Source organism: Odocoileus virginianus, chromosome 3 (genome assembly GCF_023699985.2).
Source record: "Odocoileus virginianus isolate 20LAN1187 ecotype Illinois chromosome 3, Ovbor_1.2, whole genome shotgun sequence".
Classification (NCBI taxonomy): Eukaryota; Metazoa; Chordata; class Mammalia; order Artiodactyla; family Cervidae; genus Odocoileus; species Odocoileus virginianus.
Genome location: NC_069676.1, coordinates 4,767,312 through 4,884,132, shown reverse-complemented (window position 1 = coordinate 4,884,132; position 116,821 = coordinate 4,767,312). Strand labels below are relative to the sequence as shown.

The window sequence follows — 116,821 nt, the reverse complement described above, 5'->3', positions numbered from 1 at the left end:
AACCATCCTCAGAAATGTAGGCTGGTACACGTGAGTAGTGATAGCTTGATCATAAAACGCCTACATACTTGGCTTCATGAAATAATATTCAACTTGTTTTGATGTGGCTTCAGCAATTTACATTGCAATAGCATCGTATAAGCATCTGACTGTTCCACATCCTTGCCAACACTTTGAGTTGTCTGGGTTTTTGAATTGTTCCAAAATAGAAAGGGTGAAATGGTGCCTCATTTTGGTCTTGATTAGCTTTCCGATTGCTCATAAAGTAGAACACTTTATGTAATTTTTTGGTTTCTTATTAGGGTGAAATGCCTGTTGAAGTCTTTTATCTATTTAAAAAATATGATGGCCTTTTCCTATTGATTTGTAGTTATGAATCTTTTGTTGGTTTCATGTGTTGTAAAAATCTCCAACTTCGTGGCTTGTTTTTATTCTATTCATGGTATCATTTTCTCAACAGAAGCTCTTAATTTTTAAAATAACCTTTTTATTTTGGAAAGATGTTGGATGTATAAAAAAGCTGCAGAAGTACAGAGCTCTAAAAAGCACAGAGCATTTCTGTATATCTTTCATCCAGCCTCCACTAATATTAACATCTTACATATGGTTACAAGGTTACTCAGTTGCTCAGTCGTGTCTGACTCTCTGTACCTCATGGACTGCAGCTTACCAGGCTCCTCTGTCCATGGAATTTTCCAGGCAAGAATACTGGAGTGGGTTGCTGTTTCCTACTCTAGGGGATCTTCCTGACCCAGGGATCGAACTTGCATCTCTTGTGACTCCTGCTTTGGCAGGCAGTTTCTTTACCACTGTACCACCTGGGAAGCCCTACAAGATAACATATGTCAAAACTAAAACATCGACCTTGGCATTTATTCTTCACTTATTGTTAACTAAATTGCAAACTTTATATTGCACTTGTTTTTCCACTAGTAGTCTCTTTCTGCCCAGGATCCAATCCAGGTTCCTGTGTTGCATTACTCATCTTATCTCCTTGCTCTCCTCCTCGCTGTGAGCTTCTTTAGTCTTCCCTCCTGTTTCACGGCCTTGATAATTTTCAAGAGCGCTGGTCAGGGATTTTGCTGAAAGCCCCCCTGATTTGGGCTCATCGAATATCTTCTCATGACTAGACTGGGGTTATCCGGTTTGGGAGGAAGATCGCAGAGCTGGGGTTCCCTCCACGTCATTTCATACCAGAGGTCCCTGGTGTCCACATGACGTCACAGAGGATGTTAATTTTGCTCACGAGGGTAAGGGGTTATCTGCCAAGTTCATCCACTCTCAGGTTATCATTTCCACCTTTCCCTGCTCTCTCATTTGTAAGCAAATCACAGCTCAGCCCACACTCGTGGGGAGGGAATTCTCCTCCTGAGTGGAAGTTTCTAAGAAGCTCTTAATTTTAAATTCCTTTATCTTATTGTCATAAAATAAACATAACAAAATTTACCGTTTACATATATTAAAGTGGACAGTTCAGTGGCATTTAGTATATTCACAATGTCGTGTAAGCACTACTTAGTTCAGTTCAGTTCAGTTCAGTCACTCAGTCGTATCCAACTCTTTGCAACCCCATGGACTGTAGCATGCCAGGCCTCCCTGTCCATCACCAACTCCCAGAGTCCACCCAAACCCATGTCCATCGAGTCGGTGATGCCATCCAACCATCTCATCCTCTGTTGTCCCCTTCTCCTCCCACCTTCAATCTTTCCCAGCATCAGGGTCTTTTCAAATGAGTCAGTTCTTCGCATCAGGTGGCCAAGTATTGGAGTTTCAGCTTCAGCATCAGTCCTTCCAATGAATATTCAGGACTGATTTCCTATAGGATGGATTGGTTGGATCTCCTTGCAGTCCAAGGGACTCTCAAGAGTCTTCTCCAACACCACAGTTTGAAAGCATCAATTCTTTGGCGCCCAGCTTTCTTTATAGTCCAGCTCTCACACCCATACATGACTACTGGAAAAACCAGTACTACTTCTATCTAGAACTAAAACATTTCCATCACCCCAAAAGGAAACCCCGTCCCCATTAGCAGTCTCTCCCTATTTCCCTCTCCCCTGAGGCCCTGGCAACCATTAATCTGTTTCTGTCTCTATGGATTTAATTTTAAATTCTTCCACTTGATCAATATTTACCTTTATAGTAAGCACACTGTGTCTTTTTTTTTTTTTGAGGCATAATCAACATGTAACATTATATTAGTTTCAGATGTACAACATAATAATTTGATATTTGCACACATTTTGAAATGCTCATCATGTGGAGTCTAGTTAACATCCATCACTATACATAGTGACAGATTTCTTTTCTTGTGATGAACAGACATTATGTCTTGTTTAAGGAATTCTTTCCTGTCCCAGGAGCAGAAAGATATTTTCATAGCATCTTCTATATCCTAAGTCTTGTCATTTACAGTCAGGTCTTGATCTCTCTTGGAACTGATTTGGGAGTGTGTAGTGAGATAAAGTCCAATTGTATACATTTTTTTCCATGTGGATAATTAATTGTCCCAAGACTTTTTAATGAAACGGTCACAAAGCAAGTTTTTCTGTAAGTGTGGACTCCCTAGTGGACACAGAGCAACCAGAGAACATAGTTCTGCAGGATATCTGTCCCACCTGGGGTCTGTTCTGGCTCTTCCCTCTGTCCTGGGACCACCCATCCCTGTTACAGAACTTTATACCTGTTCTTGATATCTGCTAATAATGCCATTCTTTCATCTTCAGAGTACCTGGATTCTTCTTCTTTTTCTCTCAGCTTGGTGGGTTCTGTGGAGAAATCCAGTTGAGCCTCTGGTTGAAACAGGATTGAATCTATAAACCAAACAAGGGAAGAATCTTGTCTCATATTGACTCATCCGAAGTATGAATACAGGTCTTTCCATTTGTCTGTCTTTCAATAAAGCTGACAACTTCCTCCATAAATCTACATGCCTTTGTTTTTCAGATTTACTTCTAGGTAGTTTGTATATTTGATGCTATGAATAAATGGCCTTTTTAGGTTACTATTTTTTTTTACCTGTTAGTCACAGGAGTTTAAAATGCAATTGGCTTTAGTATCTAAGACAGTTTATTGACCTATAAATCCAAGAAATAGATCTGCAGATTCTTTGAGATTTTCATTGTACACAAAGATGTCATCTATAAATAAAGACACTTTCTTTTCCTGTCCTTTGGCCTTTCATTCCTTTTTCCTGGCCTACCATACAGGTCAGGTACTTCAGGACAGTCTCAGACACCATGGTAACAGGCATCCTTCCCTTGTTCTGCATTTGAAAGAAAACATTTCAACATTTACCATTAAATATGATATCTGCTATGGGTTTTTAATAGAAAATCAAATAAAGGAAATCTATTTCCAGTGTGTTAAAATGTTTTTCTTTTTTTTTTTTTTTTAAAAAAAGATTTTTCTTTATCATGAACAGGTGGTGAATTTTAGCAACTGCATTTCCTGCATCAGTCAGGATAACTATGTAACTCTTCACCTTTAATTTGTTAGTGTGAATTATGTTCTCTTAATATGTTTGATACCCATTGGTCTCTCTTATTCTCTCTCTCTCTCACCCATCCCTCATCTCTGTCCTTTTGCCAAAGACCCTGATAAATTGATCACTCAGATCCAATTAATTTTTAAGCCCTGGTGTCCCATTTCGCTCCCAGCAACAACTTGGCTCATTCCAAAGCTATTTATCTGAGCTATCTCATCTCTCCACTTCATTATGCGCTGCTGTCTTTCTCTTGCCCTCTCTCCTCTGTGGTTCCCTCTCTCCCTGACTCTCCTCACTGTGCATCTACATTCATGTCTTTCGCAACCCCCCTTGCACTCTTTATCTGTCTCTCCTTCCATCTCTCATGTAGCTTCCGATGTCTCACTTTCTCTCCACCATCCTATGAAATCCACAGATAAAAATTGTTGAAAGAGAGGTGATGAGAGATAGCTCACAGACTGGTAAAAAGCACAACATATACAGACACATGTATCTGTGAAGAGTGCACCCACCCCCCCAAATCCACCAAATGCACACACACACATCCCTCCCAGCCATCCAAGTTCCTGGCTGTCCCCAGAGACTCTGTTCTTATTAAAACTTTCCAATCCCTGGTGCCAAGAGGAGCTGTGGAGACGTTTGGGCTTTGGATAAGAAAATTCCTCCTCCACAGCATCTGCTGAGCTCAGCTTTCTAATGGGGAATGAACAGAGCTGCTTCTAGAATCCCCACACAGGGCAGCACTATTTGGTCTTCAGACAAATTTCCAGTCCTTACTGGGTATATGTGATGTTTCTGGCACTGAGTGAAGCTTCATGGAGGAGACAGATATGAATCAGATGTCAATCAGTTTGTTCAGCAAACATTTCTTGGCACCATCTGGATGCTGGAAACCACTCTTGTCAACAGGTTCCAACAAGTGACATGGTCCCTAACACGAGAGTTGGAAACAAAAATAAGCATGCACAGAGAAATTCAAGGAAAACTAGGAGGAAAACAGGGAGGGTCCCATGATAGAGAGAAATGGTGGAGGAGAAGGTAACTGCCTCCTCCTGGTGGAGGCAACACATGAGCCGAGACCCGAGAAAGGAGAAGGAGATAGGCAGGGAGAGAGTTGGGGGCGGGGGGTCCTAGACGGATGCAAAGCGGAGCAGATGCAAAGGCCCTGAAGTGTGACTATGTCTGGTTTGCTGGGGGAATACCAAGGAGGCTGGTGTGATGGAGCAGAGCGAGGGAGGTGGGAGGTGAGCAAGGGTTATAAAGAGCCTAGGGGATATAGGAAGGAGTCTGAGATGCAGAGAGAGAGACTGAAACAGGGAGACTGAGTGAGAGGGAGAGATGAGACCTTGGCCCTGGGGGCAGAACACAGATCTAGCAGGACCAGAGACCCCATGGACATCTTGTGACCACCAAGGCTTCATCTTCATCCACAAACCCCATGCCAGACCTCTCTCTGATGCCCCAACTGCCTGGGTTGGGGGTAGGGGTGGGGGCAGTGACTGCACTGTGCTGAGCTCAGGGTCATTTTAAGAATCTCTGATTTATCCTTTTAAGGATCTCTGAGGCTGCTCAGGGGAGCATGGATCTTCCGGGCAGGAATGTAAGTGTCGGAAGGCCAGGGAAGGAGGGAGCTGGGAAGGAGCTGGCAGGACCCATAGGAGTGCCAGGCAGGTTTGGGTTCATTCTGAAGTCTGAACCTACCGGACGATTGGATGGGCTGGACAAGTGGGGTGAAGGAAGGGAAGTGATGAGAATGAGTCCAGGCTTTGGGTCCTGGGAAGCGGAATGATGGTGCAGCCATTCATCTGCCATGCTGATGAAGAAGTTGATCTCAGGGTGAGAAACTGGGACCTGTGCTTCAGACTGGCTGCATGTGAGACGCTTACAAGGCACCCAGTACAGTTGGATATTTGAGTCTGAAGTTCAGGGGAGAGGTTGGGCTGATGATGCAAATGGGAGAGACATCCACACGAGATGGGGTGCAGCCACTGGGGGCCAGAGTGCAGACAGAGGGGAAAGGGCTGCCTGGCTTCTAGGACCAGAAGCAAGACATCAAACTCAGGGTTCCGCCGTCCACCTGTTTGTCTATTTGTGACTCCAGTCCCTATAATCAGGGTAGCAAGCAATGGTATGTGTGGGGGACATGGAATTCAGAGCCCTTGGGACTGTCCTATGGGACAAAGCCTCCTCTTCCTCTGACAGTTCTGTTATCAAAGGCCTTGTCCTGGGGCAGGGTGGGAATGGGGGAGTACTGAAATAGATGAAGTAGGACATAGTCCTGAGGCCAAGTTTCTCATAATTATTTCTCATAATTGGAGAGGACAAGAGAGCGCACGTGGTTCCTGGAGGCCTACTGTGTGCTTGGCAATGTGCTGGGTGCCTGACATATCCTATTTTCTTTAATCCTCTACAACCTGAGGTGGGTGCAATACTGTGCTCATTTCACAGACTAAGTTCCTGAGAGATTGGGAAGGCAAGGCTGGGATAAAAAGTATTAACTCTCAGAATAGGCTGTTTATGCAACACAGATGTTCATGTAATCACTCATTCATTCGAAAAACACAGCCTGGATCCACACCCATGTCCATGCCACGTCCACGGCCGGGGGAGGGGGTGGATCCTGCCTGGAGTCTGGGAGAAGGATGGGGGGCCACAGAACCCAATCTCTGCAGTCAGTGCTAGGAGATGACTAAGGAGAAGGAGGCTCTGATTGGTATACTTGGAAAGGTGACCTGGAAGAGAGGATGCTGGAGAGTGAAGAGGTCTCCCTAAGCACTGTGGAATTGGAGGAAGGGCATTCCTAGCAGAGAGCATAGCAAATATTATATCAATAACCTCAGATATGCAGATGACACCATCCTTACGTCAGAAAGCAAAGAAAAACTAAAGAGTCTTGTGATGGAAGTTCAGTTCAGTTCAGTTCATTCACTCAATCATGTCCAACTCTTTGCAATCCCATGGACTGCAGCACACCAGGCTTCCCTGTCCATCACCAACTCCCGGAGCTTGCTCAAATTCATGTCCATTGAGTCGGTGATACCATCCAACCATCTCATCCTCTGTCATTGCCTTCTCCTCCTGCCTTCAATCTTTCCCAGCACCAGGGTCTTTTCCAGTGAGTCAGCTCTTTGCATCAGGTAGCCAAAGTATTGGAGCTTCAGCTTCAGCATCAGTCCTTCCAATGAATATTCAGGACTGATTTCCTTTAGGATTAACTGATCTGATCTCCTTGCTCTCAAGGAACTTTCAAGAGTCTTCTCCAACACCACAGTTCAAAAGCAATTTGAACTTTCAAAAGAAAGTGAAAGAGGAGAATGAACAAGTTTGCTTAAAACTCAACATTCAACAAACGAAGACCCTGGCATCTGGTCCCATCACTTCATGGCAAATAGATGGGGAAACAATGGAAACAGTGAGAGACTAATTTGGGGACTCCAAAATCACTGCAGATGGTGACTGCAGCCATGAAATTAAAAGTCGCTTGCTCCTTGGAAGAAAAGCTATGACCAACCTAGACAGCACATTAAAAAGTGGAGACACTGAGGACAAAGGTCCGTCAGCAAAAGGAGGACGCCCTCCCTCATAGCTCATCCCATTACTCCTTTACGCCTCGGTTATGAGCTATGAGGGATTGGCCTGGGGAGGCTGACAATACAAGACAGCGACTGAATTGGCCAAGAGGTTGAGGCCTCGAAAGGGGCAAAGTCATGGGACTGGTCCGAATAGGATGGCGGGCGGGGCTCCGGCCTCAGAGGCTGGGCTCACTTTAAAGTCCCCAGAGTGACCAGCAGGGGGCAGCACTGGGCCAACGGCTGATGCCCACGGCGGTGTGGGGGGGGGGGGGGGGTCACCTGGAGTGAGGAACCAGCTCGAGAGGAGATAACTTATTTAGCATGTTCCTTCAGTATGAAGGTGCTGGGCAAAACTCTACAAATGTTCACTGCTTTAATCCCCAAATTGATTATATGGGCAGGGACACAGAACAAAAATTTTAAGTCACATACCCAAATTCACACAGCAAGGAAGTGGCAGAGTTGGGGTTTGAACCCAGGGAGTTCAGCTGCAGCCCTTAACACCTACATTCCCAAATCCTCTAAAACGATAGGTTTTGTTTGTTTGTATTTTAAAGCAAGGGCTCCCTCTCAACAATTACTGAGCTCTTCTTGCTTACCTTTCTTATGCGCCACTTCCCAGGTGCATACAATCATTCCCATTTCCCAGATGTGTACAACCATTCCATTACTCCTTTATGCCTCGGTTCCATTAGGCTGAGGCATGAAGGAGTAACTCCTGGAGTCAAGATGCTTCTATGTCCAAAGTGAAAATGTCAAGAGTCTGTGGGGCTCATCCACCCCTGGGCCTGGATCCAGCTCAGGGAAGGAGCCAGCAGGAGCCCAAAGCCTCTGCTTTTTCCAGTCTCCAGGCCCCTAGAGGTGGCTGCCACCACTGCCCCAGTCAAGGCCCTCGACGTGCCCCAACTCAGAGGTGCACCCTCATTCGCGCCACCCTTCCAAGACCTGCTTCCCCACCCCAGACTGGCTGGAGACCCCATGGACTCCCGCCCAGCCAAGGGAGAGTGCTGAGAACACTCCACAAAGGGCCTTCAGTGATGTTCTCTTTGACAGGTGGGAAACTGATCGGAAATGCCAAGACATTTGCCCAAACTGCCAACAGTAGAAGGTACAGCTGGACCCGAAGTCATGCCTCTAAGACTACCATTCAGGCACTGTCAGGCAGGTCTGTATGAGTCTGGGTGCCCAGGGCACCTAAGAACGCCAGAGAATCCTTTGAAAATGTTTGAGACCCAGATGCATAAACACTTGGGCTCTAGAACGCAAAAGGGGAACGCAAAGCCCAAATGAACCCATGTTTTATTATGTTGAAGAACAGGATGTCAACTTTTTTTGTGGTTAAAATCGATCCATCTGGAAAGAGGCTTGGGTTGGGAATGCTCTCCCTGAGAAGACCCCAAGCAGATCGCCGGCAGTTGTCTACTTTAGAGAGCTGCCTGTGGCCAGTAGATTTCCAAAGCAAAATGATAAATGACAAGAATAATTAACCCGATGCGCATTTAGCACGTGGAGTTGGGAGTGTTTTAACTCCTTTAATCCCAACAGCGCCCCTACTGAGTGCAGCTGTTTTGATACAGGTTCAAGCGACGGGGAAACTGAGGCACAGGGAAGTCAAAGAGCTGAGGAGGGACACAGCTGGGGTTTGAACCTCACCAGACCCCCTCATGTGGTCGGCACCCTTGAGCCCTGCGTTGTCTTCAGCCTGTGTTTCACCGCGGCGTCTTCAGTGGAACGGGAGATGCGGATACCATGGTGACCGTTTGGTTTGGAAAGGGTATGGATGTCGGGACACGGCGCAGTTTGGGGTTCCAGATCTGGACGATGGTGGAAAACTAGGTCAGGACTCCTCTATGTCCGCTCCAATCCCCGTTCTCCTCCCCTGACTGTACGCCACCCAAAGCCGGTCGCCTCCCGCCCAGGACCTGGACGTCAGACAGGATGCAGCCCCGCCCCTGACCACGCCCCGGTGGCCGGCGCTGATTGGATCCTGGTGCCTCTTCGTGCACGGTCATTGGCTCCCAGTCTCCCTTCTCCTCTCGCACCTGCCTCCAGACTGTGGCTCGGTGAGACGTCTTTAATTCCTCCGACACACCTTCTGTGCAGGCTCCTGCACGCACAGTTCCCATTGCCAGAAACGCCTCTTCCTCTCTCCTGTATAGGCTGCTTTCTCTCCCCTTCTTAGCTGAAATGTCCCCTCCCCTGGGAAACCCCCGATGCCCAAGGCTGGTTGGAGTCCATCCCTTGGGCCTTCAGCATCTTCTGTTCTTATACCAGTTTTCTTGTCTGTTTCCCAACCAGGCAGCAAGTTCTTTAGAAGCTAAGGCTGGGGCTCAGAAAACATTGTCTCCCCATTGCCCAGTAGCATACAGAAGGAGTTCAAGCAATATATGTCAGACTTCCCTGGTGGACCAGTGGTTATGAATCCGCCTGCCAACGCAGGGGCCACGGGTTTGATCCCTGGTCTGGGAAGATTCCACATGCCAGTGGAGCAATCAAGCCCAGTGGACCTCAACTACTGAAGCCCGAGGGATTTCAAGCCCGCGTGCGGCAGCTACTGAAGCCTGTGGTACCCTAGAACCCGTGCTCTGCAACAAGACAAGCCGATGCAATGGCAAGCTGGTGCACCATGACTGGAGCAGCCCCCGTTTTCACAACTAAAGAAAGGCTGCATGCGCAGCAAAGATCCAGCGCGGCCAAAAATAAATAAATAAATTTTAAAAAGAAATAAATATCGACTGGTATAATTAATGAATTAATCCAATACCAAAGATTCAGGAGCTCTCCACCCTCGTGAAACAGAAACAGACCCTGTGGGGCCTTCCCAGTGACAAATACCTGTGTTCCCCACTTCTTGCTTGTAGAAAAAGCTTTTAGTCACTTAGGCCTTCTGTGAGAGCTGACTCAAGCAATTGATGATTGGAGAAGTGGAAAATCAGGGACAAAAATGAAGCAGTCAAGCGGGAAAGTAATAGCAAATTAAATAATAGGTCCACCAGAAAAAGGTCACAAAACCCCTAATTTCTCCTTGAGGTTACCCCTCTATGGATAGCCTTCTGACACATATTCTTATGTTGTTTTGGCAGACACCAGGACCCCACCAGATGAAAACTGCTGACCACAAACATATAGAACCTAAACTGGTTGGAGGGAGAAGATTGATCATCCTGTTAACTCACCACCAACCAATCAGAAAAATGTCCATGATGTGGTCATACACCCTGTGACCCTCACCCCTGATGCTGCTTTTAAAAACCTTTTCCTGGAAGCCATCAGAGGTTTGACATCTTTGGCACTCCTAACTAACTTCTGTCCTTGCTTGGTATTGTGCAAAGGAATGCTGCACTTTCCTTCACCACAACCTGGTATCAGTTGGCTGGCTTTGCAGGGCATTGGTGAGAGGGCCTGAGTTCAGTTTGGTAACACTTTGGGGAGCACTGAACTAGAAGCTCCTGAGGTCAGGACCAAGGCTCCCCCGCTACTGGTCTGGCATTCAGTACACGTGTGTGGAGTGGGGGGGGGGGGGAGGGGGCGGGGTGCTGGTCTTTTGTGAGGATGACTTGGAGCACAGCACGTGCTCCATGGTGACTCATGGCTCCCCTTCAGGATCCTCTGCAACTCCCAGGGATCCGAGCCACTCCAGCCTGGCACCTCCCTCCCTACGTATCCTCTATCTAGGGCCCACACTAAGATAGGATTCGGAGTGGTCCGAGGGGGAGGAAGGGTTGGGCATTCATGTCTGTGAGCCTCTGTTAGGTGTCCAAAGTGGGCTGACTTGTCCAGTCCCCCATGGGGGCGGAGCTTGGTGGGACCCTGAACTGATAAGAGGAGAAAGGAGGGAATCACCATTTCTGGGGGCATCTTTGCACTAATTGGGGAATTGGGGGAGTGGCTGAGAGATCGTCCACCCAGAGAGGACCTGGATCATAAACAAGAGGCAGCCTCCCTCCCCCATTCCACCCCCCCCCACCCCCCATCCTGGCGATTTTATGAAATAAACTCATTGCAAGCAAGTGCCTATCCCCGTTAGGTCACTCCTAGCCTCTTCTTTCCTTTCGGCTCCATAGTGTGGGGTTTAAGAGGGCTTCCTCTGTGGCTCAGACAGTAAAGAATTCTTCTGCTATGCAGGAGACTTCCTTGGGTCGGGAAGATCCACTGGAGAAGGGAATAGCTACCCACTCCAGTATTCTTGCCTAGAGAATCCTATGAACACAGGAGCCTTGGGCTACAGTACAGAGGAACCTTGGGCTACAGTACAAAGGATTGCAAAGCATCAGGCATGACCGGGAGACAGCACACACACACACACACACACACACACACACACACACACACACACACTCACGTTGTCTTGGTTTCACTTAACCCATGCAATATATTTCAAAGCAAAAACATTTAGCATCAACTCTCTACTCTGCAGGAGGGAATTGAAGCCACATCCTCCTCTCAGGAGACCCCTGCTGGTCCCCTGAAGAACTTCTGTGTTCCTCCATTTGGGGTGATACCAGCCCCTCCCTCCTCTTCCAGCCCATCCATGACCCTTTGGGGAGCCTGTGTCTGGTTCTGTCTCTCCTAGCTCCTTGCAGCCAGGCTGAGGTGAGGTTGACACAGAGGATTTGGCTGAGGTTGTTTGCTGAATTAATGAATGCATGATCTGCCTGATAAACTCAAGTGCATTCTTCAAAAACCCAGCTTCAATGTCCCTTTTCCCAGGATACCTTCCCTGTCTCCCCATACAGAGCCTTCACTGCTCCACTCTGGACTCATCCAGGTCCAGGTATATCCTCTAGCCCAGCCCAGGCTCCACAGCTAGGGGGCATCTGTGGCCAGCTCTTCCTCCTGCAAACTGGGGTCTCCTTGGGGACCTCTTGGAGGCATAGGCAATTTGTCAGGAAGTGTTTACTGAATGGATGAATGAATGCCTCTTGCAGGGCCTGGAGTCACATACCCCGAGTTCACATCCCCGCTGAGGTGCTAGATACTGGATCTGCCCCTTAACTCTCTGAATTCTTTTTTCTCCTTTAAAGGCATTTACTCAGAGCTTGGAGCCAAGTTGTTGCAAGAATGAAACGAAACTGACATATAAGCATACAAGCCTCAGGCTCCCTCCCATTCCAGATTCAGAGTGATCTGCACCAAGGACCAGTAATTTTGTTCCCTTCACAGCACCCAGAGCTAGAGTGTTGTCAACGCAAGCGCTTAATGAATGTTGAACAGGGTTGGTGATAGGTGTGGAGGAAGAAGGGGGAAAGGCAAATATTAAAATAGCTGTCATAAAAAAGAATAAAATAATGACATTTGCAATAACATGGATAGAAATAGAGATTATCATACTAACTGGAGTAAGGCAGAAAGAGAAGGATAAATACCATATGATCCTAGTTGTACGTGGAATCTAAAATATGACATGAATGAGCTTATCTAAGAAACAGACTCACAGACTTGGAGAACAGACGTGTGGTTGCCAAGCGGGGGGAGGGGTGGGGGAGGGATGGATTGGGAGTTTGGGGATTAGCAGATGTGAGCTATTATCTACAGAATGAATAAACAAAGTCTTACTGTATAGCACAGGGAATAATCTTAAATATCCTGTGATAAACCATAATGGAAAAGAACATGAAAAGGTGTGTGTGTGTGTGTGTGTGTGTGTGTGTGTAACTGGATCGCTTTGCTGCACACCAGAAACTAACACATATTGTAAATAAACTACATTTCAAAAAATAAATTATAAACAAAACAAAAAGGCTGAAACCTGAGTGTTGGTAGGACATGGGGGACATTTCCTCCCTCACAGCCTACTTGAGAAAACAGCCTGACCATTTTTTAGCCCATGACTCAGCCATTCCACCCCTAGGCATTCACTGGGGGAGAAAAAGCGGATAGTCACCAAGAGACATGTACAAGTATGCTCAAAACAGCTTTATCCACAATTGCTCCAGACTGGAAAAAACCCAGATGCTCACCAATGAGGAAAATGGAGGAATCGTGAAAAATTGGTACCCAGTGGTTACAATAAGAAAGGAAAATATTCTAATTGTTTGCAAGGACGTGGAGCCTTGGGAACCCCTGCACACTGCCAGTGGCAATGTACAATTTAGCAGCTGCTGTGGAAAACAGCCTGGCAGTTCTTCAAAAGCTAAATATAGACTCACCATATGACCCAGCAATTCCACTCCTAGGTACAGACCCAAGAGAATTGAAAGCAATGTTCAAGAAAAACTTGCACATGAATCTTTACAGCAGCGCTGTTTGCAAGAGTGGAAAGGTAGTAACAACCCAAATTTCCACCAACAGATGAATGGACAAGCTGAATGTGGTGGGTCCACAGGAAGGAATAAAGTGGTCACATATGATACAACATGGATGCACCTTGAAAACATTAGGCTGAGTGAAGAAAGCCAGAGAGAAATGGTTTTGTATTGTATGAAATGTTCAGAATAGGACAATTGACAGGGACAGAAAGCAGATTAGTGGTTGCCAGTGGCTGGGAGGGAAGGGGTTGGGGAAGACTGCTAAAGAGTATGGGGTCTTAAAACAAAAAGAGTATGGGGTCTTTTAAGTATTTTGGAGCTAGATGCTAGTGAGGGTCATACTACATTGTGAGTGTCCTAAATACCCTGAATTATACACTTTAAATGGTTAAGTAATAAGTGCATGCTTAGTCACTCAGTTGTGTCTCTTTTTGACCCTTTGGACTGTAGCCCACAGGGCTCTTTTGTCCATGGGATTTTTGAGGCAAGAATACTGGAATGGGTTGCCATTTTCTTCCTCTAGGGGATATTCCCAACCCAGGGATTGAGCCTGCATCTCCTGTGTTTCCTGCATTGCAGGGGCATTCTTTATCTGCTGGGCCATCAGGGAAGCCCCTAAAATGATAAGTAATAAGTTATATTTATTTGATCACAATATAAAAAGAAGGAAAAGATACTTGGGAACTCTACAGAACCATGAAAAGACAAATGCCTGCTCCACACACATGAGGAGCAAGAGAAGCCAGAACCAAGAGTGGATACCCTGTGCAATCCCATCTATGAGAAGTTCAAACTCAGGTAAAATTCCCCATAGTGATGACAGTCAGATAAGTGGTCACCTTGAGGGAGCGGAGAATGAACTGGCGTATCCAAGGTGGTGCAGCAGGGGCTGGAAATGTCCTAAACCCTGACCTCCATCAATCTCCACGCCTGACACTCACGAACCTGACCATGTCTATGTTCAACCTCAATAAAAGTGTTAAAAAGAGAAAAGAATTGCCAGGGAAAGGAGACTAGAGCATCCAGCAGTCCTGTCGGTTGAGGGTTTTCCATTTCCCCCACAATTTCATCACCTGATCCCTCTGGGAACTGATGACCTGAAAACAGGCATGGAGCTGGGTGTGGACAAAAGCAGGAGGGCAGTGACTGGAGTCTCTTGCCTGGGATTTCAGAAATGGTCCCCAGATGCTTCTTTCATCTCTTGGGAGATGCTTCCCCAACTCTTCACACTAGGGTCTCCAGACTGAGAGACACTCTGGGACAGGAAAACCTCAGGACTCCAGAACACTCAGAACATCAGGTCCCAGATGCCTTGGCAACTCAGAGCCCTTTAAGACCCACTAGAATGAACACTTAGGCTTCCCTGGTAGCTCAGCTGGTAAAGAATCCACCTGCAATGCAGGAAACCCTGGTTCGATTCTAGGTAGGGAAGATCCACTGGAGAAGGGATAGGCTACCCACTCCAGTATTCTTGGGCTTCCCTGGTGGCCCAGCTGGTAAAGAATCTGCCTGCGATCCAGTAGACCTGGGTTTGATCCCTGGGTTGGGAAGATTCCCTGGAAAGGGGAACGGCTACCCACTCCAGTATTGTGGCCTGGAGAATTCCATGGATTATTCCATGGGGTTGCAAAGAGTCGGACACGACTTAGTGACTCCCATTTTCACTTTCAGAATGAACACTACCTATCATAATTCACAGCCCTGGGCAGAAGAGAGCATAGACTTCAAGTAGAAGGTCCCAGGTTCTAGTCCTGACCCAATCAATCAATACACATGAGTGAATGGTGGATGAAGGAGTTTTTCGCTCCCATTTCATACCCTTTCATGCACTTCCCAGATGCTTGGCTTCGTCCTGCAAAAAAAACTGGGATCCCAGAGAAACCTCAGCCTGGTCTGGCCTCCAACAATTCCCTATCCTGCTGGGGGAGATAGAACCTGACTCCCACTTTCATTACTGTTGAGAGCAATAATGGAAGAGATCACAGGCAGCCAGCAAACAGGGAAGGGAGCCAACGGGGAGGGACTGGGATAGAGGAAGGATGCCAGGGCCATAAAGGGAGAGGAAGTAGAGCACTCACTCCTTAGACAGACAGCGCGTGGCCAGCGACTGTTATACACTGACCAGGGAGGAAGTTGGACTGAATAGATAATGAAGGGCAGTGGGAGGTTAATCTTTCTTGGCAGATCTTTTCATTTGTCTTGATTCGTTTTGTATACCCCCAAAGATGGGGGGCTCACTCCTGAGGGATGCAACCCAGCCCTTCCTAGGCATGATCATCAGTCAAGAAGTTTGATGCAACGTGATTTTTCAAGTAGTAGCCACCATGGGTAAAAAGGCTGAATGCAATCGACTGGGGAAGGCGGGTTACCCAGGCAGCCAGTCTCTGTCGCAGGCTGGATCTGGAATCAGACCCACCTGAATCTCTCCTCTACCTCCTATGGGCCTGGTAACTTCATCTCTCCAAGTCTATTTCCCCTCCATTCCTCTGAAATGACTGTGCCCACAGCCTACTTCATAAGTACCAATTTCATAGATTCATACATATCTTCAATGAGCCAAGGCAGCAAAATGCCTGGCAAACTGTAGGTGCAGAATAACTGTGGTGCCCTGCTCCAGATCCAGAGTGCTCTGGAATCTGTCTCAACTTCACATGTACTTTCTTAATCTCTAAACTCTGCACATGCTCTAACCTATGCTTAATTATTCCATAACCCACATCTGGAAAACTCCTACACATCCCTTAAAGCCCTCAAAGTTACCCTTCTTTTCTCTGTTTAAGCCATGACCTAGGGAACCGGGACCATCTGGGACCTGGTTCAGATTGGACCCACTGAGATGTGATGTGAGTTTCTCGAGGGCAGAGATTCCAATCGGCAAGTAGTAGGCACGCAGTCAGAACTTGCTGGATAAATGAGTGAGAGAATGAATGAGTGAATGAATGAATGAAGCAGTAGTCATTTGGGAGAGGTGCCCAAAGCGGAGATTCAAGACTCCACTAACCCTTCCGAGCCTGTATCCGCACTTCCCACTGCCGCAGAGGGCGCGAGGGGGCAGATAACCAGCGAGGAGGGGCTTCCGGGAGGGGTCTTCAGCCCTTCCGGTCCGGCCCCTTTAAGGGGCGGAGACAGCAGGGCGGGCGCTAGGAGCGTCAGGGCGGCGCTAAGATGGCGGCGACGGTCGCAGGGTCCGGGGCGGCTGAGGTCCCCAGCTCGCTGCTGCTCGTAGTAGGCGGCGAGTGTGGGTGCCGGGGGCTGCTTGCCTACGTGCTGGAAGAGCTTGAACGAGGTCGGACCGGTCCAGGACCGCGGTGTCGGGGAGGCGGGAGCGGCCGCGCATCTCGGCCTGAGAGCCGGAGGATGGAGTGGTCGGGGCGGGGGCCGGCCGGATCGGGGGGCGGAGGTGGCCCGGACCCCTATCCTCTTACCGTTAGACGAAGGGCGCAGGCAGAGTCTGTGGGCGCCCGGGGAGGAAGCAGCGTTCGGGGTCGGGCTCAGCTGCTCCGCCTCGAGCGTGGTGCAGACCGGGGAAGGGACACGGGCCTCGACTTTGGGGGCCCACGCGATTGGGCAGCATGGGCAACGGCTCCGCTTCCCGCCCTCCGGGCGCGCCTCGATTCCCCGGCTCTTAGTAGCCTGGACGTCCTGGAGGGAGGAGCAGAGATGGGGAGGTTGGGCCCGGAGCCCCGGGGGCCACTTTCCGTAGCTCCATGAGGAACTGCTAATTGGGGTGTGGGTGGGTGCGGCCTGCCTAGGGGATTTGGCATCTGAATATGTGAGTCATAGATGCACCTGCAAGATTCACCTGCAAGCACTTGGCACGGTGGGACCGGCGGGCGTGGTGCACCCCACACCGTGCTGCTTGGAGGGCATTCATCCGTCATCCTGCATCTCTCAGATCGTCAGCGCCTGTCCTCCATGGCCAGTAAAATGGGATGGCAGCGCACATCTCATGGGTTTGGGGAATGTCACCCCGCAGGGCATCGAGGATAGGGTGGGGACCTCCGGCAGGTTCAGTCCTGCCCTCTCAGGACTAATGGTCTGGTGGAGAGGGGGGCAGGGAGATGGATCAAGTTTTAAGCTCAGATGGTTTGAGGACTGTTCAGAGGAAGATGGCAAGGGCTGAGAGGATCTGAAGGACGGGAAGGCAGGGAGAGGGGCCTCTGGGCAGTGGGAACAGTTCCTGCAAAAGCTTAGAGGTGGAACCTGTGCGTGGCAGGGCTGAGGATCAGTGAAACCAGTGGTGGGGGTGAGAGGATACTGAAGGGGACAAGATGAGTGTCTAGGAGGTGGGGACTTTCTTGCTGAGGTCCTAAGTCTTCTTTGTAAAGTGCCCGAGTTTTTGGGTTCCTTGATGGTGGATGCAGTGAGATCCAAAGGCACACTGGATGGTTCTGAATCTCCTGGCCTTCGTGTGCAGGGGTAGGTTGGGGGAAGAGGGGGCTGTGGTGGCCCTCGCCTGCCCTCTGCTAGTTATTGAAATATTCTGGGAGCTGGGGAACCCAACTGATTTCCTATCTCCCTTTCCCGCCCACCCCACCAGGCATCCGGTCTTGGGACATTGACCCTGGTGTCTGCAGCCTTGATGAGCAGCTCAAGGTCTTTGTGTCCCGGCACTCAGCCACCTTCTCCAGCATTGTGAAAGGTGAGGCTGTGAAAGGTGGCCCTGCGTGCCCCAGCTGCTCCCCTTCTGTCCACTTGGTGAGCGCCAGCTGTGTGCATCAGGGATGGCTGTAAACAACAGTAATCATACAGCTGAGACCCACGAGGAAGAGCAGGGGCAGGCCCTGAGCCAGCACTCACTCTCTCAGTCCTCACCAACTCATGAGGCCAGAACTTGCGTTTTTGTTCCCCTGTGACGAGTGAGGCTGTGTGGTGTGGGGGGCAGGGAGACCTCTGAGGAGGGTCTTTCTGGATGAGAAGCAGCTGGTGGGGAGGGTGGAGGGAAACACCCAAGCAAGAGGACAAGACATTTGGAAAGTGAGGGGCGGTGGCATGTGGGCTGGGCCTGGCAGGGCCCGGGTGTGGTTTATGGCTGTGATTCTTGCCCGGGGCCAGGTACACGGTAAGTGCTCAGTAGATGGGAGCTGAGAAAGCAAGATCGAGGAGGGGGTTGGGACCCTTGGGCAGCCCCACACGGTCCGTGCTTCTTGGGGATTCTGGGGTGACTGGGGTGAATGGAGTAGCTGCTGGGCAGGGCTTGGGTGTTGCCTAGCTACCCCCTGCTCAGCTGGCCTTTTGAGTCACCTCCAGGCTGCTTCAGGAGGGGAAGGAAGTGTCGGTCACCTCATTGTCCCAGCGGTTCCTGGTGGCTTCCTGACCCTCACTGTATCGGATTGGGGAGGGGTGGAAATCCCGTCCATGCTGTGTGACCTTGGCGGCCACTTCCCCTCTCTGTGCCTTAATTTCCCTGCCTGAATGGGGCAATATCCGCACATGATAAAAAGCCTGTGATAAGCTGATAAAGGATAACCAGCAGTGGAGGTTCCTCAAAACACATCTGGACTCTCGGGGGACAGACAAGGGTTCAGATCCCAGAATCAACCCCGCTCCCTTCTCCGTGACCCATGAGGCCTCCCTGCCCTCGACTCCCTCTCGCTGCCCCCGGCTCTAGCCCCTTCCTGATCCTCAGACCCCGAGAGCTCAGTCCTGCCTCAGGGCCTTTGCCCATGTTGTACCCTTTTCCTGGTGTACCCTCCTTGGCCTTCCCTGGGCTCAGGCTCCTTGATTATAAAGAGGGGTGACGATGCTGCCCCCCCACAGGGCTGACAGCTGCAGTTGGGTTCTGCCAGCAGTGGAGGGCTGGTCCCTGCTGTCTCCAGCATGGGGCCCGCCAAGGCGATTTCCTGTTCTTGCCTCATCCTGACCTGCAGCTCTATCTCATGTCTGTTAATCTCCGGGTGACCCCCTGGCTGGAGGTCCTGGGAAACAAGAGTCCTGGAAGGGCTCCTGGCCACCTAGGATCACCCAGTGAGGCGGGATTTGACCCTGGCGCATGTGGCTCAGCCCTAAACTCAAAGGGCCCGGTTCTCCCACAGGCCAGCGGAGCCTGCACCACCGCGGTGACACCCTGGAGACGCTGGTACTCCTGAATCCATCAGACAAATCCCTGTGTGACGAGGTAGGAAAGGGAAGGCTTCTGGGGGGAATGGGCTGCTGGGACCCGGGCCATCCCCTGGCCCCACCCTCGGGGGGTCCCTGACTTCATCTGCCTGAAATTCTCTTCCTGACAGCCAGCAGCAACAAAGCCTCCCCTGGTGACTGCAGCCTCGATTTAGTCCCTCCTCAGAGCTGCTGATGGGAGTAGGTGGAGTCAGAAAAGGCTGGAGCATGGGAGGATTGAATGGGATAGGGAAGGGCTGGAGTGTGGGAGGGCAGAACCCAACCAGTGTTTCTGGGTCTCATGTGTTCCCTTGGGCTGGGCCCTGCTAGTTGTCTGAACTGATAATTCTAGCTTGTGCACATCTGCACTCTTCTCTTCAGCTTCCTATGAGATAGAGCCCCCTAGAGAGCCTTGTACAGGTTGATGCCTATGATCAAAAATGCCCAGTTTTGCTTCCTGCGGAGGCTCTGGCGGAAACAGCCAGACACAGTCCCCTCTTCCCTAGGGCACCTGGGCTTAGCCAGAGGGAAATGTGGGCTTGGGAGGCCCAGGAAGATTTGGAGGGGGCACTGGAGCTGGACCTTGTAAAATGAGCAGGAGTTGGCAGGGAGGATGGGGACCAGCTCCAGGAGGAGGCCCACAGGCTACATCCCGGCTTCTAGTTTAGTACTAGCCAGGCCACTTGGGGCACCGATTGTTATACTTTGGTCACTAAGCCATGTCTGACTCTTTGGTGACCCCATGGACTGTAGCCCACCAGGCTCCTCTGTCCATGGGATTTCCCAGGCCAGAATATTGGAGTGGGTTACCCTGTCCTTCTCCAGGGGATCTTCCCGACCCAGGGATCAAACCTGTGTCTTCTGCATTGGCAGGCAGGTTCTTTACCCCGAGCCACCAGGGAAGCCCTGGTAGGACAAGAGTGGGCTGGTTGTACATAGATTTGGGGCTGGGGACCACCCCAGAGAGGGGTGCTGGCTATCTCACTGCATGGAATAGGGCTTTGAATGCTCTCCCCCTCCCTCAGCTCCGGAACCTTCTGCTAGACCCTGCCTCTCACAAGCTGCTGGTGCTGGCTGGGCCCTGCCTGGAGGAGACAGGGGAGCTGCTGCTCCAGACCGGGGGCTTCTCACCCCGCCACTTCCTCCAGGTCCTGGGGGACAAAGAGGTGAGCTGCCCCCTCACCATCCTCACTCTGAAGTCTGGCTCATCCCCACTGGGCTGAGCCGCTCAGGTGACCTGCTGTCCCCCCGCCCCGAGCATCGTCCATCGTAGGGGATGGTGACAACGTGTACTGTCAGGCTCAGTCCCATGGCCCACTGCATGGTGAGGGCCTTTAGATCAGATGTTGCAAAGGCTTCAGGTGGCACCCCAGATTCTAGGGCCCACCTGGGACACAACTGGATGGGGGTCCTCTCTGATCCCTTAGTTTGAGTGGGGCAAATGAGCAGAAAACTCTGGGAAACCATGTTTTCTGTACTGGAGTGAGTGATGTAGAGATGGTAAGATAAAGGCCAGTAGACTGAGGTGGGGGTGGGGACATGTGTAGAGAGTCTCCCTGGAGGAAAATGTGCTCTAGGGTGTGAGAACAGCAAGTGCAAAGGCCCTGGGGCAGGGAGAGTGAGAAGGTGGGGGAGGGCTGGAGGGGAATAGGTGGTGAGACAGGCCCATGGGCCCTCCTGGGCTGTAGGGAGAGCTCGGTTTTGTCCCAAGGGTGATAAAGGCAGGCAAAGGGGCTTAGCCTTCCCAAGGGGCTGGGTGTTGCCTGGCTCCAGGTGACCTCTTAACCATTACCCCTTCTTCAGATCCGGGATCTCCTGGCCTCCACACCGCAGCCTGCAGAGCCGCCCAAGCTCACCATCACCTGCCCGACCTTCGGTGACTGGGCCCGGCTGGCCCCAGAAGTGCCCGGCCTGCAGGGCGTGCTCCAGCTGCGGTTGAACCCTCCAGTGCAGCTGCCGGCTTCCGAGGGCCTGCGCGAGTTCCTGGAGTACGTGGCCGAGTCGCTGGAGCCGCCCTCCCCCTTCGAGCTGCTTGAGCCTCCGGCCTCCGTGGGCTTCCTCAGGCTCGCCCGGCCCTGCTGCTACATCTTCCCTGGCGGCCTCGGGGACGCCGCCTTTTTCGCTGTCAATGGCTTCACCGTGCTGGTCAATGGCGGCTCCAACCCCAAGTCGAGCTTCTGGAAGCTGGTGCGGCACCTGGACCGGGTGGACGCTGTGCTGGTGACGCACGCTGGCGCCGACAGCCTCCCGGGCCTCAACAGTCTGCTGCGGCGCAAGCTGGCAGAGCGCGATGAGGCGGCAGCCGGCGGGGGCTCCGGGGACGACCGGCTCCGCCGGCTGATCTCCCCCAACCTGGGCGTTGTGTTTCTCAACGCCCGCGCGGCTGCCTCGCGGCTGGTGCGTGGGGAGGATGAGGCCGAACTGGCCCTGAGCCTCCTGAGCCGGCTGGGCATCACCCCTATGCCCCTGAACCGAGGGCCGCTGCCTGCCGAGCCCACCGTGCTCTTCCAGAAGATGGGCGTGGGCCGGCTGGACATGTATGTCTTGCACCCGCCCTCAGCCACCACCACCGACCACACCCTGGCCTCCGTGTGTGCCCTGCTGGTGTGGCATCCCGCGGGCCCCTCTGAGAAGGTGGTGCGTGTGCTGTTCCCTGGCTGCACGCCCCCCGCCCGCCTCCTGGATGGCCTGGTCCGCCTGCAGCACCTGGGTTTCCTGCGGGAGCCGGTGGTGACGCCCCAGGACCTGGCGGGGCCTCGGCGAGCTGAGAGCAAGGAGAGCGTGGCCTCCCGGGACAGCTTGAAGAGAGAGGGACGCACGGTGGTGCCCTCCAGGCCCACCCAGGAGCGCCCAGGGGTGGCCCGGAAGGAATCCCCACGGACTGAGGCCCCTCGCAGGGCTGAGAAAGAAGCCCGGCCCTCCCGGGAGGTGAAGAAGGACCCCAGAGCCGGCGCCCCTCGCACCCAAGCCCGGGAGGTGCGCCGGGCAGGCTCTGCTGCCGTCAGTGGCAAGAACGTGGGTGCCCAGGTGGCTCCCAAGCCCCGCAGAGCACCCAACACACCCCGCCCAGGGGTCCCACCAGCTGAGAATGGGCCCCGCAGCCCCCCCAGCTTCCGGAGCGGAGAGGCCAGCCCCCCGACGGAGGCCTGTGGCTCCCCGGCCCCCCAGCTTGTGGCCACACCCAGCCAAGAGAGCAGCCTGGATCTGGGGCTCAGCCCGGCAGGGGAGGAAGGCGGCAGCTTAGAGGAGAAAACCCTGGAGCTTCTGTTAGCCTCCAGCACCCCCCAGCCGTGCACGCCCTCACCCGCCGGAGCCCAGCAGGGCCCAACAGAGAGCAGCGGGCCTCTGTCGCTGAGCCCCCTGCGGGGCGGGGAGCCTGGGCCGGATGCCTCCCCCACGGTGACCACGCCCTCGCTGCCCGCGGAGGTGGGCTCCCCGCACTCCACGGAGGTGGACGAGTCCCTGTCCGTCTCCTTCGAGCAGGTGCTCCCACCGCCAGGTGCCGCTGCGGGTGAAGCCGGGCTCAGCCTCCCGCTCTGCGGCCCTCGGGTGCGGCGCTCGGCCTCCCCGCACGACGTGGACCTGTGCCTGGTGTCGCCCTGTGAGTTTGAGCACCGCAAGGCCGTGCCCATGGCGCCGGCCCCCGTGTCCCCCGGCAGCTCCAATGACAGCAGCGCCCGGTCGCAGGAGCGGGCCGGTGCGCCCGGAGGAGCCGAGGAGACACCGCCCACATCCGTCAGCGAGTCCCTGCCCACCCTGTCCGACTCGGACCCCCTGCCGGCTGCCCCTGGCACTGCCGACTCGGACGAGGACACAGAGGGCTTCGGGGTCCCCCGCCGTGACCCGCTGCCTGACCCCCTCAAGATCCCCCCACCGCTGCCCACGCCACCTAGTATCTGCATGGTGGACCCGGAGATGCTGCCTCCCGAGCAGGCCCGGCTGAAGGAAGGCGGTGGCCGTACCCGGAAGCCCCTTAGCCGCCCCAGCTCCAGCACGACTGCCCCCAAAGCCACTCCAGTGACTGCTGCCAAAACCAAGGGGCTGGCCAGTGGGGACAGGGCCAGTCGGCCACTCAGCGCCCGCAGCGAGCCCAGTGATAAAGGAAATCGGGCATCCCTGTCCAGAAAGCCCTCGGTCCCCAAGACAACCACTCGAGGTCCATCCGGTAAGTACCTGTGGGCCAGAATCCTGCAGTGGGTTTCCTACTTGCAGTGTGGTCTCTGCTACACCCACCGCCCTCTCTGGGCCTGTTTCTCCTACAAAATGGAAGCTCTGGCCTGACTGTCTTAAGCAGTTGCAGGTGGTGCGGTTCTGAGGTGCTTGAGCAGTATCGTCAGTGGAGACATCATCCCAGTGAGTACATCTGCGGTGGTGATGTTTCCAGTAGCCACTCGAAGCAGAAAGAAACCAGTGAGATTAATTTCAATGGTACATTTTTATGAAACCCCTTTGTGTCCAGGGTCCCAAAACCACCTCCAGGTTTGATGACTGGGTAGGAAGATTCAGTGTGTGGTCATACTTCTAAATGTATTACAACAAAAGTATACAGAGGAGGATCAGCAAAGGGACGAGGCATGGGGAAGTCTGGGAAACCAGGCATAGCTTCTGGAACCTTTGTTGTGCCGTTGCTAAGCCATGTCCGACTCTGCGAGCTTACAAACTGCACGCCAGGCTTCTCTGTCCTTCACTACCTCCTGGAATTTGCTCAAACTCTAGTCCGTTTTGTTGGTGATGCCATCCAGCCATCTCAGCCTCTGTCGCCCTCTTCTCCTCCTCTCAATTTTTCCCAGCATCAAGGTCTTTTCTAATGAGTAGGCTCTTCATATCTAGTGGCCACAAGTATCGAAGCTTTAGTTTCAGCATCAGTCCTTCCAATGAATATTCAGGACCGATTTCCTCTAGATTTGACTGGTTTGATCTTATTGTCCAAGGGACTCTCAAGAGTCTTCTCCAGCACACAGTTCGAACCCTAGTGGAGTTACACATCGCATGCTTGAGTCCCTGCTCTCTGAGCTGTGACGGCACGTGTGACGTGCCGCCTTCCAGGGAAGCTCCTTAGAGACTCGGGGGCCCAGGGTTTCTACTGGCGCTGGGCATGCAGGCACTTGCTGCCTCACACGCTCACTGAAAAGGCTTACTGGGTCCAAATCTCGGACACCAGCTGGGGGGCCCAGTATTCCCCTGCGTGTTGACAGCGTCTACCCGAGAGAGAATCCCATTCCACAGGCGAAAGGCTCGCCCCACGAGCAGCCTCCACTCCGGGTCCAGTCCCATGCAGCCTGTTACTTGCGCTGCTCACTGGCTGCAGGTCAGAGGCGCCCAGGACCCCTTCCTTCCATTTGTTAATATGCCAGAGCACTGACAGAACTCAGGAAAACCCATGTACTTACTATTACTAGATGACCGTTTTATTATAAAAGGCCATTAAAGAATACAGATCAACAAGCAGATGAAGAGATGATAGGACACAGGGATTTTCTGTTCTCACAGCCTTGGAGCCCTGTGTGGTAGCACAGAATGTTCTGGTTCCCTGAGGTGGGAAGCTCTGAAAAAGGGCTGGAAAACTTGAGGCTTTTATGGAGGCTTTATTACATAGTAACGGTTGACAACATCATTGGCCAATGGCAGTTGGTTCAGCCTCAAGCCCCTCCCCTCCTCAAAAATCAGGGGCAGGACTGAAAGTTCTGACCCTCTAATCACATGATTAGTTCTCCTGACAACCTGCCCCCACCCTGGCCTGGGATCCAAAGTTACCTTCCTTACCATAAACCCAGTTGTGATGGAAGAGGGCTTCTGAGGAATAACAAGACACCCATTTTACCTCTCTGGCCCTAAAATATTTTTTGGAAATGAAGACCAAAGAGCAGATATAGCAAAGATGCTCGCATTGCTCTTATTAGAAAATTCCAAGAGTTTGAGAACTGTGAGTCAGGAACTATGGATAAAGACCAAGTACATCTGAGCAAGCTCCGGGAGTTGGTGATGGACAGGGAAGCCTGGCATGCTGGTATCCATGGAGTTGCAAAGAGTCCGACACGGCTGAGCAACTGAACTGATATCTGAGAATGACCAAATATATTTATTTCTCATAAATCAAAATATTGCAGTCTACCCCCAGGTGGAACAGATCCCTTATGGCAAATCACACCCTGTTTTTGTGGATGGAAAATGATTAATCAAAAGTAGTGGAAAAATGTGGGTCCCTGTTATAGACTTACATTTGGGGTCACATTTATAGAACTGATAAAACAATAGTACCAACACAAATAGGCCTGACATTTGGAGAAATCAGTGTGGGATAAGGATTGATTTAAAGAAACGTCATTGCTGCTTGTACCTTACATTCAATTTGTACAAAACTATTTGGCACTGAAATCAGCTGGTGATTAGTTAGATCCTGTTCCTCCTCAGGCCAGTCATTTTCCACAACTGTTATATCCTTAGGAGACTTAACTCAGGCCCTCAATACGTTTGGTCGTCAAAATGCAGTGTTACTGGGGAAGCCGCTCAGCAGTAAAGAATCTGCCCGCAGTGCAGGAGACGCAGGAGGTAAGGGTTCTGTCCCTGCTTTGGGAAGATCCCCTGGAGGATGAAGTGGCAACCTGCGCCAGTATTTTCTTGCCTGGAGAATCCCGTGGACAGAGGAGCTTGGGGGCTACAGTCTGTTTGTCCATCGAGTTGAAAAGAGTCAGACAGGACTGAGTGAGCACACACACAGGCAGGGTTCCCGTAAACCCATTTACGTGAGGTAGTTGACTCTTGCCAATGCCAGGGTTAGGCCATATCAAAATATGGCCAGAGTACAACTCAGTTTCATTACAGAACAAATCAGTAAGAACTATGGAGGTATTCACTTCGCCTTCCCAACCACATCTGCCTTTGCCCATGTACCAAATGCTACTAAGAATAGAGGTTGTAACGACTGACCATGATTCAGTTAGCTCTGAATTTCAGGGTAACCAGGGACAAAACTGCAGGCTTGTACTGAGGCTGTGTTTTACCGCAGGGGCCACCTCTCCTATAAGGAGAACATAAATGGGATTTAGGTTATTCCTGTCCCTACTGGCTGTGCCACGGGGTGTATTTTATTTCTAGCATTCCTGGAGGCGAGAGCAGTCTGGGTGCATCTGTGTACAGTCGTTAATGCTTCTAGAGAACTTCCCTAAGCTTGAAGAGCCATAGCATTGCCATGGGTGTGTGTGCCCCGAGCCTCAGTGGCTAGAATGGAGGGCCACCTGCCCCCTGGCCGCTTCGGCCTCTGTTCGTATGAAAACAGTCAAGAGGCCTTGGGTTTGTTAGGTCAGGGTACAGGCCCCTTCACAGCGCTGGGATCTAGTGTATCCAGCATTATTGGCTGAATCTGCCTGACCCACTCTGCTAGTAGCTCATTCGCTTTCCCTGGTCCAGGAAGATCCCTTGGAGTAGGAAATGGCAACCTGCTCCAGTAGTCTTGCCTGGAAAATCCCATGGACAGAGGAGCCTGGCGGGCTACAGTCCATGGGATCACAAAGCGTTGAACACAACTGAGCAAGCACACAGACATACACACATACACAGAGAGTCCGTGGGATCACGAAGAGTTGGACACAACTGAGCAAACACATGCAGACACACATACACTTTCTCTCTCTCTCTCTCTCTTTCCAGGCTGGCTCCCATTCTTCGCCTTCCACCTGGAAGAGAACTGCCCCTCATCTGCCTATTCTAGTTCATCTTTTTCCTCTGAGTGCTGCTCTTCATTAATAGCAAATTCCACTCATCCTCAGATCCCCACTAGCACCTGTTCACCCTCAGACTCTTTCTGGCTTGTGGGCCAGAATTGTTGAATTCACGAGGGACGTTGATGCCATTGCATACTAGTGGCCTGGGTGCACTTAGGATGCATGTTTTGCACCCCACAGTTTTGGATCCCCCAGACTAGAGTTAGATGCATGGTATGCACACCTGGAAGTAGTTTAATTTAGTTGGAGCATGCCACGAGACTTCGCTCAGCCTGCCTCGTCTCTGGTGGGGTTGTTGCCTTAAGGAACTTGAGCCACCAAGAGATGCCCACTGCTTTAATCCCATCAGGGACCCACTGTTTCTCCCTCCTTTTGGTGAATAGTTTTCCATCTGCAAAAACAGGGTGTCATGTGCTTGCACATGGCGCACCCTCAGGTGTGCGTGCGTGCTAAGTCACTTCAGTTGTATCTGACTCTGTGACCCCATGGACTGTAGCCCACCAGACTCCTCTCTTCATGGCATTCTCCAGGCATAAATACTGGAGTGGCTTGCCATGCCCACCTCCAGGGGATCTTCCCGACTCAGGGATCTAACCCATGTCTCTTACATCTGCTGCATCAGCAGACAGGTTCTTTACCACTAGCGTCACCTGGAGAAGCCCCATGTTGGGCATGCTGCCATTGTATTTTGACCATCATAACCAGGGACGTTTCTAAGCAATTGATGATCAAGATCTGTAGTTCCACAGTGATTACATAGACCAGTCTGCTGGGAGCCATACACCACACAGTTTGCAGTCCCAGAGGAAACGGTTCCCAAATGTTGTCCTTTGTGTAGTAGACGTAGCCTGAAAAATAGAGGAGTCAGAGATAGAGGCACATCGCTTGACTTCCATTTAGTCATGAACAGTTTTCCTGTTCATTAATATATCTTAGGACCAGAGAGTCTCCGAAAGTGACACCATTCAGGTTTGCAGGCCGCTGCTCCATCTTGTCAGGTCCCAAATCAGGGCTGGTCTCAGCAAACTAGCTTCAGCCTGCCGGGCATCTGGCATGCTTCTGCTGAGAGATCATATTATTCTGCTCTAAGCCTCTCTCCAGGTATTAATAAAATGTTGGGTTTCCCTCATTGCATAACCCGCTTATTCATCCCTTTACCCTCAGAGGTTATTTCTCCTTTCTCCTTTCCATTTGGCATTTCTCTTTTGCCCACGCTCTTGCACTCTTGGAAAGGACGTTAGTTTGGCCAGTACACCGTTCTATCTTGCTGCCAGGAAGCTAGGCTAGCTAACCCAAACCTCCTGCCCGCCCCTCCCCCACCAGGATTGCACAAGTACAGAACCGGTGGGCTTTCACAACCTCTAGACAACACAACAAGATTCACTGTCAGCCCCAGCGTTGCCAGGGGGGATGAGGGCACATTCCACCCCGTCAGGCCCTTAGGAATTCTGACAAAGATTTAAAGGTGTAGTTACAGTTTCCTGTTTAGGAAGCGGCTTTGCTGCTGGCACCTGCAGTTGCATTCCTGGCTCTGGGACCACTGCATCAAGTAGCTGGGGATGGGGCAGGTTGCTATAGTGTGGGGAAGATGTACCAGCATCCATGCCTACTTCCCTGTACCCTCCAGAAAAGTTGAGGAAGCTGTTCAGTGGGGACCCTCCCTTAGCCCCCTCATGTTGAGTGTGAGCACACACTCGGGAAGGCGAGTAAGCCAGCCTCTCAAGCCTTTATCATCTCCCCTGGTTTTAGACAGCAAATGTGCCAGCCACTCAGTCGAATTTTCTATTAAACCATTACTCAGAGGATGATATGCAACACCTTTTGATGTGAAATCTCTTGCCCCATCATTGGACAATATGGGCTGAAAAAAGTACATCTCTTTGTCTGTCGGAAGGAATGTAACTCGGTGGCTCAAACTTACAGTATTTTCTGTTTCAATCCAATTGTATTTTGAGCATTTGCATCGGACCTTCAGGTATGCAAACCTAGAGGGTCTGTTCCTGTTGCGACTCATTTATAGCCCCCAGGGTTACTGGCCTTGGTCCACTGTAACCTACCTGCCAGCTCCATCTCCTGGGGCATTTCCCCCAGAGCCATCTGCAATTTCTCTCTCTTGGTGACAGAGTTCTCACCTGCATTTTTGTGCCTCCCAGGGCTCCAGAGGACTAAATCTAGGTTTGGCTCCCTCTTCCTCATTGCCGAGAATCTGCCTGCAATGAGGGAGACCTGAGTTCGATCCCTGGGTTAGGAAGATCCCCTGGAGAAGGGAATGGCTACCCACTCCAGTGTTCTTGCCTGGAGAATCCCATGGAGAGAGGAGCCTGGTGGGCTACAGTCCATGGGTCGCAAAGAGTCAGACACAGTTGAGCAACTAACACTTTCACTACTGAATTGCTGCAGCCCACCTCCCATGCTGACTCATTCTTGGACCCCCAGAACATCTGCTTTGTGGTTCAGTGACCTTCCAGATCTAGACGGAGTTCTTCTGTTGGACGTTGACATGTCCTACTTGACCACGCCCTTTAAATTCCCAGAGTGCTTTCCACAGGGCCGTGCCCCTTGCAGACATCCCTTGTATAGCCCAGGTTTCCATTGCCTGTCTACCTGACCACGCCGCCAGGAGTCAGTAAAAACACACAGGGGCTTTACCATTGCTCAGTTCTTCCACCACTGCTAGGAGAACAGCATGCATTTCAGCCCACTGAGCCGACTTGTTCTTGCTGCCTTCAGTCACAGTCTGGCCATCTCCTGGTCTTAATGGAGTCACTTGCCAAACAGGGTGTTATCAATTCATCTTAAAACTGCCGTCCATAAAGCAAGCGCACTCTGTGATGCATTCGAGAGCCGTCCACAGGGCTTGTCCTCAGGCCAGTTGGTTCCAGAGTCGTTGCTGGAGGAAAAGAGGCTATGTGCTCAGGATACAGTGGGTGCCTCCCTGCTTCCCCCTGGCAGCCCGCAGCCCTCTGAACCACTTGCCTTTTATGCTGGAGCTCTTAGGACTTTCCTGGTGGTCCAGTGGTTAGGACTTCACAGTGCTACTGCAGGGGACCCAGGTTTGCTCCCTGGTCAAGAAACTAAGATCCTGCAGGCTGTGCAGTGTGGCGCAAAAAAAAAAAAAAAAAAATATTACGGACGTCTCCTGGGCACTCTGTTCCTCATTAGTATTTCTCTGACATCACCCAAGACATTATGAGCACCTCAGGTTTCATGATTGTTTTAGGTCTGTCAATCATCAAGGCTATCTCAGTGAATGCCCAATCACAGGCTACTAGTTGTCTCTCAAGTACCTTGTTGAGACGGCACCATCTTGGAATTTTGTGGTCCAAAATCCCAACGGTCAGTGCTGGAAGGCACTTGTGGACTTTTGCCAGAAGCTCCAGTCTTCAGGATATGGTGGCGGACACTCCCCAAATCATATGAGTTGGGGGCTCAGCAGACCCAGAGGCCACGTTGAGAGGGCTGCCGCCATTTGTAATTCAGACGCAACCTGCTCTTGTTTGGGTCCCCGGCTCAGATAGAGCTGTCTTTGAGTGGTCTTACAGATGACGCTAACACAGTTCCCAGATGAAAACCCAGAGCAACCAGCGCAGTGCTGGGGTTCCTGTTCAGTCTCAGGGACGGTAGTGACAGCAGCTTATTTCGAGTGGTCTTACAGATGAGCGCTAACACAGTTCCCAGATGAAAACCCAGAGCAACCAGCGCAGTGCTGGGGTTCCTGTTCAGTCCCAGGGGCGGTAGTGACAGCAGTTTATTTCGAGTGGTCTTACAGATGAGCGCTAACACAGTTCCCAGAGCAACCAGCACAGTGCTGGGGTTCCTGTTCAGTCCCAGGGACGGTAGTGACAGCAGTTTATTTTTAGTCTTTGGGGGACTATCCCAGATGGCTCCTGCCCGGGTTCTCCCTGAAAATTTGACTGTTTGGGCCCACCTGGGGACTGGTGCTGGGTTTATTAACACGCCCCGGTTGGTCAGTGAACCTGAGTTTGAGCAAACTCCCGGAGGTGGTGAAGGACAGGGAAGCCTGGTGTGCCGCCGTCCATGGGGTCGCAAAGAGTCAGACACGACTGAGTGACTGAACAGGTTGGTCACGTGTGTCCCATTGCATTCAGATCAGCCCTCGCTGCTGTTTGGTTTCCACTACCACCAAGAGCCATCCGCAGAGTGTGTGAGCACGCTGGGGGTCTGCATCGAGGCCACGTCGCCTCTGAGCAGAGCATGACGGCGACTTCAGGGATCCCTTAGCAGTGCAGAAAGAGAATGTTGGGATCCTTCCCCCGTGAAGGCCAGTTGCTGCTGGCCCTTTCCTGAGGTCAAGACAGAGAAGAGCAGCGGCGACATGAGTTGCTGAGTAGCAGCCTCCTGGCATTTTCTGTGTGGTTGAGACCGTGTCCAAACTGCTGAGCCAGTGGGCAGTACCGCTTGGTTTCAGCCCCGATAGTCTGCAATTAGTTTCCACAAACATCTGCCTTTTTCAGGCCACACAGGGCTATATGGTACAGTGAATTCATTGGTACCGGAACTCCGGCTTCCGGTCTGTGATGAATTAAAGCAGTCAACTCTTTTTGTTCCCCAGGCATTCTAGATCATTCTGCGTTAGCCACCTGTGTGCACTCAGGTTCCCATGTAGTGTCCCCGATTAAAACTGGCCAGAGGGCGGACTTGGCAGGTCTCTGCTGCACAGCGTTAAGTGGGGAAGACAACCCGAGTAAGACACAGCCTCCATCCTAGTTATATATCCATGTAAGGATGTGACCACCTCACACAAAATCTGTTCATGCACCCCAGCTTTCATTCAAGTGTTCACCTTGATCCCGCCAGAGTTTCATCTCCATTCATCCCAGTCTCACCTAAGCTGCCCACTCAGACTTCACCAACAAGGGTTGGAATCGCAGTGTGTTGGGCTCCTGTATCTAGGAGTCCCGGGGAAGGCCTGTCTCCTCTTCTGGCCATTTGATCCACACCTGCATGTACATGTGAGCTTTCCAGGTGGCACTAGTGGTAAAGAACCCGCCTGCCAGTGCAGGAGACGTGAGACCCCTGGGTTCGACCCCTGGGTTGGGAAGATCCCCTGGAGGAGGAAACGGCAACCCACTCCAGTATTCTCTTCCTGGAGAATCCCGTGGACAGAGGAGCCTGATGGGCTACAGTCCCTGGGGTCTCAAAAAGTCGGACGCAATTGAGTGACATAGCACACACGCATTTGCATAGGCCTTGGGTCCCTGCCCAGGCGTGGGACCAGAGGACCCTGGCCCCTGCTTCAGTCTTTATCTTGATTAATCAGTGAACACCTGGGGATCCCTTGTTGGGTTTCTTATTTAATTTTTTGCTTCCAGCTTTTGAAACTCTTCCAAACTAGAGTAAATCACGGACTTCTTTGGGGCCCTTTAATGTTGGGGTCCACACTGGTCTACTCCATCTGGGAGTGATGCATCAGTTGCTGAAAACTCGGCCTCTGGGCCCTGGTGCCAAATTGAATCTTGGAGACAGAGTTTTGGATGAAGTAAGAAAGAGGCCTGTTACCGCTTTGCCAGGCACAAGGGGATGTGTGGGTTTGTGCCTCTGAAAACCTGTCTCCCAACCCTGGGGATTTGATGAGGACTTTTATAGCCGAGGCTCCAGGGCACAGCTGCTGCTAAGTTAGGGTGTGTGCCGGGCCTGCTCACCTGTAGTCTGGTCTCGTCTCTCGCTTTCTTTTTTTAATTTATTTTTCTGGTTGTGCTAGGTCTTGGTTGCCGCGCACGGGCTTTCTCTAGTTGCGATGCGCAGGCTTCTCATTGCAGTGACTCCTCTGGTTGGGGAGCATGGGCTCCAGGCTTGTGGGCATCAGTAGTTGCCATGCATGGGCTTAGTAGTTGTGGCTTGCAGGCCCGAGAGCACATGGGCTTTAGTGGCTGCGGCGCATGAACACAGTAGTTGCAGCTAGCGAGCTCTAAAGCACAGGCTCCAGAGTTGTGACGCAGGGGCTTCGTTGCTCTGGGGCATGTGGAATCTTCCCTGGCCAGGAGTCAATCCCGTGTCCCTGCATTGGCAGGCAGATTCCTCACCACCGGACCACCAGGGAATTCCTTCCGGTAACCTCCGAATGAGCACCCTTGAATTCCTTTCATCGGGTGGTGGTCTCTGGGATGAGTGCCAGCATCTCCCGTTTGCTGCTGGTTTTAGTTCTGCAGAGAGCTCCGCGTAGCCCTTGAGGTGGAGCCAGGATTCTCGGCTGCTTCTCCTGCTGCCTCCGCTCCCGGCCCTGATGTAGCAGCTGCTCGAATCTGCCCTTTTGACCACAGGGAGCATCTGTCTTGGAGGATGGAGTCTGTTCCCTACAAATAAGCAGGGACACAGCGGCTTCTGTACCCAGGAGCCCCACGGGGTCCCGCTTGGTGTCACACTGACACCTGTTTCAGCTCCATCCTTGCTTCACTCATTCCTCGTTTCAACAGCCGTCTGAAGACTCCCACTCCGCTTGGTCGAGTCCCTTGACTCTCCTTTGTCTCTCCCCGTTTTCTCAATTAATATTCTTGGTGTCATAGGGGAAGCTGAGATAGCAGATCTGATAAGGCTTCTAGAACAGTTTTGTAAACTGGGGAGTAATGTTCCATGGGGTGCCTATGCAATAAGGGTCCCTTAATCACGACATTGACCAGAACGTGGGTAACAGGCGTCTTCAGTGGGTGAATGTCCCAGTTCTAAAACCAGGCCTCGTGGCTTGCACAGGAAGCGTCTCACCTGCTTCATCTGGGGTATCCCGCTCGGCATTTAGGGCCAGTTGGGCAGTCCCCCCTTCTCAGGATAGACACCCTTTTCAGTGTCTTTTATCCAATTGACCAGGCTGGCTGTTCTTCGGGAATAACCTCCTGTGTGTCTGGGACAGTCTGTGATTGTTCATTAGTGAGATACGGATCCTGCATCCACCCAAATGTGTTCTTCCACTCCGAAGCCTTCAAAACCAAAGACACAGCCCCCAAAGACACAGATGCTTCGGGAAACCGGTGATACCAGTCCACAAAGTGAGTCGGTTTCTTCACACTCGATCCCTTGGTTTTAGTTATTTCTTGGTTTTGCCCTCCCCCAACATTAACTACCTTCTTGGTGACCAGAGAGAGACCTTAGAGGTACTTCCTGTTGCCCCTGCATAATTTGGGGCAGCTTTGAGGCTAATGGCCAAAGCTTGGATCTTTCTAAGTCTGAATTTGTTGCAGGATCAAGGCCTGAGTGCGCACTTTTTAAAAATGTCATTTTGGCTATTACAGATAACGTTACTGTTAAAATCTTGGCTTTTTCTGCCCACTGAAGCCAAATTAAACACAAAATTCAGAGACAGAGTTTGGAGGAAATAGAAAGGTGGCTTTACTCCTCAGCCTGCAGAGTGGGAGGATGCAGTAGGCTCATGCCTCGAGAACTGTGGCCCCCCTTCCGCGAGGAATCGGGGGTTATACAAGATGAGAGCATGCAGTCAGGGGTAGGTGATGAGGAACAAAGGTGCAAGATTCTTGTCTTCTTTCTCTTGCATTGTTTCAGAAACAGCCACAGGCTGGCGTCAGGTTACCTGGTAACTGGTCCCTTGTCTTCTGTGTGTTGTACTGCGGCCTTCTGTAATGCGAAAAGAGAAGAACCACACGGGGTAGTCTGTGAAGAGAGCGCTGGATACAAGATGTAATTAGCAGAGTCAAAGGATAACAGGTGCAAAATGTAGCTCACGCCAAGTTAGGAGGCAGAAAAGCAGACTCACACACTGCAGATGGAGAAGAGTTAAAGTAAAAACTAGGCGTGATCACGCCTGCTCACTGATCTGTTTATCTTCTTTGTTCTCAAGAAGGAAATGTTCATTCCTCTCTCTCCCTTTTCACTGCAGCAGTAACCGGGAAGCTGTATTTTGTGTGCTGCGTGTAATTTTGCATCTAGTGAGCCAGCTGCTTGGAAGTTGTCTCTGCTGCCATGTCTAGGTCCTGCTGGTAACAGTTACCTCTAGGAACTGATTGCAGTGCAGCTGCGGTTTCATTGTGGTTGACTAGGTAGCCATCTGGGGACCAGAGTTTCTTCATTCCCCATCCTTTTGTCCTTACTCTTCAAAAAACACGTTTCTGTCAGCCAGGGCCATTCTAGTGCATCCCACTCCTGACACCAACCAAAAAGGGGTCCTGTTCCCAGGTCCAGTGTGTGGGTTTCCCCACCCTAATGAGCTTGGATGCCAGCATGCTGTCCAGGAATTCAGCTCAATCCTGCCACTGTCTACCCAGAGATGGAATCGAACTCCATTCAGTCTCACAAGACCACTCTCCATTTCGGATGCCAGTCACAAGCCCAGGTTTTTACCTGCGCTTCGACCAGCCGGCTGCAGACTGGAGGTTCTGATGGCCTGTGCAGTTCAGGATGCCAGTTGCAAGTCCAGTTTGCTACCTGTGCTTCTGACTGACTCACTGCAAGAGGTTCCCATGGCCCCTCCTTGGGTTTGGTTAATTCGATAGCACAGCTCACAGAACACGGGGAAAGACAGGTTTACTCACTAGATTACCAATTTATTATGAATAAAAGGCTATTAAAGGATGCACATCAACAACCAGATGAAGAGACAGGTAGAATGAGGTCTCAAACCTGGGATCTGATGTCCTTGTGGAGCTTGGGGCTCACACAGCAGCGTGCAGAAGCCTTCTGGTTCCCTGACGTGGGAAAGGGCCAGAAGGCTGTCCTTTGGGGCTTTTATGGAGGCTTCATTACACAGTTGTGATTGACTAAATCATTGGCCAATGGCATTGATTCAACCTCAACTCCCTCTGCCTTCCATTGAAATCAAAGAACAGGACTGAAAGTTTCAACTTTTTAATCACATGCTTGGCTCTCCTGGGAGCCAGCCCCCACCCTGGGCTGGGGCCCAAAGTCACCTTCATTAATCGAAACCCAGTTGTGATGAAAAAGGTTTGTTTTGAATAACAAGACACTCACCTCACTGTTAGGACCCTGAAGTGGTTTCAGGAACTGAGGACCAGAAAGCAACCATTGTGACAAGAGATAACTCACCTTGCTCTTACAGAGCAGAAAGTTTCAAGGGCTGTAAGAGGTGAGAGGCAGAACTGTGGATAAAGGCCAGATACATCTGCAAATGATCAAATTATATATATATATAATAAATCACGATATGGCATGCACCAAAATCTCAGACGCCCGCCCCCACCAGAAAGGAGCGGGCAGGTGGGCAGCGTGAACTGCCTTGCTGCACAAGCAGTGTGGGCACGCTGAGCCACTTTCACCTTTTGGGAAACTGTGGGGACCCTTCGGAAATTCAAGTTCCCAGAAGGTTGCCAGGGGCCAACTTGTCAGCTTTCCAAGGATAGCGGTCTCAGGCTTCATGTACTTTTTCTTTTCAATTTTTGAAAATTGTGATAAAATTAATGTAACATAAAATTAACTGCCTTAAGCCGTTTTTAAGTGCACAGTTCAGTAGCATAAAGTATAGTAGACTCCTATTGTTGTACGACTGTCACCACCATCCGTCTCCAGAACTCCTTTCATCTTGTGAAGCCGGAAACTCTGTCTGCATGAAATACTCAGTCCCCGTTCCTCCCAGCCCATGGCAACCACCATTCTGCTTTGCATCTCATGGGGCCTCATGTAAGGGGCCTCATATAGTGTTGGGTTTTCTTGTAACTGGTTTCTTCCACTTGGCATATTGTCCTCATGCTTTATCCATGTTGTAGCATATATCAGAACTTCCTTTTTAAGACTGAAAAATATTCCATCATGTGGATGGACCACATATCTATTCATCCATTGATGGACACTTGAGTTGCTTCCACGTTTTGGCTGCTGTGAAGCTGGATGTACAGATACCTCTCTGAGACCCCTGGTTTCGATTCTTTGGGGTACATACTCAGAAGTGGGGTTGCTGGATCTTATGGTGAGTTGACTTTTGTTTTCTTGAGGAACTGCCATCCTGTTTTTCCACAGCAGCTGTACCATCTTAGAATCCACCAATAATGCACGAGGGTTCCAGTCTCTCCACATCCTTGCTATCACTCGTTGTTTTATAGCTTCTTGATAGTAGCCATCCTAACCGGTGTGAGGTGGTATCTGGTGGCGGTTTTGATTTGTGTTTCACTAATGATTAGTGATGTTGAGCACCATTTTATGTGCCTGTGGGACATTTGTATATCTTTGGGGAAGCGTCCTTTGCCCATTTTTGAGTCAGGTTGTCTTTTTGTGGTTAGGTTGTGCGTTCTCTGTGTATTCTTATATTCACCCCTTATCAGATGCGTGATTTGTGAATATTTTCTTCCATTCTGTGGGTTACCTTTTTACTCTGTTGCTCGTGTCCTTTGATGCACACAAATTTTTAATTTTCATAAAGCCCAGTTTTTCTGTTTTCTCTTTTGTTAACTGTGCTGTAGGTGTCATTGCCAAGCCCAGTGTCATGAAGCTTTTGCCTTATGTTTTCCTCTAAGAATTTTATAGCTTTAACTCTTACATTTTGCTGTTTGATCAGTTTTGAGTTAATTTTTGGATACGTGTGTGTGTGTGTGAGTTGCTCAGTCGTGTCCCAGGCTGCAGCCCAACAGACTGTAGCCTGCTAGGCTTCTCTGTCTGTGGGGTTCTCCAGGCAGGAGTACTGGCATGGATTGCCATTCCCTTCTCCAGAGGCTCTTCCTCATCCAGGGATTGAACGCGGGTCCCCTGCACTGCACAGGTTTTTTACCGTTTGAGCTACAGGGAAGTCCCAGTTTTTAGATATAGTGCTGAATAAACATTGAACTTCATTCGTTTACATGTTGATATCCAGTTTCCAGGGACCATTTGCTGAAAAGACTGTCCTTTCCCCCGCTGAACGTTCTTGGCACCCCTGTTGCAAATCATTTGACCATATATGTGACAGTTTATTATCTATTCTATTCCACTGATCCATAGGTCTGTCTTAATATTCTTACCATATTGCCTTGATTACTATAGCTTCATAGTAATTTCAGAAATCAGGAAATGTGAGTCCAATTTTGTTGGACTCCAATTTTGTTCTTCCTTTTCAAGGTTACCTTGGCTATTTGGGAACCTATGAGATTCCAAATGAATTTTAGAATGTAAATTTTTATGTCTACCAAAAAAAGAAAATCCTGTAGTGTTGGCATCCTAACAGTATTACCTTCCAATCCATGAACATGGGACATCTTTCCGTTAATTTATGTTCTCTTTAGTTTCTTTCAGTACTGTTTTGTAGTTTTCATGTACAAATATTTTACCTTCTTTTTAAGTTAATTCCCAATTATTTCATTCTTTTTATGCTATTGTAAAAGTTATTGTTTTCTTAATGTTCTTTTTGAATTGTTCATTGTTAGTGTATGGAAATGCAGTTGCTTTTTGTGTGTTAATTTTGTATCCAGATATTTTCTAAATTCATCTAACAGTAATCTTTTTTCTTCAAAATTATTTATTTTTGACTGTGCTGGGTAATTGTTGCTGCACAGGCTTTTCTCTGGTTGCATTGCGGCAAGCAGGGGCTACCTCCATTTGTGGAGGACAGGCTTCTCATTGCAGTGGCTTCTCTCATTGCAGAGTGCAGGCTCTCGGATGCCCAGACTTCAGTAGTTGCGGCACATGGGCTCAGCACTTGGAGTTTCTGGGATCTGGAGCACAGGATCAATAGTTGTGGTGCATGGGCTTAGTTGCTCCAAGGCGTGTGGGATCTTCCCAGACCAGGGATTGAATCCGTGTCTCCTGCACTGGCAAGCTAACTGGTTTCTTTTTTGTGTGTGAAATCTTTAGGATTTTCTACACATAACATCATATCACATGTGGACAGAGATAACTTTATTTTTCCATTCTAATGTGGTTACCTTTTCATTCTTTCTCTTGCCTGATTGCTCTGGCTAGGATTCCTACACAGCGTAGGCTCGGAGCGGCTTGTTGCTGTTCAGTCGCTCAGTCGTGTCCTGCTCCTTGCGACCCCGTGGACTGCAGCACGCCAGACTTCCCTGTCCTTCACCATCTCCTGGAGCATGCTCAAACACATATCCATAGAGTTGGTGATGCCATCCAACCAACTCATCCTCTGTCATCCCCTTCTCCTGCCTTCAATCTTTCCCAGCATCAGGCTCTTTTCTAATGAGTCAGCTCTTTGCTTCAGGTGGCCAAAGTATTGGAGCTTCAGCTTCAGCATCAGTCCTTCTAATGAGTATTCAGGATTGATTTCCTTTAGGATGGACTGGTTGGATCTCCTTGCAGTCCAAGGGACTCTCAAGAGTCTTCTCCAACACCACAGCTCAAGAGCATCAGTTCTTTGCCAGCTCAAGAGCATCAGTTCAGCCCACCTTATGGTCCAGCTCTCACATCCATACATGACTACTGGAAAAACCATAGCTTTGACTGTACTGACCTTTGTTGGGAAAGTAATGTCTCTGTTTTTTAATATGCTGTCTAGGTTGGTTAAGGAGCAAATGTCTTTTAATTTCATGGCTGCAGTCACCATCTGCAGTGATTTTGGACCCAAGAAAATAAAGTCTGCCACTGGTTTCATTGTTTCCACACCTATTTGCCATGAAATGATGGGACCGGGTGCCGTGATCTTCATTTTTTGAATGTTGAGTTTTAAGCCGGCTTTTTCACTCTCTTCTTTCACCTTCATCAACAGGCTGTTTAGTTTCTCTTCTCTTTCTGCCATAAGGGTGGTGTTATCTGCATATCTGAGGTCATTGGTATTTCTCCCAGCAATCTTGATTCCAGTTGTGCTTCATCCAGCCCAGCGTTTCATGTGATGTACTCTTCATATAAGTTTAAATAAGTAGGGTGACAATATACAGCCTTGATGTTACTCCTTTCTCAATTTTGAACCAGTCCTTTGTTCCAACTCTGGTTCTAACTCTTGCTTCTTGACCTGCACAGAGATTTATCAGGAGGCAGATAAGGTGGTCTGGTATTCCCATCTCTGTAAAAATTTTCCAGTTTGTTGTGATCCATACAGTCAAAGGCTTTAGCATAGTCAGTGAAGCAGAAGTAGATGTTTTTCTGGAATTCTCTTGCTTTTTCTGTGATCCCAACAGATGCTTGCAATTTGATCTCTGGTTCCTCTGCTTTTTTCTAAATCTAATTTGATCATCTGGAAGTTCTTGGTTCACATACTATTCTCCAAGGCTTGCAGAGTTTTGAGCATTACTTTGCTCTCATGGGAAATGAGTACAGTTCTGTGGTAGTTTGAACACTCTTTGGCATTGCCCTTCTTTGGGATTGGAGTGAAAACTGACCTTTTCCAGTCCTGTGGCTGCTGCTGAGTTTTCCATTTTTGCTGGCATATTGAGTGCAGCACTTTCACAGCATCATCTTTTAGGATTTGAAATAGCTCAACTGGAATTCCATCACCTCCACTAGCTTTGTTTGTAGTGATGCTTCCTAAGGCCCACTTGACTTCACACTACAGGATGTCTGGCTCTAGGTGAGTGATCACACCATCATGGTTATCTGGGTCATGAAGATCTTCTGTGTATTCATGCCACCTCTTTTAATGCCTTCTGCTTCTGTTAGGTCATACCATTTCTGTCCTTTATTGTGCCCATCTTTGCATGAAATGTTCTCTTGGTGTCTCTAATTTTCTTGAAGAGATCTCTAGTCTTTCCCATTCTATTGTTTTCCTCTGTTTCTTTGCATTGTTCACTTAGGAAGGCGTTCTTATCTCTCCTTGTTATTCTTTGGAACTCTGCATTCAAATGAGTGTATCTTTCCTTTCCTCCTTTGCCTTTTGCTGCTTTTCTCAGCTGTTTTTAAGTCCTCTTCAGATGACCACTTTGCCTTTTTGCATTTCTTTTTCTTGGGGATGGTTTTGATCACTGCCTCCTGTACAGTGTTAAAAACCTCCATCCAGTAGTTTTTCAGGCACTCGATCAGATCATATCCCTTGAATCTACTTGTCACTTCCACTGTATAATCATAAGGGATTTAATTTAGGTCATACTTGAATAGCCTGGTGGTTTTCCATACTTTCTTCAATTTAAATCTCAATTTGGCAATAAGGAGATCATAATCTTAGCCATAGTCAGCTCCTGGTCCTGTTTTTGCTGGCTGTATGGAGCGAAAGTGGCTAAAGCAGACATTCTGGCCTTTTTCCTGATCTTAGAGGAAAACCTTTCAGTCTTTCTCCACTGAGTATCTGTGAACTGTGGGTTTTTCAGTATATGGCTTTACTATGTTAAGGTGGTTTCCTTTTAATCCTAGTTTGTTGAGTATGTTTATCGTGAAGGAGTGTCAGTCCAGGTTCGATGCATGATACAGGGTGCACTGGGATGACCCAGAGGGATGGGATGTGAAGGGAGGTGGGAGGGGGGCTCAGGATGGGGAACACATGTACACCCATGGCAGATTCATGTCAGTGTATGGCAAAACCAATACAATGTTGTAAAGTAAAAAAATTTTTTAAAAAGTGTTGGATTTTGTCAAATACCTTTTCTGCACTAACTGAGATGATCATGTGGATTTTTTTCCTTCCTTCTGTTAATGTGTTACACTGATTTTTATATGTCAAGCTAGTTATTCCTGCATCCCAGGAATAGCTCCCCCTTGATCATGGTGTATAATTCTTTTAATATGCTGCTGAATTCAACTTGCTAGTGTCTTGTTGAGGGGTTTTGCATCAATGTTTGAGAGGTATTGGTCAGTAGTTTTCTTTTTTTATAATATCTTTGTGTGACCTTAGTATCAGGGCAGTGTTGGCCTCCACATGTTGTCAGAATGAATTTGAAAGTATTTCCTGCTCTTTAGTTTTTGGGGAAAGTTTAAGGATTGGTTCTTCTTTAAATGTTCGGTAGAAACTCAGTGAAGCCCAGGAGGTGTTTGATTATTGATTATCTCTTTATTAGTTTTAATTCTGTTCACATTTTGTGAGTCAGTCTAGGTAGGTTTTATGTTTCTAGGAATTTATACATCTCTTCTAACTTATCCAGTTTCTTGGTATATAATTGCTCATAGTTTTCTCACAGTGCTTTTTATTTCTTTACCTTTTTTTAACTTTTTATTTCTATATGATTGGCAGTAACATCCCCACTTTCATATCTGATGTTACTAATTTGAGTCTTCTTTTTCTTTCTTAGTGTAGCTGAAGATTTGTCGATTTTGTTGATCTTTTAAAAGAACCAACTTTTGGTTTTGCTTTTTTCTTCTGTGATGTTTTTCTATTCCCTGTTCTTAAAATCTCTGGTCTAATCTTTATTATTTCCTCCCTCTGCTGGCTTTGGGTTTAGTTGTAATGTTAGGTTGTCGATCTGAGATATTAATAACAGCATTTGTACCTTTAAACCTCCCTTAATCTCTTTATCACTGTGTCTTTATTGTTGGACAGTTTGATTATATTGTGTCTCAGTGTGATTCTGTTTGAGTTTATCCTATTTGGAGTTCATTGAGTTTCTCAGATGTTTCTATTCATGTCTTTCATTAAATATGGGTGGATTTTGGCCATTATTTCTTGAAATAATCTCTGTGCCCCTTTCTCTTTCTTTTTCTTCTGAGATATCCGTAATGTGTATGTTGGTCATCTTGATAGTATCTGATAGGTCCCTTAGACTCTGTTCACTTACTTCAGTTATTTTTCTTTCTGTTCCTCAGACTCGATCATTTCCATTGTTCTGTTATCAAGACCACTGATTCTTCTGCTTGTTTAAACCTTGAGTTGAATCCCTCTAGAGAATTTTCCATTTCAGTTATTATACTTCCCAGCTCTAGAATTTCTTTTCATTTAGTTTTATGTTTTCTATCTCCTTATTGATATTTGTGCTTCGTCCATACATTGTTTTTCTTGATTTTTTTCCACATCTTCCTTTAGTTCTTTGAGTGTCTTTAGGACAGTTTTTAAAGTCTTTGTCTGGTGATCTGCCCTTTCGTCTTCCTTAAGGACGGTTTCTGTTAATTTTTTTCCCTTTGACTGGGCCGTACTTCCCTGTTTCTTTGTGTGGCTTGTGATTGTTTATAATTGAAAACTGTGCACTTGAATCAAACACATGTGATGATTCTGGAGAGCCAGAATCTCCTCTTCCCCAGGGTTTGCTGTGGCTCTTTTGTTTGACTATTGTGGGCTGTCTGTGCTGAAGATCAGTCTGAGGTATAAGTTTAAGGTGTTCTTATGCCTTTTCTGATCCTGTACCTTTCCCTGGGCATCTGTGGTTCCTTTCTAAATTCCCCTGTCTCTGCTTTTAAGTGTCCTAGTCCTTGACTGTCTGGCTCCCAAAAGGGGAAAAAGAAAAAAAATGAAGGGGGAAGAAAAGAAGAAATAAAAATGTGCCATTCTTGAATCGCATGTAAGCAGCTCCAAACCTATAGGGCGGGGCTGGCAGCGCAGCTGTCTAGAAGGGGGACGGACTCCTGGGGCTTCCTGCTCTGCCATCACCCCAGAGCCCTGCTGTGCCCATTCTTGCCTGCATACCGCTACATCACAGTGATAGCGCAGCGTGTAACCAGCATTAAAAATTACTAGAGAGCTCCCTTTTCTCTTCTCCATGCTGCGTCTTGGGCGCCTAGTACTCCAGCACATCTTGGCTCACACCGTGTTCCAGCGCTTAGTGGCCAGTGCATCAGTCAGAGCAGGTCTGCAGTCGCCTGGAAGGCTGGTGAGGAAGCAGCCACAGCAACGGCAGTAATGACAGCTCCAGCTCAGGCTCGCTGAGTGCTTTCTCTGCTGTTGTTATTGAGTCCCTAAGTCGTGTCCAAGTCTCTGCGACCCAATGAACTGCAGCACACCAGGCTTCCCTGTCCTTTCCTATCTCCCAGAGTTTGCACAAACTCATGTTCATTGAGTCGGTGATGCTATCCAACCATCCCATCCTCTCTTCCCCACTTCCCCTCCTGCCCTTAATGTTTCCCAGCATCAGGGTCTAAAGTATTGGAGTGTCAGCTTTAGCATCAGTCCTTCCAATGAATATTCAGGGTTGATTTCCTTTAGGATTGACTCGTTTGACCTCCTTGCTGTCCAAGGGACTTTCATGAGTCTTCTCCAACACCATAATTTGAAAGCATTACTTTCTTGGTGTTTCCTTATGGTCCAGCTGTCACATCCGCGTATGACTACTGGGAAAACCATAGCTTTGACTATATGGACCTTTGTCAGCAAAGTGATGTCTCTGCTTTTTAATATGCTGTCTAGATTTGTCATAGCTTTCCTTCCAAGGAGCAAGAATCTTTTAATTTCATGGCTGCAGTCCTCATCCACAGTGATTTTGGAGCCCAAGAAAATAGTCTGTTATTGTTTCCACTTTATCCCTTCTACTTGCCATGAAGTGATGGGACCAGATGCCATGATCTTAGTTTTTTGGATGTTGAGTTGCAAGCCAGCTTTTTCACTCTTTTATCCTCATCAAGAAGCTTTTTAGTTCACTTTCTACCATTAGGGTGGTATCATCTTTCTGTCTGAGGTTATTGATCTTTCTCCTGGCAGTCTTGATTCCTCCTGCCCCCTGGCTTCTGTCCCCATTCCCCTTGTCTTCTCTTTGCCGTTCTGCCTCTCGTGTTCCCGTCTGCTTCTCACCTTCCACAGCTCTGGGGCTTTCCCTTCCTGGCGCACCACTGTCCCCAGTCATAAGTGAGGGATGCTACTTACTGAAAGCTGGGGGTTTCCTTCATTCTGCAAATGCTCCCCCCACCTCACCCCCGCACCATGCAGCAGCCCTCTGGTCCCACGCCCTGGTCTGGGCAGCATTTAGGATCTTGAGATGATCAGACATCTGACAGACTTCCTGTGCCCATGAGCCGGCTGCATCCTCAAGCAGTTGATGGGTTCACTGGCCCGGGAGTGATGGCCCTGTCCCCCTCACACCGGGCTCTGGGTTCCGGATGTAGACCAGGCCCTGGTGCAGCTGCCCCAGCCTGCATCTCCCTTTCTCGACTCTCTCCTTCCCACACCCACTCTGATTCCGCATCAGCCCTGAAGGCAGGGATTGTTATTTGTTCTGGTCCCTGCTGTGTCCCCAGGATGGGTGCGGTGCCCAGGAGTAATTGAAAAACAACAGATAAACTCCCCATGAGTAATTAAACAGGGATGCTGCTGCAGAGCGTTCCAGATACGCTGCTTTAGGGGTGCAAGGTCCAAGACCCCCTCTTTCAGGAAGCCCTCCCTGAATACCCCTCCCCTCAGGTGCTGGGGGCGCCTGTGTCCAGGGACTGGCCAGGGCGTGCCCTTAAGGGGTTGGCTGGGGTGTATGCAGGGTTCATGCGGTCACTGCGCTTGCCAGGGAGGACTTACCTGCTGTCGAGTGGTGAGATCACGCCTCCTGCCAGGGAGGGAGCCACTCAGAGAGGGGCAGGTGGAGCTGGGAGCCTCGTCCTGGGCCCTGGGTCTCCAGCCCTCCCTTGTTCCCCGGAGCTCACGACTGATCCCGTCCCTCTCGCCCACAGGGCCAGCTGGCAGCCGGTCAGCGGGGTCGGCGGCCCCAGCGGGCTCCCCTGTCTACCTGGACCTGGCCTACCTGCCCAGCGGGGGCAGTGCCCGCCTGGTGGACGAGGAGTTCTTCCGGCGGGTGCGTGCGCTCTGCTACGTCATCAGCGGCCAGGACCAGCAGAAGGAGGAGGGCATGCGGGCCGTCCTGGACGCGCTCCTGGCCGGCAAGCAGCAGTGGGGCCGGCAGCTCCAGGTGTGTGGAGGGCGGGCGCCGGAGAGCCCCGGGCAGCGCGGGCCACTGGGGCAGCTTCGGGCTCCCGGCGCTGGGCAGGGCAGCACTTCCGGTGTCTTCCTGCCGAACCCAGAGTCCTGTGAGGCTGCTGTGACCTTCACCCACATCCGGAGAGGGAGTGGGGCTCAGAGAAGCTGAATCCCTGTCCCCAAGGCCAGGCAGCAGTGAGGGCAAACGCAGGCCCCGCCCGGCTCTCGGGACTGCTCCTGTCCCCGCCACTCCCTCGTCTGCAGCTCCCCTGGGTGAGGTTGCAGGGTGGGGCTGCTGGATCGCCTCACCTGAGCCCTGGCACTGAGTCTCCCCAGCGCTATGAAAATCAGCCAGGAGGAGTGGATGGGGTGTGTGGTGTCTACGCATGTTGACCATTGACCCTTGAAGGCTGGGGTTGTCCCCATGAGAATCCTTGAAATACAGCTTGAAGCACGAGGTGAATTTGGGCAGAAGGGGCCTCCAGGGCCTGGCCGCCCACCCAGCGCGAGTGTGCTGACAGCCGGTCGGGCACCCGGGTCACCGAGCGGCTGGGAGGGAGTGCTCCGACCGGAGGCAGGAGCACGCTGTGTTCAGGGAGCTGGCGGAGGTCCGGACAAGTGCAGCGGGACATAGCAGGGGAGTGGGGCGGGTGGGGAGCACAGAGAGCAGTCGCAGAGGACTGGTCTGGTCTCCCGGGCTGTGGAAGGCACCTGGGGTGCCATGGGAAAGAAAAGGGACTTCGGGGCAGGCCGGCCGCCAGCTGCAGACCACCTCGGCGGACAACGGAGGCAGCGCAAACGTGGTCAGAGAAGAGGGGCTTCTGCTGCCTTGGGGCTGGGCCGGGAGGGCAGAGGGTGCGCCCCCTCACCGCTGGTCCATCTGTCCCACCCGCAGGTGACCCTGATCCCCACCTTCGATTCGGTGGCGATGCACGAGTGGTACGAGGAGACTCACACCCGGCACCAGGCGCTGGGCATCACGGTGCTGGGCAGCAACAGCACCGTGTCTATGCAGGACGAGGCCTTCCCCGCCTGCAAGGTGGAGTTCTAGCCCCACCCCCCGCACCCCCCAGCATCTGCCACTGTCCTGGGATGTACCTGCGTCAGAAATAAACCAGGTACCGACTCAGCTGTGGCCTCGTTCCTTCTGCCGGCAGGAGACTCAGCAGCGCTCCAGTCATTGCTGCCATGGGGCGGTCCCCAGTTGGGGGAGGGACAGCTTCTGCGGAATCCCCGGTAGCCTCCAGGTCAGATGTGCTCTGGCCCCCGTGTCACAGATGGAAAACCCAGGCCCAGGGGAGGCAGAACCTCCCAGGGCAGTGGAGCTGGCTGCTGACATCAGCCCTCCAGCCCAGCAGCTGTGACTGTGGGTCCCCCGTTCTATAGACAGGAAGGCAGCTGCCAAACCCAGCCGCACCATCCAGGTGGTGGCCAAGGTGAGATCTGAACCCTGACTCTGCTCCCGAGCCGTTCCAACAGAAGCCATCCTCTGTTCCTGGGGATAATTGACACTCATGGCAGGACAGTCTTGCACTCTACAGCAGGCTCTAACTCATGATTGACCGGGACATGTTTGCAGACACTAATGCCCATGGCCAGCATTTTTATTTTGGCCGGCCAAAATTTTATTCTGTTGTTTCACTAACACTGTATGGGTTGTCACACTCGTAGTTAGACCTGACGCACCTGTGGAGCCTTCTCCGCGCCGTGAGTTTCATTCTCACTTCCGTGTCAGAATCGGTCACTCAAGTTTCTTGTCTTTTCCTTGGTCTGACATTCACATCGTCTGAGTCGGAACTGCCTTCTGAAGAACTGCGCCTTTGGAGACACTACTGTGTATTTCACTCGGACAGTCAGAGCAGGTATCTGCATAAAATTCACTGAAAAATTCTCCACTCTGAAAATTTAGCAATACATCATTTTTGAAAAATTTATGGTAACAAACTTGTGTTTATAAAATACACAAGATTGGAACTAACGGAGGAAAACCTGAATGATGATAATCGTAAGTTGTATAATGAACCCCTGATCAGTTTTAAGCTCTAACAACTTTGCCTGGTGTTTTTAATTGTATTACTGTCTAAATATTGATATGTCTTTGGTCAATAATGTTCAGGTAACAAAAGATGTATTAATATGTCTCCAGTCAGCAATGTGTTTTTTTTTAGCCATGTGTTTAAAACACAGCCTGAAACCTAAAAGCTACAAAACACCAATCTCCCGATGAACCCCCCTCTCTAAACTCTGTTCTGCACATATAGGAACACCTAGATTTAATTCTCAGTAAGATGCCATCTGCACTGGATTGGATGGAGACCTAAAAAAAAAAATGTGACAAGTGCTAACCCCTCAATACCTGCCCTCTTTCTCCTGTAAGGAGACTTCTTAGTCTAGGGTCTGAAGAAGGGTTACTGTTTATACATGAGGCCGTGTCACCCTGACTTTTCATCTTGGAGACTTGTTGAGTACAGGTGCTGCCTCCTTGTTCTCATTTCATTTTTTTCCAGGGAGGTTTTCTTATATTTATTTTTAATTAGTTCAAATTTTTTATTTAGATGTTTGTCTTTTTCTCATTCAGACATCATAATTCTTTTTTTTTCCTAAATAGGGACAATAAACTTGTTAAAATTTTCAATCATTAAAAAATGCATAACATAAAATTTGCCATTTTAACTACTAATAAACTCTTGCATTGTAAATTTTTTTTTTTCCCAAATTTGCCTTTCAGTTTTGTTTAGGAGCAGTTTTGCTGTAAATGTTTTATTTTTATGATTTTCAAACCTCAGTTCTTTAAATGTCCCTGCTTTGTGCTCTAGAGGTCCTTCCACAGTTGGCACAAATTCTCCCAAGGTTGGGGTTTTTTTTTTCTGGTTATTTTTACCCACATAGGGCTTATTTTGGGATGAAGGGAGAGGTAGGGATTGCCCCAACCTGGACAGTACAGTTTTCAATGCACTGTACAGATTTAGAACACTCCTTCCTCCCTGAAAAAGATGCCAAATATGTTATTGTCTATTTCCAAATCTGTACTAATCCATCACCAACTTTTCTGGCCATCTCCTTACTTTCTCCAGTATAGATCTGTGTGCCTCAGTAGCTCATCAGGCAGGTTCTTTCTCCTTAATTTTACTTTTTGCCTCCATAAAAGGTTGTTTTTACAGTCTCATTCCTCTTGGAGCTCTAGAATCTCCACAGAGGGGGCCCAAACACATGCTTGAGAAAAGCTGTCTGCTTCTGCTTCTGACCAGATAGTGGGCTAGAGCCCTAATAAAAAACAACTAAAATTGCTGGGTGAAAATGAGTTAAGTGTTGGTTAATGTATCAGTGAGCACCCAGAAAATGAGGAACAGTCAGAGGCCAGAATAGTGCAGACAGAAACCCCAGGAGGGAAGAAGGAAGCAGCTTTTCTGTTACATAAGGCGGTCTTCCATCTTCTTTTCATGGACCTTCAAGATGGTGTGTCTGATAAGCAGAGACCTCAAAGCATGAAGTAGACATCAAAATAAGATCTTTGCAAAGATGGAAAGCAAACTAAGGTGGATGACATGGTTTAAAGCAGTCCAGGATGCTGGAGACCCTGGGGGAACTTTCAACTAATCCTAAAGAGTTCTCCCAGTCACATCCCAGGACATGTGAGCCAGCATCAGAATGCACAGCCTGTGAATGCCAGTGGCACAGACCTGGTGTCTTTAATCCTAGTGTCTTTGCTGTGTTTAGTCCTGAAAAGTGAACAAAGTGCAAGAGACAGTGATATTTGCATAAGAGCCAAATAGAACTAAGAGAAATGAAAAAGCAAATAATTGGGTTGGATCAACAGTGAAACTGTAGGTAGCTGAAGAGAAAATAGGTGAACTGGAAGATGGAACTGAATGAGTTTCCTAAACAGGGGAAAGAAAAAAGGGGATTGAGACAGAGGAGAGAGCAGAGGCAAATTCTGAAGGGGATAATAGTGGAGAATTTTCCAGAAGTAATGGTGTCAATTCAGTCGTATTCAGAAATCCAGCCAAATCCCAAGCAGGATATATAAAAAGACAAACAAACAAAGCAAACCTAGACAGCGTATTAAAAAGCAGAGACATCACTTTGGTAACAAAGATCCATATAGTCAAAGCTATGGTTTTTCCAGTAGTCCTGTATGGATGTGAGAGTTGGACCATAAAGAAAGCTGAGCACCAAAGAATTTATTTCGAATTGTGGTGCTGGGGAAGACTCTTGAGAGTCCCTTGGACAGCAAGGAGACCCAACCAGTCCATCCTAAAAGAAATCATCCCTGAATATTCATTGGAAGGACTGATGCTAAAGCTGCAGCTCCTATACTTTGGCCACCTGATGTGGAAAAGATTGGAAAAGACTCTGATGCTAGGGAAGATTGAGGGCAGGAGGAGAAGGGGACGACAGAGGATGAGCTGGTTGGATGGCACCATCGACTCAGTGGACATGAGTTTGAGCAAACTCAGGGAGATAGTGAAGGACAGGGAGGCCTGGTGTGCTGCAGCCCTGGGGTTGTGAAGAGTCAGACAACAACTGAGCGCTGAGCAGTGCCGAAAACCACAGTCAACAAGAAAAGCAAGAATAGTAGACGGAGAGACAGCTCCTCAGCCCCACAGCATGAAACTCAGGACCCGGTCGGGTACCGTCTTTAGCAACCCAGAAGTTCTCATTCAACAGAAGCATCTTTGGAGGGTGAGAGAAATGAAGACCCTTGTTGAGTGAAATCCTGAGGGAATTTTTTTCAGGTAGAAAATGATCCAAGTGGAGGAGCTGATTTGCAGAAGGAAACAGCAAGGAAGTTTGAATAACAGCTTAAGTGTCATCCTTGTTAACAAGAATTATGGTATCCAATATGTAGGATGAAAAATTGCGTTTAGGCAACAGTGGCAAATAGGTAAAAACTGAATGGAGTAAGCTTTTAAAATCTTCACATGTTTGAGGGGAGAGTAACATACCACTTAGTTGAGCAGAGTAGCAGTATTAATAGTTAGAGTCAATACTGGGTGAACAGAACTGTTGTATAACTTCCAGATTAGTAGAGGGGAGAAATTAGACTAAAAAAAAAGAAAATCCCAAATTCTTCCATAAGGAAACAGGTACAAATAGAAAGCACAAAATAATGAAAATACATACATAAAAATTTGCCAGTAATTAAGTAAATGCAGATGGACAGAAAACTCCAGTTAAAAGATAGATTTTTTTCAGACTGTATTTTTTAGTTCAATTTTTGTGCTACTTGCAAGAAACATCTAAACATGAAGATGCTGAAATTTTGAAAGTAAATGATGGGGGGGCGGGGAATAAACCTGACAAATACTAAAGAAAAAAATTAAAGCTGATATATCCACACTAATAAAGTTTTATTTTTGGTGTATTACTAGAAATAAGGGGTTTCCCAGGTGGCTCAGTGGGTAAAGAACATGCCTGCCAATGCAAGAGACAAGGGTTCGATCCCTGGGTCGGGAAGATCTCCCCTGGAGGAGGGCGTGGCAGCCCACTCCTTTCTGGAGAATCCCCATGGACAGAGGAGCCTGGTGGGCTACAGTCTATAGGGTCACAAAGAGTTGGACATGACTGAAGCAACTTAGCACAGACACGCTAGAAATAAGGACTATAAAGTGAAAGCTTTTAACTCATCAAAAAGATGCAACAGTTCCAAATTTGTATGCATCTAATAGCAGGGCCTCAAAATAAAGTTATGAACCACCAGAGGGAGTAAGTTTATCTTTAAAAAAAAAAAATCTAGGGGCTTCTCTGGCAGTCTAGTGGTTAAGACTCTTTAAGACCTTAAGCTTCCACCACAGGGGGTGCAGGTTCAATCCCTGGTTGGGGAACTAACATCCCACATGCCATGCTGCAACGCCAAAAAAATTTTTTTTTTAATCGATAGTAGGTTTTCTAATAGTGATCTGTCCTTACGTTCCTAGAAAGAACTCCACCTGGATTATATTTCCTTTATTATATTTTTATTTCAATAAGTTGTGTATTTGTTGTGGGGAGCGGGGAGGGGTCTGGGCTTTTGCCGTCAACACTTGGCGGATCTTTCTCTGCCCTTCAGATTTCCCATGCTGCTGTATTTCTCATCACCCTCACTCAGCAGCCCAGCATGATGGAGCTTCCACCACCTAGACCCTTGGGTGGCCAGACAGGAAAGGGACGCGGCAAATCAGGCACCAGCTCCTAAGGATTTCCAGCAGGAAGTTATGTGCCACTTCCAGTCTTGTCTCATTGGCCAAAGCAAGTCAAAACTGCCCAATACAGGAGCTGAAAGATACATACTCCTCTCTCATACCTAGAAGGAGGAGAATCAGAAATAGTGATGGAAATCAACGAATAGCCACTGACAAGTCCCCCGAAGAGATAGTTTTGTTCTGGCAGGCAGTAGGTTTGTCAAGCTTGTTCTATTAAAATAACAATTTTTTTTTTTTTTGGTGGTGTGGGCCATAGAGTCTGTCCAGATCTCAATTCTGCTGTTAACAGCTGAACAAATGGAAATAAATAGCTGCATTCCAATAAAATCTTGTTTACAGAAAGAAACCAGTGGGCTGGATTCAGCTTACAAAGGCTGTGATTTACGAACACCTGGTGTCGGGCATTACTACTCTGACTTCCCATCTTACCTCTTATAACAGTTAGGGACCTGGAGTTCTCCACCCCCTCCTCTCTCCTCTCTGTCTCTCTTCTTCCTCCCTCCCCACCCCAGTCTCTCCTGACAGCTGTCTGGCCCCGCCTCTACAGAGCATGCACTAAAAATACCCCGGCAGCAGCCTGAGCACCTGGGGGCCCTGGAGCCTATGGCAGGAGCCAGATGTGTGACCCGTGTGTGACCTTGTCCTGGGCACCCACCCTGGGCACCGCCTGCTCATCGGCAGCCCCTCCCCGATACTTGCCCAGAGCCTGAGCCACAACCGCCCCCTGATTTCTCGGTGTTGCTCCAGCGTCTAGATCACGCCTCCAGGCCTTTGCTCCCAAGGTGTCCCCTCCCTGGAATGCCACCGTCCAGCCTTGCATCAGTCAACGCATACTGGCTGCTGCCCTGTCGGGGAGCAGTGTCACGTAGGGGAGCCAGACACATAGGAGGGGACAACACTCCACGATGCCAGGCCTGTTGGGTGGCACTGGGTGCCAGAGGAGTCCCCCACACCTAGGGGTGGGGAGAAACTTTAAGGATGCAAAGGATTAAGCCAGTGTTAGGGGACGACCGAGAGCAAGGGTGGCGGAGGGACTCGCAGAAGCAGAGGCTTGGCCTTTTTGAGGAACCGAGAGGAGACAAAATTGAAGCTTCAAGAACACTGGGAGGCTGGGGGTGGGGCCATCCCTACAGCTTCATGGACACCCCACTGAGCAGATGGGACTTGCCCTTCAAAGGACCGGGTGTCGGACGAGACCAGCCAAGCTGGGGAGCTGTGAGCAGGCCAGGATTGGCATAGAGAGTTGGCAGTGTTTCCAGACAGGCTTGGCACGGGGCTAGGGGGACCTGGTCCCTGGTGGGCGTGGCCAGGGCACTTATCTGGAAAGATGTGGACTCTCGGGAGGCCATGATGGAGGGGGGAGGGGTAGCCTTTCTCTGAGAGAGCAACATAAAACCTCTCACCTTCCAAGCCCACCACCTAGGGATCCTTCTCCAGGAAGCCCTCCCTGCTCTCTTTCTGGTCCCCACCCCCAGCCCAGGGCCTCCTCTGGCTCTTTCTGACCCACTCCCTTTTAAACGCCACCCTGGACTTCCCCGGCGTTCCAGTGGTCAAGAGTCTGTCTGCCAATGCAGGGGACATGGGTTCGATCCCTGGTCTGGGAAGATTCCACATGGCATGGGGCAGCTAAGCCCACGTGCCACAACTGTGGGAGCCCTCTCTCTGCCACAAGAGAAGCCACCGCAATGAGAAACCCTCACACCACAACTAGAGAGTGGCCCCACTCACCTCAACTAGAGAAAGCCTGTGCACAGCGGTGAAGACCCAGCACGATCAAAAATAGATCAGTTTAAAACACCACCCTGTCCACCAGTAAGTCACTCTTGTGCTGCCTTCTGATCTGTAACCAGGGTTGCTGCTGGGACAGGACATGGCTGGCAACCTTCCTGTATAGCATGTGCCTTTTCCCTTCCTGACATTCAGCAGGTGCTCAGGAAATGTTGGTTGTGTTCCAGCTTGGCAGCACTGGGAATGTGACCTGGGGAATATTACTTAAGCTCTCTGGACCCCACACCTTCATCCCACACCCAGTCACAGAAAATTGGCATGAACCCCCAGGTACCCTTCAACTGTAGTGGTGGTGACCAGACACCTGAGTTTCCTTCCCCAACCCCAGACAGGCCTGTTCTGCATCCTGTCCTCCCCATCCTCACAACATCTTCTGGGATCCAAGGTCAGGACTGGCGGGAGCTTAGGCCTCAGTGCACCTGGGTTAAGCCCTGCCTCTGACATGTCTTCGTGTGTGACTTCAGAGAGCAGCCTCTTGTCTGTCAGCTTTGGTCCCTTCACCTGTAAAACAAAAATCAAAGCCTTCTCCCCACCTTGCCCTGGCCCAGGCTTGAGGAAGCCATGTATGGGGTATGAATGAAGTTCAGACACCACCTAGCTGGTGTGGGTGGTGCCAGAGCCCCCACGGACCTCCCAGCTTCTAATAGGAGGGCGCCAAGCGTAACACAATGCCCCAGCCCTGAGGGGTCCTCTCTGAGCTGAAAGCAAGCCAGACCAGAGCTACCATGCAGGAACTGAGAGCTAAGTGCCCAGTCAGATGGGGAACTGAGAACTCCAGGAGGAGGGAACAGCAGAAGCAAAGGCTCTGAGGTGAGACCAGTTTTGTAGAACTGCCGTGAGAAGGGCAAGGCCAGACTGTGCCGGCCTGGGCGGCTTAGGGATGGGAGGCGGTAGGGGGTGGTGTAGGGTCTTTACTGAGGGCCCTGGGCACTGCGGCAGGGTTTGGAGCTAGAGAATTCAGCGAATGGAGAGGGGATGGTAGGAGCCAGGTTTCTCCCTATTGGAGAGCCGTCCCTCAGCCAGGAACAGAGATTTGAATGAAGGACTCACAGGCGCTGCATGAATCTCATTTTATGAGCACTCACTTGAGGGCGACCGGAGCCTCTCAGGTTTGCGACAGGACAACATTCCTAAGGATGGTTCTCCCCACGCCTGGGACCAGATCCTGAGGTTGCCTGGATCAGGCTGTAGACTCGCTGTGTAGCCTGCAGGAGCCTTCTCTGAGCCTCAGTTTTCCCATCTGTAAAATGAGGATCAATATGTGCCGCTCACAGGCTTGTAGGAGGAATCAGAAGAGTCCTTCTCAATGCTTGTCACCTATTTGGAGCTAAGTAACCTATACAGACCCTTCCCACCGAGTCTCAGGTGGAAGGAACCGGATCTATCGCTTTAAATTATGCAAATGAATGCGGGTAGTGGGGCGGGGAGATTAAAAAAAGGAGCCGCTCCCCCAGACAGTCGGCACGCTGGGCTGGTGGAACTGGCCGCCTGAATGGCCCAATGGCTGGCCGCGCGCACTAGCAGCCCGCCCCGCCTCCCAGGCCGCCGCGGAGGTGGGGATTCTCCCGGCCACGCCCCGGGGGCGGAGCCATCCGGCGGCCGCGCCGCAGCCGCGGAGGGAGGGGCGGGGCGGGCTCGGGTATCAGCTACCGAGCCGCAGGTGGCGGCGGGCGCGGGGCTTGGCCCGAGCTCGGGAGGTGAGTGCTGTTCCCTGAAACACCCCGAACCCCCCTGGCCCGCGCAGCACCCCGTGCGCACCGCGCCGGGCAGCCCGGCGGCTCCAGGGTCAAAGGCGCGGCGGGATGTGAGGGACGGAGAACAGAGGGTGGGGGGCTGCGCGGTGGGTACCCGATCCTTCCTCCACCTCCCGCGTGGTAACCGGGGATCCGCGGAGGGAGATGGAGACCCCTCCTAAATCCTCCATCTCCTGGCCTAGAAGTGGAGCGTGAGGCGGGGCGGCTATGAATCGAGACCCCTCCCCAAAATCCCTTTATTCTAAGCCTGGATCTGGGTCTAGGTTCCAGAGCTGCAAAGATGAGCTTGCCGCTCTCCCTCGAGCCTGGGACCCAAGACAGATGAAATGAAGACCACCCCCAATTTCCCTCTTCCCAGCTCTGGCCTGTAGATCTCCCCACGCCCCCACCCCCGGCCCCGAGACCAACATGAGGAACCCCTTCCTCTGTGAACCCCTATCTAGGCCTGTATGAGGAGCTGGGGGTCCCCTGGTCCCTCCTCTAGAGTGTGTTTTTCTAGCTCCCTACCACAAGGATGGGGTAATGGAGGGGCATTTCACTGGGATCCTCATTTCAGCAGGGACCCCAAGATTGGAATTCTGGGAAGGGTCAGATGGAGTCCCTTGCCTGGCAGGGCCAGGCCGGGCCAGGCTTGGAAAGACCTGGAGTATGGACTCAGTGGTGGTCCCTGCTTCAGTGGGAGATGGGCAGTGAGCATCTGTTCCCAGGGATTAAAATAAATCGAGGTAAATTAGGATCTTGCTGGAGGCTGACTGAAAGTGGGGTGCGGAGGAGGGTTGGGGGGTGGGCGGCCCCTCCATCTGCCTCAGATCCCAGAATTCGCCTGCCTCATCTGCAGTAGGTACCAGGAGGTAGCTTCCGATGGACCTGCCTCACTGGTGACCTTGGACAGATGACAGACCTCCCTGAGCCTTTATTTTTAATTTTTTTTTAATTTGAAAATGAGGTTGAGGCTTCAAAGCTTGTACTCTACTGATTCTGAAACCCACCTACTCCATCTTTTGCTAAATTGTGACTCCACCCTTTTGCTAAAGATGGTGGTCGGAGGAGAGAGAGCGATAGGTTTGGAGGTCCCTCCATATGCCTTGCTGGCCTCAGAGCCTCAGTTTACTGCACTGCAAAATGGGCAGACGGTCACACTCTGGCATTGCTGGAAGAGTTGCTTTGCCAGACAATAAAATGTATTACCAAGCTGCTATCATCAGAACAGGGGCTCTTCCACCCTCGTCACGCTGGCGGGACTGCCCGGGGCATATCCTGACCCACATACCTTCACCCACGCCAGGGGCAAGCCAGTACCTAGATAGGATCCTGGATAGGACGAGATGGGAGGCACTGGGCCAGTCTATCCCCTGTCTCTTTGGGCTCTGTCCCTCTGGTGGGGGTGGAAGTCCAGAGTTCCCAGGTTCAAATCCAGCTTTCCTGTGAGTGGCTTTGCCCCTTTGCACCTTGGTATGTTCTTCTATGAAATGGGCTGAATTCCCCTTGGAGGATCAGAGCAGACTGGCAGAACGGGAGCGCTGCTGTAAATGCAGACATTGTAATACTATAGTCATTATCATACAGTGTTATAATCATTACCATATTATAATTATAATACTAATTGTAATATTAATGAGCATAAACAGGGTCAACAGCTGATTCAGGTCAGGGCAGGATAGGAAAGGAGGAAATCTGCAAGGGTATTGCCTGCTGTGTTTCCAGAGCTCAGTAGTCAGTTGGTGCTCAATAGGTGTTGGCCAAGGAAAGTGATGGAGAGAGAGGAGACAGCAGGGAAGACTGAAAAATTCCTGAGCAGAAGCTCAGAGGCTATCCATGACCCAGTTACTGCACGGCATGGGGCCACTGCCTCAGTTGTCTCACTGGGGGTGATGGTGGAGTCGAGACCCCACCTCCAGGTGCCGCTGTGAGAATCAAGCCAGACTGGTAAACAGGCACAACCCTGGTGGCCAGCCCTAGAGGGGAGCAAATGCATGACAGACCTGGTCCCTGAAACAGCATAGCCAAGAGGCCGGTCACAGGAAAAGAAGAGAAAGACCCCAGACTGGCCCTACTGTGAGCAAACTGGAGTCCAAGGGAGAGCAAAATGATAGATCCTGTTTTGCAGAAGCCTAGAGACCCAGAGAGGTCAGGGGCAGCCCAAGGCCACCTACTGAGAGGTCAGGAGTTCCAGACAACCCGTCAGGAACGGGAGCCCTGCCTTCTTTGCTGACTTGGTTCCTGTCTTGTTTTATCTGCTCCCGGACCTGCTCAAATGCTGAACTGGCGAGAAACCCCAGGGTTTTGGGAATTGATGCTGGAGAGGCTGGATCTCCAGGCGGCGCCAGGAGCTTGTGTCAGCCATCTCTGGGAAGGACTCTGTTCCTCACCTCCAGCAGCCAGAGGATGGGGGCATCCGGGTCAGCTGACAGCCTGCTATGTGACCTTGGGCAAGGACCTGTCCATCTCTGGGCTTTGCCCTGGCACTGAGGAGGCTGGGAGACCTGGGTTCTCACAGGGCTGACTTCTCCATCAGACACAGTGACCACCATGTCTCAGGCACAACCTTGGGGTCCATAAAGGTGTTTTAACTTCTTTTAAAATCAGAAGGGGAAAAAAAACCAGGCTTTGGGGTCAAAGAAAACATTTAATATATGGTATTAATATATTCGTTTCTATGTCAAATGTAGTTGTAAAAATAGTTTAAACTCTTTTTTTAGTGGAGGAAGGGACCCTGAAAGCAAAAATGCCTCAGGCCCATGGAAGTCCTCATGCAGCCCTGGGTTTGAGTCTTGGTGCTCCCATTCACAGGCTGTGCAACCTTGGGCACGTGGACTCCCCCCTCTGAGCCTTGAGTTCCCCGCCCCCACCCAGTGAAGCCGGCACCACTGGCCCACCTAAGAATGGTGAGATGTGGAATGTTTAGTCTACATGGTTGGTGCGCAGATTTGTGGGTACTATTATTTGACAGTTGCTATCAAGATTATATTTGCTTACTAATAATAGCCCCAAGGTGGGGGCCTCAGCTTTCCCCACCCAGCACCTGCGCAGTTCTAGGGAGGTCCCAGGGGTGCTGGTCTGGCGGGGGAGGTGAGCTGGCGGTTGGGCCATGGGCGGGGCGGGGTGAGCTTCCTGTCCCCCAGGCACAGGGGCCCCAGCTAACGGAAGTGGCAGGGGCCACGTGGTTATCTCCCGGTCCCCGTCCTGTCTCGGGGCTCGGTTCCCACTCGCTGTCCGGTGAGTTTGAGCCCAGGCCAGGAGGCCCCCACTGCTCCTCCTTTCCCCTCTTGGGGACAGAAGGGAGACCCTCCTACCTGGCCCGGGTTTCGAGAGAAACAGTAGGTGTCACTTCCTGGGCCTGCGCAGGGTCACCCTTTGCTCTGCTACTGTGCTCCCCCACTTTACACCCCTGAGTGGCAGGATGGATGGCAGGGTGGTCGCGGGAATATGGTGAACCAGAGCCACATGTGGTAGTTTCCATCAGGGGTTCTTCAGCAGACAGGTCATAGTGACCTGGGGCCAGTCAGTGACCTCTCTGTGGTTCAGTTTCCTCATCTGTAAAGTTGATATTGAGCCCCACGTTGTGGTTGTGAAGGTTGAATGAATGTGTGGTGCCTGAAAAGAGCTGGACACAGCGTCACACTCACACTGGTGCTCAGTGTATGTGTAACGGGGAGGGGCAATCTAATGGGAGCTGTAAAAACAGTCGCAAAGATTCTTGGTTTCAGGGGAACTTAGGCCCTCTGGCTCCTAGGATCTTCTAGACTGTCTAGCGGAACTTCATCTGTGCTGTCTAGTACAGTGGCCACCAGCCTTATGTGGCTACTGAGCCCTGGAAACAAGGCTGGCACAACTGAGGAAGTAGGAGGCTAATTGTATTTAATTTTATTTACTTTAAAATTAAGTTGCAAAAAATAAAATAAAATAAAGTTGCCACATGGGGGCTAGTGGTTCCCATTATCAGTTAGCATAGTGCCAAGGGATTTGCAGATGCTCAAGGTCTAGGTCATGGCCAAAATCTAAGAAATGAGATGGGAATTTAGGGCTTTTCCCTCTTGGGATGTCAGCTTTGTATGTCTTCAGTTAGACTAGGTTTCCTCATGGGCTACACTGGGGCCTGGAATTTCTCAAGGGTCCCAGCTCCGCCCAACACAGGGTGGTGGTGAAGAATGTTTGTTAATAAAATAATTGTTTGCTTGGTGAACTCCTATTCATGCTTTAAAACCCCAACTCCCATGCCCTCTCCTTTAGTTCAAGTCCCCCAGCCAAATCATCTCATGGACCCTGTTACTGTCCTGGCCAGGTAGGCACATGGTGGGTGCTAGCTGATAATGGGTCAAATTAAACTCAAGATTAGAAAACTGCAGCTTAGAGAGGGGCAGCCTTGCCCAAGGTCCTTGCTCAGTCCTTTCTAGTGAGGCCCAGGGAGCGTTCGCGTCCCTGTGGTCACCAGCCCCGTCTCTGCTGCTGCTGTGCCTCCTGGGCTCCCAGCTGCTGCTGAACTGCCCTCGGGGTCATGAATTATGGATGAGGCTTGTGGGCTCCAGTGACAAGCCCAACCTCGACAGCATGCCAAGGACACCGAGTGTCCCTCCCTCGCCTGGTGGCTTGGCTCATCCCCTTCTCCTGGGAGGCGTGGGGTCCTCCAGTAAGATCTCTTCTAGGCGTTTCCTCGTGTTTTGCAGATGGGGAGACTGAGGCACGGAGCTGGACAGTGACTCAGACACCTACCAGGTGAACACAGTGGCTTCCAGGGGGCAGGGTCAGGACTCATGGATGCACCAGTGTCCGCCGGGTCACCATGGCAAGGGTTGAACTTTCTATCCCAGGAATGTGCATGACATGGGGACTGTTGTAGAGGGATCCGGGAGACCCTGAGGGGACCTTAGGGCCACTTGAAGGACCCCGATGCCCACGGGGCCGATCACAGTCCCAGCGTCCACCTCTCACCTGACCCTTTTCCGACAGGAGCTGCCCAGAGTGGAGCCGAGTGTTCACGGGACTCAGCTGACCCAAGTGCAATTCCACTGTCACTTCCTGGCTGTGTGACCTTGGCAAGTAGCTTGAGGGGATTCAGTTTTTCTGTCTCTGAAATGGCCCAGAGCTTTTCTACCCATCCTCCACCATGAACTCCTCTTCATGCTTAAAAACCCCACCCCCATACCCCCTCCTCTAGTCTAGGCTCCCCCAGCCCCTATCCCTTCATTTAGTTCAGCTCTGACCCCACAGGGCTGGGGGTATCTGTATCCAACTCTGTCCCCCTAGGCTGGGAGCTACTTGGGGACCATGCCCAAAGCTGAATCACTCCAGGGACCCTGGCATACCCCCAGCTTTGGGGCTTTTGGTTCCTCCTCCATCCTCTTTCTCCTTCCTCCACAAGGAGAGAAGTTGGAATTTCCCCTCCTTAGGCCCTAGCCAGCTGTGACTACAACTCAAATTTGCCTCTCTCTTTGGACAGGCACAAGATAGGAACCCTCAGGGGTCTCCACAGAGGCCATCAAAATGTCGTATTTTGGGGAGTATTTTTGGGTAAGTAAGATTCACTCTTATTTTGGTGGGGTGTCCTGGAAGGGCTGTGGGGGCTTTTATGGAGATGGAGAAACCTGGTGGCTTGTGGGCAGAGTCTTGGGCAGATGGAGGGTTTGCAGGGGGTAGAGGTTAAAGTGGGAGGAGTCAGGCTGGGTTTGAATCTGTAGCCCCAGATGTCATAGGCCTTGTGGTCTTGGGCACATCACAGCTTGAACAGGGTGACCGAGGCCCAGAGTAGGAATCTCTTACCCGAAGTTGCCCAGCGAGAAGTACAGTCAGGTCTCAAACCCAGGGCCGGGCCGAGCTTCCAGGATCATTCCAGCCAGGGAATTTCCACATCTTCCCCATCCTGGAGAGTTGGGGGGTTTTCTTGGCTTGACCCCTAGGGACCTGCTCACCTGTCTGCTCTCTAGACTGGGGACTTGACTCAGGAGCCAAGTGAGACAGATTTGTTTTTACTTATTCACTCCCTCCCTCCCTCTCTGTCACCACCCCACACCCAGCCCACTCTGGGAGATGTTGGAGCCCCCAGGAGACTCCCTCCCAATCCTGACCCTGAGGAACCCCAAATCTGGGGGACACAGAGCTAATAAGACCCCTCTAGTCTTACTGAGTCAGGATTGAGCCCAACCTTGGTGTGCCAGAGAATGAGCAAGGAGGCAGAGTTGTGTCTGCCATGGGCTTTGAAGGCTGATTTTTCAGGATGCCAGAAAGGCATTCTGGGCAGGGGGAACAACCTGGACAGAAATAAAAAGGTGTGACACGGGGTGGCCAGTGGAGGGCACAAGGACTCCTCTTGCAGAGCCAGGCTAATGGGGAGACACAGAGGATGAGTGAACAGGAGAATAGGGTAGGACCCAGGGCAGAAAGCCCCTTCCTCAGTTGCAGGCCCAAAGCTTGCAGAGAGGAAGCCCGTTGCTAGGCAACGAGTTGCCCCTGGCAACAGGCCTTTCTCCCTCCCCAGCTGGGGCTCCTCTTACTAGCATTTGCTTTCTTAAAGGGGCAGCACCCCCTTGCCACCTGCGGGCAGGGGGTAGAGGGGTGGGAGAGATGGAGGGAGAGCTGGACCTCCACCTTCTTTCCAAGGGTCACAGTCCCTGGATTTGCCTCTGAATGGCTGTGTGACTCCATCCGAGGGCTGCCCCTCTCTGAGCCCCCGTTAGCACTTTGTGTAAGGGGGTTTGGCCATTTGAGGATCAGTTGTTGCCCACATTTTGCAGTCCTGATGGGCACCTACATGTATTTTAAACTCTTTTTAATTGTGTGAGGCAGGCAAGTTCACTGCAGAAAATTCAGACTAGCAAAGAGAAAATAGTAGCCACCCCCAACCCCTCCCTCCAAAGATAGCCTGGTACAGAGTGGGTAAGAGCTTTGAGTTTGGGATTTGAATTGGGCTCTTCTGGGAGCACTTGGGCAAGTGACTTTGCATCTTGAAGCCTCAGTTTCTCCATCTGGGAAAGGGGAATGGAGCTCCTACTTCCCCAGGGCTCAGGGAGCACCCTGGAATGTCCGTTTCTCTTTTGTTTATTTACTTATCTGTTTATTGGCTGTGTCTGATTTAGTTGCAGCATGTGGGATCTTTCGTTGTGGTGCACGGCCTGTCTAGTTGTGGCCTCAGTAATTGCAGTTCACAGGATCCAGGGCATGCAGGCTTTAGTAGTTGTGGCAGGCCGGCTTAGTTGCTCAGGGGCGTGTGGGATCTTAGTTCCCTGCCCAGGAATCGAACCTGTGTCCCCTGCATTGCATGGTGGATTCTTAACCACTGTGAGGGAAGTCCCCTGTCTGTTTCTTTTAATTAATGTTTCTTTTAATCTATTGTTAGTATTGCTGGCTCTTCGCTGGGTGATCCTGGGGCCCTGACTGATCTGAAGGAGGCTCCATTCGGGAGAGATCAAGTCAGACAAGGATTCCCCAGTCTTGTTGGGTCAAGGCAGGGCTGGTGGCATGGAGGGCAGTGGGGAGCCCACGGGGGAAGTGTGAGCAGGAGAAGGACATGATCAAGCTGTATTAGAAAGATCTCGTGGGCTTCCTTGGTGGCTCAGTGGTAAAGCATCCACCTGCCAGTACAGAAGACACAGGTTTGATCCCTGATCCAGGAAAAGCCCACTTACTGCAGAGCAACTTAGCCCATGCGCCACAACTATTGAGCCTGTGCCCCAGAGCCCGGGAGCCGCAACTACTGAGACCATCTGCTTCAATAGTTGGAGCCCTCGCGCCCTAAAGCCCTTGCTCCCCGACAAGAGAAGCCACTGCAATGAGAAGCCTGCACACTGCAACTAGAGAAGAGCTTGCACACCAACAACGATGCAGCACAGCCAAAAAGAAATAAATAAATTAAAAAAAAAAAAAAAAAAAACAGAGAGAAACATCTCTCTGGGCCTGGCTTGAGAGCAAGACTGGTGTCCAGAGGTTCTGATAGGAGACATAGGCTCAAGACAGCCCCTCCCAGGACCGTCGGCTGCCAGCCCAGCCCGAGGGAGTCAGACACTGCTGGGGGTTTGCCAGGTCTGGGAAACAGGCCAGCAGTTGGCTCTGAGTCAGCTCCAGATGCTGGCCTGGGCAGCAGTGCCTGGTGCGGCCTCACCCGAGGATCCCCTGGGCAGGGTGGGCAGGGGGCTGCTGGGGTTGTTTGCTGAGGCCTTACCACTGTGCTTCCCAGGTGGCGCCAGTGGTAAAGTACCTGCCTACCGATGCAGGAGGCGCAAGAGATGTGGGTTTGATCCCTGGGTCAGGAGGAGGGTCAGGGTCAGCCCCTGGAGGAAGGCATGGCAACCCACTCCAGTATTCTTGCCTGGGAAGTCCCACGGTGAGAGGAGCCTGGTGGACTACAGTCCATGGGGCCGCAAAGAGTGGGACATGACAGTGACTAACCTTGTGACTTATTCAACAAGGAGGGCTGCCTTTGGGGTTTTAGAGGACCATGATGTGAATCATCCCATATGAGAGGTAGATGACTCCCTGCTCCCATCTTAATGAGGAGCCACTATAAGTTCAGAGAGAGACATGACTGATCTGGATCGCACAGTGTAGCCCTAGCCCCACCTCAAACCGTGGTGACCCCAGAACCGGGAGAAAAGGGGTTCTGTGCAGGGCATCAGCAGACACCAGGGTAGAGGCTCTGTTCCCACCAGCACCAGGCAACAGGAAAATAACTTGTCCCTCCATTCAACAAATGCAAATTCCCTTTCTGTGCCCCACCCTGCACTGGACATTGCTGGGTCCTGAGAGAGTATCAGACCCACATCCTGCTTTGTGGGGTCCTCAGAGAGAATTTTCATGTTGAAGAGAACAGAAAATAAGGGCTACAGTGACTTAAGCAACAGGGGTTGTATTAATTCATAAACTTGAAGAGTTGTGCAATAGTGTGGCTTTCAGGGTTGGTTTGGTCCAGCATCTCTACTCAAGATGCTTTTTTTTTTTAAAGACTTCACAACCAAGACCTTTGTTGCGGCACACAGGCTCCAGAGTGCCTGGGCTCTGTAGCTGCGGCACATGGGCTTCGATTCGCCACAACATGTGGGATCTGAGGTCCCTGACCAGGGATCGAACCCACATCCATTGCATTGGAAGGTGGATTCTTAACCACTGGACCCCCAGGAAAGTCCCTCAACACGCTTTTTATTCAGACCCTCAAATTCAGCATCTTTGCAAAGTTCATGGTTTCTGTTCGGTTTCCAGGATCTCCTGTGACCATATAGTCTCTCATTTATGGACAGATACAAAGAGAAAAGCAGAAGGGAAGAGACCAAAGAGAAAGGAGCAAACAGAGGTAGAGAGATACGTACACACTTGCACAGAAAGACAGACAGACAGTGAGAGAGGAAGATAAGAGTGAATGAGACTTCCTCTCTCTCAACTATAGTACGAGAATCCCAGGGTCTCTTCTAATTAGGCCAAATTAAGGTCCATAAGCCAATCCTTAGGACCAGGGGGAAATGCAGCTGGTGATCGGCTCAGGCCAGAACCAATGCCTATGGCCAAGAGGATGGACTTCTGCCAGTTAGCTCTTCAACCCCGGCCCCTGTTGCTAGGCGTCCTTGATGCCCTCTCCATCCCCTTTCTCAATCTCCATCCTCGCCCCCTGCAGGGAGAGAAAAACCATGGCTTTGAGGTCCTGTACCACAGCGTGAAGCAGGGGCCCATCTCCACCAAGGAGCTGGCAGACTTCATCCGGGAGAGGTGAGGTTCCCCAAGCCCCATCCATCCCCGTGGCCAAGACCTGAAGTCCACTCAGCCATGCCCATCTTGTACTTCCACCCAGGCTCTGCCCCATTTTTCCCGTTCCCATCCCACCCTGACAGGGCACCACATTCTGCCAGAAAGAGTCCTGATCCCTGGGGTCTCCAGGAATCAAATGAGCTTGAAGACCCTCCCGACCGACAGTTCTCAACACTGTCAGCCCTGTGCCCCATTTTAAACAATAATCACCAGACTTCTAAGCCCTCCTCTTGTAGAGATGATAATATGACCTACTTACAAGGAGAAATTTGAAAACTCAATCTCAGGCCCTGAGTACAATAAAAGAAAATACATGTATGATGAAATAATCTATATTTCAGCTCACAAATGCTCCAATGTCCCAGAAAACACAATAAACTCAAATTGCAAGGCAACCTCTGCTCCCCAACCACTCAGCAGCTGAATGCCCATTGAATCTGGGCAGAGAGTCCAGAGGATGATTAACCAGGTTTTTCCTCTCTGAGGCTGTCATGCAGACCTGTCACAGCCATGCTGTGTTTCATGAGGCTTCAGACCCTGGATCCATCCACTATTGTCTGTGGTACCCCATGGGTGCCGCTGTCAAAAAATACCCCAGTGGATAACTAGTTTTAACTGGGCACATGGATACCCCAAACAAAACAATTCTATTAGGATGAAAATGTGAGTGAATATTAGGTAGGCATTTAGCAGTGTCTGCCTAGAGGGAATAAAGAAATCTGAGTTTATCTTCTGCAATTAAATGAGACAAAGCGCATGAAACATTGATACTATGTGCTCAAAATTTTGTTTACTTGCTCTTGCTGCTGCTGCTATCTACTACTGCTGTTAGTAAAATTTTATTTAAGGATGAAAACCTCTCCCGTGAATTTCCCAAACATCTTCCCCTGCCAGGGGGCTGTATCATTCTCCTGGAGGCTTCTGCTCAGATGTCTGAGATGGGGAAGCTGAGGCCCAGGGGTATGGGGCCTGTCCCAAGGTGCCAGGACCCTCCCCATCCTTTCCCTGTCCTCCTACCCAGGGCCACCATCGAGGAGACCTACTCGAAGGCAATGGCTAAACTTTCCAAGCTGGCCAGCAACGGGACCCCCATGGGGTGAGTGGGCTGTGGGTGAGGCAGGAGTCGCTGAGGGTGTGGGGGTCCCTGGGGGCAACAGGCTGCTGCCTTTGGGTGTACATCTCTTCACACTTGTGATATGTGGGGCAGGGAGTCATGCCCCTGTTTATGGGCTAATTGGACAGAAGAATATGAATGTATATCTCCATGGCTCAGTAGTAAAGTGGCTTCCCAGTGGCACTAGTGGTAAAGAATCTGCCTGCAATGCAGGAAACTTGGGTTCAGTCCCTGGGTTGGGAAGATCCCCTGAAGAAGGAAATGACAACCCATTCCGGTATTCTTGCCTGGGAAATCCCATGGACAGCGGAGCCTGATGGACTATAGTCCGTGGGATCGCAAGAGACAGACACAACCGAGCATGCATGTACAGTAGTAAAGAACCTGCCTGCCAATGCAGGAGACACAGGTTTGATCCCTAGGTCGGGAAGATCCCCTGGAGAAGGAAATGGCTACCCACTGCAGTATTATTGCCTGGGAAATCCCATGGACAGCGGAGCCTGGCAAGCTATAATTCATTCATTCATCCAGTGGATATTTACTGAGCCCATACTGGGTGCCAGACCTTGTTCGAGGCACCAGGGGGCCCAGGGGCAATCAAAACAGATCAAGCCTCCAGTCACCTTCATGCCCTGTTCATAGGGTGTGCGTCTGGGATATGTGATAGATGTTAACCACAAACACGAACAAAGTCCTTTCCCAGAGAGAACAGTGCTAGGAAGAGAATGAAATAGGAGCATTAGAAGGTGGGTACTATATCTGGAGCTGAGATCTCAGTAATGAGAAAGAATCAGCCGTGGGGGTGTCCGAGGGACAGAGACCCAGGGAGGTGGCTCAGCTAGTGCAAAGGCCCTGAGGCAGCAGCACACTTGTGCATGTTCAAGGAAGAGCAAAGAGGCAGGCCTGGCTGCAGGGCCGGGGCACCGTGGAGATGAGGTGGGGGAGAAAGAGAGGGGAAGGGGAGTGTCAGGCTGGGCCTGGAGTCCAGAGAGAGGACAGCAGGCGTCAGCCTAGCTTTAAATTCCTGCTCTGATGTTCATTTGCTGAGGGGCCCTGGGTGAGTGATGGGGCCTCCCATGCCTCAGTTTCCCTGTCTGCTGCAGGCCCACCTTGCATGATTGCAGTGGAGATTAAATGAGTTCATATATGTTCATGTTTAGCAGGGCCCAGAACACATGAGGTGTCTGAGCCAAAGCCAGCCATGCGGGGTGAGGGGTCCCTTGCTGAGGGGTTGGGGTTGGGCCTGCTGGGCCCTGGGTGTGACCCCCGCCTCTCTGTTTCCAGGACCTTTGCCCCGCTCTGGGAGGTCTTCCGAGTCTCCTCAGACAAGTTGGCACTGTGCCACTTGGAGCTGACGCGGAAGCTTCAGGATCTCATCAAGGATGTGCTCCGCCACGGGGAAGAGCAGCTCAAGGCACACAAGAAGGTGGGGGCCGCGGGGCCGGGGGGTGGGGAACGGCTGTGGCTGCTAGGACCCCAGGACTTCTGGGGCCTTGGAACCCCAGCTCCTGGTGTGTGTCCCTGAGGGTTCTGTTAGTGCCACAACATCAAACTCGGCATCTCACAGACCTGAGCATTGTTGAATTTCAGACTCTCAGAATTCTAAGAGCAGGGGCTCTGCAAACTGCAGCCAGTGGGCGATGGCTAGACCATCACCTTGAGCTGTGAGTAGTTTTTCTACTTTTAAGGGATTGGGGGGAAAAAATCAAAAGAAGGATATTTCATGATGTGTGATTATTACAGGACATTTAGACTTTAATGCCAGTAAATCAAGTTGTGTTGGCCACAGCCATGCCCATTCACGTTCAGATCTTCTGTGGCTGGCTTATTTGAACTGCAATGGCTGAGTTCAATGTCAGATTTACCACCCGATCCTTCACACCAAAAGTCTGCTGACCCCTGATCTAGAGCGTTAGAAGCTACAGATCTTATTTGACATTTCTAGACTCTTTTTTTTTTTTTTTGGCCCAAACTTTATTTTTTAAATGAAGTTGTTTTAAATATATTTTTAATTGGAGGATGATTGCTTTGCAATGTTGTGTTGGTTTCTCCCATAAAACAACATGGGGCTTCCCAGGTGGCTCAGATGGTAAAAAATCCACCTGCAATGCAGGAGACCTGGGTTCGATCCCTGGGTCAGGAAGATCCCCGGGAGAAGAGAATAGCTACCCACTCCAATATTCCTGCCTGGAGAATTCCATAGACAGAGGACCCTAACTGCATGGGGTCACAAAGAGTCAGACATAACTGAGTGACTAACACACATACACATATATTCCCTCCTTCTTGAACCTCCCTCCCACGCCCACCCCATGCCACCCCTCTATGTCGTCACAGAGTGCTGGGCTTCTGGACTCTTAACAAAACTAAAATCCTGGAAGAGCCAGACCTTAGGGTCTCAAGATTCCAAAATATTTGAAGCTTATAAATCTAGAGTCATAGAGGGTTTGCATTTACAGAGCCCTAGAATCTGCAGTTTTTAACCCCCATTAAAGAAGAGAGTTGTAGTACTTCATACTATACACTTAAAAATGGTTAAGATGACTCTTTCCCGGCTGGAACCATGGAGGGTGCAGAAGAGAAGAAAAAAGAAGATTCCTGCTGTGCCAGAAACCCTTAAGAAAAAGCGAAAGAATTTCGCAGAGCTCAAGATCAAGCACCTGAGAAAGAAGTTTGCCCAAAAGATGCTTCGAAAGGCAAGGAGGAAGCTTATTTATGAAAAAGCTAAGCATTACCACAAGGAATACAGGCAGATGTACAGAACTGAAATTCGAATGGCTAGGATGGCATGAAAAGCTGGCAACTTCTATGTACCCGCGGAACCCAAATTGGCATTTGTCATCAGGATCAGAGGTGTCAACGGTGTGAGCCCAAAGGTTCCAAAGGTGCTGCAGCTCCTTCGCCTCCGGCAGATCTTCAATGGCACCTTTGTGAAGCTCAACAAGGCATCAATTAACATGCTGAGAATTGTGGAGCCATACATTGCATGGGGGTACCCAAATCTGAAGTCTGTGAATGAATTGATCTACAAGCGTGGTTATGGCAAAATCAACAAAAAGCGAATTGCCCTGACAGACAACGCATTGATTGCTCGATCTCTTGGGAAATAGGGAATCATCTTCATGGAGGATCTGATTCATGAGATCTATACCGTTGGAAAACGTTTCAAAGAAGCAAACAACTTCCTGTGGCCCTTTAAATTGTCTTCTCCATGAGGTGGAATGAAGAAAAAGACCACCCATTTTGTAGAAGGTGGAGATGCTGACAACAGAGAAGACCAGATCAACAGGCTTATTAGAAGGATGAACTAAGGTATCTACCAGGATTATTTTTGTAATCTGGTCCATTAATAAACAATTGAAACAAACAAACAAAAAAAAAATGGTTAAGATGGCAAATTTTACATTATATGTTTTTTACCACCACTTTCTTTAAAAAATTAAAGAACAAGGAAGTTTTCTCTGGACTGATATGGAACAATCTTGAAAATGAATTATTAAGTGGAAAAAGCAATCAGTTAAACAGTATGGCCTGTCACCATTTGTCATTAAAAAATGGGCGTATTCGCTGATCTTCATGCCAGTTATTTCAGGAAATGTATCATGGTAATAATAGGAGGTTTGATATTTCCTTGTGTGGTCCAGTGGGTAAGACTCTGTGTTTCTAATGCAGGGGTTGTCGGTTCGATCCCTGGTCAGGGAACTAAGATCCCACATGTCTGCCTTGCAGTGGGGAAAAAGAAAAAAAAAAGACTTTATAGTTAAAAAAAAAAGGTGGGGGTGGGGGAAGGTTTTTACCTGAGCTCACTCCTTAAAACTTTCTGAAATATGAGTTATGTGTAAGTATTACCTATTTAAAGAGTTAAAATTTTTGAAATTCATAGAATTCTCAGAAAAAAAGAATTCTGTAGGAGCTGGAACCCCACAGGTTTGGGAGGCTGGGAATTTCATGGTGTGTACCTGGGTCTGCTCAGGTCCTGCACCCAGCAGGGCCTTCAGGGGGTCCTCATGCTCGTCCCCACCCCCACAGTGCAAAGAGGAAGCGGTGGGCACGCTAGATGCCATACAGGTCCTCACGGGGGTCAGCCAGCTCCTGCCCAAGTCTCGCGAGAACTACCTGAACCGTTGCATGGACCAGGAGCGGCTTCGGAGGGAGAGCACTAACCAGAAGGAGATGGACAAGGTGGGCGCTCAGCTGCAGGTCCCCAGCCACCCCGGCCCGCGTGGATCCGAGGAGCGTGCCGAGAGGTGGCAGGGCGGCCTGATGGGAGAGTGGAAACACAGCACGGAGCCATGGCCATGGAACCTGCGTGAACCACACCCTGGGCTCCCCAAGGCGTCTACGCGCTGGGGGACGGGGCCGGGGAAGTGCCCCAGGGGCGCTTTCCCAACCCCGTGCCCTCACTGTGCCTCCTAGGCGGAGACCAAGACCCGGAAGGCAGCAGAGAGCCTGCGGCGATTGGTGGAGAAATACAACTCAGCCCGTTCTGACTTTGAGCAGAAGATGCTGGACTCAGCTCTGGTAAGAGCCGGGCCCTGGAGACCTACACATTCCTGGGCCCAGGATGCTGTGGGCCTCAGAAATCCAGAACCTTCCAAACCCTTGACTCCCAGAAGCCTTAGAATCACAGGCTAAAACTGTACAATTCTAGAGCCAGTTAGCTATTGTTGTTGTTGATGTTGTTATTATTTTAAAGACCAAGTCAGTTCTGTGCCTTAATTTCACCATTTGTAAAATGGGGACAGTAATACTACCTGCCTCATAGACTTGTGAAGATTAAATGAGTCGCCATATATGAAATTTTCAGACTAGTACCAGGTGCATAGAAACCACTCTATGATGTATTATTATTATTGATGAGGTTTTTGAACAAGATGGGGCAGGATTTAGAAGCCAAGAGTCTCCTGACATGTCATGGTGACTGAAAAGCCTGGATTCCTGGTCTAGCCTCTGTCTGTCACCAGCCTTTGGCAAGGCACTGCACCTCTCTGGGTCTCTGTCTAATCAAAGGTTTAAAAAGCAGATTGGGAGTTCAGGATTAAGAATTAAATTTTTTTTTCTTTTGATTTTGCAGTGATAGAAAGTTGCAAGCAACAGAAATCTTCGTTCAAACTGATAAGGAGCCTTATAGGCTCAGGGAACTGAAAAGTTCAGGGTGGGGCTGAGCTTCAGGCATGGCTGGATCCAGGTGCCCAAATGGTGTTGACAGGAAGCTGTGCCTCTTTGCTTCTCAAATCTGTTTTTCTCCCTGAGGGCTTTATTCCCAGGCAGACACACCCTCCTCAATGTGTGTGTGTGTGTGTGTGTGTGTGTGTGTGTGTGTGTGTGTGTGTGTGTAGCAAAGTAGCCCCCAGCAGCGGCCCCATTTATCTGCCAACTCATTGACGCAGGATATGAAAGTGTTTTTTCTATGATTCCAGCAGAAGTCCCAGAGCTCTTACCCAAATCAATCACTGAGGCCATGAGGTTGGGACATTCTGATTGGTCAGGTGGGGTCACTAGCCACACCTTCCCATTTTGCTCCTCCCCTCCTGCCTCAGCGCTTCCAAGCCATGGAAGAGACCCACCTGCGGCAAATGAAGGCACTGATGGGCTCCTACGCCCACTCAGTGGAGGACACCCATGTGCAAATTGGGCAGGTGAGTGGGGCTGGGAGTGGGGAATGAGGTTGGGGTGCTGGGCAAGAAGGCCCTGCCTGGTTACAAATTCCATCCTCCTGGCCCAGGTGCATGAGGAGTTTAAGCAGAATGTAGAAAACGTCAGTGTGGAGATGCTGCTGAGGAAGTTTGCAGAGAGCAAAGGCACAGGCCGGGAGAAGCCTGGTGAGTCGGGGGCATCTATGAGAGTTGGGCTGTGGAGCTATGGGGAAGGAAGGGGATTCAAGAGCCTAGAGAATGAACCTCCCTGGGCCTCATTTTCCTCACCAGAAAAATGGGGTTAAAAAAAAAGAAAAAGAAAAATGGATTGATGGAACTTCCCTGGTGGTCCAGAGGTTAAGACTTCTTTCAGTGCAGGGGGTGCAGATTCAGTTCCTGGTCAGGGTACTCCCATGTGCCTTGCAGCCAAAAATCCAAAACATAAAACAGAAACAGTATTGTAACAAATTCAGTAAAAGACTTAAAAAATAGTCCACATTTAAAAAAATAATCTTTAAAAAGAATGGACTGAAGACAAATCTAACTCAGCAACCTACAGAGGAAGAGAACTTGATGCCTAATCTTACAGATAAATTGCTTACCACTAGATGCCAGAGGGGCCTTGAATGCCAAGGTCAGCCTTTCAGATGTTTCCCTGAGGGCCCAAGGGAGCCACTGAAGATTGTTGAGCAAGAGGCGCATTTGAAAATGTCCCAGATACAGGGTCAAGGGAGAATTGAGAGCCAAAGTTTTAGGATCACATCTGGGTTTGTGTCTTTCCTTTGTCACTCACTGTGTCACCTTGGACATCTGTCTTGCTTTCTCTGAGTCCTAGTTTCCTCTTCTGTAAAGTAGGGATGATAGCCCCCAACTAATGGTGTTGTGAAAGTTCACCATTATTGTTGTTCAATCACTAAGTTATGTCCGACTTTTTGCAACCCAGTGAACTCCAGCACACCAGGCTTCCCTGTCCTTCACTGAGTTTGCTCAAACTCAAAGGACATCATTGAGTCAGTGATGCCATCCAGCCATCTCCTCCTCTGTTGGCCCCTTCTCCTCTTGCCCTCAGTCTTTCCCAGCATCAGGGTCTTTTCCAGGGAGTCAGCTCTTTGCATCAAGTGGCCAAAGTATTGGAGCTTCAGCATCAGTCCTTCCAATGAATATTCAGGATTCACTAATTTGATGCAAATAAAGGGCAAAATGTGTGCCTGGCACACATTAGGCACTTTAGTAAATGCTGTTTACACCCTTAGGTCCAGACAACCACTAGGGTCTGTCTTTTCTCCCTCCTGTCTCTATAGCTCAGCACCAGCTCAGGCTACCTCTCATTGTGTGAATCTCCATTCTTATCTTTCACTGGCTCCAGATTTCTCATGCCCTGCTCCTGCTCACATAACTCCTATGGCTTCCCATCACCCTTGGGAGAGAGTCCCAGGTCCTCATCCTGGGACTTAAGGCTCAGCCCACTGCACTGACATTTATGATCCGTCCTCTGACCCACCCAAGTTCTACCCAGAAATTCTGGAAGTAGAACTAGCTCAGGCAGTCCCTCCAGTCCATCCCAAGGTGGCGGCCATCCAAGGCAAGACCAAGAACCCTTGGCCCATTCCACTCATGACTGTCTCAGAAACTGGTTCAGCATCTTGGCTCATGCCTTGGATCCCACTCACCTTAAGCTCAGGTCCAGGTGCCACTGTGTGGCCAGAGGTATATTGCTGAGTTTCTCAATTTTTTCTGTCTCAGGGCCTTTGGACTTTGAGGCGTACAGAGCGGCTACCCTGCAGGAAGGCAAGTACGTCTGGGCCTGGATGCCCAGGCTGGACCATGGGGATGAGGGAGGCAGATCTGAATGCGAAAGGGACCCCCACCCAGGGCTCATCTGCACCCCTTCGTCTGTTCTCAGCAATGAAACGTTTGCGTGGAGCCAAGGCCTTTCGCCTCCCAGGACTGAGTCGGCGGGAGCGGGAGCCACCTACAGCTGTGTGAGGAAGCACCCCCAGCCCCAGCCCTGGCCCAGGCTACCCCAGGATCCCCCCTCACTCCTAGGCTCTCCCGGAAGTCCCCTGCTTAGGGTAGCCCAGGATAATTTCTATTCCAGGCTAGCCCAGGGTCCCCTCTACCCAGGCCAGCCCAGAAGCACTTCGATCCAGACTGGCTCAGTATTACCAATGCCCAAGCTAGTCCAGGGGGCTACTCAAATGGTACTAGTGGCAAAGAACCTTCCTGCCAATGCAGGAGGATTGAGAGACATGGGCTCAGCCCCTGGGTGGGGAAGATCCCCTGGAGGAGGGCATGGCAACCCAGTCCAGTATTCTTGCCTGGAGAATCCCATGGACAGAGGAGCCTGGTGGGCTACAGTCCATGGGGTCACAAAGAGTTGGACACGAGCGAAGTGACTTAGCACACACGCAAGCTCGTCCAGAATTCTCCTTTTGCCAAGACTAGACCAGGGGCGGCCTGTTCCAGACCCACCCAGAATTACCCCTGCCCTGGCTGGCCTGGGATTTCTCCCTGGCAGGGCTAGACTTGCTGTTTCCCCCATCTCATCTAGCCTGGTAATTCTACCTTTGTCAAGATGAGCCCAAGAGTCTCTCTGCCCAAACTAGTACCAAATTCTTCCCTATACCCGTGGTCTCCCTGGCTAGCCCAGGGTTAGCCTTGCCCAGGCTAGCCCAGGATTCTTCTCTTTGGCAAGGCTGGCCCCGTTATTTCCCTGCCAAGGTGAGCCCTACATTCAGACTGATTTCCAAGTCCCTCCCCTTCCAAGCTGTTTGAGAATGCCCCGTACTCAGCTAACTCAGACTCACTGGCCCCAGCCCCAAGCTAGCTCCAAGGTTGCACCACCTGCAGGGCTGGCCCAGGACCACAGAGCCACCCAGGGACTGCCAGCAGGTTCCGCATGTGGTGTTGGGGGCGGAGGGGAGGGCGAGCAGAGGTGGGGGAGCAGACACTGACATCTTCTTCTCATCCCCAGAGATCCCCTGGAGCCTGATTTAGGGGTGAGTGCCATGGGAGGGGCCAGGCCACGCTGCCCAGTGGGAGGGTTCCAGTCCCGCCTTGCTCCCCACTCCCATGCCTGGAAACCACGCCTGGAGCTCAAGGGGCTAGAGGTCACACAGCTTAGGGACCGGGTTCCTGTCACACACGGGCTGCAACCCCCATGGACAATGTGGGAGGGACCAATATCCTCCCTGCGCTTCAATTTGCCCCTCAGGACGGGCAGTGGCGTGCTGTCTTCCTCTAAGAACCTGCCCACACACCACGGGAAGATAGTTACTGCCATTGGGGTTCTTTTTTGATCTGAGTCAGGGCCCAGAGGTGGGAGGTGGGCATGGCAGGGTGAGACGGGAGGTTTGGTCCCGGAGAGCCTAACGCATTGCTTGCTTGTCCCCCCCCCCAGACTTGTCCAGAGGTGGATGAGGAAGGTTTCACCATCAGGCCTGATGTCACCCAGAACAATATCCTCCTGGCGCCCTCTGGGGGCAGTTGTTGGCACAGCAAGGACAAAGCTCCATCCACAGGGATCCACCCACCATTAGCAACCCTCTCTGCGTACATCCTTGGTGGAGCCTCCAGTTGTGAAGCAAGCAGATTCAGATGCAGACACTCACCCTGAGGGGTCAGAGCTGAGCAAGAGAGAGAGAGAGGAGGGCTTGGTTATCCCAGAGAGGGGAGCAAAAGGGGCTTCCTGGAAGAGGTGGTCACGTGCTGGGGTTTAGCAGCTGAATAGTTTACTAATTAGGTCAGGGCATGCTTATATGAGGGGCTTCTCAGGTGGCACTAGTGGTAAAGAAACCGCCTGCCAACGGAGGAGATGCGGGTTTGATCCCTGGGTCAGGAAGATCCCCTGGAGGAGGAAATGGCTACCCACTCCAGTATTTTTACCTGGGAAATCCCATGACCCAGGAGCCTACTGGGCTACAGTCTACAGGGCTGTGAAGAGTCAGACACGACTGAATGACCGAGCACACACCCATGCTTGTGTGAAGGCTTGTGGGGAGAGGAGGATGGTGGTGTGGCAAGGGTGGCAAGTGATGAGAGAGGAAATGGCGCAGCGCCTCAAAGGGGTACGAGCGGGAAGGGGCGGGTTTGAGGGCCGACTGGCGGGGACACCAGTGTTGGCGCCTTGACCGCAGTGCACGCACAGCAGAGCCCACCCACCTCTCATCCAGCGACTCCGACTTTGATGACGAGGAGCCCCGCAAGATCTACGTGCACATCAAGCCCGCCTCAGCCCGGGGCCCGCCCTGCAGCCCCAAGGCAGCTGCGGCCCAGCTCAAGGCCACAGCTGGCAGCCTCATCCTCCCGCCTGGCCCCGGGGTGAGGCGTGGGGAGATGCCATGCGTGGGGCAGGGGGCGCTGGCTGAATGCCCCCCCGACCTGATGCCACCCCTTTGTCCACAGGGCACCATGAAACGCCATTCTTCACGTGAGTAGTCTGTTGAGGGGTCTTCAGTTTGACAGGAGGCATGTGGAAGGGAGACTGGGCCTGGAATGTGGGTGTGGGTTTGAGTCCCAGCTCTGCCGTGTGACTTGGGGCAAGCTGCTTGCCCCTCTGATCTCACTCTCCTTTAATGACCTGGGGTCATTCGGGACCGCTGAGGCCAGGAGAGAAGCCAGATGCTGGAGACAAGTTGGCGCAGGTTCAAACCCCTCCCTGCCTGATCTGCTGGTCGCTTTGGGCGGCTGACTGACAGCCCCGAGCCTTGGTCTCCTGGTCTGTGGGGCGGGAGGCCGTGCAGGCCTGGAGCCGGGAAGGCTCAGGAGGCCCATCTCTCACAGGGGACACTGCCGGGAGACCACAGAGGCCGCAATCCGCCCCCAGGGCCAGCAGGTGGGTGCCGTGGGGGTGGGCATGGGGCCCACACGAGTGGGCAGGTGGGCGGCCCGTCCCTGACCCCACCTCTTCCTGCTCATCCCCTGCTGCCTCCCCAGGTCTCTGATTCCCCTTCTTTCACCCTGGCAGGGAGTTAAGGACGTGCCATTTGGGGGGGGACCACTTGGTCATTCGTTTGGTGAACATTTATTGGGTGCTTGTGTGTACTCCTGCTGTTCTGTGTTCCAAAGATAAATGATAGATAGATCCTCCTCGGAGTCACATTCTAGTGGCTCAGATTTTTTAAGTAGTAAGTACGTTAGAGCATATCTGATGCTTCGAAGTGCTGTGAAGAAACTAAAACAGGGAATGTGATGGAAAATAGGAGTGCGTGACTTTAGTTGGGGCCCTGGTGGAGGGGTAGCAGGAGAGGTGGGGAGGGCCTTGAGCTGACTCCTGAAGAGGAGCGGGACGTGGCTGTTGGGAGATTTGGGGGAACAGAGCTCGAGACCAAAGCCAGGGTATGCCAAGGTCCTGAAGTGGAAGTGATAGAACGCACCCCGCCTGTCCAATCCGTGTCCCCAGCTGTGCGGAGAAGCTGCAATCGGATGAGCAGGTTTCCAAGAACCTCTTTGGGCCTACCCTAGAGTCCGCCTTGGACCACGAAGATTTTACAGGTGATGGGGGTGGGGCTTCGGGGCATGGGCGTGGCCACAGGAGGGTGGGTGGGGCCACTACGCGAGTAGGAGGCTCGGATAGGCGGGTCGGTGGGATGGGTTGGAGGGAGGAGGTGGGGATCCTTTGTGGGTCAAAGGGAGGGTGGGCGAGGTCACAGCTGGAATGGGCGGAGCTGGCGAGAAGGTGCGGCCTTTGTGGGAGTGGGATGACAATAGTGGATGGGCGGGGCATCGGCAGAGATGGACAGGGCCTGCTGAGGAGGACCAGACATTAAATGGGGGCGGGCCATCCTCAGCATGGGCGTGGCCTGCGGGCGGATTGATAGGACTCCGTATGAGTGGGGTCTGGAGCTGGCGGCCCCCTTCCCTCCCCCAGGCTCTAGCAGCCTCGGCTTCACCTCCAGCCCCTCGCCTTTCTCCTCCTCGTCTCCCGAGAACGTGGAGGACTCCGGACTGGACTCACCATCCCACGCCGCACCGGGTCCCTCCCCGGATTCCTGGGTCCCACGCCCCGGCACCCCACAGAGCCCACCTACTTGTAGGGTGTCACCCCCAGAATCGAGGGGCACACAGTCCCTGCTGCCATCAGACTCGCCACAGCCCCTTGCAGCGTCCCCGAGCCCCTGGGGGCCGGAGGCTGTGGCTGGAGGAGGTGAGTCCCTCTACCCCTGGTCTGAGAGTTTTCTGAGCCCGGGGGGATGAGAGAGTTCCTAATGTGGCCAGGGCCTGAACAGGGTGTTGAGAAAGACAGCCGGGATGCAGGCAGGCAGAAACCCTAATCTCTGCAGGGACATTAATGAGATGGATGTTGAACAAGGCAGGAGGTGACAGGTGCCTGGAGGGAGGGAGGGGCTGTGAGCAGAGAGGGGTGAAACCTGCTGGGGTTACAGGCTCTCTGACCACTTGGTCGCTGAGGATGGGAGATGACCAGGGAGGTGAGTCCAGGTAAGCAGTGATTGGGTAACAGTGGGGAGAAACCGCCCGTGGACATGGGGCCCAGAGAAAAGAGGAATCAGGGCGGAGGGCCTGAGAGCAACTGAAAAGAGAGGGAGGGGCAGAAAGAGCGGGAAGGATGGGGCGGAAGAAGCTGGGGTGGGGATGTGTCAAGGCTGGGAGGGAGGAGGGGATTGGGTGTGGGTTGGCTTCTGGGGCCTCAGAGGGACTGCAGGCTGTAGCCACGTGAGATCCCCAGCAGTGGAGGTAGAGGGTACCATCCTTGGCATAAAGAAAGAGCCTGGTTGGAACTGGCTCAAGGGAGGGCTCAGAGGAGTGAGTGTAGACCACAAGTGTAGACAGATGAAGTTATCAGAGGTTTATTGTAGAATTAAGGTTCTCAACTGGGCATGTTCTGCCCCCTTATTCCCCGGGCACACTTGGCAAAGGCATCACTGATGCTTGATTGTCACCACTTGGGGGCAGGGTACCCCTGACGTTTGCGGGGTGGAGGCCAGGGAGGAAGACAGCCCCACCATAGCAAAGGCTCTGACCCTGTTGAGAATCTTGGGATAGACAGCATCGTCTGGGGTGTAGGTGGGCAAGTAAGCGTTTATAGATGGAGCAAAGCAGGAATATCAGGGAAGCAGGGGAGAAAGGGAAACTGAGGTGTTACACCGAGATTAAATTAGAAGGGTGTGACTCGGACACTGGCCAGGGTGGGAGACCCTCTCAGAGAGGATGAAGGTCGTAGAATTGCCAAATGTTGGATAAAAGGTCTCTGCCAAATCCCCCCACCTGGAACAATGTGCCTGCCTTCTGAACATCCAGCCCTTGTTTGCATACCTCCATCAATGGGGAGCTCACCCCTTATTGAGCCAGCAGCCTCATGTCTGGGAGACTCAGGGTTGCATATGGTGTCTCCAGTCCTGTCCAGCACCTTCTCTGCAGCCCTAGGACTTCTGACCATCAAGGGGTTTCCCCCTGTAAGCCCGATTCTCAGATTGGGGCTGAATTCTTCTGCCAAGAGGCCCAGACAGCAGCTGAGCCATGTCTGTTCTTATGCTTGTTCCCCAGACTTGATGCCTGTACCTGCTGACCTTGCAGTCAGGGAGGGTCTGGCAGCCCCATCCCGGAGACCGCGCTCCAGAAAGGCATCCTGTCCCCTCATGCGCAGCAATGGGGACCTGGTAGGGTTGGGGGGAGCAGGAGCTGGGCTGGGGGGTCGCCTCCAGGGTCGGCATCGGGGCACTTCTGCCAGGGTGTTCACAGGCCGGCTTATCTTCTTCCCTTCCAGTCTCGTTCTCTGAGCCCCTCCCCACTGGGCTCTTCAGCTCCCAGCTCCATCGCTGAACGGCCCAGCTTCTCGTCCCAGACAGGACATGGTACGTGGGTCCTCCCTGGGATTCAGGTTCACCTTCTCCAGTCTGGGTGGGTGGCCAAGTGATACAACGGAGGCTTTGCCAAAGAGGGCGGGAGATTGGGAGCCTGGGACCTGTGCTCACTCTGTCTGTCGCCCATTCCCTCCCTGCCACCCCCAGGAGTCTCCCGGGGTCCCAGCCCTGTGGTCCTGGGCTCCCAGGATGCCCTGCCCGTGGCCACTGCCTTCACTGAGTACGTCCATGCCTACTTCCGTGGCCACAGCCCCAGGTACACAGGGGTGGGGCAGATGGTGACAAGCAAACAGGGCTTCCTGGGAGCTGTGCATCTGGGTTCCAGCAGGGCCAGTGTCCAGGGGCGTTTCATGATCTGCTTTACCCTGGAATGGCCTCAAACATGGAGCTGAACATCTAGGCCCATCCTGAGAGCAATAGGAACCATAGACGGTATTTGAACAGGGCTAAGGCATTGATGTGGGCTTCCCAGGTGACTCAGTGGTAAAGAATCCACCTGCCAAGCAGGAGATTCAGGTTCCCTGTGTCGGGAAAATCCCCTGGAGAAGGAAATGGCAACTCACTCCAGTATTTTTGCCTGGAAAATCCCATGGATAGAGGATCCTGGTGGGCTACAGTCCATGGGGATGCAAAGAGTCGGGCATGACTTAATGACTGAGCAGGTGCACGCACACAGGCAGGCAGACAAGGCACTGATGTAGCCCTGGTTTAGAGGAGCTCCTCCGAGGCTGCTGTGGGCATCAAACTGAAGGGAGCAAGACCAGAGGCCAGCCACAGAGCGGGAAAGGGAAGGGTGAATTGAGGGGCCAGGGATAATCTGGGGGGTGTGCCCAGCTGAAGACACCATAAGATCAAGCCACAAGAAGGAGAGTATCAGACCCAAAACCCAAGCTGAGGACTGAATGTTTTGCTTTGAGCTTCCTGGTGGCCTAGGGGAAAAGACACGCGGGGAAGGGAGTGTCCCTGTCTCCTTCAGCTCATTGTGGATTCTTCCTGGTGTCCAGATCGCTGTCCAGGCAGGGACACAAGGGGAGGCAGCTGGGGCTGGGATGCTGCCCTGGTCAGGGCCTTGCTGACTCTGATGGACCTGGTGAGCCACAGGCTACAGTGGAGCTAGGAGCGAGGGGAGGAGGAGGGACCTGGTAGAGCCCTAAGCCAATGCCCAGTTTCTTCAACTCCCCCCACCAGCTGCCTGGCTCGAGTAACTGGGGAGCTGACCATGACCTTCCCTGCCGGCATCGTGCGTGTGTTCAGTGGGACGCCACCCCCTCCTGTCCTCAGCTTCCGCCTCGTGCATACAACCCCCATTGAGCACTTCCAGCCCAATGCTGACCTGCTCTTCAGGTACCATTAGAGGAAGGGGTGCAAAGTTAGGTGGTACTAGGGGTTGGTGGAGGCCAGACGCTCCCCGGCTCTGAATTTCTGTTCTGCCTCCTGGGATTTGCTGTGTGACCTTGGGCAAGTCACTCTCCCTCTCTGAAACTCACTTTCCTTCCCTCTTTTGCTTCCCACCACCCCCCTTTCCTGGGAGTTACACTTTATTGGTCCCAAGGTTAGCCTGGGAATCTGCATCTTTAGGAAGCCTTTGGTGTAGGCATCTCCCAAGGGTTGGGATGATTATTCTTGGTCTCTGCAGTGATCCTTCCCAGAGTGACCCGGAGACCAAAGACTTCTGGCTCAACATGGCGACTCTGACTGAGACTCTGCAGCGCCAGGCAGAGCAGAATCCAGCTGCCTCCTACTACAATGTGGTGCTCCTGCGGTACCAGGTGGGCCGGTGGATGGGGCGGGGCAGAGTGGGCATAGAGAGGATGGTGGGTGGGGGCAGGGTGAGCAGGCAGCTCTCACTGGTAAGAGCAATGAGAGCAGGGTGAGCTGCGGGAGGCAGGCAGGGTGGGCAGTGTAAGGGGGCCAAGGCTTTGCTGGTGCAGACGGCTGCATTATGCAAATTAGAAGGGGCCTTTTCCCAGGGAGGCACTCTGCTGCCCTCTGCTGGACATGCCATGTAATACAACCTCTCATCAACAGAGCTCCCTTGGGGTATCGATCGGGAGGGTGTCACAGGCAGTGCAGATATCAGGTCATTTGAATGGTGGGTGGCATGGCAGGGGCGGCGTGGCTGGAGAGCGTGCAGTGTGGCAGGACAGGGCAGCTCAAGCCACATCCTCTCCCCCGTTCTTGCTCCCCCTAGTTCTCCCGCCCCGGTCCCCAGTCCATGCCTCTGCAGCTGAGCGCCCACTGGCAGTGTGGGCCGACCCTCACTCAGGTCTCGGTGGAATACAGCTACCGACCCGGTGCCACAGCTGTGCCCACGCCGCTCACCAATGTCCAGATCCTGCTGCCCGTGGGGGAACCTGTGACCAATGTCCGCCTGCAGCCGGCTGCCACCTGGTGAGGGCGAGCGGGAGGCGGGGGGAGGCTCAGAACCTAGTAGACCTCCCTCCGATGCAGCATCTGATGGGTCCACCATAGGCCTGACCATTCACTGTGGGCTCCCCTTGCTCGGGGGCTTCCCAAAGAGGCTTGGGGTTAAAGAGTCCATCCACCAGTGCAAGGAGACGCAGGAGACATGGATTCAGTCCCTGGGTCAGGAAGACCTCCTGGAGGAGGAAATGGCAGCCCACTCCAGTATTCTTGCCTGGAGAATCCCCATGGACAGGGGAGCCTGCGGGCTACAGTCCATGGGGTCGCAAAGCATCCGAGAGGATTGCTTGGAGCTAAGGGCAATATTATTAACAAAAGTAATGTCTGACACCAAAAGCTTCCTACATGTCAGGCTTGTTCTACATCTCTGCATACACTGACTGGCTCGGGGCTTTTAGCAATGATGGTGGACGACCATCATCCCCACTTAACGGAGGGGGAGCTGAGGTATACAGAGGCAAAGTCACTTACCGGAGGCCACACCAGGATGTGAACCAGCTGCCCACTCGTGGCCCCGGGCTTTGAGTCACTGTACAACGTTGCCTTTGTTTTGTATAAAAGGTAGAACCTACAACCAAGAAACCAAATTTATAGGACTGAATGCATCACCTAAAAGTGCTACAAGGCTGAGGAGCCTTCAGGAACCAGCTGCTCCACACCCCTGCCCCCATTTTCACACATGGGGAAACTGAGGCAGGGAGGGGACCTGGCTTTCTCAGGTCATGTTGCCAAGAGGCAACTGAGCTGGGACCCTGGGCTCTGAATGTCTTTTCTGGGAAAGACCTGACCTGATCTCTTGATGCCAGGAACCTGGAGGAGAAGCGGCTCCTATGGAAGCTTCCAGATGTGTCTGAGGCAGGGGGTGAGTTATGGTTGTACATAAGGGCTTGGAGGTCTCAAATGGGAAAGGCTTATTTAAACTAGGGGAGAGGGAATTCCCTGGCAGTCTAGTGGCTAGGACTCCACACTGTCACTGCTGAGGGCAGGGGTTTGATTCCTGGTTGGGGAACTAAGATCCAGTAAGCCATGGGAGGCAGCTAAAAATGTTTTGTAAATATACTAGGGGAGAACTAGGGATGTGCTGGAGGCAGGGAAGTGTAGGCATCAAGGAAAGCTTAAAATGGCTTTGACAAAGTGGGAAGAGAGGGCATCCCAGGGGATGAGCACAGGAAGTACAAAGGCCCTGAGGCAGAATTCCTTTGCAAACCACACACAACCCCAGCAGGACTGAAGGAAAGGGGTGCAGAACACAAGAAGGGAACAGAGCCGCAGATCAAAGGGCTTGGGTGTAGGGTGAGGAGGAACCCAGGTCACTGGAGGGCTGGGGTCAGGAAAAGGGCACAGCTGACCTCAGACCTCCCCAGGCTCTGGCCGCCTGTCTGCCAGCTGGGAGCCATGCTCTGGGCCCAGCACGCCCAGCCCTGTGGCTGCTCAGTTCACCAGCGAGGGGGCCACTCTGTCCGGCGTGGACCTGGAGCTGGTGGGGAGTGGCTACCGCATGTCACTGGTAAAGAGGAGGTTTGCCACAGGTATGCCCGCGCCCTGTCACTGTGCATCCCCAGAGCCAGGACCAGGCCCGGCTCTGAGTCCCGCTCATTGCTTCTGCTAGGATGCAGGGGGAGGGGAGACATTTAGGGTGTTTGGAAAAGACAGGTGGGTGTTGGGGCCTGGAGACCCAAGATGGGGGGTACGGGGGGAGAGATGGGTGGTTAGAGCCCCAGTGAAAGGGATCAAGAAGTATCCTCTACGGGACTTCCCTGACGGTCCAATGGTTAAGACGCCATGCTTCCACTGCAAGGGGCATGGATTCGAGCCCTAGTCAGAGAACACATGCTCAGAGCAGCCAAAAAAGAAAGAAAAAAAGAAGTGTTCCCTGGCTGCCTGGCGTCCTTGCAAGAACCCAAGGCAGGGAGCTGGAAGCCCCACTGGTGCATCCACCCCCACCCCCATCCCATGCTTCTGTCCCCATAAGCGGCTGCTGGGGTCCATGGGACAGTGGGAACAGTGAGTTACAGGGGTGTTTGGGAGAGCTTAGGGGATCCCTTCTCCCCTCACCACTCTATCTCCACAGGGAAGTACCTGGTGAGCTGTTAAGCCCGCAGAAGCTGACCAGTGTTGCTGGCCCCAGCTCTGCACTGCATCCTGGTGCTCGCTGACTGCTTCCTGCCCTCCTGCTGGACCCGGGGGCTCCCCATCTGGCCTCCCCTGAGGCCCTGACTCCATGGAGAGGATCCCCATACTCAACTTGGCTGAGCCTGGGATCCACTCCTGCTCACGCCAACTCCCATGCAGGTCCTCGACCTTTTGATGTTCTTTACATAAACACTCTATTTTCTAATAAAATAAACAACAAGACTTTTCCTGCACCATGAAGTTTCCTTCACACTTCCAGAGAGGAGAGGAAGAAAAGATGGATGGGTAGGAGAGATCTAAAATTCCTAATGATCTTACCACCACCCCTCCACCCTTATCTAGCCAGTGCAGGGTGATATTGAGGGGGGGGGAAAGCCAGATATGAACACCCCCGACCCCATGGATACCTCCAGTCCTGTGGGCTGGTGAAAGAGAACACACACTAGAGGAACCTAGAGCAGGATGCCAGAAAGACTTCCTAAGCAGAGGGCATTATAAACAGGGCTTTGAGGTTTGAGTAGAAGTTTTCAGGCTGGTGTGGACATGCCAAGCAGAATCATATGAGTTGGCATCCCAAGGGGTGGACACAGGAGGTGCAAAGACCTCGAGGCAGGATTCCTTTGCAAACCACGCACAGCCCTGTGGGACCAAAGGAAAATGGCACAAAAAGCAATTAGTGTGAGGAAGCGAATAGCCCACAAACACTGACTGAGGACTTACAGTCACCTAGGACTTACAGCCACCTACAGCTATGAGCAAGACAAAGCTCTTGAAAGCCGTGAGGCTGTGAAGCTGAAAAGACAGGGTTTAGAGCCAGTGGCTGTGTGACTGAGCCAATAACTTGAGCTCCCCAGGCCTCATCTGTAACCTACCTCATTAGGTGCTTGTGAGGAGGTCACATACTTTGAAGAGTGCCTAGTACAGAGTAAGTACTCCAGAAGTCCTGGTATTCTCTTATTTACTGGGGGTCCCTGGGTGGAAGGTGGGGACCTAAGAGCAGGTGGGCCAGGGGTGGCCTGAGAGAGGGCCAGGACAAGTGAGTAGCCAGCATACTGTGGTGGGGAGCAGGTCTGAGCTTGATGGAAAGTCCTGGGTCCTGGTGGACATGTGGGGATCCTGGGTACATGACTCAAGGCCATGGAGATCCCGGGATCGCACCAGCGCACAGACTTTGCTGCCTCCAACAGGACTTTAGAGCCAGTGACGGCGGGTCCTTCCCCTCACAGGCCCTCGGCTCCTCAGCTACAAGTTCATAGCCCACACTCACCCTAGGTTCCCTGAGTTCATGAGCCCCGTAAATATGCTAGATCAAATGTCAGAGCCTATGGGATTGTCCCCTCCCTCCAAGTCTTTGCACACGTGCGTACATGAGTATGCGTAGTCTCAGTGGCTTTGAGTCCTCCAAAACAGTCCCTTTGCTAGCCCTGTGTGGCTGAAAGGCTAGGGTGCCACGTCCACGCTGTGGACCAGAGCATGAGGAAACACTGGTGTTTATCACAACTCTGAGCATTTGCTGGGTTTGGGTTCTGGCCCATCTGATAAGAAGCAGGAAAATGCTACCTCCTGGTGGTTTTCACTTGCTTTCCTTGGGTCACAAGTGAGGCTGGGCAACCTTTAAATCACATCAGGCATTTCTGGGTACGGCCTCTTAAGTGCCCGGACATCCAGATCCGGTGTGACAGGTGCCTATGTGGGAGGGTGAGTCCTAGGAGGGAAGGTGGGATCCCCATTTAACTGGACAACCCCAGGCAGGCAGCCCTGTCAGTTGATGGTTTACAATACCCTGGGCTCCTACACCTTGGAGGCCTCCAGACACAAAGCAATTAGGTGACCAGCTAGAGGCCACCCCCAATAGGTGAATGGCCGGAGATATATTATTTTTTAATTGAGGTGACATTCACATAACAGAAAATTAATGATTTAAACAATTCAGGGACTTTTCTGATGGTCCAGTGGCTAAAACACAGCACTCCCAATGCAGGGGCCTGAGAACTAGATCCCATATGTCACAGTGAAAAGTTCCCTCCTGCAGCCAAATAAATAGATAAAACAACATATATTTTTAAATACAAAAGAATTTAGTGCCATATAGCACAACCACTATGTTGTCAACTGTCCCCTCTAGTTCTAGAACATTCCGATCACCCCAAAAGGAAACCCATTCCCATTAGCTGCCACTCCCCATTCCCTCCAGGCCCTGGTACCTACTAATCTGCTTTCTGACTCTAGAGACTTGCCTGTTCTGGACATTTCATATACATGTGTTCATACATGATGTGGTCTTTCCAGCCTGGCTTCTTTCACTCAGCATAGTTTTCATTGTAGCATGTGTCACTGCTTTCTTCTTTGTTATGGCTGAATAATATTCCAGATTGTTTTCATCCACTCATCCTTTTATGGACACAGGTTGTCTCCACCTTTTGGTGACTGCCTTGTGCTACTATAAACATGGTGCACACCTTTTTGAACACCTGTTTTTTTTTGGGGGGGGTGGATACCTAGGAGTGGAATTAAATTCCTGGGTCATATGATAATTCTAGTCTGTATTTGAAACCAAGCCCTCCAGCTCCACGGTTCTACCCTGAAAGGTTTTGAATCCACGCTGGCTGTGATAGACTACAACTTCCTACCAGGCAGGACCTCAGTTTTCACGTTGCCAGCCGGGCTGGGCGAGCCTGGTCAGCTCCCAGGGTCCACACATTCGGGGAGGGGGGGTTGGGATGACACAGGAAGGGGGCCTTGCCTGATGTGGAGGGGGATGGGCAGACGCACATCCACCAGATGCTGTCTGATCAAGCTCTCCTACCCGGCTCTTGTGGAGAAGGAAATGGCAACCCATTGCAGTATTATTGCCTGGAGAATCTCCTGGACTGAGGGACATGGGGGACAGCTGTCCAGGGGGTCGCAAACAGCTGGACTGGACTAAAGCTAAAGCGACTGAGCACGCACACACACATGGGGCTTGTGAACGCAGGAAACCCGAGGGGGCCCCATCCAGTGAAAGAGGAACTTTAAACCAGGAAACTTCAACGGCTTCCATAGTTCTGAGGTTGGTCATCGTGAGAAAGTGCAAGAGCCAGGGTTTCTGTGGCCCGAAAGTGTTAGTCGCTCAGTCATGTCCGACTCTTTGTCGGACCGAAGCCCACCAGGCTCCTCTGTCCAAGAACTTCTCCAGGCAAGAATACCACAGTGGGTAGCCGTTCCCTTCTCCAGGAGATCTTCCAGACCCAGGGATCTGAGGCCTGAAATGCCTCCATTTGAGGCAGACATTTAATGTCATCGCTCTTCAACGCCCACAGAGTAGCTCATGCAGTTGCTCTGTGCTGACCTTGCTCCCCAGATCTGTCCCAGCTGGACCAGCCCGGGTGTAGTTCCTCCACTTTACAGATGAGGAAACTAAAGTGCAGCCAGGACCTGCTCCTCTTTCTCCTAGGGAGGAAATCGCGATGGGGGAGGAAGCAGAGGATGGCTTGAACCATCACCTGGCTTACACCTCTGGACCTGGAGCTCTCCTGCGCAACCAGACTCATCTAATGTGCCAACACCAGAAAGTTCTAGACACTCAAACGCAGCACAGGCAGGGTTCGAATCTTGGCCAGCCCAACTCAAGAATCTTCCCATCTGACTTGCAACTTTGCGAATGCCAGCCCGCGGCACCTGGACGTCTGGGGGCTCCGGATAGTTTATGGGCTTCTGAAATATTGTAACCCCTTGAAGAACCACTGGGATCAACTCGCCTCCTTGCTCCCCCCCCCCACCCCCGACACACAACACCCTCTTAATAATTTCTTCATCGAACACACGTTGGTCCAATCCCGGGGCCCTGTGCCAGAGATAGAAAGGCGCCTCTTGCACATCTCCAGCCTTGGGGTGCTCACTCTCTGGCTGTGGGTGGGACCCAAATGGGGTCTGGAGCCGGGATAGGGTCGGGGGAGGCTAGAAGCCGCGGGGTTGGCGCGATCCCGCCAGTGGAGGGGAAGGGGCGGGGCCGGGGAAGAAGGGCGGGGCGGGAGGGAAGTGGGGCGGGGCCGGGGAGGAAGGGCGGGGCCGGCCGGAAAACTTAGACCCGGCCCTCCAGGGACGCGCCCAGCTGGCGTGGGGGGTCCCGCGGGAGGCCAGCGGAAAGGCGTGAAGCCTGGGAGGCGGGGCCTCGCGCTGAAGTGAAACTCTTCCTCCTGCTCCGGAGCAGGATAAGGGGTCGTAGGCTGGACGCTTGTCTGGGGGTAAGTACTGGGTCCCCTGAGAATCCAGTGGAACTCTGGTGGAGGGGCGGAGTCGGGGCTCTAGGGAAACCTGGGCTGGTCCCTGGGTTCGGGTTATCCGCTGCGTGTACCCTGAAGTGTGGTGGTGGTTTAGTCGCTAAGTCGTGACCAACTCTTACGATCCCATGGGGGCAGGGAGATCGAGGAGCCCCGGGTCTCAATAACCCTGTTGCCCTTACCCATCGGTAATAGTAGTCGCCCGCGTCCCACGGCCGACTCAGTCCTGGCCCCGAAGGAAGCCTCACTCACGCCTGGGGACTGGGACCCCGAGGCCCCCCGACCCTGTAACTGTCCCGTTGCAGCCGCGGTGCACACAGTGAAGCCACCCTGGACCCCCGCCTCCCGCCTTCCTCCTAGGATAGAGTGGGAACCGAACCAAGAGTGGAGTGCGCTTTGTACACGCTGGCCGTTACTATTACTGTTCTCGTTATTGTTGAGATTGTTAGCACGCTGATTGGGAGGGTCTGGGCAGAAACAGCAACAGCCTTTCCAGGCGCTGCATCAGGTTCCCGCGCGGGACTCCAGGGCACAGTTTCCTTTGGGATTCATTCAGGTCCCGGCTCAGCCAGTGCCTGGCTGTATAGCTTGCTTCTGATTACTCCTGCTCTCTGAATGCACCTCAGTGTCCCCTCTGTGGGGCAGCAAAATGACCCAGCTTCCACGAGGATGCCTGAGCAGGTTAGCTTGCAAAAGCTTTTATGGTGGGGGCCCTTTTGGCCACTGAAAGACCTCAAGCAAGTGACTGTATGTCTCTGAACCTTGGCTTCCCTGTATGTCAAATGGCAGTCGTGATGTGGAACTGTGGTGAAGGTGAAATAAGTGCAACAGCCAAACTGTGGGTCCACAGAAAGCCAGCCATCCCCATGAGTATATTAGTAATTATAATTATTATATTGCATCATTAGCTATCTTTATGGCTTCTCCACCAACTTTCCCTCTGGCCAGATTTTTTTTTTTATGGCCACTTTTCAGATGGAGAAACTGAGGACCTGTTCCCCTTCCCCCCCAGCCCTCTACCCTGACCTTTCCTGGCCCCTCTCCCTACCCCAGCTCTTATCCTCTATCCCTTGGGCCAGCGCCTCCTTGTCCAAATCTGGAATTCAGGACCCAGGGGAAGTTTGCTGGATTTGGGACTGGCCCTGGGGCCACATGGGCTTCCACTGGTGGCTCAGATGGTGACGAATCCACCTGCAATGTAGGAGACTTGTTTTGATCCCTGGGTTGGGAAGATCTGCTGGAGAAGGGAATGGCTATCCACTCCAGTATTCTTGCCTGGAGAATCCCATGGACAGAGGAGCCTGGTGAGCTACAGTCCATGGGGTCGCAAAGAGTCGGACATGACTGAGCGACTAGCCACACACTTCCAACTGGGACCGCAGCTTTCTCCCACAGCCCTGTCTGTTCCCAAGGTTGCCACCAGCATTGGCGGTATAATGGTGAGCATAGCTGCCTTCCCAGGTGGCCACCATGCCAGACAGGTCTGAAGAGTCCAGAGGAAGAGGTGTGGCCCCTGCGTCAGGCCACTGGGCCCCCACCTCTTAGCTGCCTCTGTGATCAGCTCATGTTTGCACAGCCCAGCCCAGACACCCTCCCTTCCCCTCTCCCTCACCCCAGAGTGTGAAGATTGATCCCTAACAACAGAGTGTGAAGATTGATCCTCTGGGTGTGGGGGAGGGGCCTTGGAGCTTCTCTGCTCCAAGCCAGAGCTTGGGGAATCCAGACAAGCCAGCTTGGCCCCGGGACCCTAGGACTGGGCTGGGTTAGCCGAAGGGGAGGAGATAAGGTGTCACTGAGTCTTCTCTCTTCCTGAGAATGGCCTCTGAGGCTCACAGTGGGACAACAGCTTGCCCTCCAACCCCCATGACCCCAGGAGTTTGCACACTGTGGTCTCTCCACCTGATGGGAATCTGGTTCAGCTTGATTGACCCGCATGATAGGGAAGCTGAGCTGAGCTGAAGTCGCTCAGTCGTGTCCGACTCTTTGCGATCCCATGGACTGTAGCCCCCCAGGCTCCTCAGTCCATGGGATTTCCGGGCATGAAAGTGGGTTGCCATTTCCTTCTCCAGGAGAATCTTCCCGACCCAGGGATCGAACCTGGGTCTCCCGCATTGTAGACAGACTCTTTACCGTCTGAGCTACCAGGGAAGCCCAAGGGAAACTCACTACCAACATCACAAACTAAAGGAGATCCCACCAGGTGGTGGTTAAAGGCAGGGGCTGGGCTACCACTTAACCTCCCTTGAATGAGTTCCTTGAGCTCTCTGTGTTTCAGTTCCCCTAGCAAACAAAATGAGGCTAACATAGGCCTGCCCCAGCGCAAGTGTGCAATGTAGGTCGAAAGGCTGCCTGCAAGACCTGGCATGTTAACTCTATCTTTGATTATGTTCTCATTCATGACATTTATTGATCGTTGTGTGCAAGAAATTAACAAGGCCTGGAAAAGGGCCCTGACCCAGTTTGGGGGTCCTTCAGAAGGTTCCCAGGGGTTCAATTTCCACATCAGCCCTGGATCATGGAAAGAATTGAAGCCTTGACCCGTGATGCATGGCCTGCCTCCCCCAGCCTCAGTTTCCCCATTGAAGAAATGAGCCCAGAGATGCCCTTTGTGGCTTATCCGGGAGCAGGCCTGGCATTTAATCAGGGGCCTATGTCCAGCCTCAGAATCCTTCCTGGGCTCATCCCAGATACCCTGGGCAGTTTCTGCAGTAGGTGAGGGCTGGCTCATTCAATGAGTCATCCATTAGGAGCCCTGGGACCTGGAAACAGGACCCAAGGGTCTAAAGGGCATGTGTCGCCCGGCCCCCTCCCAATCTTTCTTCCACACCCAGGGGTTCACTGGAGTGAATGTTGGGCGTATATTTGCATAAAACCCACTCACACACCTGGGAACCTTCTGAAGGAAGGTGTAAGCAATGTCAGCTCATAATGAGCCATTCTTAGAAATTATCTTTACTGGGCTTTCGCTCCTTTTTATTCCTGTTTACAAAAGCAACCCATGGTTCTTGTAAAAAGGGACCAGCCTATCATTGCTGGAAGGCCAAACTGGTACGAACCAGTGAGGGGTCACCTACAGGTCCAGGTGGTCAGTGTTCAAATTCCAGCAGCCTGGCCTCTGGTAGGTGGGTGCCCTCTCTCTGTGCCCACCTGACTCCGCACCCCCAGGAATTAGGACCTGGGGCCTCCTTGGGAGGCTCACTGAGAGCTACAGAGGCCCATCCACAGGCCAGTGATTCACACCCTTTGCTGCAAGCACCCCTGACTCCCATCCTTGGCGTTTTCTCCCCAGAACTTGCCCTTTCCTGGAAAATTGTCTCATTCGCTACTTCCGTCCCCTATTAGCCCGTCGCCTCCCCAGGAACAGTGGTTTGTCTCCCTCGACTTGGCTGGGTGCCCAGAACCTAGAGCCGGGCGTGGTATACACTGGGTGTGCAGCTCAGAGCACTGACCAGTGTGCAAGTCGTATCAATAGCTGGTGCTGCTACTGATGTTGTTACTGTTGGCAATATGTTGGCACTTCATAAATGTGTGTGTGACTTGGAGGAAAAGTCACCGCTTGGTCCGCTAGCCTCTCCCAGGGCTCGGGGGGTTATATATACAAATGGGGTTCTCCTGTCACCCCAGAATGTTTCAGGTCCCCATCCTCATCCAGATGCCAGCTGAGGGTCGGTGGGGAGAGTCATGTTCCTGACTTAAAAACGGAGCCCCAGGGACTGGGCTGTTTGGGAGCACCCTGGAGCTGGAGGATAGAAAGTAGGGCAGGTGGCTGTGTGTCTGACAGGTCTGGAGAAGGACCCAGGATTCACCCTCTTCAAACCTCAGTTCTCTCATCTGGAAATTGGGAGTCTTGTGTGGGAAATCAGCTTGCCATGACCTCCCAGTTGGCATCAGGCGTGCCCTCACCATCTGTGAAGCACTGCCGGGTGGGGATGCGGGGCTGGCCCAGACCCCCAAGGATGCTAACCCGGGTTGTGCGGCATTCTCACTTCCCCACATATCTCAGGGCTTTGCTGGTGGCTCAGATGGTAAAGGATCTGCCTGCAATGTGGGATACCTGGTTTCAATCCCTGTGTTGGGAAGATCCCCTAGAGGAGGGCATGGCTACCCACTCCAGTATTCTTACCTGGAGAATCTTCATGGACAGAGGAGCCTAGCGGGCCACAGTCCATGGGGTCGCAAAGAGTCGGACACAAATAAGTGGCTAAGCACACGTGTCTCAGCCTCTCCGTCTTCCTGGCCTCCCAAGGGACAAGGACAAGAAGGAGGCGAGGAAACCAGAGGTGCCTGGAGCCACACATGCCCAGACCTTGCCAGACCTTGGCTGTCGCTTGGGGGTGTAGACAGAGGATGGGGGGCTAGAGCACTGTTACCAGTGGGGGTTCCCAATTGATTCTGCTGAGTGATTGTCTTCTTCAACACATCTAGTGTCTCATGAATATTCAGTGAGTTATTAACAGGAAGTACTGTGTATATATATGCAATGAATCAAGACTGTTCAGCAAGCATGTCTCTTGGTGACTCGGGGCTATCTAGTGGCTGGTCCATATCATATTCATTGTGATAATTTGCATATTCATTAGGGCTTCCCCGGTGGCTCAGTTGGTAAAGAACCCACTGAATGCAGGAGACCCAGGTTTGATCCCTGGATAGGGAAGATCCCCTGGAGAAGGAAATGGCAGCCTACTCCAGTATTCTTGCCTGGAGAACCCCATGGATAGGGGAGCCTGATGGGCTGCAAGTCCTTGGGGTCGCAAACAGTCTAACATGATTGTGATAATATGCATATTCATTAATGCATCACAAATGCACCTTGCAACTATTAATTGTTGCCTTATAACTATTTCATGTATTATAAATACTGAATGTCTCCTGTATAGTTAGTGGGTCATTCATATTTAGCACTTCTTGCTCATTAAATACATCGTGAATATATTTCAGTGCCAGGAATATTTGGCCCTTTCACATATCAAGAAGGAGTCAGGGATATTCAGTGCCTCTTGGTCCTGCCCCCTTGGCTCCATGGCTGGGCTTGCTGATTTACCAGGACTGAATCACCTGCATCCTCTAAGGTCCTGAGTAGGGAACGGTGACAGCTGTTGTCTGCCACAGGGGTAGGCTGAAATGACACACAAGGAAATAGCCAATACCTGAATCATCATTAGCATTTTTGCCCATACAACGAACAGCAGCGAGTGTCACTTGGGGGCTGAGCTGTGAGGACCAAGGTGCTGGGCCCCATTTCTGGGACTCCATGTTGGCTGGGGAAATAACCAGGAAAGAAGCGAGTAGATTTGTCCAGCGGTGCTGAGAGCAGCAGAGGAAAGTGGAGCCAAGGTGGGGTGGTTTAGTTGGGAGGCTGGGGCCTCTCTGAGGGGATAATGTTGGATGGAGGCCTGAAGATCACGGAGAACCAGGGGGAAGCGCAGGAGGGAAGGGTGTCTGAAGTGGAAGGTGCAAAGGCCCTGTGGAAGGGTCCAGCCTGGGTACTTGAGTGCATGTGTATTAGTCGCTCGGTTGTCCCACTCTTTGTGGCCTCATGGACTGTAGCCCACCAGGCTCCTCCATCCATGGGATTCTCCAGGCAAGAATACTGGAGTGGGTTGCCATTTCCTTCTCCAGCGGATCTTCCTGGCTCAGGGATCGAACCTTGTTCTTGAGGGTAACAGGCAGGAGGGCCAGGGGTCTCCAAACAGAGGAAATAGGCTGCATGTGTCAGACATTTTTATCTCTCTTAAGCGGCAGGAGGAAACAGACTAGCAATATTTTTTTCCTTCTCTATACAAATTTAAAAGGAGGTTTCTCTTAAAATACTGTGTTGCCATAATGACAGCTCGTTTCACCTGAAGCTAATTATTCTCAAACCTGGAGTTAACCAATGCATTTTTCTTATGGAAATGTTTGTCTTAAGCTATGTTAATGTGCTATGCATTTACCCCGACTCTCTTTTCCAGTCGGTTCAGCCTAAAGGCTCAGAAGCTACTTGACAAACCAGTTTGTTATACTCAGACATTGTTCCCCTAATCTATGTAAACAAAACTATTTGTATGGTAATCTGCCTTTCTACGAGATTCAAGTCAATCATTTTATGGCCCAGAATGAATTGTCTGTGCCAAGATTATCCCAAAATACATTTTATGGATGAGGGGCCTAGTGCCATTCTGAGTTTTAAGACATTCCTTTCTTTCATTAACAGACTGCTAGTGGCTATATACAGAGAAGGCAGTGGCAACCCACTCCAGTGTTCTTGCCTGGAGAAGCCCAGGGATGGCAGAGCCTGGTGGGCTGCCGTCTATGGGGTCACACAGAGTCGGACACGACTGAAGTGACTTAGCAGCAGCAGCAGCAGTGACTATATAACATCCAGCTGAAGACTAGCAGGGGGCACTCTTTCTGCCCCCTTCTGATGCCTATGTCAGAAGCTTTCTCTATCTCCTTTATACTTTAATAAAACTTTATTACACAAAAGCTCTGAGTGACCAAGCCTCGTCTCTGGCCCCGGATTGAATTCTTCTCCTCCAGAGGCCAAGAATCCCGGCATCTTTTCATGGTTCGGCAACAACCTTTCATCTTGGGGGCTCATCCATGATCCTTCAGGACAAGGTAAGGATGCTTGGAGCTCTAGTTCTTTGTTCTTCTGCTGTACTTTACGAACTCTACTGTGTGCTTGCTTGAATGAACAAAACGCCCTGTGCGAAGCAAGTGAGGAGCCCTGCTCTGCGGTTCCACAGTAATCTCATACGGCTTATGGCAGAAACCTGTCGGAGGTTTACACCGACCTGCCAGTGCCAAGAGGCACCCAACGTCTCCTTTGGGGACCACCCAGAAACGGGCAAAGCGTGTGGACCGAACTCTCCTTTCTCGGTCAAACTTTTCAGTCTCTTTGACCATTTCATAACTCCTTGGGAATTAGAAGTACTAACCTAATCTGTCAGATCATAGACTTTCAAGGGACTTGTGATCTATGCTGTTACTGTGTACTGTGGCCTAGGTCCCAAACTTGGATTGGTAGTCAGGACTAGCCTCGCTAGGACTCGAAAATTCAGAAGCTAGATGGAGCTCTAACTTCAAGAGCATCTCTGAGGTGTGGTGACACTTGGAAGGCACTTCTTTCTGTGTTTGTATCGGTCTTATTGCAGTCAGGAATATAGTCAGGGTCGTGCACAGGCACTCAGATAATGAATGTTTCCCCCAGCAGTCTTGGCTTGGGAGGCATTCCGGAAGGTTACTCTGATTGCACCCCGGGTGACATCAGAGGCAAGCAGGTTTTAATGGTGAGGAGCTGGACGTCAGTCAGGGATGCCATCAGGTCTACCCCTGGTGCATTCCCACCCCGTCTCGGTGGTAGAACCGGGAGGGACAAGTGTGACGCCTGCGTCGATAAGGGACAGACTAAGTCTGACCAGGAAAGAAAAGCTTTGGTGTAAAGTCTGTCTACACCCCCATCTAGAGCAGGGAGGGACGCCTCCGGTAGAAAGATGGCACCGGTCGCTTTTTTTCTATCTTACAGATGGGAGCTAACAATTCCGGCCTCACTCCTTTGAACTGTATCCTGAAAAACTAGGATAGATTTGATCCCCAGGGCTTAAAGAAGACACACCTGGTCTTCCTATGTGATACTGCATGGCCGCGGTACCCACTGGAGGACGGCGAACGGTGGCCAGTTGGAGGGTCTCTTAAGTATAATACTGTTTTACAATTAGACCGGTTCTGTAGAAAACAAGGGAAATGGGTAGAAGTAGCATATGTGTTGCCCTTTTTCTCTCTGCGAAATATGCCAGACTTTTGTCCTAAGGGTGTAGATTTGGGTGTGACACCTTCAGCTCCCTCCTGTCCTTCTACTTTGCCCCCGTATCCGGGACTTCCAACTGAGCAAACTGAAAGTCAGAACCCCCTCCAAGAAGGGTTGCCTTGGTCTCAGTGGAAACCCAAACTGAGATTCCAACTGCCCACGTAGAGGTCCAAACAACCCCTGTCTCAGTACGACCTCAGACTACTCTGGTTTCAGTAGAAGCTCAGACCATCGAAGTGAGAGATGAGATGGAGGACAGGAGACAAAGAGGTAAAAATGTCTCACACTTGCAGCCTGTTTCTGTTTCCTCGTTTGGAGACCCCTGGCCTTCCTGCCTGTTACCCTCTCAGTCTTACCATCTGAGCCAGCAGGGGTTGTGTGTGGCTGGAGTGGAGGAGAGGGGGCAGAGGTCATGGGGCGGGGGAAGAAGGGGGTTGAGAGCGCCCAAGGCGGGGGAGCATTATTGATTCGGTGGATGTGAATTTGAGCAAACTCCGGGAGATGGTGGAGGACAGGGAACCCTGGTGTGCTGCAGTCCACGGGGTCGCAAAGATCTAGACACAGCTGAGTGACTGAACAGCAAGAGGCAGAGGCTTATGGGTCTCAGTCAGTGGGAACAAGAGGCTTTGCTGTGTGCAGTGCAAGAAGCAGGCTCTGGGTGATGGTGAAGTTGCCAGGGTACATGGAAGGCATACAGCCCCCAGCAGGATTGGCTGGTATTGTACCCAGCCAGCCAACTCCTATCCAGGTCCCCAAATTCTTGCTGCCCTGACCTCTAACTCGGGCCCTGATTGCCCTTGCCCCCTCAGCAGCCACAGGGGATATCTTCAGAGCAGACCTCATTCTTGTCTGTCCCCTGCTCACACACCCTCCATGGTTCGCTGTCTCCTGGTATGCCCCATTTCCTGCTCCTCCCCCTGCCATCCTCGGGGTCACCTCCCTCCTCCTTCTCTGCTTCAACCACACCACCTCCTGCCTCTCCCTTCAACAGCCTAAAGTTGTGCCTACCTCAGGGCCTTGGCACTTGCTGTGCCCTCTGCCTAGAATGCCCTTCTCCTAGGGCTCTGCCCACGTGATTTCCCTTCATCCTTCAGGGCATCCCCAGGCTGGTCAGGTCCCTTCCCTGCCACGGATCCCTTTGTCTTTGACAGCATTTAACACAGTGGCAACTAAAAGAACCACCTCGTGTGTTGATATTCATAAGAGAGGGGCTGACTTGGGCATGGCTGTGTCCCCAGCACCTTGCGCATAGTAGGTCCACAGTAAATACTCTGTGACCCACAAGTCAGAGCAACAAGTAAAACAGCTGGATTACTGCCTTTTCCTAGATTCACTCCCCAGTCCCCCGCCCCCTGCTCCCTGCTCCCTCCCCCAGGATGGCTGAGCAGTGCCCACCTGCTCACCAGGTTCTCCGTCCTACATCAGATGTTTAGCACATGGTTCCTCGTGACAGACTGGAAGGACGTCCAGGTGGGAAATATAGGGTTCCCACCCATCCGGATTCTGCGTTCCAATCCTGCATTATGCTGAGCCTCATTATCCCCATCTGTAAGTAGGGGTTCTGGGGGCATTAAAGGATCCAGGACCATGAGCCAAGGTCACTGAGGTTATCACCGCATAGTCAGTGTGTGCCAGGCCCTCTGCTACTTAATATAGAAAGTGACCCATTGTGTGTTTATAGGGCGAGGAGCATTCTCAGTACTTGCATATGCTAACAAGGAAATAGATGCCCCAGAGGAAGTGCCTCACTAAGGTCAATTCTGAGCAAAGAGGGAGCCTTCAACGAGGAATCGGGCCTCTCTGCTCACATACCTTTCATGGCTCTCCCATACACCCAGGAAAGAACCCCATTACTAAGTTTGGCATTCAAGGTCTTTATGGGATCTGGCCCCACCTCTTAGTCTCAGAAATCAACCCCTCTCCAAATTCTGCTTTTCAACAAAATAAACCACGTGAGTCCTTGAATAGTCTTTGTTTTCTTTCTCTTCCTCGCTTTTGCATTCACCCTCCTATCTGAACTCCCTTGGTGAATTCATATGCATCCTTCAAAACCTCAGCCTCAATACCCAAATCCATTCTTCTGGTCCAGACCTGAAACCAGAGGTGTCTGGATTTTTCTCCCCCAGTCTGAGAGCTTCTGGAGGGCCAGGCCCAGGGTTGAGGCTTCTCAGTTCCTCCAGAATCTGTTTGTTGAATGAAGGAATGTTTCATATGTGTGCTTTGGGGTAAGAGACTACGACACCCTTCTCAGGACTGAAGAACTTTGAGACATAGTGGGTTTCTGTGGCAATGCAAGTCACCCCCTGGGCCACCTTAGGATGACTCTCTGAGCTTCACTTCCCCAGCTATGAAGCGAGGGTGGGGATTCTCCCAGAGTTATTCCGACCCCACAGACTTCAGAGTGAGCAGCTATTTTGGCTTCCACAAGTCCGGTCCTTCCCAGTCTGAAGACAGTAGACAGCAGAATTTTGGGGTGGGGTGGAGGGTCAGAGAATTGAAAGCAGGCCTGAGAAGAACTTCTCACCAACCATCCAGCTCACCAACAAAGTTCCCAGAGTTGCTGCATAGCTGCTTAGAGGAAGTAATACCAAGGGGCTCCCCATCCTTGGCAACACTGGGCCCCTAAGCCCTAGCCTTTCCCAAGGTAGGTGTGAGGTCATTATCTCTTTAGAAAGGAAGGCCTCTAAGGGGAGATTGGGGACCACCTGGGGTACTGCCCACTGAGACACCCAGCAAGGTATTCTGGATCAGTGAATCCCCAGCACTCTCAGCCTGACTGAAAGGGGGCCCCAGGGATTCTTTTTATGCCAATCTGGATGTGGGTTTGGAAATATTTCCTGCTTGAAGTTTCAAGGGGCCATGAGTTAGCATTGGGGGTGACCTTGGTGGATGAAAAAGAGAAGGGGAACTGGGGTGCATTAATAGAGGTCTAGAGTAGGGAGCTTCCCTGGCGGCTCAGATGGTAAAGCGTCTGCCTGCAATGTGGGAGACCGGGGTTTGATCCCTGGGTTGGGAAGAGCTCCTGGAGAAGGAAATGGCAACCCACTCCAGTATTCCTGCCTGGAGAATCCCATGGACGGAGAAGCCTGGTAGTCTACAGTCCATGGGGTTGCAAAGAGCTGGACATGACTGAGCGACTTCACTTTAGTGTAGGGAGAAGGGGGAATGAACCTCCATCCCCTCCTCCACCCCCAACTTGAACTCTCAGATCCCAGTCAGGAGACTCACAGAGACTGGGAGAATGGAGTCTCTGTAAGCTCCCTCCAGTTTAAGAAGAGATCTGGCAAGAAAAAGTTGGGAATGCAGGTGGCCAACAAAGAGTGAGTGTTTCATATGCAAAGAGTTCTCACAAATAAACAAGAAAGAAAGTGCAAGGAAAAGAACAAGCATTAATGGAATTAATTTAGAACCAAATGACCACCCTCAAGAGGTTCTCTTTTGCCCAGACACCCTGATCCCTGTAATATGAGCCATTTAGTCATTTTATCCCTTCTCACCCCTTCCCCCTTCCCAATGCCCAGGTTTGGCTGAATTGTTGTCTTGTTTTGTTTACTGGCTAAGTTGTGTCTGACTCTTTTCTGACCCCATAGACAGTAGCCTGTCAGGCTTCTCTGTCCATGCAATTTCCCAGGCAAGAATACTGGAGTGGGTTGCCATTTTCTTCTCCAGGGGATCTTCGTGACCCAAGGATCGAACCCCTTTCTCCTGCATTGGCAGGTGGATTCTTCATCACTGAGCCACCAGGGAAGCCTGCTGAGTTGTAGGTATTCCTATTTCGCTGAGTTATTTTTCTTTGTTTTGGGAACTAAACACGTTCCCAGCTAAGGGATCCTTGGCCATTTAGGTTTGATTTCCTATTTAAATTGAAATAAACACTAATAAATCTCAAATACTCCATCCAGGGAGTTTATCTAAACTTATATCAAGGTTCTGTGTTCAGCCCTCTTTCCCCTTTGAACCCTTCCTCCTTTTCAATTCTCTATTCCGTTTCTATGTTTATTTAAATAAGACCAGGATTTCTCAATCCTGACAATGTTGATGTTTGGGACTGGATCATTCTGTCATGGGGACTGTCCTGTGACCTGTAGGATGTTCATTTAAGCAGCATCTCTGGCTTCCGCCCACTCCATGCCATTAGCAACCCCATATGTCTACTCTCCCCCAATCATGACAACCAGAAATGTCCCCAGACGTTGCCCAGTAAGTAGGCCCTGGAAGCAAAATAATCCCTGGTTGAAAACTGATTTAGACTGTAAATGAATTCACCCTCTGAATGAGGGTGTCTGAGTTAGAAATTGGGGTCCCATGTCTTCCAGCATCTGTGGGTCTCTGACCACCAGTGTCACCAAAGAGAACATTATGACATCTCTCGTCTGATTTTTGGTGACTTGGGCTTTCTACTGCAGCTCCTGAGTTTTTCCCCCATCCTTAGAGCTCAGGGATCTGCCAGGTTTGCCTGAAACACTCCTTTCTTGTGGTCCACTCTGAACTCAGGCTTCTCTTCAGCTCAGGAAAATGTCCTTGGATTTGTTCATTCTTGCATCACATTTGTCAGTTCACAAGATTGTGATATGTCCTTTTAGGACACACAGACCAGGCCTCCAGATGATGAAACCACCCCCTCTCAGGCTGGCAGCCAAGCCGGGGACACACAGCAATAAGACAGGCTCTGTGCCACGAGCAGAGAGGGTCCCTAGCAACTCAGACTCCACTGACTCATTCCACCTCTGGGCCTTTGCACTTGCTTTTACCTTCCCTGGTATCCTCCTGCCCTCCCCGCACTGCCCGCCCCCCGCCACCGACCTCACCCCCATGCTGTCTTCTCTGTGCCATTCACATTCCATTTAAATGTCATCTAGACCTCAAAATCCACGCTCCCACACACACCAGACCTGATTTCCTCCCATGCCATTTCACTGAGGTTTTTACTTAGTGTTCATTCCCCCTGGAGAGTGGGTCCCAGGGTGGCAGAGGTGTTGAGGTATCCCATGCCTGCTCACCACTGGGTCCTCAGCTCCCAGCGGGTGCCTGGCACATAGGAGAAGCACAGTAAATACTGGCTTGAATGAATGCATAAAGTCATTCTGAGAGTCTATATATATGTTTGTATATTTGGCCACACTGTGTGATTTCCAGGATCTTAGTTCTCCAGCTGGGACTGAATCTGTATGCTTTGCAGTGGAAGTGAGTGGTCCTAACCACTGGACCACCAGGGAAGTCCCAAGAGTCAATATTTTTTCAGAATTTTCAGCATTTGAACATTCATTTATTCATTCAGTACTCATTTACAGAACACCTACTATGCACGAAGCACAGTTCTAGGGGCTGGGAATAAAAAGGTGAACAAGACATTTCATGGAGCTCGTGTTCTGGGGGAGAAGATGGATGAAAAGCAGTGCCTTTTTAAAATGTCATCATGATAAAATAAAATAAAATGTCATCATGTATTTTAGGAGATGAAAGGGGCTTCCCTGGTAGCTCAGCTGGTAAAGGATTCACCTGCAATGCAGGAGACCCTGGTTCAATTCCTGGGTCAGGAAGATCCGCTGGAGAAGGAATAGGTTACTCACTCCAGTATTCTTGGGCTTCCTTGGTGGCTCAGCTGGTAAAGAATCTGCCTGCAATCCAGTAGACCTGGGTTTGATCCCTGGGTTGGGAAGATCCCCTGGAAAAGGGAACGGCTAACCACTCCAGTATTCTGGCCTGGAGAATTCCACGGATTGTATAGTCCATGGGATTGCAAAGAGTGGGATATGACTGAGCAACTTTCATTTCACTTCAGAAGATGAAAAGTGCTCTGGAAGACATAAAAAGGGGGCTAAGGTGGAGGATCAGGGCTGCCAATGAGATGATGTGTCCCGAGGAGGTGTTCCTGAGACAGGGACATTTGAACAAAGGGGGTCCCGAAGGAGGGAACATGTGGAAATCAGGGGAATCAGGCAGAGGAAACAATCTGTGCAGAAGTCCTGAGGCTGGACCATTTTTGAGGTCCTCAGCATGTTTGAGGTTAAAATCCCAATCACATTCTTACATGGGGTTAATCCCCATTTAACGCTGAAGCTCAGAGAGGTCAAGCTTCTTTCCCAAAGTCACACACTAGAACCTGTAGAGTGGCGTCTGAGCCCTTTCTTGGGGACATACCTGGTCAGAGAGTCCTTGGCTTGGCTAGGCAGTGTGCAGAGATAGTGATGGGCACACTGGGGAAACGACCTTATGGATCAGGGAAGGAAGCCTTGTCCCCAGTACCAGCACTCTTTTGTAGCTCTAGATACAATGGGAAACTCTTGCTCATAGGGAAGAGCTGGTTGAAGTTGCTTAGAGCTGGAGGGGCCCAGGAGAATCCACTGACTGCCCTACAGTGTTTCAGGTGCCAAAGGGGAGAACGAGGATACCCCAGACCAGCACGGACTTCCTGAAGCAATCTGAGGTAAATGTTGAGGTTCACATATTCATTCAACAAACACTGGTCGAATGCCCACTAGGTACCGGTTGCCAGGCGCTCCCTTCACACCTGCACAACCCAGGGACTTGGGGACTGCTCACATGTCCCTTTTATAGCTGAGGATACTAAGGACCTAGGTATGAAGGGCACACAGCCAGGGAGGGATGGAATTGGGATCAAAACCCAGGAACTTGGCTCCAGGGGGCACCTTTCTGAGGTAAGCCAGTAAGCGTTTAATGGATCAGTAGGTCCTGCCTTGGGTCTAATTTAGCATTTTCATGCTGTTCATTTGCACATTTAGGGCTGGAACACAGCACAGATACCACCTTTCCAGACAAAAGGACATCATGGGAGTCCAGGGAAGCCTGGGGAAAGGATCTGAACAGGAGACCAAGGGCTCTGTATAGATATGGGAAAGGAAATCTTCTAGGAGGAGGGGTTTTGACAGATGAACAAGTGTTTGCCAGAGAGAAACTAAGTGAACTTACTTTTATTCATAAATTATTCATTCAGACACTCCTTGCTTCCCCTATGCGTCTGCCTCATGCTGGGCGATGCCAGGACCCTCAAGAAGCCCTCAGCCTTAAGAAATCAAAGTCAGATACAGACACCCTCATGGGACCATGACTGAGCCAGAGAGGGCCATGGGACCAGAGGTGGTCTCAGGACTCTTCCTGAGGGATCAAAGAGGGCTTCTTGGAGAATGGCTCATTTGAGCCCGGAGAATGGATCATTTGAGATGGGCTCTAACGGAGGAACAGGAGTTTGCCAAAGAAGATAGCATTGTTTGAGACATGCTGAGCCTGAGGGGTCTGTGAAGAGCCAGGGCCCATATTCAACTCGGTGTGTTAGTCCCTCAGTCATGTCTAATTCCTTGTGACCCCATGAACTAGAGCCCACCAGGCTCTGCTGATCATGGATTCTCCAGGCAAGAATGCTGGAGTGGATTGCCATTCCCTTCTCCAGGAGATCTCCCTGACCCAGGAATTGAACCTGGGTTTCCTGCACTGCAGGAGATTCCTTACCAACTGAGCCACCAGGAAAGCCCATGCTCAGCTCACAGGACCATTAAAAATAGTCATGGGAATTCCCTGGAGGGCCAGGAGTTAAGACTCTGTGCTTCCTCCACAGTGGGGCGCAGGTTCAATCCCTGGTGGGGGAACTAAGATCCCACATACAGTGCCCTACCACCAAAATGTAGAATGAGTGATGGTTATATCAGAAGCTCAGAGCTTCCTGGAGGGGCAAGTGAAAAGGGAACCGGGAAAGATCCCAGCAGCTCTCAGCTACTAAAAGGGGAGTTCTCTGTCTCTTTCTCTGGGAGGCTCCTGAGCCATCTCTGAGGCTGGAACATAAAGAGGTCCAGTTTGGATGTCGAGGATTCTGGGCACACTGCATCTGGGAGGCTCCCCTTGGCATCTCCATGCCTGTTTTCTCTGTAAATATTGATTCCCAGCAGGCCCTGGGCAACAGTCAGAGCCGAATGGGGTACTGGAGTGGGTGGGGGGCAGGGAATCTCCGGGGGTAAGTTTCAGCATTTTACCGACTTGAGCAACTGTAAGGCTGCAGCCAGGTGCTGGGGTCCACAGGTAGCTCGGGAAAAGCGCTCGGCCCATCTGGCACCTCCAGCGAGTGTTATTGTCTGCAGGAACTACTGTCCAGGGGTCTCCTCGGACCACTCCGGAACTCCGGTGGACCACAATGAGGTGTTCCCGTCCCCTGCGGAAAGAGGCGGCCCTGGCTCTGCTTGTAGCCACCGGCACCCTCCTCTTTTTCAGTCTGCACCAGTCACCACCCACCTGCCCCCGCCTGAAGGAGCCGCTGCGCGCCCCTAAGGCTCCGGACTGGCCCTCCCCGCCCTTCCGCACCCCGCCCGCCCCCTGTCGGCCCAACACCTCCGTGACGTCCCTGCCGGACTTCGCAGGGCAGCCGCAGCACATCCGCGACTTCCTGCTGTACAAACACTGCCGCGACTTCGCGTTGCTCCAGGAAGTGCCGCCCGACAAGTGTGCGGACCCCGTCTTCCTGCTGTTGGTGATCAAGTCCTCGCCCAGCAACTACGAGCGCCGGGAGCTGGTGCGGCGCACGTGGGGCCGGGAGCGCCAGATTCTCGGCGTCCAGCTGCGCCGCCTTTTCCTGCTGGGCACCGACTCCAACCCGCTGGAGGCGCGCAAGGTCAACCGGCTGTTGGCCATGGAGGCGCGGATGCACCGGGACATCCTGCAGTGGGATTTCCACGACTCGTTCTTCAACCTCACGCTGAAGCAGGTTGCCTGGGGGTGGGGGGCGGCGGGGGGGGCGGGGTGACACCTCCTTGGGGCCACCTGTGCTTCCTGCCCAAAGTTACTACCATCCTCTGAGGGGTACTGGAGACCAGAAGCCCCCTCACCCCACCCCCTCTGCTGTCCTCATAGTGATCTGAAGTCTTCTTTATCCAGGAAAGGCAGGGAGAAAGGACAGGGTGGTGTGAGCTTGCAAGCCTGGCTCTCCAAGCCTTGATGACCTGGGTTCAAACGTCTTATTTGCTGTTTGCCCTAGATGATCATTCACTTCTCTGTGCCTCAGTTCCCTCATCAAGGAAATGGGGTATTAATTGAATTCATTCACCTCTGAGGGCTACAGTGAGGATTACATGAGGTTTTATTTATTTATTTATTTGGTGGTGCAGCATGCAGCATCTTCATTTCCTCTATCTGGGATCAAACCTGCGCCCCCTGTAGTAGAAGCTTGGAGTCTTAACCACTGGATCGCCAGGAAGTCCCTGAGATATTGTTAAGTACCTGGGCCAGTGCCAGGTAGGGTTTCCCAGGTGGAGCTAGTGGTGAAGAACTCGCCTGCCAATGCAGGAAATGCAAGAGACCTGGCTTCAATCCCTGGGTCAGGAAGATCCCTTGGAGGAGGGCATGGCAACCCACTCCAGTATTCTTGCCAGAGAAATCCCATGGACCGAGGAGCCTGGTGGGCGGTAGTCTATGGGGTCGCAAAGAGTTGGACACGACTGAAGTGACTTTGCATGGTGGGAAACACTGTATGGAGCACATTTTGTTTCTTTGTTCTGGTCTGTCTCCCCCTGAGGCTCAGGTCTGTGCAGTAGATATTCAACAAAGACCTTTCTGATGAAGAGAAACCGTGAGAAGTGGAGGTTATCTTGCCCATGCTCAGAGGAGGAATGGAAGGCTCCAAGGACCCAATCAGCCTGGGGGTGGGAGGGGTGGAGCAAGCTGAGTAGAGATCCAAGTTGAAAGGGCCCAGTGCAGATTCCTACCCATAGTAAGTATAGACAGGTCTGGGTTCAAGACCTTGAACAATAGACCATCTCTGTTGTGTGACCTTACTCAAGGCACTTTCTCTGGAGAGGCTCTATTTTCTCATCTGTAAATGGGGTTGAAGACCACACCAGCCTCCTAAAATTGTGTAAAGGATTCAAGGTAGGGCAGACACTGAGCAAGCACTGGCATGCAGCAATAGTTGTTATGGAGGTAACTAAAGCCAAGGTGGGCAGAGGACCCAGAACCTCTCAATATGCCACGTTCTTAATGCAAAACATAAAAGCCTGTGATGAACATCAACTTGACAAACATGAATCCAGTGTCTATGAAGTGTTGACCCCATCCTGGGTGGTGATAGCATATAGGAGAGACACAGCTCCCACCCAGGGGGAGTCCAGAGTCTGGTGGGGGAAGTACTGAAGTGTTAGTCGCTCAGTCACGTCTGACTCTTTGCAACTCCGTGGACTGAAGCCTGCCAGACTCCTCTGTCCGTGGAATTCTCCAGGCAAGGATACTGAGGTAGGTAGTCATTAACTTCTCCAGGGGATCTTCCAGACCCAGGGATTGAACCTGGGTCTTCTGCATTGCAGGCAGATTCTTTACCATCTGAGCCACGCTAGGGGAAGTAGATGTTATATAAGAATCATACAAGTAATTCTGTGATGGCAGTGCTTGACAAGGCAGAGTCAGTCAGAATAGCAGTAAATGTAAATGAGACAATTTTCAAGGATTTCTTGGTACGTCATTTCTGAAGATCCCCAACACTCCAGGAGGTAGGTCCTATGACAAGTCCTGTCTGGGAGGTTGGAAACTGAGGCACCAAGAGGGACTGTTGGTTGCAAAGATCACCCCACAGGGTGAATTACTGAACCCAGGTTAGCCTGACTGAGGGTCACTGGGGTGGCCAACAGGGACCCAAAGCCAGTGGCCCAGGCATCAAGCCCGCAGGCCCTGTCTGCCCACCTCCCCCCCCTTGCAGGTGCTCTTCCTACAGTGGCAGAGGACACGGTGCACCAATGCCAGCTTTTTGCTCAACGGGGATGATGACGTCTTTGCCCACACAGACAACATGGTCGCCTACCTGCAGAGCCACAACCCTGACCACCACCTCTTTGTGGGGCACCTGATCCACAATGTGGGCCCCATCCGGATTCCATGGAGCAAGTACTACGTGCCCAAGGTGGTCATGGAGGGGGAACACTACCCGCCCTACTGCGGGGGTGGTGGCTTCCTGCTGTCCCGCTTCACGGCCACCGCCCTGCACCACGCCTCCCGCGCCCTGGACCTCTTCCCCATCGATGATGTCTTCCTGGGCATGTGCCTGAAGCAGGAGGGCCTGGAGCCCGCCTCACACAGTGGTATCCGCACGGGAGGCGTTCAGTCCCCTTCCAGCCGCCTGTCCTCCTTTGACCCCTGCTTCTACCGAGAGCTACTGCTGGTGCACCGCTTCTTGCCCTATGAGATGCTGCTCATGTGGGACGCGCTGAGCCAGCCCAACCTCACCTGTGGCAGGCAGAGACAGGTCTACTGAGGTGGTGTCAATGCCCCCAGCCTTGAGGCTACTATCTCCATCCCTATGGAAAAGGCAGCAGCTTCCATCCAGGAACCTGAGACCTTTGTCCTCCTAAGTAGATGAAGCTAGGAGGGTACCAGGGAGGGCTTGATGAGGGAATCATCTGGCCAGCGAGCTCCTACACATCCTTCAAAACCTACCTGGTACTGCCTAGACCATGTTCCATCCTCCCTAGATTCTCAGCTGGAGGGACCGTCTCTTTCCATGGCTGCTAAGGGCAGAAGCACTTCTGCTCAGGTCCCAGCTACTGCTGCTACATCCATTCCTTTTCAGTGTCCCACCTCCTAGCCCTGACTTTCATCACGGGCTGAACCCCTCCTAGCCCTGACTTTCATCACGGGCTGAACCCTAAGCAGTAGCCAGCCTCTTCTTGGTCATGAACCTGCTGTGGTAGGTGAGTTCTGGCCATGGTTCAAGGCCAATTGAGAACTTCTGGGTCCACACATAGCTGAAGGGAGAAGGACTTTTCAGCTGGGGAGAGAAGGTTACTGTTCTCCATGCCTCCCCAGATCTTGGATCCCTCAGGTGGTGGGAGGGGCCAGAGAGGCTGTGAATGTGACTGCCTCCTCCCTGCTTCAATCGCTGGCGTCAATCACTTTAATGGTGGGAATGTTGAGCAGAGGAGGGAGGCGGCTATCTGTCTCAGGCTCGGCTCAGAGTTTCTGGTGTCCCTGGCAGGGTCCAGCACTCACATCTGTGCTCCCCAAGATTTCAAGGAAGAGTAATGGGGCCAGGGGGGTTCTCAATGGGTCCAAGTCCTGCATACGCACTCACGTTTGTGCCCAGAGAAGGGGGATATTCAGGTATTTGGGTCGGCTAAGTTCTCAGACTGGCCCCCACCCCAGTGTGTCTGTCCCATTGGGGAGATCCAAGCAAACTGGTGACCCCCCCACCCTGCTACCCTCAAACAGGTGTCTGAAACGGGCTTCACAGGGATTGGGACAGTGGCAAGGGGGGGGTCTCACTGCAGAGAGCAGATCCTCAGGGAATAAAATGTTTTGCAAAAGAATTTGAGGTCTTTTTTTTTTCCCACAGTGATTTACAAGTTTTAAATCAGATCAGTCTAGATTCATCCTTAAAATCTTATTTCCAGAAGAAAATATACACCAGTAAAAACAGGGCATGGATGAAGAAGAAGCTATAGAGCTTCTATCAGGTAGATCTCACGTCATCCCCCCCCACCTGCTCACACACCCTCCATGGCTCCCTATTGCCTTCAGCTCATATTGTTGCGGGAAGAGGGACCCCTTCCAGGGCCTGAGGATGAGCTCTTGTCTAACATTTGGAAACGAACTGTCCGAGGAGACACACATGCTGACAAAGCAAGAGACTTTATTGGGAAAGGGCACCTGGATGGAGAGCAGGCGGGTGAGGGAATGCTGGAGAACTGTTCTGCCACGTGGCTTGCAGTCTTGGGTTTTATGGTGATGGGGTTACTTTCCAGGTTGTCTTGGACCAATCACTCTGACTCAGAGTCCTTCCTGGTGGTACACTCCTTGCTCAGCCAAGACGGATGCCAGTGAGGATTCTGGGAGGTGGTTGGACACATGATGTCTCTTAACCTTTACCAAATTCTTCTGGTTGGTGGTGGTCCTTACAAGGACCTCCTGTCATAAAATAACTCACGCAAATGGTTCCTATGGTGCCTGGCCAGGATGGGCAGCTTGAGCCAGTGTGCTTCCCCTAACAATATTACCTCCCCGGACTGATTCTCACTGCCAGTTTAGTGGCATGCTCAGGAAAGAGAGACACAATGGAGAGACTGCTCCTGGCTGCATGGGACACTGGACCCACCTGCTCCTGGCCAGGCTCCCTGTGAATCCCACCACCCACCCTCCCTCTCTTCACTGGGTTCACCTCCTCCCACTGGGACTACAGTTCTGTCCCCTTCTTTGGGTCTCTCTCCCTTTTTTTTTTCAATTTCATTTTATTTATTTTTGGCTGCACTGGGTCTTTATTACTGCACAAGGGCTTTCTCTAGTGGTGGCGAGCAGGGGCTCCTCTTCATTGTGGAGCACAGGTGCATGGGCTTCAGTAGTTGCCCTGCATGGGTTCAGTAGTGATGGCATGCATACTCAGTAGTTGGGGCACACAGGCTTAGTTGCTCCACGGCATGTGAGATCTTCCTGGACCAGGGATCAAACCCATGTCCAGTGCATTGGCAGGCAGGTTCATAACCACTGGAGCACCCAGGAAGTTCCCCTTCTGTCTCTTCTTTAAGTATTTATTGTGCAGGTACTGTATGCTGCACAGCTTGCCCTCTGTTCCTCTTCCAGCCCCCTGGGAAAGGTCAGTGGTCACTGACCCACCTTATAGTGAGAAAACAAACCTGTGAACAATGAAACAGGAAGTTACCAGAAGTGGTAAGAACTTTGAGGAGAATGAAAATGAGGTAAAGGAAATCAGTCCTGAATATTCATTGGAAGGACTGATGCTGAAGCTGAAACTCCAATACTTTGGCCACCTGATGCGAAGAACTCAGTCATTGGAAAAGACCCTGATGCTGGGAAAGATTGAAGGTGGAGGAGAAGGGGATGACAGAGGATGAGATGGTTGGATGGCATCACCAACTCGATGGACATGAGCTTGAGTGAGCTCCGGGAATGGTGATGGACAGGGAAGCCTGGCATGCTGCAGTCCATGAGGTCACAGAGTCAGACAGGACTGAGCAACTGAAGTAAACTGAACTGAACTCCCAAGAGTAGTTGGAACAACCCTCCCACTGATTAGCATATGAAATTACCCAGCCTATAAAAACCAACCACGCCAAATTTCAGGGCTGTGCTCGCTCTTTGCAGTGGCCCACACTCTGTCTCCAGTGTGCTTCTCTCTGTATATGATTAAATACACTTCTTAAAATCTCTTTGTCTCTCACTGAATTCTTTCTGTGATGAGACATCAAGAACCTGAGCTTCATTAGGTTCTGAAACCAGGTACCATGGGTTTTGGCTGTATTTAAGTCCCAGTCACGTGGGTCCAAGTCCAAATCAGGGTTTTGGCTGTTTTTGAGTCCCAGAAGACAGAATGATCTCTGTTCGTTTTCAAGGCAAACCATTCAATATCACGGTAATCCAAGTCTATGCCCTGACCAGTAATGCCGAAGAAGCTGAAGTTGAACGGTTCTATGAAGACCTACAAGACCTTCTAGAATTAACACCCAAAAAGATGTCCTTTTTGTTATAGGGGACTGGAATGCAGAAGTAGGAAGTCAAGAAACACCTGGAGTAATAGGCAAATTTGGCCTTGGAGTACAGAATGAAGCAGGGCAAAGACTAATAGGGTTCTGCCAAGAGAATGCACTGGTCATAGCAAACACCCTCTTCCAACGACATAAGAGAAGACTACACATGGACATCACCGGATGGTCAACACCAAAATCAGATTGATTATACTCTTTGCAGCCAAAGATGGAGAAGCTCTATACAGTCAGCAAAAACAAGACCAGAAGCTGACTGTGGCTCAGATCACGAACTCCTTACTGCAAAATTCAGACTTAAATTGAAGAAAGTAGGGAAAACCACTAGACCATTCAGGTATAACCTAAATCAAATCCCTAAGGACTATACAGTGGATGTGAGAAATAGATTTAAGGGACTAGATCTGATAGAGTGCCTGATGAACTATAGACAGAGGTTCATGACATTGTACAGGAGACAGGGAGCATGACCATCCCCAAGAAAAAGAAATGCCAAAAAGCAAAATGGCTGTTGGAGGAGGCCTTACAAATAGCTGTGAAAAGAAGAGAAGCCAAAAGCAAAGGAGAAAAGGAAAGATATTCACATCTGAATGCAGAGTTCCAAAGAATATCAAGGAGAGATAAGAAAGCCTTCCTCATCAACCAATGCAAAGAAATAGAGGAAAATACAGAATGGGAAAGACTAGAGATCTCTTCAAAAAAAATTAGAGATACCAAGGGAACATTTCATGCAAAGATGGGCTGAATAAAGGACAGAAATGGTATGGACCTAACAGAAACAGAAAATATTAAGAAGAGGTGGCAAGAATACACAGAACTGTACAAAAAAGATCTTCACGACCCAGATAATCACAATGGTGTGATCACTCACCTAGAGCCAGACATCCTGGAATGTGAAGTCAAGTGGGCCTTAGGAAGCATCACTACAAACAAAGCTAGTGGAGGTGATGGAATTCCAGTTGAGCTATTTAAAATTCTAAAAGATGATGCTGTGAAAATGCTGCACTCAATATGTCAGCAAATTTGGAAAACTCAGCATTGGCCACAGGACTGGAAAAAGTCAGTTTTCATTCCAGTCCCTAAGAAAGGCAATCCCAAAGAATGCTCAAATTACCACACAGTTACACTCATCTCACATGCTAGTAAAGTAATACTCAAAGTCTCCTAGCCAGGCTTCAACCATACGTGAACCATGAAATTTCAGATGTTCAAGCTGGTTTTAGAAAAGACAGAGGAACCAGAGATCAAATTGCCAACATCTGCTGGATCACCGAAAAAGCAAGAGTTCCAGAAAAACATTTACTTCTGCTTTATTGACTATGCCAAAGCCTTCGACTGTGTGGATCACAATAAACTGTGGAAAATTCCGAAAGAGGTGAAAATTCTGAAAGACCACCTGTCCTGCCTCTTGAGAAACCTGTATGCAGGTCAGGAAGCAACAGTTAGAACTGGATGTGGAACAACAAACTGGTTCCAAATAGGAAAAGGAGTATGTCAAGGTCGTATACTGTCACCCTGTTTATTTAACTTATATGCAGAGTACATCATGAGAAACGCTGGGCTGGATGAAGCACAAGCTGGAATCAAGATTGCCGGGAGAAATATCAATAACCTCAGATATGCAGATGACACCACCCTTAAGGCAGAAAATGAAGAACAACTAAAGAGCCTCTTGATGAAAGTAAAAGAGGAGAGTGAAAAAGTTGGCTTAAAGCTCAACATTCAGAAAACAAAGATTATGGCATCTGGACCCATCACTTCATGGTGAATAGATGGGGAAACAGTGGAAACAGTGGCAGACTTTACTTTGGGGGGCTCCAAAATCACTGCAGATGGTGACTGTAGCCATGAAATTAAAAGACGCTTACTCCTTGAAAGAAAAGTTATGACCAACCTAGACAACCCATTAAAAAACAGAGACATTACTTTGTCAGCAAAGGTCCGTCTAGTCAAGGCTATGGTTTTTCCAGTGGTCATGTATGGATGTGAGAGTTGGACTATAAAGAAAACTGAGCATCGAAAAATTGATGCTTTTGAACTGTGGTGTTGGAGAAGACTCTTGAGAGTCCCTTGGACTACAAGGAGATCCAACCAGTCCATCCTAAAGGAAATCAGTCCTAAATGTTCATTGGAAGGACTGACGCTGAAGCTGAAACTCCAATACTTTGGCCACCTCATGCGAAGAGCTGACTCATTGGAAAAGACCCTGATGCTGGGAAAGATTGAAGGCAGGAAGAGAAGGGGACAATAGAGGATGAGACGGTTGGATGGCATCACCAACTCGATGGACATGAGTTTGAGTAAACTCCGGGAGTTGGTGATGGACAGGGAGGCCTGACGTACTGCAGTCCATGGAGTCACAAAGAGTCAGACATGACTAAGCGACTAAAACTGAGTCCCAGCCACGTGGGTTCAAGTCCGAAGCAGGGTTTTTTTTTTTTTTTTGTCTTCTTCTTTTTTTTTTTAAATTTTATTTATTTTTTTTTCCATTTATTTTTATTAGTTGGAGGCTAATTACTTTACATCATTACAGTAGTTTTTGTTATACATTGAAATAAATTAGCCATGGATTTACATGTATTCCCCATCCCAGTCCCCCCTCCCACCTCCCTCTCCACCCGATCCCTCTGGGTCTTCCCAGTGCACCAGGCCCGAGCACTTGTCTCATGTACCCAACCTGGGCTGGTTATATGTTTCACCCTAGATAATATACATGTTTCAATGCTGTTCTCTTGAAATATCCCACCCTCGCCTTCTCCCAGAGTCCACAAGTCTGTTCCATACATCTGAGTCTCTTTTTCTGTTTTGCATATAGGGTTATCGTTACCATCTTTCTAAAGTCCATATATATGTGTTAGTATACTGTAATGGTCTTTATCTTTCTGGCTTACTTCGCTCTGTATAATGGGCTCCAGTTTCATCCATCTCATTAGAACTGATTCAAATGAATTCTTTTTAATGGCTGAGTAATATTCCATGGTGTATATGTACCACAGCTTCCTCATCCATTCGTCTGCTGATGGGCATCTGGGTTGCTTCCATGTCCTGGCTATTATAAACAGTGCTGCGATGAACATTGGGGTGCATGTGTCTCTTTCAGATCTGGTTTCCTTGGTGTGTATGCCCAGAAGTGGGATTGCTGGGTCATATGGCAGTTCTATTTCCAGCTTTTTAAGAAATCTCCACACTGTTTTCCATAGTGGCTGTACTAATTTGCATTCCCACCAACAGTGTAAGAGGGTTCCCTTTTCTCCACACCCTCTCCAGCATTTGTTGCTTGTAGACTTTTGGATAGCAGCCATCCTGACTGGCGTATAATGGTACCTCATTGTGGTTTTGATTTGCATTTCTCTGATAATGAGGGATGTTGAGCATCTTTTCATGTGTTTGTTAGACATCTGTATGTCTTCCTTGGAGAAATGTCTGTTTAGTTCTTTGGCCCATTTTTGGATTGGGTCATTTATTTTTCTGGAGTTGAGCTGGAGGAGTTGCTTGTATATTTTTGAGATTAATCCTTTGTCTGTTGCTTTGTTTGCTATTATTTTCTCCCAATCTGAGGGCTGTTGTAGTGATGCTTTCTAAGGCCACCTGACTTCACATTCCAGGATGTCTGGCTCTAGGTGAGTGATCACACCATTGTGATTATCTGGGTCATGAAGATCTTTTTTGTACAGTTCTTCTGTGAATTCTTGCCACCTCTTCTTGATATCTTCTGCTTCTGTTAGGTCCATACCATTTCTGTCCTTTATCGAACCCATCTTTGTGTGAAATATTCCCTTGATACCTCTAATTTTCTTGAAGGGATCTCTAGTCTTTCCCATTCTGTTGTTTTCCTCTATTTCTTTGCATTGATCACTGAGGAAGGCTTTCTAATCTCTCCTTGCTATTCTTTGGAACTCTGCGTTCAAATGGGAATATCTTTCCTTTTCTCCTTTGCTTTTTGCTTCTCTTCTTTTCACAGCTATTTGTAAGGCCTCCTCAGACAACCATTTTGCCGTTTTGCATTTCTTGAAACAGGAGGGAAAGGGGCAGGGCATAGGGCAAGGACACAACATAAAATGATTAGAGTTAAATGCAACCAAGATGGCAGATAAGACTAGACCTCACTAGATAAGACTGATGCTCACTCAGCAAGTGCAGTGACACACCCAGAGGTGCGCTGACAGTTCCAAGGCACTGTCAAAATACCAAGGAGTGGAAGGTGGCTGAAATCCTGCAGATCTCCACCCCTTCCCCAAAATAGTTGGAATAACCCTCCCACTGATTAGCATATGAAATCACCCAGCCTATAAAAACCAACCACGCAGAATCTCAGGCCTGTTTTCCCCTGTGATGGCCCACGCTCTGTCTGGAGTGTGCTCCTCTCTGTATCTGAATAAATCCACTTCTTACCTATCACTTTATCTCTCATTGAATTCTTTCTGCAATGAGACATCAAGAACCTGAGCTTCATTAGGTTCTTTTTTCTTTTCATTAGGTTCTGAAACCAGGTACTGTGGGTTTTGGCTGTGTTTGAGTCCCAACCGTGTGGGTTCAAGCCTCAAGCAGGATTTTGGCTGTGTTTGAATCCCAGCCACATGAGTTCAAGTCCCAAACTGGGTTTTGGCTGGGTTTGAGTTCCAGCACTGGAGAAGGCAATGGCAACCCACTCCAGTACTCTTGCCTGGAAAATCCCATGGATGGAGGAGACTGGTGGGCTGCAGTCCATGGGGTGGCGAACAGTCAGACACGACTGAGCGACTTCGCTTTCACTTTTCACTTTCATGCATTGGAGAAGGAAATGGCAACCCACTCCAGTGTTCTTGCCTGGAGTATCCCAGGGACGGCAGAGCCTGGTGGGCTGCCGTCTATGGGGTCGCACAGAGTTGGACACGACTGAAGCGACCTAGCAGCAGAGTCCCAGCACATGAGTTCAAGTCCCAATCTGTGGTTAATGGTTTCAGTTGGACACACAGTAATGGGTCAGGAGGTCAAGGGGCTGGATCTGCAGAAATGGGGTCTGAAGGCGGAAGCTATGGCCTCGGGGAGAATTGGGAGGAAGGATGTTCCAGGCACAGGGCACAGCATATACAAAGGCCCTAAAATGAGATGATCTTGGAGTGAAGGAGGAAACTGAACAGGCTCTATCTTGAAAGCAGGACTCCATCTTGGGCGGAACTGTGAACTTTGAGCTATACGCCCAGTATCTATGGAAACGACATACCAACTGGAGAACCAGACCCAACTGGGAAACCAGGCCCCTGGAAGGAAGAGCCCCAGGACTCTCCCTCACCTAAAAGAATACCCCAATTATCTGTGTAACCGAATAGAATCACACATTCTATTTTGCTTATTGGGGTATGACCACAGGCCTATTGATAATTGTCCACAGTTAACTACCTAGGCTTAAGGCAAATGATCAGGTTAACTTTGGTTGTATCTTTATTTTTCCTTTGTTCAGACTAGTTTCGGGGAAACTTATACACTTAGGGTATATAAGGTTTTCACCAAAACTGGTCGGGGTCCTTGGCTAAGAGGAGATTTTGCCTTGGGCCCACCGGTGTAATAAACTGCACCCTTCTGAGTGAATTTGTTTCCCAGAACGCATGGCTGCAACAGGAGCAGTTGAATTGCAGGCAGGAAGCTGTGGTTTGAGCTGGGTGAGTAAGGAGGAAATGGAATAGATCATAGACAAGTCACATGGGACCTTGTGGGCTGAAGAGAGAGGGTAGTTTTGAGGGTTATGGTACCTTCGGAGCAAGGACGTTACACGATTGATTTTTTTTTGCAGGGGGGTGGGCTGTGCTGGGCCTTTGTCACTGAGCGTGGCCTTTCTCTAGCTGTGGTGAGCAGGGGCCTTCTCTGGCTGTGGTGTGCAGACTTCCCATTGCCGTGGCCTCTCCTGTTTGGGAGCATGGGCTCTAGATTAGTCGCAGGCTCAGTCATTCCACTTGTTCCTTCCTGGAGCAAGGATCAAACCCGCGTCCCCTGCATTGGCAGGAGGATTCTTAACCATTGGACCACCAGGGA

General features: G+C 51.0%; 3 protein-coding genes, 2 long non-coding RNA genes and 1 pseudogene across 19 annotated transcripts; 4 read left to right on the top strand and 2 right to left on the bottom strand.

Annotated features, from left to right (window-relative positions):
- The first annotated feature begins 16,428 nt into the window (after positions 1-16,428).
- Positions 16,429-47,848, top strand: MAP1S (microtubule associated protein 1S). Of its 2 annotated transcripts, none has more exons than XM_020898808.2 (7): positions 16,429-16,590; positions 17,845-17,946; positions 19,340-19,422; positions 20,429-20,569; positions 21,207-23,568; positions 45,464-45,699; positions 46,603-47,848. In XM_020898808.2, the coding sequence occupies exons 1-7, from the start codon at positions 16,470-16,472 to the stop codon at positions 46,756-46,758; spliced, it is 3,201 nt and encodes a 1,066-aa protein (XP_020754467.2). In that variant the 5' UTR covers positions 16,429-16,469; the 3' UTR covers positions 46,759-47,848. The 2 variants fall into 2 exon arrangements, with proteins under 2 accessions (XP_020754467.2, XP_020754468.2); XM_020898809.2 differs by lacking the exon at positions 16,429-16,590 and adding an exon at positions 16,616-17,723.
- A 3,739-nt stretch (positions 47,849-51,587) lies between these two features.
- Positions 51,588-55,141, bottom strand: LOC110140405 (uncharacterized). Its single transcript, XR_011485789.1, has 3 exons — positions 54,763-55,141; positions 52,589-54,178; positions 51,588-51,990 (listed from the first exon to the last, which is right to left on the bottom strand). It is a non-coding gene; the product is annotated as an uncharacterized lncRNA (long non-coding RNA).
- On the top strand, positions 54,413-84,506 carry FCHO1 (FCH and mu domain containing endocytic adaptor 1). 10 transcript variants are annotated; one of them, XM_070462008.1, is made up of 30 exons: positions 55,286-55,374; positions 58,222-58,316; positions 60,096-60,144; positions 60,379-60,464; positions 60,869-60,939; positions 65,027-65,118; positions 66,179-66,253; positions 67,556-67,697; positions 70,301-70,453; positions 70,688-70,792; positions 71,812-71,910; positions 71,997-72,093; positions 73,651-73,695; positions 73,811-73,889; positions 74,882-74,906; positions 75,308-75,365; positions 76,049-76,227; positions 76,312-76,336; positions 76,690-76,741; positions 77,309-77,400; positions 77,777-78,052; positions 79,411-79,523; positions 79,631-79,718; positions 79,875-79,983; positions 80,916-81,071; positions 81,364-81,496; positions 81,919-82,118; positions 82,958-83,013; positions 83,516-83,680; positions 84,223-84,506. In XM_070462008.1, the coding sequence occupies exons 5-30, from the start codon at positions 60,913-60,915 to the stop codon at positions 84,243-84,245; spliced, it is 2,664 nt and encodes an 887-aa protein (XP_070318109.1). In that variant the 5' UTR covers positions 55,286-55,374; positions 58,222-58,316; positions 60,096-60,144; positions 60,379-60,464; positions 60,869-60,912; the 3' UTR covers positions 84,246-84,506. The 10 variants fall into 10 exon arrangements, with proteins under 10 accessions (XP_070318120.1, XP_070318109.1, XP_070318104.1 ...); XM_070462019.1 differs by lacking the exons at positions 55,286-55,374; positions 58,222-58,316 and adding an exon at positions 54,413-54,487; XM_070462003.1 differs by lacking the exon at positions 58,222-58,316 and having other exon boundaries at positions 55,293-55,374.
- Positions 56,674-61,865, bottom strand: LOC139033170 (uncharacterized). 2 transcript variants are annotated; one of them, XR_011485790.1, is made up of 3 exons: positions 61,571-61,865; positions 61,189-61,288; positions 56,674-56,954 (listed from the first exon to the last, which is right to left on the bottom strand). It is a non-coding gene; the product is annotated as an uncharacterized lncRNA (long non-coding RNA). The 2 variants fall into 2 exon arrangements; XR_011485791.1 differs by having other exon boundaries at positions 56,674-56,951.
- Positions 67,725-69,895, top strand: LOC139033166 (large ribosomal subunit protein uL30 pseudogene; annotated as a pseudogene).
- A 3,881-nt stretch (positions 84,507-88,387) lies between the features above and the next one.
- Positions 88,388-108,625, top strand: B3GNT3 (UDP-GlcNAc:betaGal beta-1,3-N-acetylglucosaminyltransferase 3). Of its 4 annotated transcripts, none has more exons than XM_070461976.1 (5): positions 88,388-88,507; positions 95,063-95,143; positions 102,700-102,759; positions 104,423-105,042; positions 107,023-108,625. In XM_070461976.1, the coding sequence occupies exons 4-5, from the start codon at positions 104,476-104,478 to the stop codon at positions 107,572-107,574; spliced, it is 1,119 nt and encodes a 372-aa protein (XP_070318077.1). In that variant the 5' UTR covers positions 88,388-88,507; positions 95,063-95,143; positions 102,700-102,759; positions 104,423-104,475; the 3' UTR covers positions 107,575-108,625. The 4 variants fall into 4 exon arrangements, with proteins under 4 accessions (XP_070318077.1, XP_070318074.1, XP_070318084.1 ...); XM_070461973.1 differs by having other exon boundaries at positions 95,010-95,143; XM_070461983.1 differs by lacking the exon at positions 95,063-95,143.
- The last annotated feature ends 8,196 nt before the right edge of the window (positions 108,626-116,821 follow it).

Bases quoted from the DNA above. Each gene is read 5' to 3' on its own strand.
- MAP1S (XM_020898808.2), top strand. From the start codon at position 16,470: ATGGCGGCGACGGTCGCAGGGTCCGGGGCGGCTGAGGTCCCCAGCTCG. The intron at 16,591-17,844 runs GTCGGACCGGTC...CCACCCCACCAG, and splicing joins GCTGGAAGAGCTTGAACGAG to GCATCCGGTCTTGGGACATT. The intron at 20,570-21,206 runs GTGAGCTGCCCC...CCCCTTCTTCAG, and splicing joins AGGTCCTGGGGGACAAAGAG to ATCCGGGATCTCCTGGCCTC.
- FCHO1 (XM_070462019.1), top strand. From the start codon at position 60,913: ATGTCGTATTTTGGGGAGTATTTTTGG. The intron at 65,119-66,178 runs GTGAGGTTCCCC...CCTCCTACCCAG, and splicing joins GCAGACTTCATCCGGGAGAG to GGCCACCATCGAGGAGACCT. The intron at 76,337-76,689 runs GTGAGTAGTCTG...CATCTCTCACAG, and splicing joins CATGAAACGCCATTCTTCAC to GGGACACTGCCGGGAGACCA.
- B3GNT3 (XM_070461983.1), top strand. From the start codon at position 104,476: ATGAGGTGTTCCCGTCCCCTGCGGAAAGAGGCGGCCCTGGCTCTGCTT. The intron at 105,043-107,022 runs GTTGCCTGGGGG...CCCCCCTTGCAG, and splicing joins TCAACCTCACGCTGAAGCAG to GTGCTCTTCCTACAGTGGCA.